Here is a 144179-nt window from a genome sequence, read left to right as displayed (position 1 = left end):
CCTAAACTTTTGGAGCGCATACACCATCGCCAATCCTTCGCGCTCCATGGTTGAATAATTATTTTCTGCCTTAGACAACTTCCTACTCGCAAACGCAATCGGATGGTCAATATCACCTGTGCCTAGGTTGGTTAACACTACTCCTAACGCTATGCAGGATGCATCTACATGTACATGGAATTCTTTCTTCCAGTCGGGGAACACTATATAGGCATTGTGACCATCTTTTCCTTCAACACATCCAAGCTTTTCTGACAGTCATCTTCCTAGCAAAACGTCGCATCCTTCTTCAATAATTTTTTCATGGGTGCATTGATCTGTGCATATGCTTTGATGAGCTTCCTATAGTATCTTGTATGGCCTAATGTCACATGCAGTTATTTTACATTCCTTGGAGGCTCTAGATTGATAATCACCACAATTTTGGCAGGGTCCACCATCAACCCACGGACAACATGGCCCAAAAGTATCCCATATGGTACGCAAAAGATGCACTTCTTGATGTTAAGGGATATGTGATACTTGCGACATGTATCCATAATTAGGTGAAGACTGACAACATATTTTTTCACTAACCCAAACACCATCCAATTATCAAAGTAAACCTCCAAAAACTTATGAATAATTTCTTTAAAAGCTACGACTACCACCCTATAAAATATCGCAGGGGCATTCTTAAGTCCAAAGGGCATAATTGTATATTGAAAACAACCCCATTATGTGGCGAAGTTAGTCTTACTTAGATCTTTTGGCGCGATCTTGATCCGGTGATACCCTGAGAACCCATCCGTAAACGAGTAGGATTCTTGACCACCAACATTTTCCAAGACTTCATCTGTGAATGGCGTAAGGAATGGATCATGGACACAATCATCATTCAACTTTACTAGATCTATGCAGATTCAGATTTCACCCTTCATCTTCTTTTCATGAACCACCATTGGAATAGCCTAGTCTGATTCTTGTACAGGCTCAATAATCCTTGCTGCAAGCATCTTATCCAATTCTCCACGCACTTTTTCTTTGTACTTAGAATTCAATCGGTACAAGCGATGCTTCATTGGCTTCGCATCTGGCTTCAAATTGATCTTCATGACACCCAGATCACCTAGTATCCCCTTCAGATCAGAGAACTTTGTGGGAAACAAGTCATGATAGTCCTGTAGTAACTCTGAAACTTTTTCAACTGTGTCCTCATCTCAGTAATCACCTATATTCGAACTTTGGCTGTGCTTCTGACCCAATGTTCACTTGCTTACTTTTCAAGGGTTTTGAGATGTCAGGAACTTCTGCCTTAGGCCCCGCAACTTCGAGTTGTCCTTCTGACTTAGGGATATTGATATTTCTGGGATCTTCCTCACCTTCTTCTACAATAACATTGTAGAATTCCAGTGCATGGTGCAGCTGCGTACTCCAATCTGGTTGTACCCATGTGACAGGTTCTACAAGCATCCTAAATATTGCAGCCTTGATCTCCTATAACGCCTCATCAATACACTAAAATCCATCCTCAAAATTGAACGTTAATAGAAATCTTTCCTTAAGAACATCCCACTCCATGGTTCTGTGTCCCAGCTATGTTTCTAGATACCAGTTCATCGGGATAGTATCCAAATTGTGGTAGAATATGTGAACCCATTCAAGTTCTGGTTCCTCACCCCATGTTTTCGTCCACTGAGCTAGATGCTTGCATGGATCATTCTTTCCTATATATTTATCTGTAATGCGAGTATTGGCATATCTAAACCACAACTTCATCATCCTTCGATACTCCTTCCAGTCTGCAAAATTGTTCTTATGTGTGCCCCACCATTTGGCAGGTGTAGCTCTCAGCATGATATCTAGTGCCTAGAACTAATGCTCCTCAGGTACATCCCTTTCAAATTTATCCATAAACAAATTTACATCTTCTAAGCATCATAATATTGTAAATCATGTAACTTATTAGATATACACAGGAGTGACTTAGTAAGCATGTTACATCACAGCGTTGATACTTCATGCAATCTATTATTCCATTGTTCGAGCTCCCCATCAGAGTCTGAGTTGCAGGAGTTGTCCTTCTCCCAAGTAATTCGCCCATCCACCATAGGGTTGATCCAATCTTCATCCCATGCAGTAATCTTATAGATCTACTCAATATTGTCTTCTTCATAATAATCTCATACTAGTTCAGTATATTGCGCACCCTCGGCTAGAACCAATGGAACAATAACCCTCAATTCCTTCTTCTCAAATGTCATGTTATGCTTCTTTAGGTTGATGATCGCGTTCATATCAAATGCCCAATCAATTCCAAGCAGCACCGGGTAAGGATTACTGTCATCCACTATTTTGATTACTTCAAAATCAGTTATAGCGTGCTCCCCTTCAATGTCCATAGTTACTCCATGTAGGCACCCCATAGGAATAATATTTTGTTGATTCGCCATTCACAGCTAAATCGGGGACCACTGTAGCATCGAATTTCCCATTCTTTCCCAAGTTTGTTTAGGAAAAACATTTGCATCAGATCCCAGATCAAGGATCACCTTGTCCATTTCAAATTCTGCAATCTGTGCAATCAATCTCACCTCGCGATCAGTGATTTTCTTACCCTTGTCCACTTTGTGCACTGCGCATTGTTCAGGCAGTGGCTTACCCTTGCCAGCGTAGTTTTCTATCAACTCTTGCAGTCCCTCTACTACTTTCCCTCTACTACTTTTTGGTCCCTTAGGAGCTTCATGCAAGTCTATAAGAAAGATGTTAACAATGAAGGATTTGTTTCCTATGCAGAACTGACTTCTTCAGGCTTCTTCGTTTGTGCACCCTGACTTTTTGATGTGGAAGCTTCCAAATCCACAAAACTCTTTTTTGCCTCCATAAAGTATCCTTTGCCTTATTTAAATCGAATCGATCATGTTTGTTAGAAACCTTGTGTACCCATATATTGTCTTCTGGTTGTTTCCCTTTATCCTCCCCGATAGCTATACCACTTCACGTAATGATATTAACACTGGGCCCATCTTCGCGCAGTGTTGATCTCATCATCTAGATGTTTTGAGTAGGTTGTTGGGTCTGGGTCTTCTTTTCTTGCATCTTTGCGATGAGCACGGGACAATCTTCTATGATGTGATCAAACTTTTGACAATATTGCTAAGAGGGGTGTGTCGGGCTCTCAAAATCTCACGCAAAGTGACCTGGTTCCCCACAATTGTAACAAATAATCTGTTTGCAACCTCTTCCAGCTCCTCCCCCTCATCCTCTTCCTTTTCCTTGGAACCCTTCACATGTTGAAATTGTGCCTTGATCCTTTTGAGGACATGTCTCAACCTATACTTGATGTGTTGGGGTTTTGTCCATCATTAGCTCATAGCTTCGGCAATTGCACTTATCATGGCTCACAAACTTACCGAAATTGAAAAATAATTGTTGGGGAGTTTGCACAAACTTCTGTAGCAAATGACAATTGTCCATCGTATGTTTTCCTGTGATTTGGCAGATAATGCACCACGGTACCACACTTGTACTCGATCCAGCGGTATTTTCTGGCTTTAGGGGGACATGACCTCCCCCAACTAGATAATTCTGATACACCAGACAATGATCCTTGTCGTGACCATGGACTTTACACTTTAAGAACCATACTTCTCATTCTGTACCTCTTTTCCCTTTTTAAGACTCTGCAACTCCATATGCAGGCTATCCAACTACGATTGAATCTGTTGCACTCCCAGATTCATATCTTGTATAGGCGAGGCCTCCAACTTCATAGTAATCTCCAGTGCCTTAGCCTGCGTTCCAATCTTCTTTTGTGATAATGGTAATCTCAAATGAGGTAACAGTGAAGCAATATACCAATCCTTATGTTGCTCATCCGAGATCTGCAGATTAGCCTATTGTAGCAGACATTTCAACCTTTGATCAAAATCCCATGCAGATTCATTTACCTTCTGCTTAATTTCTTTAACCTTAGTTACATACTGGTCTTGAGACTTAGGTTTATTGAATTTGTTATTTAGCTCATCTTTCATATCTTTCAACGTCATAACTAGGTGAGTCGTATTGTACTTAATATACCAACTCAACGCCCTATCTTGCAATGTTGTGACTAGTTGCGCTTTCTTTAGGTCATCACCTGTTATCTGTTGTGAATTCCACATAGCATCGGCTACAAACCAAAATTGTTCAGGGTCTTTTGTCCCTGGACCCTTGAATATAGGCATCTTCATAGCTTTCGCCATACTGAATGGTGGAGGTGTAGGTGTAGGTGTGTGAGGTGGAGGTGATGGAAAAGGTGGAGTGGATGGATGTGGTATTCCTATAATACCTTGATTTACTGTTTGCGACGCACCTTGGGGAGTCTTCAGACTATTACTTTATTCGTCGCTATCAGACACTCCCAACAAAGGATTGTACTCAGCACCTAAATCTAGATCTCTTCTGAATGGTTTCCCACTTTGCGTAGCTCCCTTTAAGTCTCGTCTAAACATCAATTTAATGGCATAACCCATTTCTCACACAATAGCATTTTAATCCAAGTTTTTAGGGAATTTAGGTACTTACCTCTTGGTCCTTTGAAAAATCGACGTTCAGTTTCGCTATAACTAACAGACATATCAATCGTGAACTCAGTGATAAATCCACCCAAGATACTATCGATCTAATAATTGAAAACCCTCATGATCTTGTTTTATAATCCTTCCAGGCGCCTCACTAACTCAGGAGTCCACACAATATGGTTATCTAGCTTCCAAGTACCTTTACCGTCCACTAATTTAGCCAACCATTTGTATAACTCGCACAGAAAAGAGTAGAAAAAAAATTTGTGTTCTTCTTATACTAGTATCTATTCAACCAATCTTCTTTCAACAAGCACGGATTCCTGTTTTCTTGGGATTCAAACATGTGCAGCTTCCAATCTATCCACTTTTCGATCTCCTTCTTAGTCGGTATCCACTTATGCCACATCACAGATTCCTTAGATAGATCTTGGTCCTGACAATAGAACCATTTGTTGGCTCGAGGGGGTTTGGACCAAGGTTTAGAGTTAGCTACGCTAACCAACAAAACCCTACACTATCGGCCCTTTCATCAAAAACCCGCGTAGCGTAGGCTGTAGTCTCACCCGAGGCAGTATTAAGGGATGCTAGAACCAGGTTTTTGCATCCAAAGGACTATGTGATGTGTTTCTGTTAAACTTAGGGCTTTATCCGACCTTTGTTAACCCTAACCCTTAAAACCCAAAAACTGCAACAACTAACAGTTAACAAATTTAAACTCTTCAATGATTGTGCTAAACATTCATAACATCATGTAATTAAATAGGTATACTTCTTTCACGCATCTATTAAGTTCTTTTCATGACTAATTTCTTTCAACATATCAAAAAATACAGTAAATTCAGAGATAATAAAAGATACATAGATAATTCTTCAGAACAACCTTTATTGTGCTTAGATTTTCTATTACAGACTCTTCCAACCCTACGCACACAGCTGCAAGGGCCCATGCACTCAGTTGCGGACTTACCAAGGTCTCCACACACACAGCTGCAAGAGCCTTCCCCTTTGCTCAAGTACAGAATAAACAAAATAGACCCAAAACTTGCCTTTCTATGCTCTTCGCTATCTCCTTATGACTCTTCTATGACTCCTTTTTATATGATACTTCATTAGAATACCATGGTCTACAAACCATGGGCAGGTCACAAAACATCTTGAATCTTAACAACTAAGGGGATTTGACATTCCTAAAGCCCCTTTGACTCTTATCGACCTGCGTTATTCGTGCTCCACTCCTCAAAATGCAAAGACTTTACAATATTGACAAAACTTTACAAAATTTAACCTGAGGGGACCCTGTCCCAACAATTCACTATGGAATACAATAAAAAACTTAGGATGTACGTCCTATAGGGGAAGAACATTATATCAACAAAAATAGAACTTTTTTGTACCACAAAACAGGCACAATCGATAAATCATAAACAACATTTGCTATAATCTAAATGCAATGGCTGAAGATAGTTGACTTTTAGAGTTTAATCCTTCTTCCAATTCCTTTATATGTGATGTAGTTTCAACACAACTACAACACCCATCAAGCAAGTTTCTTGGAAAAAAAAAAATAATAATAGAAAAACATTTCATTTGGCATAGCCAAATATAAAAAATATGAACTAAGTATCATTGGTCTAAATATGAAAACATATGAGTAAAAATTCACTTGATGGAGAGGCATGAAGTTGTTTAGCCTTATTGTTCCAGCTACCAGGTAAAGTAGGAGAAGCACCATCTTCACTTTCCAAAGCCTGATCCTCATCTTCAATTGCCTCAATAACACTTGCTCTCAACTTTGCCTGAGGGAATCCAATAAAGAAGTGAGATTGTGACTTTTATAGCATCCACTTAGATAGAGTATCATTCAATGATATGTGAAGTAACTAGAACAATTTATGACACCAATCCATATGAATATTTACCAATAAATAACACGCTCAAAAGGAGCTAAAGACAAATTAAATGAATATAAGGCTTTACAGTCAATAATTGACCTGAAACAGATCAAAAATCAAAGTCTAGTCCTGAAGGACAAGAAGACAAAATTGGTTAATTGTAGATGGGATGGAAAAAGACATAATTTTGTTGGTTTTAAGGCACAAAATACATGTAATAGGTAACATATAACATATCCATGTGAGATGTCTTGAGTGATCAAAGCACAATATCAAATTAGTTATGCCTTGAACACTTGACTAAAGACATTTAATGTAAAGTTGGCAAGTGATTATAGTAGCAGGCTAGTGTTGTCTTTAACTACCTTACTAAACAAGGCACTTAATAGTTTAGTCAAAGTTGATTAACATGTCTTAAATAATAATGGCCAAAGAAATTAATGACTCAATATCTTTGATCATATCTGACTACATCTTTGAAAAGATCTATAAAAAAGCAGATACGCAAAATAGAAAGAACATGAATTTTTAAGGGCATATTTTGGAAGGCAGTGAAAGAGAACAATTCTTCACCATTGTGTGCTCAACAATTTAGGCAGAAGAGAAAAAACACAATAAGGAAACCTTTGCAATGTGAATTTTTGGCTTATATATAATATTCCTACATGAATAATAAAGTTGTGCATTTTATCTTAGTTTTCTCTTAATTAAGATTTTCTCATGGGTAATTTGAGAGTACTACTTGTTCATTGTTGAACTACTATTGGAACCAATTAGGCTACATGTGACAGTATAATAATTTCCTTTTTACTAGTATTAGAGTCCTTGAGAACTAACACTGCAAGTGTCAGTAGAATAACTACTTTTTCACTAAGATTTTTTTGATGAATTGTCTAACAACATAGCTTGAGAAAATTAAAATCATAATGGTATCATAACATGTTAAGCCTTCAACCGATATGGAAAATATGAAGAGAGAAGCCAGCCAACATTGGTAGAGTCTTCTCATGAGAAGAGTCAAACACATAATCACTTCATTGGAGCAGAACATAGGAACACTGACTGATATGGTTTGCAGTTTATGTAAACAGGCTATGCAAAAGGCAAAGCTCAAAATGAGGTGATAACATTTATTTTCTTTCATCTTCTAATGTTCCATTCATGCGAAAGGAAAAGCTAAAAATTCCATCTTTTGATGTACAAACATATGCTAGAAAAATAAATAGTTGGATAAAGAAACAATAAGTATATTTCACTCTACATAGAATAAGAGAACAACAACCAAATATCTAGTGTTTGTTTAAAGATGTATGAACATGCTTTGATTTTAACAGGAGAGTTATTTAAATGCTTTGTAGTTGGACAAGAAGCCCCTGGTGACTTAATGGGAACATTTCAAGAAATTAATCAAATCATAATGCTATCCCATAGGCCATGACAAGTATCAACTCATGAGAGGGTAGTGTTACCAACAAGGGCAAGGACAAAATGTTATAAATTTTGAAAGCAAGCCATCATGTTGGATAGCACTTGAAAGAACCTATGGTAGTAAAAGTACCTTCATTTTCTACATGATATATCAAAAGGAATTTGCAACTTCTAAATGATAGAAGCATAAATGAAGCAAGTAAGAAAGCTTCCATATTGAGTTGGCCATCAAAATGTAAGCATAAAGAAAAAAGGCACCCAAAAACAAAGGTAAAATAGTTGCAACCACAACCCAAAAGGGATCTTATATGTATTGGATCCCTATATAATTTTTCATCCATCTCGATGCTTTTAGAGTGGAAAATTTGAAGGAATAACCTTTCAGGAACAGTTTTATCAACAGGACCAAGTTTGGAGAATTGGGGTCTGAAACCTTTTCAGGCCATTTTGAGGCCTTATATGATGTTTTTTGGGTGGGGGGGGGGGGACTATCCTACTTAGGAATTGGAACTTGTGATGCTATTTTAAATGATATACCTTTCCAATAGTTCAAGAAATATGTCAAATGGAGTTTGGATGCAAAATTTATGCCTCCTCGAAGTTGACCTATCATGATTGACCAACATAATTTGAAAGGATGCCACGTCAGTTCTCTTTATTCATGGAAAATGGGATAGGCATATGGAGACTACGAATAACACTAAGAAGGTCAAATTTTTAACTATGGTTGAGAATTAAAGGGGTCAAACTTAACCCAGGCTAGTTGGCTTTTAGGTTGTGTTATAACTAGGCCACTAAGAGGAAAAGGGGTTCCATTCTATTCAAGTGCAATTTCTTCCATAGTAGAGAAGAGTAGCTAAGAGTGGATAGAGAGAGAGAGAAGAAAAGAGGGGATTTGTATTTTGTAGCAGCCCACAGACCACATGTCTCAGGTAACTCCATAGAAGAGCCAGGGGCAAATACAAAAAGGAATGCACTCTTCTAGATCAAGATTGGAGTGAAAAACAAGAGGGTAAATGTTCTTTCAATAGCAGTTCTCAATGTAATTAAATTTCCATAGCTTTACTTGCTGAACTTGGGATTGGAAACATATGAAAATTCACAGCCATTTCCATAGATGTTATTTTTGTGATGAGGTGGAATGTGATGTAGCACCACTTGATGCATGTGATGTGATGTTTGGAATCCTATATCTATGGGACAAGGATGCACTGTTTTACAAAAGAAAGAACAATTTTTTTTAGTCAAAGGTGGTAGGATCTACTTCACAGGACACACAAGGGAAAGGATCAAATAGGCTTGGGCAAGAAATTAATCGACAACACCCAAGAGAAGAGTACCTCTGAACAAGATGAGGAAGTGGACTTGGAGAAGCGACTGGAAGCTATATGTTTCCATCTTCCTAATTAAGTTTTTGTGGGACACAACAACCTCCAAAGGGCGGGTGTGGTCAAAAATAAATCAAAAAATCAAGTCGAGTACTAAGGGGATAATAAGACAAAATTATCTAAGTTTGTGAGTTCAATGCCCAAGAATACATGTAATATGTCCATACAATGTGTCTTGAATGATCAGATTTGACTTTGTTTTAGAAAAATTAAGGAAATATGATGTAAAATAAGCTAGTGAGATTTTGTCTTAGAAAAATTAGTTATCCTTTGAAGACTAAATTAAGGACATGTAACGTAATTTCAAATCAGCTAGTGATTAAAATAGTGAGCTAGTGTTGTCTTTAAGCTTTTTTAAAAAAGAACTTAATGCTTTGATTTAGTTGAAGTTGATAAAGTAGGCCTTAAATAATAATTCCCACAGCACTTAATGAGATCATACAATTGATATATAAAATATCTATAAATGAGTAGAGAGAAAATTTAATGAAACAATTCTTCACCAATATGTACACAATAATATAGGTGGGAGAACCAAAACACAATAAGGAAATTTTTGTAATGTAAATGTTTGGCTCATGTGTTCAAGGATTTGTAATCTTCCTGAGTAATAAAACAATGCATTTTTGTTGGGTTCTTTGATCATATGAGGTCATTAATGACATAGTTGAATGTGCATTGAGATGATGATGGAATGGTTTTATTATATTCAACATTGAAATGTACTCCAGATTGAAAATTTTGGGATTGATGTGATGATTCTTTTGTATTTGGTGATTGATAATGGCATTGAATATGGTTGGGCATCAAGAACTATTGTGTTGTGTCATGTTTCCCACAATGTTGTTTAGCTAACATGTAGTATATATCTTTACTTTGTTGAGTATGCATATTTCATTGGTAGAATACAATTAAATGCATGTGCAAAACTTCATATTTGTATCATTGATGGGATACACATGTTAATAGGTTCTCAGTGTCATTCTCTTAAGATAAGTTGATCCAGTATTGCAAAAATTATTCTATACAAATCCAAAATGTTGGTCTATCCTAAACACTTCCGATGGATGGAGAATACCAGATGAAAAAGTGCCAAGTTGTTGTGGTCAACTGTAATCTTGTCGATGCAATATCATAGGTCTATAACTTGCAATCTTCCATTGATGAAAGCTTAATTTATGAAAAGAGCATTGATGTATTCAACTAGATATATGAATACACCCATGTTATTACTTGTTAAGTGATTAACTGCTCATGGTTGCTCAAAAAATGGTTTGAGGAAAACTCTTATATATTTGAGAAATCTTAATGCAACAACTTCTAAATAAGTGTGAAGATTATTTCATAATCAAGACTGATAGATCTAACTCCATTGGATTATTAAGTGGAGAATGATAAGCTTGAGTGACAAAAGACAAAATAAGTGTGTGCTAGTTATTCATAGAGGTCACTACAAGAAGTTGTTAAATAGTGTGTCATAGTGGTAAGCTCTAAATGAACCTACCATGGCATATTCCAGCACTATTTAGTTTATTAGGTGTGGTAAGATTATTAAAGGATTCGAGGCTATTTTCATGAGGACAAATATCTCTAAGGTGGTGAATTTAAAAAAAAAAAAAAGTAAATTTGGTGGTGAGTAAATTTTCCATCTTATTTTTTTAATATAGAGCCCATAAGTGTAGCAAAGAAATTGGGCATGAGCACCAAATCTAGTAGCTTTAGTGTATTGCAGGGACTGCTATAGCATTTTAATGAAGAGTAGTGCATTTTTCTATTGTTTCAAAGCAACAAAATTGTATTCATGTAGCACATGGAAGGCCAGTGATACAAATCCTCTTACCTTCGAAAAATATTTCTCATTTCTAAGGGTGATCTAGGCCAAGAAAAAGACATCTGAAGTCCAAATCACTATACCTAGAATGGATTTCAGATGAAACTCCATTCTGTTGAGTGTGGATGGAAATCTCATCAAGTCAAAATATGTGAATTCACCATCGATGCCATGAACATAAATTTTGATATTTGGTAATGTTATGAAGTCCATGGGAAAGTTTATTCTAGTGAACTTTTAAAATCCATTCTTTGACTTGCATCCCATGGCCATATAATAGTAAGGTGCCTAAAAACAGGTACCGCATTCTTTAGAAGAATGATTTCTTTTGTCAAACTGGGAAAGTGAGGTTTTTGGATTCCAGGAATCATAACTTTTGTTATAAGAGGAATTTTTCTATGATTCAAGTCTCATTGCAAGGTAGACTGGAAAATATTTTTAGTAACTAACTGCATGATAGTGTTTGCATAGTGTTGACCCATCCTTTTTCATGTTTGAAAAAACGCTCTGATTTCCAAATTTACATTGGTGCATTACAAAATTTCCTATGGCTCATATAGGTAACTCTAAAATGTGAGTCATTCCTTTGTCATGTAATGTCCCAAGTTATTTTATGGCCACTCAATCATAGGGGTTTGAGGTATTTTGGACACAATGATAATGTTATTTTTTGCAGTTAAGGTCATCTTCAGTAGTTTTAAGGAAACTCACTTATTTTAGTCTATCATAAATGCTTGTTGGAATTATACTTTTGAAGACTGCAAAGTGAGACTTGGCTGTGTTTTGATGTGTTATTTTTTCCCTATATTCAGTGTATTTGCATTGTAATCACTGTAATCTCTCGTGGATAGCTAAAATCTAAAAATATATATTTTTCTTGAAATCTAAAAAAATATACTTTGCATAGTTCCAAGTCATTGTCGGTTGACTCTTCGTCCAAACACTGAGTCTCGTAAATTTGGTATGAATTTAGTTGTAAGCCCACAAATATAAGTGTAGTTTAGTAAAATGTAGCATACAACTTAAGGGAGAAGCCAAATAGCTACCTGGAAAAATAGAAGTCAAAAATGTGATTGAAATTATGGTAGTATTCCTTCCAATTTCATTGAGACGTGGAAACATCGTATATTATCGAATTGCAAAACCCTTAAGTTGATTCAAAATTGCATGCTAAGCAATGTTTTCCAGTAAATATAGCACGAGGTGAGGTTTTTTTAGCGTTAATGGCCATAAAAATTTTAAAAATTTTGGGAAAAGCATGATAATCACAATAGTTGGCAACATTTAGCATTTAATTTCACCAAAAACATAGGTCTGAACTAGTGGCCACAGTAGTGAATATAGACATAAACCCTAACTCGGAAATATATGAAGCATGCTAACAAAATAACTACAACGAAGCAAATCTCTTTGTCATAGACATTTGATCCAGGAGGATCCCAGAAGGCCAAATTTTTGAAGTCATAATTCAGCATAACCAATCTCAAATTGAAGAGCTCATCATTCTAAATCCAACGGCATAAACAAAACCTCCGAAATTTTTCCAAAGCAGCTAAAATTTTTGCAGGCAAGGCCCACAGTGAACCGAACTTAAACAAGAACGCAACAAATTACAGATATAACCATAAATATGGAGATGCAGTAGAAATAACACTTCTTTTCATTAATATCATAATACTGAAATATGCTTACAAATAGAATGGAAATAAACTAGCTTGGCCGATGGTAGCTTATCTCTGAGAAGAGATGTGGTGGCTTCATGCCTCTGAACTGTGTTACAATGAGGCTCAAGGGCCTATTTATTATTGAACAACAAGAGGAAAACCCTAAACAACCAAAACCCTAACCCCAAGATATGGAATGCTGAGAGTTTGTGGCCCCATTGGGGTTAGTTCGGCAGCCAAATTCTTGGGTCATAACTTGGTCATATTATCTTTGTTTGGCGCGTATGATACCTTGTTGGAAATGTCTCTTCGAGTACTACAGGATTTGCGGAAATCCCTTTCCTATGGATATGGGCCTACTGCAGACCTCAAAAAAATGTCGTTTAGGAGGTCAAAACTGCTCCGGAAGTTCAAGACTCGAACAACTACTAAAAATAGTAAATTCTTAAATAAATAAGGAAACAAAAGAAACTAACTAGAGGTCTAGGTGGAATATGTGGGTGCCCACCAATATCCACCTAGGTCAATCCTCCCTCCTTAGGAAGCAATGGTCCCCATTGCATGTAGAGCCTCCATGAGGTGAGGAGATTTCTGTTGAACCTGGAACCTCGTGAACCACTTTCCCTGGTGAAGGAATTGGCCTGCTTTGACAACTAGATATAGTTGGATCCTCTGTTGGCAAATGTTCTTGATATGTGTATCCATGATCTGATCAGTTGTGGCTTAATCCATGCAGTCTGGGTTCATCTCTATTGGTGTGAGTTGTTCTGCAATGTCAGATGTGTCCAGCAATGGTGGAAAGTATTGTTGAAGGCGGTCTACAATGAACATTGGGTGAAAACCAAGGAACGGTGGAATGCTGAGCTCGAAGGCATTGTCCCCCACATCCTTGGACATGGTGTATGGCCTACATCGGAGTGTGCGAAGCTTGCGTTGGGGTCCAGTGAGGCGCTCCTTCTACAAATGTAGCCAAAATTTGTTGCCCACCTGGAACTTGTGTGGAACCCGATGTTGATCATGGCGCTACTTGTACTTAGCATTGGCTCTGATCAATATATCATGGAGCTATTGGAGGATGTGTTGAATGCCCGCAATGAAGTTGTTAGCCCTGTCGGCTTCGAACTGGACATGAGCCAAATCTGCCTCAGTAGCCGCAAATGGTATGGCCACATCAATGGGACATAATGGCTGAAATCCCAACCCTACCTGAAAGGGGTTATGGCTCGTTGAGCTGTGGAGAGCTCTATTGTAGTTGTGTTGGACATAGGGGAGTCTTTCATCCCATGTGTGTGGATGCTTCGAGTTGTACATGCATAGAATGTGTACAATCATCTTGTTGACGACCTCTGTTTGGCCATCAGTTTGGGGATGGAAAGTCGTGGACTTAGTAAGTTTGGTATCCAACATCGACCAGAGACTTGACCAAAATGCACTCAGGAATCTGTTGTCCTAATCTAAGACAATGGATTGTGAGATCCCGAAGTGTACCCACACTCACTCAAAGAAGAGTTTAGAAGCTGCCTCTATTGTGATACTCTTCTTGTAGGGCGCCATAATGGCCATCTTAGAGAATATGTCGATGACCATGAAAACACATTCATTGTCGTGCTTAGAAGAAGGAAGGCCCGACATGTAATCCATGGAGATGGATTCCCAAGGTCGACTAGGAGTAGAAAGAGGAGTATACAGGCCTTTCTTCTTGATGGTTGGTTTGGCAATGGCGCAAGAAATGCAGGATTTAGTGTACCTCCCAACATCCTGACGAAGGTTTGGCCAATAAAAATACTTCTGTAGTACTGCCACTATTTTCTCTACCTCAAAATGTCCATCGACCCAACTATAGTGCGTCTCCCAAATCATCTTGGCACGCTCACTTGAAGGAACACAAATGTGTCCCAGGTGGTATAATAGTGCATCCTTGATGTGAAAATTTGGAACTTGCCTACCTTCCAAGAGTGCCTAGTATGTGCTACCAAATTCTGGATCACTCTTGTAAAGATGCAGCCACCCCGAAGTCTCGTGCCCACAGGAGTCGAGCACAGTGATTAGCACCATGACTAGTGATTGGTTGAGGTAGTCTGCAACATTATTTGTGCTTCCCTTTTTGCACTTAATGTTCAAATGGAATTGTTGTAGGTATGTGGACCATTTTTTATTGCGATCACTCTGCAACTTCCCTTGTGTATGTATGAACTGCAGGGGTCGATGGTCTATGTGGATGACCGTTTCCTTCCCCATAATGCAATGCTTCCACTGACGGCAAGCCTGCACAATGGAATACATTTCTTTGTCGTAAGTGGGATACTTTCAGACTGTGTCTAAAAGTGTCTCACTATGGTAAGCCATTGGATACCCTTGCTAAGTAAGAATTGCACCAATAGCATAGTTGAAGGTGTCTGTCTCAATCTCAAATGGTTGTTGCAGGTCTGGTAATGTGAGCACTGGTGCAGAGCAGAGGCGATGCTTCAACTCAACAAACACCTTTTGTTGGGTTTCAGACCAAAAAAAAATTGCTTTCGCTCCACCATTGGTGACTTGACTTAAAGGCCAAGTGATATGAGAGAACCCCAACATGAACCTGCGATAGAAATTGGCAAGGCCCAGAAAGCTGTGGAGCTATGTTAGAGTGGTTGGGGTTGGCCAATCCCAAATGACTTGTATCTTGGATGGGTCCACATGCACACCCTACTCATCAATGATTTACCCCAGATATTGAACCTGGGTCATGCCAAAAGTGCATTTCTCCAAATTGGCACACAAATTGTGTTGTCGCAGGGTTTGAAGGACCTGTCGAATATGGTGGAGGTTCTCTTCCCAAATCTAGTTGAATATCAAGATGTCATCTAAATACACCACCATGAATGCATTGGTGAAGGGTCGCAAGATGTCGTCCATCAATCTCATGAAATTTGCGGGGGCATTCGCCAACCTAAAAGGCATGACCAACCATTTGAAAAGTCCCTCCTTGGATTTGAAGGTAGTCTTCTTCACATCGAAGGGTTCGATAGGCACATGGTGATAACAAGACTTCAAGTCAATCTTGCTAAAATATTTGGCCCCCTTAAGCTGGTCCATAAGGTCGTCAATCTATGGGATTGAGTACCTATTTTGGACAATGAACTTGTTCAAAGCCCGATAGCCAATACAGAGTCTCCAGGTCCCATCCTTTTTCTGTATCAATACGATCAGGCTCCCGCAAGGTGATGAGCTTGACCTGATGTGCCCTTTTTGCAAGATCTCTTGAATTTTCCTCTTGATCTCATTGTTCTCTAGAACAAAGCATCGACAGTTCAGTCCATTGGGTAGCGGCGTGCTTGGGGTCAGATCTATGGAGTGCTTGACTTGACAATGCAAAGGTACCCCTATAGGTGAGGAAAAAATGTCCCTATACTCCTCCACGACCTTGTCCATCTGTTGCTGATATGCGGAGGAGCCCTGTTTGGAAGTCGTGACAACCTTCTTCTTGCCCTGAGGGAGAATCATAAGGAAAATAAATTTCCTGGTTTGGGAAATGATCTTACTGCATTGCTTCGTAGTGATCAAAGAGATGGTGGTAGGCGGGGCTACCTCCGGTATCCTGTACAACTTATTGCCCAAAGTAATAATCACAAAGCGAGGTCTAGACTCATATACCACATATCGCTTCCACAAGTATGGTTTTCCTAATAATACATCACAAACTTCAACAAGAGAAACATCACACAGTACCTCATCTATGAAGGGCTTGATGTTTTAGAGAAGGCGGCACTACTGGCTGACACAGAGATCTCGTCCTTGATGAAGCCACCCGATGGTGTACGGGTGTGGATGTTTTGTCATCGGTAGGCTTACTCGCTTCACGACCTCTCCTGAAATGAGGTTCTTTTAGCTCCCGCTGTCGACAATGAACTACAGTGGAGAACCCTTAACCCACATTTATGAGTGGAAGAAGCATTCCCCCTCCTCTGGATCTTCAGGATCATTCTTCTGGATCTTGGTGGTGGCCACGGTAGCACTAGGCTCTGCGTTAATTATCTACTTCCCTTTTTCATTCCTCTTGTCATATTCTAACTCAGAGTCGAAACATGCGTCTGATTTGGAAGCCTTCAGCTTGACCACCAGTGACTGCTTGGCCCGACACTCACGTGTGTTGTGAGTGGAGCTCTTATCGACCTCACACCATTTTCACGTGTCTTTCTTTGTCTTCGGGATGTTGTTATTTTCTTGTGGCTTCGACGATTTTTCCTGCATCACCTCGCCTTGGCTTTCGCCTTTGCTCTATGGTTTGGGCACACCTTTTCCTTGCTTTGAATTCGCAAATTCAAAGTCTCTCTTCTTCTGTTTAAACTTTTGCTCAATCTTGACAACATATCGGTATGTCATGCCAAGCAAGGAGATGTCCAGGAACTCCATCTTGTCCTGAATGTACTTGTTTAGGCAGTCGCAGTACTTGAGTATCAAATGCTGCTCAGAATCCTTGACACCCAATTTTGTGTGGAGGGTATGGAAAACATTTGTGAACTCTGGCACATATTGGTCCCTTCCCTGCCGTAGCATGATCCACTTTATGTATTTATCTTCATAGCTCCCGACAAGGTAATATTTTTCCTTGATGGCATCTTGGAAAGAAGCCCAAGTGGGTGCGGTAGAAAACAGTGAGGATTCCCTCTCATCCTTTTGTTCACAATAGGTTTCCCACAAGTCCTTAACGTGTGGGCCAGCTTTGAGAAGTGAAAAAGTAATCTTTTTCTAATTAGAAAAGTCATGAACTGAAAAATATCCTTCCAAAAAATTCAACCATTTATCTATGACGTCTGCATCTATCTGGCCCTCAAATATGGGAATGTCAAAGTTAACTTGTGCCTTAAAAGTAGTGGCGCCTCCAAAGTGGTTGACGGATCAATATGCGTCGTATGTGGGTAGTCGTCAAAGGATCTAGGCAAAGTTATCCATCATCGCTATCCTCTATCACTCGAGGGCTTGCTCGAGCAATATTTTGATAGGATCTCCTACCCCCTCGTCTTTCTTTTTTTCCGCCATAGGAGGTCGTTGGGGTTTGTGAGGCTAGTCTTGCAAAGGTTCAACTAGATCAAGCCCTAACTCCTTATACTCTGACCTCGTTGGGGACATGCAAATAAAAACAGAGAAAGAGGAGACCGTTCTGATACCACTGATCTAAACTTAAACAAGAATGTAACAAATTACAGATATAACCATAAATACAAAGATGCAGCAAAAATAACACTTCTTTTCATTAATATCAGAATACTGAAATATGCTTACAAACAGAATGGAAATAAACTAGCTCGGGTGATGTTAGCTTATCTCTGAGAAGAGATATAGTGGCTTCATGCCTCTGAATTGTGTTACAATGAGGCTCAAGGGCCTATTTATTATTGAAAAATAAGGAAAAAACCCTAACCCCAGGAGATGAACGCTAAGAGTTTGTGGGCCTCATTGGGGTTAGTTGGACAGCCAAATTCCCGGGGTTGTAACTTGGTCATATTATCTTTGTTTGGCGCATATGATACCTTGTTAGAAAGGTCTCTCAGAGTACTACAAGATTTATGGTAGGCCCTTGCCTATGGCTATGGACCTACTGCGAACCTTAAAAAAAACGTTGTTTAGGGAGTCAAAACTGCTTTAGAAGTTTAGGACCTGAACAACTACTAAAAATAATAAATGCTTAAATAAACAAGGAAACAAATGAAACTGACTAGAGGTCTAGGTGGAATAGGTGGTCGCCACCAATATCCACCTAGATCATACAGTGCCACTTGGTATGCTGATGTCAGCAATACGAATGTTGGTGTCATCTGTACAGCTACTGACGTCAATAATACAGATGTTGACATCATCCGTACGGTTGCTGGCGTCATCCGTACGGTTGTTGACATCATCCATACGGTTGTTGACATCATCCATATGGTTGTTGACATCAGCAAGGTGACATGGCGTATGGTCGGAGGACAACCAATCATGGAACAACACGTGTCAGCTAACATTAGCATGATGTCAACATGACATCATCGACCTAATCAACCATATAGGCCAATCAAAGTGCGCCACGTGGCAGCCCAGTCAGCATGTCAGTTTTCGCTAAGGAAGCGACAAATTGGACCAGTCTGGTAGCTGGCAGAGGCAAATTTATTGCCTACTTAATTTGTCCAATGACCCTTCCAAAATTTTCGACAAAAAAAAAACCCGTAAGGGCTAAATTCAGAAAAAATAAAAAAAAATAATAAAAAAATAAAAATAAAAAATAAAAAAATAAAAATAAAAATAAAATAGATGGTCGGTTGGCCGGTGGTCAACTCGGACAACCGAGTCGGCAAAGGGCAACGTTAAAATTATATCGGCGGTTTAAACTGCCAACAGGGTGTTAACGGACGAGCCGTTAACATATTAATATAAACCAGTGGTTGCATGTCATTACAAATAGCGAAATTTTTATATATAAAATAACCAACAGTCGGTAGGCCACGAGTTTGAACCCATTTCCCCTGGATGCGCCATTGTTGGACCACCCATGTGGTCATTACAATCTATGTCCACTACATTTATATAAACGCATTTACGTCGTTGAGCCGGAGGAGGAGGAAGAGTCACCAAGCCGACGAGAGGAGTAGAGCCCTGCCCGTAGCCAGAACCATGCGCCCCTAGGCACAAATTTCGAGAGGGGATATTTGAGGAATATTATTTGGGAATATTCCAAGGAATCTTTAAATTCCTTAGAGTTTAAGAATTCACCAAAGTTGAAGTAGGTCGAGTTTATACTCATTTGACTCAATTTTTTGCCAGGAACGCAGTGGTGTAATCTATTTTGTCAATTGAACAGCCGAACTCTAGTCAACCCTCGGGAGGGAATATTTGAGGGAGTCTTTGAGGAATATTCCAAGGAATCTTACAGGGAACCTTTAGATTCCTTAGAGCCTCAAAATTCACCAAAGCAAAAATAGGTCAAGTTTATACTCATTTCACTCGATTTTCCTCCAGGAACGCAATGCCGCAGTCTATTTCGTCAGTTGGGCAGCCAAACTCCATTCAATGCTTGGGAGGGAATCTTTGAGATTCCCAGGGGCTAGATTTTGACCGAACCAAAACAGGGTCGACTTTATAGTCATTTGACACGATTTCGCGCCACAAATTCAATGGTGTTGTCCATTTATACAGTAGAGCTTTGCATTTTCAGACCATTCCCGGAAGTGGAGGTATAAGGTGTCATTTTTTAATTGATTGTAAATTTATTTCACTGCCAATTAATGAAAGAGGCCTCCCCACATTGAGCAGGGCCCAGAGACATAGCCCACACTCGATCAACTCCGTTATCAAGTTATTTTTGTGCCTTTGGTCTCATGGTTTTTCTTGTATTCCGCTTCTTTTATGTGTTTATTTCACTTGGTTACATGCTCTTTTAAATGTGATTATGTATGCATCCTTGAAGTAAAATATTTGGATCGAGTTTGGTATCAAAGTAGGTCTTCTTGATGCGAGTTGCATGAGTGAATGCTAACCAGGAACAAGCTCCAAAGAGAGGAAGGAAAACTCAAATCCTTTGATCCCGAAGCAGGGTGTGCAGCGCGAAGATGGAACATGGAAAATGAGGAAGCTTTAAAGGAGGAAGAGTGAAATTATCGCAATATCTTCTTCACCATGGCAGAGAAAGTTGACAAGTTGTTTGAAAAATATGAGAAGACAATCAATCCTGAGAAGAAAGAGCTCGATGACCATGCCTTGGTAAACCATGGAGCTTGAGAGGAAGATCTTCCTCCCTCTCTATCCACCAGTGACCATTTTTCTTCTTCCTCCTCTTCTCATCATTCTAACAGACATCATAGAAATGCATCTAAGAAGCCATTTTTAAGCTACATGTAAATTTTGATTTGCCCACATATAATAGAGAATGTAATGCAGAAAAATTAAAGAATTGGATTAGACAGATCGAGGTTTATTGCTGGATTCAGCAGATAGAGGAAGATGAGGCCAAGATGCAATTAGGATATCTTCGATTGAGTGGCACTGCTCTTGTTTGGTGGGAGAGCAAATTGCAGAAAGGTAGCAAAAACTTGGGTCATCTCTTTTTTTCTTGGTCCAATTTTGTTTCTACATTAAAAGATTAGTTTTATCCTTTGGGTTATCGACAAAAGGCTTTAATGGAATGGAAATATTTGAGACAAGGGTCAAAATGTACAAATCTTCACATAAGATTTTAGAAAACAAGCTTTAAATTTGGGCATTTCACTTGATTCATCGGAAATTGTAACAAAGTATATTGGTGCTTTACATAGTTACATCAGGAATTATTTGTTGTTATTTGAGCCTACTACTATTGATGTGGCCAGTGTGAAGGCCATTCACCTTGAAAGTAGGGGAAAGAATGACAAATAATATCAACCTAAGAAATCATCTTTCAAACCTCATAATGGAAAGTTGAAGGGAAAAGGCAAGGGAAAGGACAAGCAGGTAGCTACAACCAAGAAGGAAGAAGGAGCAAAGCCATCTTGCACACATTACAAGGAGGAAGGCCATGATGATGAACATTGTTGGAAGTTGCATCTAGAGTTGAAGCCAAAGAGATTTAGCAAAAAGAGCAAGCAAAAGACAATGGCAACCATATGGTAGGATCTTGGATCTGAATCCAATGACGAGACATAGATCACAGTAGTGGGCATACAAGCTACCCTTTCTCTTCATGCTAATGAAAATTCTGAATTGCATGCAAGTACAATTTCTTCCAAAGAGTCTCTTTCTAATGAACGAAAGAGAACTAAATTGTTCCCCATTAGAGTTGTGATGAAACATACTAAAGCGGAAACCTTATTTGATCCGGGCTCATAAGGAAATTTGATTTCATAATCCTTGGTTAAGAAATTAGGGTTAGATACCAAGCCTCATCTGAAACCCTACCCTCTTGGTTGGGTGTGTGACAAAACCAAATTACATGTAACCAAGCAGTGTAGAGCTAGATTTGTGGTTGCATCCAAACTAGTATATGAGGTTGACCTTGATGTTTTACCTTTGGATATATGTCGGATTGTATTTGGGAGTCCATATTTGTATGATAGGAAAGCAGTTTTCTTTCACCATGAAAACAAGTATCATCTCACGAAAGATGAGGCGTAATACAGTGTTAGAGATCATTGTGCCAATATCAGTGCTAGTCTTGTAAGTGCAAGTGGAATGAAGAGATTGATCAATTCTAGAAAAGGGTGCATGCTCATGGTTGTGAGAGCAAAAAGAGGTGGAGACATCTAAATATTTTCAAGGCTGTGATCCCACTCATAAAAAATAATTGTATGAATTTTTTTCTAGCTATAATGGCATTTTTCAGGAACCAAATGGGTTGCCTCTAAAGCATGAGATACAACATGAAATTCACTTGCAGTAGGATGCTCCTTTACCCAATATTTGTATGTACAGGTTGTCAGCCAGTGAGACGGAGGAGATAAAGAAGCAGGTGCAGAAATTACTGAACCAAGGGGTCATAAGGCCAAGTTCTTCTCTATGTGGTTCACCTATTTTTTTTGTTCCAAAGAAGGATGGCACATGGAGGATGTGTGTGGACTACAAGGCACTCAACAAAATAACAGTGAAGAATCGGTACCCTCTCCCTCGCATTGAGGATTTATTATATCAATTGAAAAATTTTGTCTATTTCACAAAACTAGACTTGCAAAGTGGCTATCATCGAGTTAGGATTGCAGAAAAAGATGTATGGAAGACTGTATTCAAGACAAAACAGGGATTTTTTGAATGGATGGTGATGCCATTTAGACTATGAAATGCTCTAGCCACATTCATGAGGGTGATCAATGATATTTTCAAGCCTTTTCTTGATGATTTTGTACTTGTGTATCTTGATGACATTCTTGTTTTCAGTAGAACATGGGAAGATCATGTGAGTGGTGTAAAAAAGGTGCTTGATGTTTTACAAAAAGAGAAATTGTATGTCAAAATGTATAAGTGTGAATTTGGTAAGACCTCTTTGGTTTACTTGGTCACATTGTTGGAGGTGGACAATTAAAAATAGATCCTTCTAAAGTTGATGTGATTGTCAAGTGGCCTAAACCCACCAATGTTATATAGGTTTGAAGCTTCTTAGGTGTAGTACAATACTAGAGAAGGTCCATTGCCAACTTCTTCATAATTGCATCCCTATTACATGCATTGACAAGTTTGAAGTAGACCTTTAAGTGGGGAGTAAAGAAGAAGAAATCCTTTGATACACTGAAAGAGAAAATCAATACCGCACCAGTTTTGGCCTTATCTTACTTCCAACAACCTTTTGAGATCGAGATAAATTCCAGTGGGTATTCCATGGGAGCAGTGTTGATGTTATCATTCGAAAACATTCTCCCAAGTTGTTTCGAACTATCCCACATATGACAAGTAGTTGTAAGCCTTGGTTCAAATCGTGAAGAAATGGAAGCACTATTTGATTGGCAAGAAGACCATCATTCACACAAATCACTAGCCCTTGTAGTACCTCCAGTTGAAAACCAAGCTTCAAAAATCACGTCATTTCAGATGGATGGGATTCCTCCAGTATTCTCACTTGCTAATAAAATACAAGAAGGGCACCAGCAACAAAGTGGCAGATATGCTTTCTCACCCTCCCATTTCTGCATCTATAGTTTTGCAAAATGATTCTTTATTGAAAGTTATGCTGAACATTATGTTGATGATGAACATTTTAAGGGGATTTACACAAATATGACTCATGGATCGCAGGTAGATAATTACCATTTGCAGTGAAAATTGTTGTACCACCTTGGAAAACTTTGTATCCCTCTCTTGCGTCAGGGCATTTTGGTGTAGGGAAAACTTTGAGTCATTTGCAGAGGTTTTGTTTTTGGCCTCACATGAAAAATATTGTGACTCGATATGTAAATGGATGTGTGTTGTGTTCCGTTTACAAGCCCACTAATAGAAAATTGGGGCTCTACACACCATCCATGTTCTAAGTCGTCCATTAGAAAGTGTGTCAATCGATTTTGTTGGTGGTTTTCCTTTGTCCAGAAGAGGTCATGACTATTTTTATGTCATTGTGGATCGATTTAGAAAAATGTGTCTTAATGCCTTGTAAAAGGAAAATCACTGCAGAGCAAATTTCTCATCTCTTCTTCCAATTTGTATGGGTCCACTTTGGGTTTCCCACATCCATTATGTCTGATCGAGACTCTTGTTTCCTTGGAGATTTTTGGACGAGTTTGTGGAGAATGATGGACACCAAGCTGAAGAGGAGTATGACATTTCATTTGCAGACTGACGGGAAAATATAGGTTGTCAACCGCACAGTGATACATTTACTCTAGGACTATTGTGACGAGCATCCAAAGTTGTTGGATGAGCAACTTCCTTATGTACAACATGCATACAACAAGGCAGTGCATTCATCCACTTAGAGCTCACCATTCGAGACATGCTTTGGGTATTTTCCAAAGGATCCCTTAGACATGGTCTTTGGGAGAGATGAAGATTCCAGTGAGAAATATGACAGGGACAAAGCACGGAAGTTCATTCAGTGAATTTAGATGATTCACCAGGCAGTGCAGGAGCAGTTGGAGAAAATTCAAGCTCAATACAAAGCTTGACATGACAAGCACTAGGCTTATCACCAATTCCAGGTTGGAGATAGAGTGTGGCTCCACATCAGCAAGGACAGAATGAAAGGGGGAGGAAAGAAGTTGAGACAAATCCGATATGGCCCATTCACCATATTAGAGAAGATTGGAGACAATGCTTTCATCTCGATTTGCCACCATACACGCAGATGTACTTAGTAGTGAACGTTGAAAACTTGAATCATTATGAGCCTCCTTTGTTCATGGACGCCAAAGAGGTCGGACAGGTTCCTACAGTGGGTGACTTTGCACCAAAATACTTAGACAAACTACTTGAGGATATCGTTCTTGATAGAAGAACTAAGACTTCACGACAGGGACACATGGAGTACCTTTGTATTGGTTTCAAGGGAATACATCCAAGTAAGGCCTATTGTATTGAAAAGGAGAAAGTGAGGGAGAAATTCCCTCACTTTCCAACTGACTGAAAATATTTTGGCGGCCCAAAAGCTCATTAGTGGGGAGGGATGATCCAAGAGGATCCGAGAAGGCCAAATTTTTAAGTCCTCTGAATTCAGAAAAACCAATCTCAAATCAAAGATCTCGTCATTCTTAATCCAATGGCATGAACGGCACCTCAAACAAACATCGTATGTGAAATTTATCACTGGCTGAAGTTTTTCCAAAACAACTAAATTTTTTGCAAACAGGGCCCACAGTGCCACTTGGCATGTTGATGTCAATAGTACGGATACTAACATCATTTGTACAGTTGCTAATGTCATCAAGGTGACATGGAATATGGTCATGGGACAAACAATCACAGAGGGACATGTGTCAATTGGCATTAGCATGATGTCATCAGCCCAGTGAGTCGCACAGGCCAATCAGAGAGTGCCACATGGCAGCCCAATTAGCATAAAATTTTTCACTAAGGAGGCAACAAATTAGACTGGTCCAGTGACAGGAAGAGACAAATTTTTCACCTACTCAATTTTTCCAATGACCCTTCAAAAAATTTTGGTGGAAAAACCCATAAGGACTAAATTCAAAAATATATTAAAAAAATAGTTGTTCAGCTGGCCGGGGGTCAACCCGACCAACCGAGCTAGCTGAGGGTGATGTTAAGATTATATCAGTGGTTTAAATCACCAACAGGCAGTCAACATGTTAATATAAACCAGCAGTTGCATTTTATTACAAATGGCGAAATGTTTTATATATAAAAATAACCAACGGTCGGTAGGCCGTGGGTTGAACTCGTGGCTTTCAACCACGAACTCGGATGAGCCACCATTGGACCACCCATGTGGTTGTTAAAAACTATGCCCACCACATTTTATATAAACGCACTTCTACCTCCGAGCCAGGGGAGGAGGAAGAGCCGCTGAGCCGAGGAGAGGAGCGGAACCCTGCCCATAGCTGGAATCGTGCGCCCTTGGGAACTGATTTTGAGAGGGAATATCTGAGGAATATTCTATAGAAATATTCCAGGGAATCTCTAGATTCCTTATAGCCTCAAAATTCACCAGAGAAGAAATAGGTTGATTTTATACTCATTTGATTCGATTTTCCACCAGGAACACAATGGTGCAGTCTGTTTCATTAGTTGGGTAGCAAAACTCCAGTCAACCCTCGGGAGGTAATGTTTGAGGAATATTCTCTGGGAATACTTTAGGGAATCTTTAGATTCCTTAGAGACTCAGAATTCACCAGAGCAAAAATAGGCCAATTTTATACTCATTTGACTCGATTTTCCACCAGGAACATAGTGGTGCAATCTACTTCGTCAGCTGGAGAGTCAAACTCCAACCAACCCTCGAGAGGGAATATTTGAGATTCTTGGGGACCAAATTTTATTTGAACCATAACATGGTTGACTTTATAGTCATTTGACATGATTTTGCGCCACAAATTTAATGGTGTTGTCCATTTCTACAGCAAATCTTTGCATTTTCAGGCCATTCCCAGAAGTGGAGGTATAAGGTGTCATTTTGTAATTTATTGTAATTTTATTTCATTGCCAAATAATGAAAGAGGCCTCCCCACATTGAGAAAGGCCCGAAGACGTAGCCCACACTCGGTGAACTTCATTATCAAGTTGTTGTTGTGCCTTTGATCTCACGGTTTCTCTTGTATTCTGCTTGTTTTATGTGTTTATGTCACTTGGTTACATGCTCTTTTAAATGCAATTGTGTATGCATCCTTGAAGTAAAATATTTGGATCATCATTAGAGAAAGAAGGATACAAATAGAAAAAATCTAAGACTTATAAATGCATTACAAAACAAACATTTCAATCTTGAAAGTCTCTAGTCCACATAGACCTAAAATTTCGATATAAAGCCAATGCCATTGTATCACAGCCAAAAGTCTGAGTTTAAGAAAATGGGGTCAGCGGAAAACAATAAAGATCCCATAATTTTTTTAAGACGGTAATTAGGTTCATAATTCCAGCTGCCAAGCACATTAAATTAAAATCCAATCCAAAGAAACCAATTGAAAACATTCATAGCATATCATTTACAGACAATGTCCTGTAAAGAAGAAATAAATTGGAAATAAAATGCAGAGTAAGAGGACGAGGTTTCCTTACTCTAATCCTTGCAATCACGCCTTTCTTTTCAAGGGTTTGAGTCACCAGAATTTTTAGATCCATCATTTCTTTCTTGTAATCATCCATTTTTTTATCTTCTTATCTTCCTCTCGATAAAATATTGTTCAAGTTGTCTTTTCTTTCTATGAATATAAGCTTTTATTGCTTCCAGGCCCTCTAATCCTGCACTAGCATAAAATATACAATTGTTGTTCATGCCTGATATGATATGAAGTCTCAGTACTTTTGTTTCGTTACTGTATTTTAGTATTCTTTTCGCAAAAGAAACCCACTGTGCTCTGAGAGTGTCAATAGTACTTGAGTGCTTGTCAAGCTGGCATAATATTATAGCAATAAAACATATCTTACCAATGCAACAATATAGAAGGTAATTTTTCCCTCACACTTAAAAGGCAACATGTCCTCCCTCGAGGTTGCTTTAGCCTATGCATAACCTAATTTATTTTTATGTTTGGTGAGGTGTTTTGTTTTGAGAGTCTCTTTGTCGAACAACCAAGTGGTTGGCACAATGGGATAGATGTTATCCCCTCTTCCTGGTTTCAAATCTCATTAGGGGACATCTTTGGCCCCTTTTGAGTAAGCTCCCTCACCCCTAGGTTTGATCTTGGGCCTCTCCCAAATTACTCCAACAAGCTAGTGATTCACCATGGTTTAAAAAAAAGTTATCGATTCACCATAGTTCAAAAAAAAGGTGTTCTGGTTTGATGTGAGTTTCACACTTTCCATAGATGAGTTTAAATTTTCAAGAAGATATTGGATAATTGTGATAAGGTTAGTTTTTATAGTTCGAATGGGGAATCGTAAGGAGGTGAGTTTCACACTTTCCATAGGAGAGTTTAAATTTTCAAGAATATATTAGCTAATTGTGATAAGGTTAGAAGGGTAGACGCTCTCTTAGATAGAAGTATTTGTAGGTGTGCCTTGAGACATATAGTACTTGTTGAATCATAGGTTATTAGTATATCTATCTTATGGGCTATTGGTCATACTCTTGGGTTATACTGATGTCCATTCTATTTGATATCAGGCCTAGTCCAAATCATTCTGACTAGTTACTATGATATCAGGCCTTGTCCATATCATTCTCACTAGTTACTAATTCTCATTAGTTTAAAAAAAATGTTTTGGTTAAGAATGCATATTCATAAGTACATCCATATTCCTATGTAGTTGTTTTTTAGTTCAATTTCTTTGTGTTATTGATGGATTCCAAACTTTTATTAAAAAAATATGAAAAATCTAAGGAATACTTCTTCACATTCGATGATGGCATCCCTTGTGAAACTTATTAATGTTAACTAGTATACCTCATCCAATGAATTCAAACTAGGTACCTAGTGGCACATGATTAGCCAAATTCCCAACTACATTGGCAATAATTGATTGCATGAGCCCCTTAGGCTTTATCGCTGCAACTCCACATGCAAACCCATGGATTGCATCTCTAATAATAATGTGGTTAGCTTGTCAAATGTCCCAATTTAACATTAAGGTTAGGAAATCATATCTAAAGGTATTTTATTTTGAGTTTGAGTTACATATGAGAGGAGAGAAAGAGAGAGTGAGGGGCTTCTTGGTGAAGTATGGTCAGAGTAGATTGAGGAACAAAATTCCAAGGTAGAAATATGTCATTGTAGTAAGATACCTTGTAACATCACATATAAAACAACCACAAGACATGACATAAAAATCATAAATGATGTCAATGATGTCAATGATGTAAATATCTTGTATGGATTCATCATGTATAGCTCAAGGCCAAGGTCCAACTAGTGAAAGGTTAAGCATATAATTGAGGTAATTATACTTTATATATACCATGTGGTATCTTTTCCATAGTATACTCAAAACATGTAAATATTAATTTGAAAATTAATACAAAGGTCCAAGTTGGATGTGGAGAGCATAAAAGGGGTTGTGAGTCCATAAGAAGAGAAGAGGAAAGTGAGGTGGCCAAGGGGAATAAATGATCCTTGGTTTCCTAACTTTGATCTTTTCTTTTTATTTATCGTGTACCTTGTTTAAATTGCAAACCATCATCTTTGACATACATCCCAGTCATTGAAAGCATGTGCTTAATAGTTGGTGAGGAAGTCTACCTCACATAGTTGTGAGGGCATAGGGATTGGGTGGAAACATCATGCGAAAGTGTATGAGACTCCATCCTCATGGAAATTCAAGCCACCTCCATTCCCATGCAAATCTTCCACTTTAAATTTAAATGAACTCATTCATTCATCATTCTCAAGCTAAAAACACCACTAAAGTTGTGAAAATTGCATTCATATGCTCTACAATGATACACAAACTTGTAAATGACAAAATCCAATTATGGGAAGGTGATTGACTTGAGAGGAGATATGGATGGATGTATAAGTACATAGGGTCTAGAATGTTTAGGAAACCTCCCTTTCCCATGTTAATTGTTTCTAGTTGGGTGTCTTGGAGCCAAGGTATAATTATGCCAAGTTATTCCAAAAGGAAAAAAGCAAGATGGGTTCTTCTAGCGTACATTTAGAATACTAGAAGTGAGAATATTCATGATGCATTGTGGAGCCAAGGAATTATAAAATTCTCCTTAAATTTATATGTATAATAAATGGGTAAATCTTCGTGATATATATGAAAATTAGAATACTAATTTATCACTAATTTACTACGTATATATAATTTTTAATGAATCTTTCACTGAATTATAAATTTTATAAAGCCACAAGAAAACCTTTTTATGAATTATAAAACTTCATGAGTCTCAGTGAAACTTTTATTGAATTATAAAATGTTGTCAAGTCTTGGTGAATATTATGATAAGGAAAAAAACAGTTTTTCCAAGTAACACATCCTAAGAAATCCACCAGGACTTCCCCTTAGTTTAAAGATGGTACTTGGGGTTAACCCTTGATTCTTCAATGCACAAGTGTAGTCAACATCAAGGCTCAAATTTTTTACAACAATTTTCTCATCAAGAGCTCTACGTGTCACTTGGGGGCGGTGAACAAGATTGCTTGTAACTACTTGGGATGGAACCAATTGACAATAAAGTAGAAAACAATACATAGTAGTGGGACAATATTTCATTAAACTAAATATGTACTCATTTTCCGTGTTTAGAAAAAAAAAACAGAATATGTTCCTACTCTAGGATAAGTTACAAATGTAGAGGGATGCTTTTAACAAGGTTATTTTTGCACTCTCTTGCAAATCCTTTTGTCAATTTTGATTCCTTTTCACCACAAAATTCCTATATGTGTTGATCATAACATCCACTTTTCTCAAGCTCAAGATAGATATATGTTTTATCTCCCACATCATGATTATCAACCCTACCAACTAGACTAGATAAATGTATTAGAGCTTTTATTATCATGTTGATGTAATTATATGCATCACTAAATCCTAATCTTGAAGGGGAATTACCATCACAAAAATTTAACATGCTTCTCCTAAGAGTACCAAAATCCCACAAGTTCTTTAACATAACGATGTTGCCACTGTTAGATTGTTGGGCTGCGCGCGTGAGCCTGCTACTGTGACCTAGCGGGTTCCCTCTCTCCATGCAGTCGCCACTCAGCAGCCTCCTGTTGTTGAGATCTCAGAGCCAATGGATCCCCCAAAGGAGGGTGATCCACTAACAGATCGACTCCAAGGAAATGAAGAAGCAGTTGATGTGTTTGCCTCCCTTATAGCTGCGACAGGACCTCCAAGAATCAGGCCAACAGTAAACAAGTTTGTTAAAAAGCTCGATGATATTCCAGAAATCTCCCTTCCTCCTACTCTTCCTCGTAGAGCAGGGTTGTCTCTCGCTGAACGTGGTTTAGTTGGATAGTTCAGTGGGCTATGGTCGTCCCCCAAATCAGTCCAAAGATGGGTCGAAAGAAACTGGAGCTCAACCATCAATGGGAAAATCTCAATAAGATTATGTGGAAGGGAATACTACACCTTTCAATTTGAAAAAAAGGAAGACAAAGATCTGATCTTCAGAAATGGCCCATATTTCATGGATACCAGAGGATTATACCTAAACCGATGGACCCCAGACTTCGATCCTGAAATGGATGTGCCAAGTGCAGTGCCAGTATGGGTCAGGTTACCCCATCTCCTCTACATTGCTTGGGAGATGAGTTAGTAAAGGCCATAGGAAATGTAGTAGGAAAATATATAGATAGATGTGAACCGAAGGACAATATGCATGCATTTTCCAGAATATGCATGGAAGTGGATCTAGGAAAAGGAATCCTAGAAGCGATAAAGATCAAGGTAGACCAATGGACGCATATACAGTAGTTGGACTACGAGCAGATCCCATTCAAATGCAAGGTATGTCATGAATATGGTCATTTTGCAAATAGATGTTCTAAAAAAAAGAAATTGAAAATGTTGAGGAACAAGAAAATAAATGGGAGCAAGTAAAAAGGAAGAAACCCACCAAAAGAAACCTCCCCCCCCATCTTCATAGCCCCAAGTATCAAATGAAACTTCCTCACCATCTCCTTCCACTGCCCTCCCCCCGCACCTCACAAATTCGAACCCCTTTGGGCCACTGGAAGACACTACAAATCCTCCCTCACCCAAATCCCCATCGCATTCCCATAATCCCCTTATTCTGTCCACCATCCCTTCAAACCCTCGTTCCCCCCTCCCCCCCCCCCCCCCCCCCATCAGTGGACCGTATCTTAACTAGAAACCAATCCAAAGAGACCCTACAAATCAATGAACACCAAAAAAGCAGGCAGAAAATCCAACAAGGAAATAAGGGATGAAGCAGCTACCAAAGAGATGGCTCTAGGTACTCAGCAACCAATGGACTCCTTCCTTGGGAAAAATACAAGAAACAGTGAGAAAAATCAGCAGAGAGGGAAGGGCATCATGCACCAACAAACCAATAAATAATGATAGTGGTCTCTTGGAACTGTCGTGGTCTGGGCACAACCTACAAAGCAAATGCAGCAAGAGACATCCTAACGAAAGAAGTGTCGGACATTTTCATGATCCAGGAGACCAAAACAAACAGTCAAGAAACTGGAAAAATGATACAAAAATTAAAAAATTATGAAGGAGTAACGCTTGAGGCAACAGGAGCCTCAGGAGGAATTTGCACCCTTTGGAAAAAAAGGGAAATGACAAATGACAAATCAAACAATTGGCAAGCATTGGATCAAAACAAATTTAAAGGATCTCAGCACAAAGTAAAATTACAGCCTCATTAACATATATGCTCCAAATCATTATAAAGAAAAAGAACAATGTTGGAACTCGGTAAAAGAAGTACTAACAGAAAGTCAAAATGGGAAAATAATTTTGGGAGGTGATCTAAACTTGGTTAGAAAGATAGAAGAAAATTTTGGAGGGACTTATCATGCGGATCCATCAAGAGAAGCCCTGGAAGAAATAATGGAGCAGCACAATCTAATTGATATCCTGCCAAGTAATAAGAAATACACATGGAGCAACAAGAGAGTGGGTAAGAATAATATAAAGGAGAGGTTGGACAGAATTTTAGTTCAAGAAAACATAGCAGCTGAATACACCTCTGTCAAATCCAAAATTATTCATACAACAGCTTCAGACCATAAACCTGTAGCACTTATTTTGGGCATAACAAGCAATCAAGGTCCTCTTCCTTTTAGATACAACTCAATCTAGGACAGCAATGAAGATTTCAGAACTCAAATCAAAGAGGGATGGGCACAAAACATTACAGGATCTCCCCATTATGTATGGGAAACAAAATTAAAAAATCTAAGAATAAATTTAAAAATATGGGCAAGAGAGAATGAAATTAAAAAAAAAAAAGGGAAAATAGAGCTGCAAAAAAAAATGGGCAGCATGCAAGAAGAAAAGGAAAACAAAGAGGGGGATAAGCAGGATTACTTGAAAGAAAATGAATTATTTTGGGAAATATACAGGCAAAATAGAAAGGAAGAAGAAGAGCTCAGATTGAAATCCAGATGCCTTTGGCTGAAAGCAGGGGATAAAAATATTGCCTTCTTTCACAACACAATGAAAATTAGAAGAGCTAGAAATCAGATAGACCAAATTAAAGTGGATGGACAAGAAATAAAGGGAGTGGAGGAATTAAAAAAAGCAACCCATAACCACTTCAAAGATCTATTAACAGCAAATGAACAGCCAACAGATCATGAGGATTTTCTACAACACATCCAAAAAAAAATAAGTGATGAACAAAATTCAGAAATAAACAAAGAAATCTCTGAAGAAGAAGTGTTGGCAGCAATATGGAGTCTTCATCCAAACAAGGCTCCGGGGCCAGATGGGTTCACAATCACCTTTTATAGGTAGCACTGGAATGTCATAAAAAAAGACTTCATGAGAATGACAAAAAATGTATTCAAAAAAAAATGGGAGGAAATACCAAATCCTCATATCTGGCTCTAATTCCAAAGGACTCCAATCCAACAACTTTCAATAGATATAGACCAATATCTCTCTGCAACTCCTCCTACAAAATTATCACAAAAATTATAGCCAATAGAATCAAGAGAGTTCTCCCTGAAGTAATCTCTGAAAATCAGGGTGGCTTTGTCCCCAACCGGCAAATAATTGACAATGTGATTATTGTCCAGGAAGCAATTCATACTAGCATTCAAAGGAAAGAGAAAGGAATTATTATAAAGCTAGACATGGCAAATGCTTTTGATAGAGTCAGCCACACATATCTAACAGCAGTTCTTAAAAAAATTTGGTTCTCTCAAGACATAATCGAGATCATACAGGCTTGCATCTCAACCCCTTGGATAGCGCCTCTAATAAATGGAAGACCCAGCAACTTCTTTCAGAGCTCAAGAGGGTTGAGACAAGGATGTCCTCTATCTCCATTTCTATATATTATAATGGCTGAAACGCTAAGTGCAGCATTGGAAAATCAAAGGAAAGAAAAAAAAAATCACAGGTATCCAAATTGCAAAAGGAGTCAAAAATATCAATCATTCTCTTTTTGTTGATGACACTCTTTTATTGGGAGGGGCATCAAGTATAATAGCAAGAAGATTTTAAAAAGTCCTGGATGACTTTCTTCAGGTATCCGGAGGGCTATTAAATAATTCAAAATGTAGAATATATGGTTGGAACACCCCTCCAATAATAATGCAGAACATCTCACAAATCCTTGAGATTCCAACACAAGTAAGATGGATGCACTTCACCTACCTAGGACTTCAAATAGCCAAGGAGAATGTGAAAGCTGAAGTATGGAGCAAACATGTTGAAAAAATGAAGGACAAAATACAAAAATGGGGTATGATGTGGCTCAATATGGCAGGCAGGGTAATTGTGATTAAGGCACTACTTTCATCTCTCCCGATATATCAGTATGCGATTATTTAGGCTTCGGCAAGCGCTCACAAGAAAATGGAAATAATCATAAGAAGCTTTCTCTGGCAGGTAGGAAAGCAAGAGAACAAAAAGTTTAGTCTGGTAAAGTGGTATCAAGTCACACTACCATATGAACAAGGAGGTCTATCCATATGTTTACCAGGCTTAATGAACGTTGCACTAGGGATGAAAATAATATGGAGAATGATAACGGAAGGGAAAGTTGGTGGAAAAAATCCCTCGCCACAAAATACTTGAATCAAACCATAACAAAGTTATTGACAGACATCATTCCTGTGAGGCCTTGCACGCAAGTTTGGAAACTTGTAAAGAAAATAATCCCCTCAGTCAGGAATCATATATCTAAAACTCCGGGAAATGGGAAATCGGTGTCAATCTGGGATGACAGAATAATGGGAAAAGAGCCCCTAAATCTTCAATGGGACCTCCTTGGCATACAAAAATGGATGGTAGAAAGAGGGCTAAACACTCTTCATTCAATTTTAGCATGGGATCAGCAAACTTGGCATGAGTGGCAAATCCCAACAATCCCCTTAAACTTAAAAGGACAATGGGAGAAATTAAAGCATCACCTCAAAGGGGTAGCGCCCATAAGCATCGAGGAAGAGTACGATTATGTTTGGGATCCAAATGGAGGAGGATACATGGTTAAAATAGGGTACAAAGCACTTTAAGAATAGCAAAACCATCAGGAGTGGAGCCTCTGGAAAGTGGTTTGAAAAACTGAATGTCTCCCTAAAATCAAAGCATTTATATGGACTCTTCTCAAAGGAAAAATACTAACTACTGAAAACTTAAAAAAAAGGAATTCAGGGCCCATCTAGGTGCTCCATGTGCTTGATAGAGGAAGAGTCCATCCAGCATCTCTTCTTGGAATGCAGGATAGCCAGAGAATGTTGGAAGCAGATTACAAGCCCGCTGGAAATTAGTTTAAACTTCACAAACACTTTCTCAGAGTTTTATAAAACATGGGAGAAGAATTATGCTTACTCTACAAAAAACAAGGCTACAATAATCAGGCTCTGGAAATGCATTCTAGCAGTACTGAGTTGGAATATTTGGCTAACTAGAAATAAAAGTATCTTCAAAGACCCAAAGCCAAGAACAGGTAAAAGATTATCAAAAACATGGGGTTTAGTCTTAGAAATTTTAAACACTAAAGGGATGTTAGCAGTGGACCACAACAATCTTCAGCAAGAGGAGAGAGATTGGACTGGCAAAGCTATATTGGAAAACACAGGGAAATCGGGACCAAAGAAATCTCCTACAGCAAGAAATTGGAAACTAAGGATGACTAAAAAAGAACTTGAAGAATGGAGAAAAAAACAAAATAGATTCAGTCTTTTTTTCGATGGGGCATCGAAAAACAATCCAGGGAAAGTAGGCGCAGGAGGAGAGATAATTGACCCAGATGGGAAAGAGATCGCCACCTATGAATGGGGCCTAGGAGAAACCACAAATAACAAAGCAGAAGCCTATAGTCTTTTATTAGGCTCAAGGATATTAAAAAGAAAACAATCTGAGATCCTATGATAATAGGAGACTCTGCAATTGTTATTGAAGCAATGATCAATAGTAAAAACCCCAATAATTCGGCAATGAACGGAATATATAAGAGGATAAGACTGAATCTAAAAGGATTAGGAAGGGTCAGCTTCAAACATGTCCTGAAAGAACATAACAAAGAGGTTGATAACCTCGCCAATAAGGCTACAGAAAGAGAAGCAGGAATCATCAAGGAAAACAACGAAATTTATTGCATTTCCATCCCATAATTTACAACATCCCTCATGATGAAAGAGCAAAAAAATGGAAAAAAGCATGAGGAAAATCAAAACATCAGTGAGAGTACACCAGAAGATCAAAAGGCAGATTTGTTAGCAGAAGCACTCAATTGGTACCTACAGGAGTATAATCAGCAAATCCAAATAAAATCTAACACTATCCAAAGCCCGTGGGCCAAGGAAGACAGAAATATTCTCTGCCTGAATCGAGCCGATATCTGTCATATCAATGTCAAGTTTCAAGAAGCAAATGTGTTCATAAATTGCAGTCGAATGACCATATTCCAACACTGCAACAGGACTTGTATCCTCACATTCATTAACAAGCTTAATGCAAGCTTATGTAACTCTTCAGTGAATAGCAAAAGTTCTCAGTTATCTATTTTCAGTTTTCTATGTCAAGCCATCAGTGAAGCAATCTCTTAGTCAGGCATTTTCATACATTTGGGTCACCCATCGTCCCTCTGCGAGCTCTTCATTATTCTCTCAACCATCTCCAAACACTGTAACAACAAGAGCATTCTCATTTCCTCCAACAAGCATACCACTCCCAATAACTCCCTATGTATCCCTCCCTTGAATCGACATAGCATTCTGCCCTGTGTCTCCATTCCTTTGAGTCATTTTATTAGTGTGTATCCCTCTTCTCGAAATCTTCATCATTTCCTTCAATTCCATCTTCCTTCTCACAGTGCTTTATCCATCATCCATTCAGCTTCCGGAAAAGTCTCAGTGGACATCCCTTTAAATAGGCTTCATAGTATTTCTTCAAATCAAGCCCAGAGCATCTTCTCTTTGCCAGATTGGGCACTGCTATGTATCAGTCTCTATTGTGTGGTAACAAGCCGCAACAGATCAAATTCCCATTCCAAGGATAGAGAAGCAGAGCAAAATAATCTCAACAGAAGGTATATCAAAAACAACAGTAAGATCAGCAAGAGCACATACAAGAGGAATAAAAAATTACAAAAGATTCAGTAAGTCAGAGGATCAAAATGGAGTGCAATCCCATAGAAAGAGTTGCAAAAAATGATGGTTGTCCAACATGCAGGGCAAACAAGTTCATGATAGGTAGGTTCAACGAAGCACTCAAGGATCTCAGGTCGGAAATGAAAATAGAGAACATGTATAAACAGAGAGACATAGATAAGAAAAAAGCTGAAATAATAGAGCTCAAAAACAAATGCAAGCATCTTGAGGAAGCCATAGACTATATCAAGTCAATCACTCAGAGCCAGCAAGGGGAAAACTCCACTCAGCAAAGCAAGAAGCGCCACTCTCAACAGGAGCAGTCAGTCAACCAGTTTTGGTGAAATCATTTAATTTTATATGTATTGCAAGTTTATTTTACTTCTAGGACAGTATGTTTGGCAATACGCCAAGCTAGTCAAAGGAACACATAGAAAATTGGAATCAAGTATAGAAATAAGGACTGCGTTCCCATTTTCATCTTTCTACTTGAATCAAATACCCATCGAATGTAATAGGAGTTTTCTTCTCTCTTTTTTTGCAATATAATCAATACTCGATCGTGTTAAATATATATATATATATATATATATATATATATATATATATATATATATATCCCACAAGTTCTTTGTTGCATTCCCATTTAGCCAAAGTTTACCTTCATCTCTATTTTTGTTATTTGATGGTCTTCTCCTTCTTAGAGCCTATATAAACATGTTGCCTACTCTTCAACAAATCTCGAAGGTGCTTCTACCAAGGAATGATGTCATATTTTTTAGAAAAGTTAGTTGTTGCACCTCTCCCTTTGTATTTACAAGCCACATTATTATATGCATTAACATCTACATATATCATGAAATTATATCCCTAATCTCTAACCCATAACCCTTGACATGTATAACATTTATCCATTATAATACTTATCACCAAACACTTACCCATTATAAGCCTTCATTAGTGATCCATGTATCTCATAACCCTTAATCCCTTATCGCTCCTAATTTATAACCCTAAATCCCTAACCATTATGTTAAAATTGGAAACCAGGGAAAAACTTCATGTGGGTCATCTTATTCATGGCTAATAATATTTTTATTAGATTCCTCTCGTCGAGAGGTGTAGGATTGATATAAAGATCATCCAATTCCGATAAGTATTCATGGAGATATGAATTTATTTTGATTATGGAATTATTATCAAGCCGACCTACAACTCATGTAGGCTCAGAAGCCCAACAGTCGCATCTATTCACCCACCAACGTTGTGTATAAATATAAGAGGACTTTTCCTCATTTGGACTCACTCATCTCATCACATCTCTCTCTCTCTACTGCGCAGATATGAGTTTCTTCTCTACTGCGCTGAAATAGGTCTCTCTCTCTCAAACATGTGAAGCCGGAAGCTGTTGAATTTGAAGCTACAAATGCAGAAGTAAAGATTGAATTGCGTGGCCTAGAAGATCTCCTCTTTGGAACTACGTTGTAGGTTCATCTGAACCTCCTTTGAAAGCCGCAACTTTTGGTGGTGGAATGAAGTCAATCCAACGAATGGTTTGCAAGATATCGACTGCCCTAGTTTGAAGCCGGAAACTGCTGAAACTGAAGCTGCAACTGCAGAAGTAAAGATTGACTTGCGTGGCCTAGAAGATTTCCTCATCTGAACTGCGCTGTAGGTTCATCTGAACCTCCTCTGGAAGCCGAAACTTTTGGTGGTGGAATGAAGTCAATCCGACTGTCGGTTTGTGAGATATGGTCTGCCCTAGTTTGATAATGAAGCCGCTAATGCTGATGCTACTGATCTAGGGTTTGCTATTGCTGATATGAATCAGATTTATTGTACTATTTCTCTTTGCTGAATTATTGAAGATAAAAGAAGATTTGATCAAAGGGTTTCCCCACACATTGTGGGGTTTGTCCCTGGCTAGCCGCCACATCTTGTGTCTCTTGTCTTGGCTTGTTTTCTGTCGATCGTTTAATGTTCTATCTGCACTTTACTTTATGTACATGTGATTGCTAATCGGTGGAATATAATAAGAAAAAGAAGTAAACTGTTATAAGCATAGAACATACCATAATTTAACATGGTATGAGAGCTGAGGTGAAGACAAAGCCCGAGCAAGAGCAAGAGCAATCATTGAAGAGAAGATTGGCAAGGCTATCCTAAAAGAACTATGGGGTCCTCAACACTCTTTCCTGCCGAAGACAAGCTCCGTGAGAAAGCTGACTATCACGGATGGAAGATGTCTATCGATCTAACCCTTGAAGATCAAGGAGTGCTGGACCATGTAAGAGGCAATATTGTTGAGCCTTCATCAAATGCATCTGCTGCTGCCTGGAACAAATGGAAAAATGGAGAAGTCAAAACAAAGAAGATCATCCGGGACTCTATCGACAAGCGCTTGGTGGCCTACATCTCTGATCTAGACACCTCCAAGGAAATCTACGACAGACTGGTGAGTTTATTTAAAGTTAATGATGCAAATCAAGTTTTGTTTCTTAGAAATAAGTTGAAGGAAATCAAGAAGGGTAAAGATGAAAGTATGCAAGCATACTTCTTAAGAATCACCGAGATCAAGAACGATCTCCTATCTATTGGGGAAACTATTACTGACAGAGAAATGGCACTCACAACTCTCAGAGGATTACCATCTGAATGGTATGTGTTCAGGACTACTCTTCTGAACAATAATGTAATTCCTAGTTTCGAGGAATTAATGGCTAGATGCATTCAAGAACAAACAAGGGTAGAAGAGCAGGAAATGCCCTTGCCTAAAGGTCCTCCTACTGCTTTTTCCTCTCATGCTAAGAAAAGAAATAATTCTGGGTCTAAATTGAAAAGAAAGGCTGGATTTAAGGGTGGAAGAAAAGGACGATGTTTCATTTGCAATAAAGCAGGTCACTATGCAAGGGAATGCCCTGATAGAAAGGACTCTCACCGTGACGATGATCAAAATCCCTCTCATGGTAATCGAAGGAATGGAAAATTCAACAACAAAGGAAAAAGGAATGCAGGAAATCAAGGAAGAGGGCAACCATTCAAGAAGGCTAGAAATTCCAGGTATGAATCTAACACTGTTGACGATAAGCAGGCTGAATATTATCTACCAGCTGCTCTATCTACCTCCGCTCCTTCGGACTCAATGGAAATTTGGCTCATTGATAGTGGTGCCTCAAGACACTTCATTGGTTACAAAGAAGTACTCTATAATCTGGTAGAGAAAGAAACTAACCTGGAAATTGTCCTTGGAGATGACATGAAATACCCAGTGAAAGGTGTAGGCAATGTTTCTCTTAAACTGAATCAAGGTAATACGATTCACTTACAAGATGTATTATATGTACCTGATCTCAAAAAGAACCTGGTATCCATCTCGGCAATGGAAGACAAAGGCTATAAGGTAACCTTCAGCGATGGTAAGGTACGCATATGGAAAAATAATGTTAAAGATTCTTTCACTCTTGGGTTTCGAGTTGATTCTTTATATCAAGTCGGTGGAAGTCCGCTAGGTGTCATGTCTTGTGACACAACGCTTCAGTCCAAACTTTGGCATCGGAGGTTTGCCCACCTTCATTACAAAGCTCTACCCGATGTAAGACAGATGGTAACAGGGATGCCTAAATTCCAAGTAGAGAAAGAAGGTGTATGTCCGGGATGTGCCGAAGGAAAGCTCAAAAGGGGACCATTCCCTTCAAATCAAAGCAAGACCTCCGATATATTATAACTAGTTCACTCAGACATATAAGGTATGATGCCTGTGAACTCCTTGGGAGGATACTCATATTATCTCACTTTTACAGATGACCATTCTAGAAAGACCTGGATATACTTCTTGAAAAAGAAGGATGAAGTGTTCCCTTGGTTCCGACACTTCAAAGCCCTAATCGAGAATCAAACCGAAAAGAAGATCAAGATCTTAAAAACTGACAATGGGACTGAATATGAATCTAATGAGTTCCATGATTTTTTTAAAGAGGCTGGCATAAAGAGGGAGACTACTACACCATATACTCCTGAACAAAATGGTGTGGCAAAAAGGAAAAACCGCACGATGATGGAAGCTGTCCGGGCCATGCTACATGACTTCCGAAGTTTCTATGGGCTGAAACTACAATCACCGTTGTATATGTACAAAATCGATGCCCTCATCAAGCATTGGGTTCCTAAACTCCTGAAGAAATGTTCACCATCGGTCAAAGGGAAGTCGTGATTAGTCATGATGTCACCTTTGACAAAGATATGGCCCTCAGCAAGGTGGACAATCTGCTGACTTTGAGTAGCTCTCAAGAAGCTGACACCAGGGAACCGAAAGAAAAGGATGATGAATCAATGCCTGATGTAGAAGAACCCATGGATCCGATTGATCCTCATCCACATGAGCCTTCCTTTTCTAGGAAGAGGCCTTCATGGCTTAGGGGGATACTTGATGACGCTGAAGGACATGATGCACCCTGAGGAACCTTCCATCAAAGTAAGAAACTTAACAGGTATCAGGGATACCTGACCATCATGAGCACGATCATACAAAATGAACCTTCATCATTCTCAGATTTCATCAAGCATTAACTATGGAAGGATGCTATGACCATAGAATATGGGTCTATTATGGAGAATGATGTCTGGGAAGTAGTTCCCAGACCCTGGACAAGACAATTGTTACTTCAAAATTGATTTACAAGATAAAGCATGTAGCAAATGGAAGTATGGAAAAGTATAAGGTTCATTTTGTTGCTCGTGGTTTATCCCAAAAGGAAGGTATAGACTATGATGAGATATTTGCACCTGTTGCTAGATATACGACCATCCGCTCGATCATAGCCCTTGCCGCTTCACAAGGATGGAACCTACATCAGATGGATGTCAAGACTGTGTTCTTGCATGGCTCGATCAAAGAAGAGGTCTACATGGAGCAACCCGAAGGATTTGAGATTTATGATCGAAAAAATCATGTATGCAGGTTGAAGAAGGCTCTCTATGGGCTGAAGCAAGCACCCCGAGCATGGTATGAGAGGATCGATAGCTACTTGATGAAGCTGGGATTCACTAGGAGTGAAGTTGATCCTAACCTTTACTTTAAGGTTGAAGATGACAAGCCTCTCATATCGGTGTTGTACGTGGATGACCTCTTTCTAACAGGTGCAAACCCTCTCATTCACAAATGTAAGAGGGAGATGGCTTCTGAATTTGAAATGAAGGACCAAGGACTTGAAGTATGGCAGAAGCCAAGGGAAATTTTCCTATCTTAAGGAAAATATGTGGTAAAGATATTGGAAAGATTTGGTATGATGGACTGCAAGCCTGTGACTACCTCGAGGATCTTAACTTTTAGAAGTTATATGGTAGTGATGTCGGACCAGACTTGGGAAATGCCTCTGAGTTTCAAAAACTCATTCGCATTGATGTTCTTGGTGAACCTCCGTCCGAACATATGTTTTGCAGTTAGCATTGTGAGCTCATATTTGGTTGAGCCTCACTGGATTGATGCCAGGAATCTTCTGAGATGTCTTCAAGACACAATCTATCATGGATTAAGATACACTGTCGGAGATGTGAGACTACTTGGATATACTGATGTTGATTGGGCAGGCAGTGTGGTGGACCGTAAGAGCACTTCCGGGTACTGTTTCACCTTGGGATCTGCTTTGATATCCTGGATGAGCAGGAAGCAGAAGTCGGTGGCTTTGAGCACCGCCGAAGCAGGATATATTGTTGCTAGCATAACCTAATGTGAGGCAGTCTGGTTGCGAAAGCTCTTCAGTGAGATGTTTGGATTTACATTGGATACCACTTTGATTCTCTGTTACAACCAGAGGTGGGATTCGATTATTGAGGAATCGCGTATTCGTCAATTGCTCCAGCAGATAGACATCATCTGGGATATGTTAAGTCGATGAGCAAGGAAGCTCCATCACATTAAGATGATGTACAGGTTGATACACCTTGTCAAAGCCCCGAGGAAAGATCTAATCTGTGATTTTCCCAAACGACTTGGAGTCGGCAAGAAACCCTTGTACAAGGGTCCTGCATGTTGCATACATTGAGCTCTGGGAGCTTTGAGGGCTTGCGGTTCCTACTGGAGCAACATATGACCACAGGATGACTCACCCTCCCCTAGTGGTGCACACTGGAACAAGATGATTCTCTCTCTTGTGGGACAAGATGATTCGCTCTCTTGTGAAACAGGATGATTCACTCTCCTGTGTAGTAGGATGATTAGTTCTCCTGTGAGGCCTGGATTGATGTGTTCTCCATGGCAGCCTGGATTGATGTGTTCTCCATGGAAATTGTAGCAGGATTGATGTGTTCTCCTATGAGGACAGGATTGATTAGTTCTCCTATCGAGGCATCCTACCCATGTAGTCTGGGACTCATGGGAAGTACCTCTCATCTGATCAATGAGCAGGGAAATGAAGTTAGGGACCATAGTAGTACCGATGGATGCATCATTGTAACTACCGTACTCCCTACGCTAGGATGACCTCCATTGATTTGGGATCAATCATACTGGTCTGGGACCAGTGGTAGGAGTTGTACCATACTATGACGCTGACTTCGAGTCAGTTGAGACTGGTCTGGGATCAGTGGTACATACTCTGAGACTGACTTTGAGTCAGTGGAGGATGATATTGGTCTGGGACCATTGGAGTTGTACTCACTATGACGCTGACTTTGGGTTGGTTAAGACTGGTCTGGGACCAGTGGTACATACTCTGAGACTGACTTTGAGTCAGTATGATACATCCTCGATCATTTCTTCTTCTTCATAATTCGGACAAAAACAGAGTAGAACAGAACAATGCAAGAGCAGAGCAGAACAAAACAAAACAGTACAGATCAGTGCAGGGCAGAACAAGACAAAGCAGAACAGGCAAAATTAGAGCAGAGCAGGGAAAGGGTCAGGCTGTACAAGGCAGTGCATTTGATGGATGAATGGTAACGACCGATAGACAGATTGTAGATGAAGTTTTCCATGGTTGAGAGGGAGTGTTAAAATTGGAAACCAGGGAAAAACTTCATGTGGGTCATCTTATTCATGGCTAATAATATTTTTATTAGATTCCTCTCATCGAGAGGTGTAGGATTGATATAAAGGTCATCCAATTCCGATAAGTATTCATGGAGATATGAATTTATTTTGATTATGGAATTATTATCAAGCCGACCTACAACTCATGTAGGCTCAGAAGCCCAACAGTCGCATCTATTCACCCACCAACGTTGTGTATAAATATAAGAGGACTTTTCCTCATTTGGACTCACTCATCTCATCACATCTCTCTCTCTCTACTGCGCAGATATGAGTCTCTTCTCTACTGCGCTGAAATGGGTCTCTCTCTCACACATGTGAAGCCGGAAGCTGTTGAATTTGAAGCTGCAACTGCAGAAGTAAAGATTGAATTGCGTGGCCTAGAAGATCTCCTCTTTGGAATTGTGTTGTAGGTTCATCTGAACCTCCTTTGAAAGCCACAACTTTTGGTGGTGGAATGAAGTCAATCCGACGAACGGTTTGCAAGATATCGACTGCCCTAGTTTGAAGCCGGAAACTGCTGAAACTGAAGTTGCAACTGCAGAAGTAAAGATTGACTTGCGTGGCCTAGAAGATCTCCTCATCTGAACTGTGCTGTAGTTTCATCTGAACCTCCTGTGGAAGCCGAAACTTTTGGTGGTGGAATGAAGTCAATCCGACTGTCGGTTTGTGAGATATGGTTTGCCCTAGTTTGATAATGAAGCCGCTAATGCTGATGCTACTGATCTAGGGTTTGCTACTGCTGATATGAATCAGATTTATTGTATTATTTCTCTCTGCTGAATTATTGAAGATAAAAGAAGATTTGATCAAAGGGTTTCCCCACACATTGTGGGGTTTGTCCCTGGCTAGCCGCCACATCTTGTGTCTCTTGCCTTGGCTTGTTTTCTGTCGATCGTTTAATGTTCTATCTGCACTTTACTTTATGTACATGTGATTGCTAATCAGTGGAATATAATAAGAAAAAGAAGTAAACTGTTATAAGCATAGAACATACCATAATTTAACACATTATGACCTCTAAGGTCCTCATGACTTCCAACCCTTATCACCTTATACCATGTAACATATAACACCTTGAATCCCTAATCTATATAAAATCTAACCTCTAGTGATTAACACCTCTACTTACTAAACTTATATCCCATAACCCATATAACATTTAACTCTTGTAACTCCCAAACCATAACCCTTATCAGTCATATTCATTAACCTACGTAAGGTGACTTCTATAGATTGTAACCTTAACAAACCTAAACATATAACACCTAACCCCTATAATCACTAACCACTATATACCTACTAATTAACCCCTCAACTTTGCTAATCGTTAATTTAATATAATATTTAACTAATAACTTGTTTATGCATAAACCCCCTTGCCATTAACTTATGTAATCCATAAACTCTATAACTACTCACCCCGACTTTGTAAAAATTAATCCCTATAATTCCTAGTCACTTATATGTGTCTTATTTAATGCTTATTATGTATAATTGTCAGCCTTTAAAACCACTATGACCCTTTAATCCCCATCAAACTATTATAGGACCCAATAACCCATAACTTTCATACACCAAATCCATATAACTTTGGTGCCCATCTTCCAACTATTATAACCTATGACCCCCATAACCCTTAAACCCCAATCCCCAATGATCCTAATTACAAAATACCTTAACTTTTAAATAACTGTTTTATTCCCACACTTCTAAAATAATCAGTATAATCTCTTATCCATATATACAATACCTAATTAACCCTTATTTCCCTTAATCCCTAATAGCAAACCAAAGTAGAATCTATAAAGATAAACTAGATGCTAAACACGATGGAAATCAAAGCCATGATGATGGCGACGATGATGAGAATGATGTCTCTGAGTCTTAAAACCCTCTCATACCTTCAATGCATGTGCCTAGTCTAACCATGTCAAATTTCGACACATATAGGAAAAATCAAAGAAATTTCAATGTTGGCCCCATTCACTGCTCACCAAGCGATGTCAGTGGATGAAATTGGTGGTGGGCGTGTTGGAAGACATTCCATGACATTTCAAGAAAGTTTCAAAAAAGATTCCATAGATGGGAATAAGGAATGATGAAAATGAGATTGCATGATAAACTTTGATGATCTCAAACATTATGTAGGGATGTTAGGCATTCTTGAGTCTTGAAACCCTTGCATACCATCAAGGCATGTGCCTAGTCTAACCATGTCAAATTTTGATGCATACAGGAACAGTTTGAAGAAATTTCAACATTGGCCCCATTCACTGCTCACCGTGTGGCATCGGTGGATGACATTTGCGATGGACGTGTTTGAAGACATTCCATGACATTTCAAGAGAGTTTCGATTCATAGATGGGAATGAGGAATGATGGCAATGAGACTGCATGATGAACGTTGGTGCAAACATGGACAATATCAAATATTATGTGTGGACATCAAGCATCCTTGAATCTTCAAACCCTCACATATTGTCAAGGCATGTGTCTAGTCTAACCATGTCAAATTTCGACACATAGAAGAATGGTTTGAAGAAATTTCAACGTTGGCCCCCTTCACTGCTCACCGAGTGGAATCGATGGATGACATTGGTGATGGGCATGTTGGAATACATTCCATGACCTTTCAAGAGAGTTTTAACATATATTCCATAGATGGGAATGAGGAATGATGACAATGATACTGCATGGTGAACATTGATGTAAATGTTGATGATCTCAAAGATTATGTGGGGATGAGAAGAATCCTTGAGTCTTGAAACCCTCGCATACCATCAAGGCATATGCCTAGTCTAACCATGTCAAATTTTGATGCATATAGGGACAGTTTGAAGAAATTTCAACTGTGACCCTAGTCATTGCTCGCCATGCGGCGTCGATGGATGACATTTGTGATGGGCATGTTGGAAGACATTCCATGACATTTCAAGAGAGTTTTGACAAAGATTCCATATATGGGAATGAGGAATGATGAAAATGAGACTACATTATGAACATTGATGCAAGCATGGATGATCTCAAAGAGTATGCAAGGACATTATGAATCCTTGAGTCTTGAAACCCTCGCATACCATTAAGGCATGTGTACCTTACTCTAACCATGTCAAATTTCGACGCATATAGGAATAGTTTGAATAAATTTGAATGTTGGCCCCTTTCACTACTCATAGTGCAGCATCGATAGATTACATTAGTGATGGGCATGTTGGAAGACGTTCCATGACATTTCAAGACATTTCTGGCAAATATTCTGTATCTAGTAATGACAAATGATGGAAATGAGACTCCATGATGAACAGTGATGAAAATGTGGATGATCTCAAAAATTATGCAGGGACATCAAGCATCCTTGAGTCTTGAATCCCTCATGTACTTTCAAGGCATGTTTATATTCTAACCATGTTAAATTTCGATGCATATAAGAATAGTTTGAAGAAATTTCAACATTGGTCTCATTCACTGCTCACTATGTGGCATCGGTGGATGAAATTGCTGATGGGGGTATTGGAAGAAGTTCCAAGACATTTCAAGAGAGTTTTGATAAAGCCCTAAATCCCCTAACCCGTAAGCCTGCATTGAACTCTAACTCCTTAATCCATATTCCTTAAAGTACCCTTAATCCCGCAACCCTACTTAATCACTAATCCCTTAACGCAAAATCCGTAAATCCCCTAACCCCTAAGCCATCAACCCTTAAAAATTTAAGCCCTAATCTCTAATGCTTTAATCCATAAACCCTTATTCCCTAAGCACTTAAACATTAATCCCTTAACCCATAATCCCTAAGCCATTAACCATTAAACTACCTAATCCGTAAGTGCCAAATCCCTTAGCTCTTGACCCTAAATCCCTTAAACCCTAGCCCCTAATCCCTTAGCCCAATCCCTAAATCCCATAATCCTCAAAGCCCCTATTCACTTAACCACCAACACCTCAATTTTTAATTAAATATTTAGGCACATTTGATGCTAAAAAGGGAGCTAACCAAGGCACTAAAAGGGGAGCTAAATCTGACGCTATCACTTGTGTTATTTCTAGTGCTATTTCCGAGATTATTTCTGGCATTATTTATGGTGCTATTTCTAGCACTATTATCACCTAAATGTTTTGTTCAGTGAAAACAACGCCAAAAATAGCACCATCCTGATAAATAGCACTGACTTTAAAAAAAATGGAGAAAAATACACTAAAACATTCCTTGGAAGCAAAAAAGGGAGCTAATCACTAGGATTTGTTGTAGTGCTCTGACTAGCGGTAGGGTTACTAGGTGGTTCTTGTTATTACAATAATTTAATATTAGTCTTATTGATAGACCTAGTAAATCTAATGTTGGAGCTGACTATCTTTCTAGACTTGATCATCTGGGTCAAGTGATTCCTTTAGATGACTTCTCTCTTGGTGAGCACTTATTTTCTATTTCGACTAACTTACCTTGGTTTTCAGACATAGAAAATTATCTAGTTACATGGAATACACCATCTCACCTATCTACTAGTAAAAAACAGAGAATCATTATAAACAATGCTTCATACTCCTAGATCCAACGGGATCTGTTTTACACCAAACCTGATTCAATTATCCATAGATGTGTACAAGAGGAAGATGTGTTTGATATATTAAAAGTAACCCACGATGAACCTTACGGGGTCCACATCGTAGACAAGAAAACAACATATAAATTCCCACGTGTAGACTATTTTTGGCCTTCTTTTTTCAAGGATGCCAAACAATATTTCATTTGATGTGATAGTTTTCAGCGAATGGGCCAACCCATTAAACCTAACGAAATTCCCTTGTGTCTGCAGATAATGATATAGCCCTTTGAAAAATGGGCTATTGATTTTTTAGGACTCATTGCACTGACATCGTTAAACAATAAATATATCTTAGTTTGCATTACTTTTGTAACTTAGTGGATAGAAGCTAGAAATGTTCCTTATGCTACTGAGAGGTTTATTATTAATTTTATATTTGATCAAATTTTTACTATATTTGGTGTTCCTAGAGAGCTTGCTATTGACCATGGATCGTATTTTACTTCTAATATGGTGGATGGAATTATAGATCAATATAGGATTAGGCACTAAAAGTCTTCTCCATACCATCCACAGACCAATGGCCAAGTGGAGTCTACAAACAAGGTGATAGAAGCCAACCTTACAAAAGTAGTTCATATTCACAAAAACGATTGGGCAGCCAGGCTTCCTGAATCCTTATGGGTGTACAAAACCACTTGGAGAAATAGTACCGAGCACACCCGTCTGAAATAGTCTATGGAAATCAAGTCTTGTTACCAATAGAATTCTAAATCAAAACATTTAGAACTGCAGTCCAGTTGGGATTGAACCTCTCTGAAGTATAACAATAACGGCTTTTGTAGTTGAGTGAGATTGATGAGATGTGAAGATATGTTGTACAACAAACTATTTTAATCTAGATACAATGTAGTAAATGGCATGACAAACTAATAAAGAAGAAGTACTTCCAACCGGGTGATTGAGTGCTCCTTTATTATTCCAAATTCAAAATTTTTAAGGGGAAATTTCACACACGCTAGTTGAAACCATACGAGGTAGTTTAAGCATTTGAGAATGGAGCAATTGAATTCAAAGCCATCGATGAGCATGGAACCATATTTTTAGTGAATGGGCATTGTAACACCCTCCTCCCACACTTACCCAAACTAACCGATCCACCAGGGTAAATATGTGACGAAGAGTTACTATGATATTATTCAACTCCCCAAGTATAGTTAAGGAAGTGAAATCGACAAACCAAAACCAAACTGATATTCCTCAGAAGCTACAGGACCCTCAAGGGCTAACAAACCACTCCAGGTGCCCAATCCCTGAGTTAGATTGCTTTTTAACTGAACTAAACCCCTAGTTACTCTCATGGAAAGCCCTCCACGAAACTGTAACCCTCCACTCTCTCCCACAATAAGGCCTCCATGCGACTGCAAACTTTCTCACCCAATTCTATGCCAGTGACTGCGAGATTTATGACACTTTTTCAGGCTAGTCTCTAAACCACTGCCCAAAACTTCATGAAACTTTCTAGAAAAATGAATGACACAAATACAAATCCTTCCATACAAAACTTACATAAGAACTTGACCTAGCAAGGCCTAAACATGACAGACATGTTGTCAAACACATGGCGAACATGTAATCTACAGGTCATGAATGCATATATGAACATAGGGGTCTCATAGTTATCTAAGAATTGTCAATAAGGTTTGATGCCCTCTCACAATATATGCATTATCATCTATTAGGCCATTCCTTCATTAACATTTCATATACTAACCAAAACATGAGTAGAGCCATAACTCGAGACTGTCATAAAACCATGCTTGTAACCAACATATAGCCAGATAAACAAAAATAATAGGAAAGCCATCATAGCCACATAATAACAAGTACATTTACACATATAACACAAGACGAATAAATATCTTATTAACATATGAAAATCCAACCAAGTCAGGGACTTCCACGTACCACCCGACCATATATTGGGCTGAATCAAATCTTTCTTTCAGCCAATCACACCTATGCCATATTCCAAGCATGAATGTGGGATCTCATGCAATAAACCAATAAAACAAAACCAGGGTTTCTAGAGGCCAAACCACCTTAACCCTCAACCAGTGATTCTACCTCACGGTCAGACAACACTAACCATCACCAGATCAATATCTATCCAAGCTTCCCAAGGCTCCAGAGCGTTTGTTCCTACCTGGATTCCAGGACTAGTAACTCAACCCACAACTGTCACTGGGCTCCAGAGCATTTGTCCAACCAAGGCTTCCAGGACTAGTAACTCAACCCACCAAGGGCTCAGAGTGTTTTTCCAACCAAGGCTTCCAAGACTAGTAACTCAGCCCAAGTTGTTACAAGGCTTCCAGAACGTTTGTCCAACCAAGGATCTAGGAACTAATAACTCAACCCAAAGCCATAAGGAACATGAGCACCAACTAGAAAACAAAATTTAAAACCCACAACACCATGGCTATTGAGGAAATGGCAAGGCTATGAAAAACCATTGTCAATCTAGGCAATCCTCCATGCCAATGACAGATCATAACCAAATAACAACATGAATATGCCATGCATGTCAAAACTAGAAAGGGAATCATACATGTAGCTAGATATATGCAAGAAAAACCCATTGTAGTTGTTGATCCCGATGTTCCCTTGCACTTTCCTTCTCTTCCTTTGCCTTCATGCTCAAAATCCAAAGTATGCCACAATGCTCCAAGAGTGCTCCAAAAAAACTCTAAGTGTGTAATAGTGTGAGAGAGAGAATAGGGAGAGAGCTCCAAACTAAAACTAACAGAAGGTTCTAAATTGATCATAAGAAGCCTTTTTATCATTTAAGCCTCTATTTTCTTCATTTTTTTCGATTTTCCTTCAATTTCCTCCTCACGTGCAACTTGTGACCATCCACCTTCCTTTTCTACTATTTTCCATTATTTTCATAAATAAAATGCCAATAAATTCCTCATGCCTTTTCAAAGCCTTTTCCATTTCCTTTTCCAATTTATATAGCCATTAATTAACCACAAGTGATCCCCATCACTATGTTTTTTTTCCCAACGTTCAGCTTGGAATACGTGTCCCATGACCTTGGTTATTATTTTGCCTTTATTACTTTATTACGTGGATTTTTAACCTAAGGTTGTTACAAACCCATCCCCCTTAGGGGAACACCATCCTCGGTGTTCAATGACACCTACAACCAGCAAGGCTATTGAAACCCAAATATATTGCCCGTGGAGCTTTATAACTTAGCTCGTTGTAGTATTTACAATGAACAACCTGCTGAAAATCAAACCAACATGATAAACATAGCAACATGGCAATAATAACGCTTATTGGATCTATATAACACAACACATTTTGGTATTTACAATGACAACCATATATAAATATATACATATACCAAAACTCATTTTCCTCCACCGGCAAACAATGAAGGATACGTAGCCCCATCTGATAATCCATCTCCCATGTAGCTTTATCGGGCCCAAAGTGCTTCCACTGCACTCTAACCTGCTCGATTTCTCGATGCCAAAGCATGAACATATTTCTCTCCAAAATTCACTGAGGTTTCGACTAGAATTATCCTTCTGGTTCCACCTGAAATACAAATTAGTGAATCACATGACCAGCATATTTAACATACTTCTTAAGTAATCACACATGGAAAACATCATGGACTTTCACTGTCGGAGGCAGTGAAATTATGTAGGCCACTGGTCCAATCCTCTCAAGGATCTTGAAAGGCCCGCAATATTGAGGTGTTAACTTCGAACATGAAAAAATCCTCAAGTAACTCTTCTTGGGCTTGATGCGCAAATACACATGTTCCCCAACCTAAAACTCCTTAAACACCATGTGCTAATCTACATAACTTTTCTGCCTATCCTATATTGCCTTTAATTTTTTCTTGATAACCTGCATTTCTTGTTCCATATTTGCCAACTTGTCAGGTCATATCAACACCCTGTTCACTGGATCACTCCAACTGATAGGAGTATTACAACCTGCCCATAGAGTGCCTCAAATGGACTCATCCTCAGTGACTCCTGATAACCATTATTGTAAGAAGACTCAATCAGTTAAAGACACTCTTCCCACTTTCGTTGTTGATGCATAACATACATTCTCAACATGTCCTCCAAAATCCTGTTGACCCTCTCTGTCTGTCCATCTGTCTATGGATGATAAGTTGTATTGAAGACCAACTTTGTACCCAAACCTACAAATAATTCCTTCCAAAATTTGGAGGTGAACTTGGCATCCTTGTTCGACACAATCTTCTTCGGAACACCATGCAAATTCACTATCTCCCTGATGAAGAATTGTGCTACATCATTAGTTTAATAAGTAGACATCACTGGAATGAAGTGTGCTACCTTAATCAACTTTTCAACCACAACCATAATAGAGTCATGTTCTTTATAGGTCCTCAGAAAACCTATAATTAAATCCATGAAAATGACCTCCCATTTCCACTCTGGAATCAGAATCGGTTGTAGTAAACCACCTAGATGCTTACACTTTGCTTTTACCTATTGAAAATCCAAGCATCTGGCCACAAACTCTACCACTTCCCTCTTCAAATTCGGCCAATAATAGAAATTCTTCACGTCAATGTATTTTGATATCTTGGGTGACCTAAATATGACTTAGCATGACATTCCCTCAAGATAAGCTTCTTAATCTCATTGTTGTCTGGCACATAGATCTTGTCCCTAAATCTAACCAAACCATCTGTTGTGAGACGATAGTCCACATCCTGACCACTTGTATCCTATTGTAACATGTGCCTAAGCTCCCTATACCTGTCATCTTGTTGTTCTACCTACAAGATTTGATCTTGTAGATTTGTCTTGTATGAACTCATAGTTGTAATGTAATTTACTTGTACTCTTATGCTAAGAGAATTTGAAACCCTGTTCTCTTTCCCTTTTATTGTACCTGATCTCAAAGTCAAACTAACTAATCGTGGCCAACCATCTAACTTGCATGGCATTCAAATTGAGTTGTTCAAATAAGTATCTCAATCCACTGTGATCACTCATCAACACAAACCTCCAGCCAAGAAGATAGTGCCTCCACATCTTCAATGCATGAATGATTGTTGCCAACTCAAGATCATGTGTCACATAATTATGCTCGTGCTCATTCAGTTTCCTTGATTCATGGCACACTACCTATCCTTCCTGCATCAGGAGTCCTCTCTTGCAAGCATCGGTACACACCATGAACTCTTTATCTGGATCTTTGAATTTTAGCATTGGAGCATTTGTCAATAGCTACTTCAATTGCTCGAAACTTGCTGCACATTCCTTTGTCCATTCAAATTTATTACCTTTCCTTTGTAATGATGTAATAGGATAATCAATTTTTGAGAAGTTCATGATGAACCTCTTATAATAACCTGCTAACCCCATGAATTATCTAACCTCATCCACATTCCTAGGAGATTCCCATTCCATGATAGCTTTTATTTTTTTTCTGAATCTACTACTATGCCTTCCTTGGACACAGCATGTCCCAAGTAATGTACCTATATCTGAAAGAAATTGCATTCACTAAGCTTGGCATACAACTGATGCTCTCTTAGCAATCTCAATCTTGTTGCTAAGTGTTCAGCATTCTCTTCCTCATTCTTATAATATATCAATATATCATCAATGAATACAATCACAAAATTTTCCAGATAAGGACACAATACACTATTCATCAGGCACAGAAAAGTAGCTAGAGCATAATTCAAACCGAAAGGAACTACAACAAAACCATAATGCCCATACCTGGTTCGAAAAGCAGTCTTGTAGATTTCCTCCTCTTTAATGAGTGCTTGATGATATCCTAATCTCTAATCAATCTTCAAGAATAACGTTTCTCCCTTCAACTGATCAAACAAGTCATCAATCCATGGCAACAGATACCTGTTCTTGATGGTTACCTTGTTCAGTTGCTTGCAATTAATGCACAGTCTAACAGTACCATCCTTCTTCTTCATGAACAACATTGGTGAACCCCAAGGTGACACACTTGGCCTAATGTATCCCTTGTCAAGCATTTCCTTCAATTGCAAAGTCAATTCTACTAACTCTAGTGTGCTCATCCTATAAGGTGCCTTTGATGCTGGTGTTGCCCTTGGTACCAACTCAATAGAAAAGCCCACTTCCCTGTGAGGCAAAAAATCTAAAATCTTTACTGGAAATAAATCCTAGAACTGTTGTAGAACTAGGTACTTCTTCAAGACTTCTACATTCTCAACATCCTTACCTTTATCACTACAAATAACACACACCCTTTTCTACAACTGTGTTTTTCCGACATAGTTGTAACCATTCTAATTGATGTTGTCTTTTTCTTACCTTGCAAGATTTTGTGTTCTCTATTGTCATCCAAGCATTTAATGGCCTTCTCATAACAATCCACCTTGGTCCTATGAAGATACAACCAGTCCATACCTAACAACATATTGTATGATTCCAATGGAAGCACATTTAAATGTGCTGACATGAGCATACCATTCAACTCAAATACACGGGCTCTTACACAGTGATGAACTCTTTTCTTAGTACATGTAACCATCTACACTAACCAAGACTCTGCATGCACTTATTTATTCAAACCACACTTGTCCACCAGGTCAGGATTAACATAACTTTAATTAGATCCAGGGTCAATCAAAATAGAAACAACTTGATCACAAAGCTTAACGTACACCTTGATATTAGATGCTTGATGATCCACCTACATGTTATCCAACACTGCATAAATATGAGGAATACTATGTCTAACATCCCCCACTGTTTGTGCCCCCTAAGAATTGTAGATGTGCGGCTTACCACCCTGATGTTGTGGACAATCTCTCCTACATAAGTCCAAAACTTCAATGGCTTCCTGCCATCACCCTTGTTCTACTTCTCAGACCGAAATCCATGTCCTCTATCAGATGCATTGAACTTCTTAGGTGGTGTTGCATACTCTTTGTTACATGTGTCCTGAGGTCTTTTTTTATTCTTATCCTATTTTCCTTTATTCTTATCATTACCTTTCCAATCCTTGTTAGTCTCATATTTGTGCTTCAATTTCTCATAATAATGCTTTAGCTTTCTGATGGATTCCTCCAATGATCTAGGCTCATAAAACTCAATCATGTCTTTGAATACTACCAGAAACCCACTAATGAATCTTTGAATCTTCTCTTTCTCATCCTTAAGATAAGGCACATACTTCAACAACTCCAAGAACCTTCTAGTATACTCCTCGTCGGTCATAGATCTCATCTTCAACTCATAGAATTTTTTTCCTTGTCATCATAGTATCTCTCCAATCGATACTTCTTCCTAAAAAGTCTCTTGAACTCACTCCAAGTCAACTCCTGTTCTTGAATTCCCCTGAAATTCTTTACATATTCCCACTAAATGTTTTCTTTACCTTTAAGACTAAACATAGTTATTATGGCCTTCATGTTCTCTGAGTAATCATGCAATCTGAAGAACTTATTCATCCCAAGCAACCACGCTTCTGCATCTTGTGACTTCTTCATTTCTCCATCAAATGTAGGTGTATTTTCTTTCTTGAACTCATCTGGTAAATATCCCCTATCACTCCTCTTGTAAGGATGATAGTGATGATGACCATGATACCTGTCTGAACCAGAACTAGAGTAAATCTCATGTCCATTGCCTCGTCTATCATGTGTATCTAAGAATTTTCCATCTCTAACCATGTCATCTCTATTTGACCTATTCCCACCATGAGACCTACTACCATATGCTCCATTAGTCATGTCATCCTATCCATGACTGATCCTAAGTGTTCCATGTCTCTGCAATTTTGACAAGCTCTGAAGGATGGCTGTATTGACCTATGCTTGTTTCTCCTGTTTTCTGGAAAGTCTCTCTTGTGACTAAATGATTCATTCATTATCTACTTTACAACTTATCATTTATGCCTTCAAACTTCTCAAAGTGTCTGCTATGTCAAGAGAGTACCCATCACCATGATGCTCATCTGATATATAGGGAGAGTCTCATGAACTGCAGTCTACCATTTTGCTAGTCATCTTTGATCTTCTATCTGCAATGATATCATGTCAGATAAACCAAACATAATCATACCAACACACCTCAGTGTAGTTCAGGGGAGGATATCTCGTTTGCAAGATCAACCCAATATATATATATATATATATATATATAACCACATCAATAAACTGACTTCATCTCAATCATTATCCCAATTACCATGCATGATGTCACAACTATAACACTGACTAGGTACAATGCATGACAAACATATAGACAACATGCATGCATAAGCAATACATATACAACCGGCATGTATTCATGATAACACACCTCAACATCAACATCATCAACTTTTATATGAAAAAACAACTGCAACAATGACCAATACCATGCATACATAACAAACACATAGACCACTAGCATAATGAACACATAAGAAATTGGAATATATGCACGAAAAACAGATTCTTCCCATCCAGTCCAAGGGTTGAACCATGCTCTAATACCAATTTTTGGTATCACATATTACCCAAAAAGAGCACAACTTGCTATGATACCACTCTGTAACACCCTCCTCACACACTTACCCAAGCTAATTGGTCTACAGGGGTAAATATTTGATGAAGAGTTACTATGATATGATTCAACTCCCCAAGTATAGTTAAGGAAGTGGAATCAATAAACCAAAACCAAATTGATCTTCCTCGGGAGCTACAGGACCCCTAGGGGCTAACCAACCACTCCAAGTAGGAAACCCCTAAGTTAGCTTACTTTTTAACTGAACTAAACCCCTAGTGGCTCCCATGAAAATCCCTCCATTTGACTGTAACCCTCCAGATGCTCCCACAACAAGGCCTCCATGCGACTGCAGACTTTCTCACCCAATTCCATGCGAGCGACTGCAAGATTTAAGCCCCTTTTTCTGGCTAGTCTCCAGACCAATTCCTAAAACTTCATGAAACTTTCCAGAACAATGAATGACACATAGACAAATCCTTCCATACAAAACTTAGACAAGAACTTGACCTAGTATGGCCTAACCATGACATATAGTTGGTCAAACACATGGTGAACATGTAATCTAAAGGTCATGAATGCATATCTGAACATAGGGGTCTCATACTTGTCTCAGAATCATCAATAAGGTCTTATTCCCTCTCACAATAGTTGCATTATCATCTATTAGGTCATTCCTTCATTAAAATTTCATCTACTAATGAAAACATTATGAGAGCCATAACTCAAGACTGTCATAAAACCATGCTTGTAACCAACATAAAACTTGATAAACAACAATAATAGAGAAACCGTCATAGCCACATAATAAAAAGTGCATTTACACATATAAAACAAGAGGAAAAAAAATATTATTAACATATGCAAATCCAACCAAGTCAGGGACTTACACGTACCACCCAACCATATATTGGGTTGAACCAAATCTTTCTTTCAACCAATCACCCACGTGCCTATTCCAAACTTGAATGTGGGATCTCATGGAATAAACCAAGAAAACCAAACCAGGGCTTCCAAAGGCCAAACCACCTCAACCCTCAACCAGTGATTCCACCTCACAGTCAAACATCACAAACCATCACCAGATCAGTCTATATCCAAATTGTCTAGGGATCTAGAGTGTTTGTTCCAACCTGGCTTCCAGGACTAGTAAGTCAACACACAGTTGTCATTGGGCTCCAAAGCATTTGTGCAACGAAGGCTTCTAGGACTAGTAACTCAACCCACCAAGGGCTCTAGAGCATTTTTCCAACCAAGGTTTCTAGGACTAGTGACTCAACCCTAGTTGTTATAGGGATTCTAGAGCCTTTTTCCAACCAAGGCTCCAGGAACAAATAACTCAACCCATGGCCATAAGGAACATGAGAACCAACCAGAAAACAAAAGGTAAAACCCACAACACCATGGTTATCCAAGAAATGGCAAGGCTAGGAAAAGCCACTACCAATCCAGGCAATCCTCCATGCCAATGACAGATCATAACCAAATAACCACATGCATATGCCATGCATGCCAAAACTAGCAATGAAATCACACATGCAACTCGGTACTTGCAAGAAAAACCCTTTGTATTTGTTGATCCTGGTATTCCTTCTCTTCCTTTGCCTTCTTGCTCCAAATCCAAAGTATGCCACAATGCTCCAAGAGTGCTCCAAGAAAACTCTAAGTGTGCAATAGTGTGAGAGAGAGAATAGAGAGAGAGCTCCAAGCTAAAACTGACAAAAGGTTGTGAACTAATCCTTAGAAGCCTTTTTATCATTGAATCCTTTATTTTTTCATTCATTTTTTATATTTTCCTTCAATTTCCTCCTCACATGCAACCTGTGAGCTTTCACCTTCCTTTTCTCCTATTTTCCATTTTTTTCATAAATAAAATACCAATAAATGCGTCATGCCTTTTCAAAGCCTTTATAATTACCTTTGCCAATTTCCATAACCATTAATTAATCACAAGTGATCATCGTCACTATGTTTTTTCCCAACATTCAGCTTGGAATATGTGTCCCATGACCTTGGTTATTATTTTTCCTTTATTACTTTATTACATGGATTTTTAACCTGGGGTTGTTACATGCATAGACTTAGACTTTACCAACAACCCATCACTAAGGAGGCGTTCATCCAGCAGACTAAGCAACAATCGGATTTGCAAATGAAGGGAAAGAAGGACTCTCAGCTACTATGAGCATTTATTGACTTGTTTCTTTTCCGTCGAAAAAAAATTAAAAATGGAAAAATAAAAAGACATAAAAAAGAGAAGAAAAAAATCAGAAAATAGAAAAAAAGTAAATCATAATAATGTTTTATTATGAAAACCAGCTTACTAGCACGGTTATATAGAGTTCTTCTTGAAAACCAGGGCACTAGTCGGCAGATCCACCTTTTAATGATCTAATAAAACTGGAGATATAACTAGATTTTCATGCATTTTTATTCATCACTACGAAGAAGCAAGTTTCTAAAGACAATCTTGGTGTCAACAGACAATGTTCTATAGGAATCTTACCCTTACCAAGTTTCGGGAAATCAATCTGCTTCATCTACATATAGTTGGAACCACGCTCATAATGTAGCTAATTTGTTCTCACAAGTTATCAACATTACTACCTTACAAAGGGATTATCATTTTCAGACTTGGGTAACTCTGTTTGGTTCAATTACCACTTCTTTCTTCCCCTCTTTTTCTTCTTTTTTCCATTCTTTCCATTCACATCAACATAACCCTTTCCCATTTTTAACTTCCCCTCTGCATTTCCACTTTAATACACCTCCCTTTCTTGTCAAAATTTCCATATCCCTCTTCTTTCGTCCACTCTTTTTTTCCCTCTCAATATTCCTCCCATTCTCTCTCTCTATCTCTCTCTTTATATATATAGATAGATCTTCCTCCCTTTCTCATTTCATTACACCCCTGTCCATATTCTATCTTCCCATCTATTACAACCCTGCTATATTCCTCCCATTATTTATCTAATTTTACCCATATCCCTAATTATGTTCCCCCCTCTATATTTCCCTATTTTTTACCCTCCTATTATTTATTCATTGCATGCCTACTCCCATTTTATTTTCTTCCCTTGCTTTTAAAGTTGCTACAATTGTTGAATATTAATTCTCCTCTACATTTCATAGCAGCAATCTCATGGCAACTTGGCATCAGTTTCTTTTTGAAAAAATGTTCAAAACCAGACTTGATAAACTTTGGATTTGATATAGAAGAAAACCAATATTATTTTTTTCCCTTGTGTGATCTTGACACAACTAGATAACACGAATAATCTCATCATTTTTTCACGTGTTACATAATTGCAAGATCACCTGGAGTGTACAATCCACCTTCTTATCAGTCAACTGGCCATTTTTAAACATTTTCCAAATTCTAATGTCATATGTGTCCTTGAATAAGCTTGTTATGTACTTTATTAGGCTTCAAAATATTTTAGAACGTGGATAAGACAAGGTGATTATGTTTCATACACTATCCTCCATCCTTGGTACCTGAGGCAATATTTTTATCTTTTACAAATATAATCTTAGTAATGTATGGAATGTCATATGATTAGTAGTTTTCTAACCTTTTCTAACTTTAATTTTAATGATGTTAATGGATAGGACTCCATACAATGTAATCATTGTAGAATTGGATGTAGAGGTATAGTTTCCCTTTATCTATATCACTATTTCTATGACACCCTTGAGGGTATTATACATTGAGCCCCGACTACTCCTAATTATCATTCACCTTCACTTCCCACGACTTATCATATTATGAATTAAGCTCAACCATTCATAATTATTACCCATTCCCACTTCTTTCAATCTTTTTTTATTACCCTCAACTCCTCCCAAACTCTTATATTACATCGATGTCGAGTTTCTCTTGGAGGACCCATGAAATTTTTGCATTATTTGTTGGGTGCAGGAATTACACTTAATCAAACTCCTCAACACTTAAATTGTCAACCCGGGGGATTCGTAAACTTAGAGACGAATCACAGGCAATGCCAGAGATGGTATGAATATTTCTAATATCAATTCCTACTTTATTTAAAGGAAAGATTGTAGAATCAAACTATAAAGAGAAAAAGGCAACTTGAACCATCAAAATAATCTGAGACTGGAACAAGAGAAAATGCACTTGCAAAAGAGATTTAGAAATAAAGGGGCAATCACTCTAGCTAACTATTGAGTGTGTGTTTTCTTTAGCAAAGACACTTTAGCAGTCTTCAACAGATGGGCCCTTCAAACCTGCTTATGTAAATATTTCCTTCTCGCAAGAATCTATCTTGCACTAGTGCAGGAACAGCGATTTATGCAGAGGGTGTAAAATGATGTCTGTACTAAAAGCGTTTTTCTTCGTGCAAGGGCTTGAACTTTCTCAAGTCCAAAGCACTCAGATCCAGTAACAAGAAACTGGTTCTTGTACCAGATCAGAGCTTCTTACACTTGAACATTTAATTCTTGAAATCAGTGCTTAATTACTACAAGTGTTATGAAACCAAATTGCATACCAAAAAGATGAATGTTTCTGAGTTTATCAAAGTACAAAAATAGAGAAACAATCTTTATAATTTATCCTGTCATGAAATATTAGTGAAAGCAAGAAAGTTGTTAGAAGTAAACTAAAAAGGCTTGCTACATCACACTAACTTGCACTGGTGCAGGTTCAGTTCTTCTGCTTAAACCAGGCAGGAAACCAAATCAAACAGACTTGCAGAAAATGAATAGCACACCAACGTGCACTGGTGCAGGTAATTTCTCCTGCTTGGACCAGGCGGGGAAAACCAATCCAAACAAAACGTGCAGAAAGTGAATAGCACACCAACATGCACTGGTGCAGGTAATTTCTCCTGCTTGGACCAGGCGGGGAAAACCAATCCAAAATCAGATGCAGGGAAAGGAAATTTAACTACTTCACACTGCAGATCTACTTTCACTCAAACAGGAATTCAGATGTTGTAAATTAAATCACACTTGGCAGTATAAAACATAAATTACAAGAACAGAAAATAGGGAGAACGTGCTGGGTTGGCTGGGCCCTAGCCAACCAGCGCGTTTCCCTTTCAAATGGAAATGCTACTCAGTACTGTATCAATTCATCAGTTGTTAAACATAAAAAATAAGATTCATGAAACGTAAGGCGGAGCTCCCTTTCTTATTAAATCATAAAGGCAAATACATGTGTGATTACATATCCAGCCCAGATTTGGGCGATAACAAAATACAGGCCTGTTACCACCTTCCTGGTTCTATCTCTGTTCTATACAACTCTATCAACCATTCACCATCTCGTCCTATTTACATTTCTCATTATATAGATCCTTGGCCGAAGGCCAAAAGGATCATTTAACTCGTTACATAACCGATTGTAGAATTTAGATTGTTCAACTAATTACATGACCGATTGCAGATCGTTCAACTAATTACATAACCGATTGCAGAATTAAGCTTTCAGCCTTCAAAATTAGGCATTTTAATAGAACAGGCCATAGCAATCTCCAGTTGTTTGTTTCTCATAAATCCGATCTCAGCTACCTCTAGATTGCCTTGCTGTCGTAACTGGAGCTCGGCTGCCTTCAGATCTAACCTGCTGTCGTGGCTAAAGCGGCACAAAACTGGGCGGTGATCAAGGAGATTCGGATCTGCTGCAAGGATTCGCGGTGCTGGCACTGGTGCAAGATCCACTCCTGCACTAAGATCAGCGGTCACGTAAGAATTTAACTACCAAATAACATTGGAGGTATTGATAAGTTACGAAAGTAATTATAAGAAAGAAATCACATAATGAATAATTAATAAATTCTAAGTTAAGTTAAAAAATGTAAAATATAAAGTTAATGCAAAATGTGTCATCGTTCTTGCACTAGTGCAAGATGAGGGTGTGTAAGAGGGGTAAAACAGGGGTAAATGGTTAAGATTTAGGAAGGGAAGAATGGTCAAAAGGGGGAAAATTAGGGGGCTAACATCCTCCCATCCCTAAGCTATTGTGTGTCCTCACACAACTTCTTTACCTCTGCAAAAAACTCCAAAACTTTAAGTACTCCAACTCAATCCTGCTCTGGCATGTTGTCCTCAGGCTGCACTGTTTCAGCCTTCTTTTTGATGCTCCTTAACTTCTTTGTCACCTTTTTCAATCGCTTGAAACATCGTGCAACTCGATATTTCCAAACTCTGACCTCGCTTTTCTTTTTCTGGAGCTCTACCTTTAACTCTCCTCTGCTCTGTTCTTTCTCCTCCTGCGCTTCGGCTACAAGTTGTTCCAAGTTCTGCACTTGAAGCTCTAATTCAGCTACCCGAGCAGCAGGAGTCACCAATTCTTTTCCTCCTTTTGTTTTAGCAGGGGCTGTAACTTCCTCAGGGACTTCCATATCTGCCATGGTCACATCAGGGAACTCTTCTCCCTCTGGTCCCTCTTTTTCTGGCTCTTCCTCCTCTGGTTCTTCTTCCTCTGGTTCTTCTTCCTCCGGTTCCTCTTCTTCCAGTTCTTCTTCTTCTGTGGGTTTTGTCTCTTCTTTTTCAGGTTCCACCTTTTCTTCTTCGGGTTCTTCTTTCTCTGCTTCTTTTTCTCCTATCTCTTCTTCTTCTGCTTCCTCGCTTTCTACTTCTTCTTTCAATTCCTCCTCTGCGGATTCTTCTCCTCTTGCATCTTCTTCTTCTTCTGCTTTTTCTTCTGTTTTTGGTTCTTCCTCTCGCACTGGTGCTTCTTCTTGTACTGGTGTAGGAGGGGATTCCACACCCTGTGGGGGCTGTGGTTCTTTTCCTGCATCAGAGACTTTACTCTTCTTCCGGGGCCTTTTGATAAAATCGGCTAGCAGAGTATCGTCCTCGACCTCTGCAATCTTTGCCGCATCTGCAAGGACCGACAGGTTGTCGTGCTCGGGGGCCTGTGCCTGTGGTGATGGCGTAGAAGGGGTTTCTTCAGCGGGTGCGCTAGCTGTCTCCTTAGCTGAAGACGAGGCCTTCTCTTCTGTCGATTTTTCCGACCACTTCCTTTTCGCACTAGTGCGAGAAGGACTTCCCTTTTCGCTTTTGCTCAAGCCCTTGCTCGTACTAGCAGGGTCCTTTATCTCTTCTCCAGCGACTGTCCCTTCATGCAGCTATTTTAACAGCGCTTCCCATGTCATTCCTTTCTTCTCCAGCTGCTTCAGGACCAAGATTTTGATCAGGCCGTGATGGTATAACCTTGTATCGACCTGGTCTGCCCTTCCATCCTGTACGCTTTTAGCCATTTTCTCCAGGCTTTTAAGCAGAAAGTAGGGGAAGTTCATCCTCCATCGGACGTGTCGGCCTGCTTCAAAATGTTGGAGCATTCTAAAATGATACACCAAGGTGCGGGTGTATCTTCCCTCGCAGGTCACAAACTTCTGCAAAATAAAGAGGAGGTCCTGCCACTATCCCAGCAGGGCTTTGCGCGGAACTCCTAATTTCCAGTCCACCTCTATCTTTTTATCAACGACGAAACGCTGCCAGCGTTTCCTTTCCAGCTTCTGATTCTTGAACCATTGTTCTCCCGTGTTGTCCAAGCCCGTTGCTGCTGCTATGAATTCCTCTGTAATTTTGAATTTAAGAGGCCCAATTTTCACTCGGCCGTTTTTAAAACTTCTTGCAAACTGTAGGGCGACTTCTTTGTCATACCCATCAAACTTCTGCAGGAACTGTAGAAAACCCGAGTCTCGCAATAGTGCAAGACTATTGCGATACTCGGCAGTCTGCTCAATTTTGCTGAGAGACAGGGGTTCATTCCGGACAGGCGGCATTGCTGCTAGCGGCTATGAACAGTCGAGCTCTGAGACTTTGCATGCAATACCGGGGAAATCGGCCTTCATAAATAGAAATCTAACTGTTCATCCATCCTTTCCATCATATCACTGGTTCATCCACCGTAGATACACAACATCTTTGAGGTCTGGCCAAATTGGTACTCGCGGCGGCGGTTTAACGGTCAGTTGAAGTCATAATTACGTGTGAATGGACGTTTAGGATTATGGTGGAGCGGGGTAATCATGAGTGAAGGACGTTTAAGATTATGGCGGAGCGGGGTAATTACATGCAAGCAACGGTTAACACATTTCCGCATTTCTTCATAATTTAAAAAAGGAACTTAGCATTCATTAAAAAATCATGATTTCTACTTAAAAAACTTTGTACTTTTAATTAATTTCCTCCTAGTTAATATGATAGCATAAATACTCGTCGGTGAAATGAAAAGACTTCATATAACTTTCCATAATGACCACTTTCTTATGCCATATGATATAAAAATAACTTGTACTATGCTGCTGACGAGGTGCATGCTCGTACTGATCTTGCACCGCTTAAAATCGTACTGTTCTGCTGGTACTTTTCTGCTTATCTTATCACATAGGACAACACGCTTGCACTAGTGCAAGCATAATATCTAAATAGAGAATTTAAGTATAGGCTAGATTTTCACATGATTTCCTCAACTTATACTGGAAATTTGCTTTGCCCTTCCTTGATGCTTCAGAGCATATCCTTTTGCTCTTTGTGTGCAAGATCCTGCAATAAATTCATGAGGGAATAAAGAAGTGGGAAAGGGGAATTTTTAGAATGGGAAGGAATTCTGTTACAGGGATTCCAGGAAAGTACCAAAAGAGGGAATAAATAGAAGTGGGATAGGGAAAAAATTCAGGGGTAAAGTGGGATTTCTTCAAAGCGGATAGGGTAAATTTAGAAGAATGTGGGAAGGTTAATCATTCTAGGATTAAAGAAGAAAATTGAGGGAATATTACGAAAGTGGAATATGAAGAAAGGCAGAAAATTTTCTGGAAGGTCTGCCTGCACTGGTGCAAGAAAAATAACTGCAACGAAAATTAAGTGTTACTTGAATAAAAAATATCCATGCTAATTACCCCAACTGTATAAAGGTTGGTTCTGCTGAACCTACTTCTACTTGGTGGTAGCTAGCATATCTAAAGATCAAGCAACATTTTATTTTTATTAGAAATTTTTGATCTCCCTGCCAGCAAGCTGGTTTTCAGGTTGATCCTTCTGCAATCATGTCAACAAACTGATTTTCATAATTACAGGAAAATATTTTTTCTTAACTTTTTTCTATTTTTTTTCTTTATATATATTTTTATTTTTGAGAAGAAGAAGAATTCATGTTTTCAAAAGGTTGGTATTGCCATTCTCCACTATTGTCCCAAATTGTTGTTGGACTTGTTGTGTAAAATATTTCTTGGTAAGTGGCTGAAAGTACTTCTTTAACCTGTGTCCATTTACCAAGAATATTGAATTTTTTCCATCAATAGTTTTAACTTCTACTGCTCCATTTTCAAATACTCGGATCACTTCATAAGGTCCCATCCAACGTGTATGGAACTTCCCTTTAAAAATTTTAAATCTAGAATCATAAAGGAGCACCCAATCACCTGGTTGGAACTGCTTTTTCTGAATAAACTTGTCATGCCATCTTTTATGTTGCTGCTGAATTAGTATGTTCTGCTGAACAGCATCCCTTCGAAACTCATCTAACTCATTTAATTGGAGAAGACGTTGTTGTTGTGCCTCAGAGAGATCTAGTCCTAACTGAACTGTAGTCCTGAAAGTTTTGATCTGGAATTCAATTGGTAACAGACCCTGTTTGCTATACACCAGCTCATATGGTATATGTCCCGTGCTATTTCTCCAAGTGGTTATGTATGCCCACAAAGCTTCTGGTAATCTTTTAGCCCAGTCTTTTCGATTCATATTGATTGTCTTTGTAAGAATGGACTTGATCACTTTGTTTGTAGATTCCACCTGGTCGTTTGCTTGCGGGTGATATGGCGTGGATTTCTTGTGCCGGATCTTGTATTGCTCCATCACACCCTATACCAGATTAGAAATAAACTGCGGACCTTTGTCAAAAACAATTTCCCTAGGCACACCAAACCTAGTAAAGATTTCAGTAAAAAGAAAATCAACAACAACTTTTTCTGTAGCAAAAGAAACAGCTTTAGCTTCTACCCATTTTGTAACAAAATCTATACAAACCAAAATATGCTTTTTACTTAATGATGTTGGATTTATTGGCCCTATAAAATCAATAGCCCATTTTTCAAATGGCTCAATCATAACTTGAGGGCATAAAGGCATTTCATTGGTTTGATTAGGCTGGCCCATTCGCTGACAGCTATCACAACGCTTGACATATTGTCTGGCATCCTTAAACAAGGAAGGCCAAAAGTAACCAGCGCACAATACTTTATATGCAGTCCGCTTATCAGTGAAGTGGCCTCCACAAGGTTCATCATGAGCAGATTTCAATATGTCAAACACTTCCTCCTCTCTTACATACCTACGGATAATCAAATATGGGCCTTTGTAAAAGAGATCTCCTTGAATCCAGGAGTATGTAGCATTTTTCTGAATAATATTCCGCTTTTCACAGCGGACAAGAGGGGTGGTGTTTTCCCAGTAACCAAATAATTAGCAATGTCAGCAAACCACGGAGAATCTATTGACATAGCAAAAAGATGTTAATCCAGAAAATCATCATTAACTAGAGTTGTTTAACTAGGATTATCTAATCTAGAAAGAAAATCTGCTACAACATTAGATTTTCCTGGTCTATCAACAATAGTAATATTAAATTCCTGCAACAATAGTAACCACCTAGTCACTCTACCACTAGTTAATGGTTTATTCATGAGATATTTAATCGCGGAATGATTAGTATGTATAAATACTTCATATCTTGTAATATAGTGCCTGAACTTATTAATTGCAAAAATTACAACTAAAAACTCTTTCTCTGTAACTGTATAATTTAATTCTGCAGAAAAAAAAAAAAAAAATAAATAAAAAATAAAATAAATAAATAAATAAATAAAATAAAATTCTTACTAATATAATAAATAGCATAAGATTGCTTATTTTCCTCTTGTCCTAAAGTTGCGCCAATAGCCAAATCTGAAGCATCAGAGGAAATATGAAAAGGCAGAGACCAGTTAGGACCTCTCAGAACTGGTGCCTATACTAACTTTTCCTTCAATGTTTCAAAAGACTGTTGGAAAGCTGTAGTCCAAGAAAATTCACTATCCTTAGCTAGAAGTAGGAAAAGAGGATCAACTATCTTAGAAAAATTTTCAATGAATCTTCTATAGTAACCAGCATGTCTTAAAAATCTCTTACTTCCCTTTGAGTTTTGGGTGCAGGAAGATGCAGAATGATTTCAATCTTTGCTGGATCAACCTGGATACCTTTACTAGAAATCAAATGGCCAAGTACCACCCCCGCTTTGCACATCAATTTGCATTTCTTGTCACTCAAAGCGAGATGGGCTTCCTCACAATGAAGAAGTAATTTTTCCAAGTTTTCAAGAGCTTCCTGAAAAGAATCACCAAACACAAAAAAGTCATCCATATAAATTTCCACAAATTCCAGATCAGCAAAAATAGCCAAGACTGCCCTTTGAAAGGTAGCCGAGGCATTACATAAGCCAAAGGGAAGCACTCTATAAGAAAATGTACCCCATGGACATGTAAAAGTAGTTTTGTCCTGATCTTCGAGTGCAATCTGTATCTGGTTATAGCCACTGAAGCCATCCAAAAAGGAAAAGTATTCCTTTCCTGCAAGGGTATCAAGCACCTGGTCAATGAATGGGAGAGGGAAATAATCTTTGAGAGTGGCTTTGTTTAATTCTCGATAGTCAATACAAATACGCCATCTTCCATCTTTCTTAGGTACTAGTACTAATGGAGAGACCCACTGACTGTCAGAAATAGGATAGATAAAACCGGCATCCAAGAGTTTTTGTACTTCTTCCTTCACAATATCTCTTAGAGCTGGATTCATTCACCTTTGGGGTTGTCGGACAGGTCAGGATCCTTCCTGAATATAGATATGATGTGTGCAGGTTTCAGGAGGGATGCCCTTCATATCTTCATAGCCCCATGCAAAGGCACTAAGATGGTTTCACAACAAATTCACAAGCTGCTCTCACTGAGATGAGTCCAAATCTGAACTAATATACAAGGATTTACCAGGGCTAATCTCAACAAGAGTAGTATCAGGCTCAGGAGTACTCAAGGGGGAGGTCAAATGCAGCATGATTATCTTGAAAATATAGGCTGAAAATTTGGCTCAATGGCTCAAAATTAGGCATAGTGTCTAGATTATTCAGGAAATCTTGAATCTCATCTTTTTGTGAAGACCTAGTATAATGATGGATAAGGGAGATGGGCTGAGTCTCGTCATCACTAATTTGATCCAACCATAAAGTATCTCGAAGGTCCTGAATGGATCTGGCAAGGGGATATAAGGTAACTTTCTTCCTAGAGTCTCCATGTGAAATATACATATCACCAGAACGACATCCAATATATGCATCGGCGGTAGCAAGCCATGGTCGACCCAAGATCAAGGGATGTCCTCCTACTGGGTTCTTTGGCTGAAGTACAATGAAATCAACAAGATATTCCCAAGAATCTAATGATATGATCACATCATCCAATACTCCTTCTGGCTTAATTTTAGATCTATCTGCTAATTTAAGCACAGTGGGAGTAGGGCGAAGATGAGATAATCGAAGTTGATATATGGTTTGCTTAGTCATGACATTAATGGTTGCCCCCAGGTCTATAAGAACTTTAGAGACACGGACATTACCAATCTGAACTGAGACAACAGGGTTTCCAGGATGAATATATTTTTCCATAGATACATATCCTGTCATCAACTCTGCTTCCCTACCAACAAATTGAATGGTTTGGGGTTCCAATTTCTTCCTCCTGGGTTTCTTGAGATAGAGTTCCTTAATAATCTTGGTACAAATGGGGATCTCTTTGATGGCTTGAAGCAAAGGTATCTTAATGAAAATATTCTGAAGCTTTGATGCCAAGCTAGTATCAGAAATAGGCTCACCTCTTTCCCTCACTAGCCTCTCTGGGAAGGGAGGTTGGTTGGAAGAAGGTGGCAAGGATCCAGAGGGTAAGGGCTGCTTGGTGACTACTTTCGAAGAATGGTTAGGAGTTTCCTCTTCTCCTTTCTCTTCAACAATCACTGTGGGTTGGTTCTGATTTTCTGATGTTACAGTCCTTCCCAATCTTAACTGAATATCATGAACCCCAACTGGAATAGACTAGTACTCAAATGGTAAAGGTGGGTTTGTTACATAAATCATTTGCACTGCTTTGTTATTGTTAGGATTGGGCATAGGTTGAGCAGGCAATTGAGGAGGTTGAAAGGGTGGAGGTAAAGGCAATGGTGGAGTAGACTGACTCAGAAGCTGAGGCATTGAATTTTGTGTATGAGGATATGACTGCATAGGTGGCTGGTAGGAATATGGAGCATGAGTTGGCCCTCTCCAACCTTGCTGCCATGGTTGAGAAGGTTGCCCATGCTGATATTGATTTCCGTACTGCCACTGTTGATTAGTGTTAGGATAATAATATGCATGTGAATTATAACCAAAATAGTGTGGAGAAAATTCAGGAGCCATACCTGCACCTACCTGAGGCCAATTTCTTCTTGCTCCCATAACATTCAAGTATTCAGCTTCAGGTTGTCCCCCTGTAAATACAGCTTTAAGTCCTGGTATAGAGGGACATTTTCTATGATATGGTCTTCTGCACAAATAGCACACTTATTAGTTTCTTTTAAATTAAGAGGACACTCTTTAGGAGGATGCTTGTCTCTACATTTAGGACAGAAAATACATAGTGACTCTTGTTCCTTTATAAGTTTTTGCTGAAATTTTAAAGAGTCCAACTGTTTAGAAACAGCATTCATTATATCAATTTTCATGTTTTCCATTTTATTTTCTAGTCCAATAATCATAGCATCAGTAGATTCAGTTTTTCTATTTCTATTTCGAGTTCCTCTACCAGATCTATACTGATTTCTTGAAAATTTCCTGCATAATTCACAAATTTGATCAAAAGTTTGCTGAGAAATATCACCTTGTCCTAGCAGATTTAGATTATTTCTAGCATTATCAGTAAGTCCTCTTAAGAACAAGGTTCTAATAGTGCTGGAATCAAGCTTAAGTTTCGACCTTTGTAAAATATACAGAAATCTTTCTAAGTAATCTTCAAGAGTTTCATCATCATCCTGTATGATTGTAAAAATCTCATCCTGCATGTCCTGAGTTTTGCAATATTCCTGATATTTAGACAAAAACACTTTCTTCATCTGATCCCAAGAGGTTATAGAGTTTCCTTTTAGCCCCATGAACCAGCGTAAAGTTGAGTCCTTGAGAGTAGCAGGAAATAATCTTAACTTCTGAGCATCAGTTGAATAATCATAACTTCTACACAGAATATCAAACTCGAATAGAAAAGAGTCAGGGTCTTCATAAACTTTACCGTGGAAATGGGGGAGAGCTAATGGTGGAATATTCTTCATTTGCGCCACAATATCAGGATCCACAATTGGAAACACAAAAGTGGATTGTTCTTCACTTACCTGGTTTTCACCAGACCCTTCCACATAATCTTCATGATCTGCCATTGTTTCTCTCTTACTCTCAATAGGCTGAACCACACCTGAGCTGTTGTCACCAGAATCCAGGTGGATTGTTCCTGCATGATGGGTTTGAATTCGATTAGGCTTCCTACTCACAAAAGGAGACCCAATATGAGAATTGTTTTCAGAATTCTTTCAGCCCTTAGTGGGCTTTGAACCCTTACCTTTCTTAGGGATTCATTTCAGAAAAAGAAAGAAAAACAACAAGTAATTTCTAATAAAAATGTTGTCAGAAATCAATTAACACCAGTAAAATTCCTTCAAAAGAAAAATCTTTTCCAAACAATACTAAAAAAATAAAGAAGAATTACCTCTATTGTATAATTAGAAAATTCTTACCAAATCAAATCACCTCCCCGGAAACGGCGCCAAAATGTTGGGTGCAGGAATTACACTTAAGCAAACTGGGTGCAGGAATTACACTTAAGCAAACTCCTCAACACTTAAATTGTCAACCCGGGGGATTCGTAAACTTAGAGACGAAGCACATGCAATGCTAGAGATGGTATGAATATTTCTAATATCAATTCCTAATTTCTTTAAAGGAAAGATTGCAGAATCAAACTATAAAGAGAAAAAGGCAGCTTGAACCATCAAAATAATCTGAGACTGGAACAAGAGAAAATGCACTTGCGTAAGGTGGAGCTCCCTTTCTTATTAAATCATAAAGGCAAATACATGCGTGATTACATATCCAGCCCAGATTTGGGCGATAACAAAATACAGGCCTGTTACCGCCTTCCTGGTTCTATCTCTGTTCTATACAACTCTATCAACCATTCACCATCTCGTCCTATTTACATTTCTTGTTATATAGATCCTTGGCCGAAGGCCAAAAGGATCGTTTAACTCATTACATAACCGATTGCATAATTTAGATTGTTCAACTAATTACATGACCGATTGCAGATCGTTCAACTAATTACATAACCGATTACAGAATTAAGCTTTCGGCCTTCAAAATTAGGCATTTTAACATAACAGGCCGTAGCAATCTCCAGCTGTTCGTTTCTCATAAATCCAATCTCAGCTACCTCTAGATTGCCTTGCTGTCGTAACTAGAGCTTGGCTACCTTCAGATCTAACCTGTTGTTGTGGCTAAAGTGGCACAAAACTGGGCAGCGATCAAGGAGATCCGGATCTGCTGCAAGGATTCGCAGTGCTGGCACTGGTGCGAGATCTGCTCCTACACTAAGATCAACGGTCACGTAAGCATTTAACTACCAAATAACATTGGAGGTATTGATAAGTTACAAAAGTAATTATAAGCAAGAAATCACGTAATAAATAATTAATAAATGCTAAGTTAAGTTAAAAAATGTAAAATATAAAGTTAATGCAAAATGTGTCATCGTTCTTGCACTAGTGCAAGATGAGGGTGTGTAAGAGGGGTAAAACATGGGTAAATGGTTAAGATTTAGGAAGGGAAGAATGGTCAAAAGGGGGAAAATTAGGGGGCTAATAGTATTGCATTGTGAATTGGTCGTTTTTTGAATAACCTCCCATCTCCAATGTTGTATAGCCATTGGACTTGGTCATCGACTATGGGGAAATTAGGGCTAGTTCGAATGGAACCCTAATCAATTAAAGAGATGGAATAAATCCTTGTATATAATGCTAATTTTCCAATTCTACAAATTGCGGGATGGTTTTCCTTTTTGCAAAAATTTAACAGGCTTGATACAACAGTCACGAAGGAGTTCACTGACGGGTTTAGTGGAAAAATTTCTACCACTAGAGGTCTTGTGATGAGGGTGTCCGAAGAATTCATCTCTAAAGAAACCAAACTTCCTTGCATAGGAAAAAAGTGGTTTAAGAATCTATAATTAGAGGTAGGATTTTGGCAATGATTTATCACCGACCCTCATTATAAAGCCGATTGGAAACGAGGGGTGCCAAGATACTTGATCATTGAGAAGTGGAAGAACCTGTCATATGTGCTACAAAAGTTCCTCGCCTTGAAGGGAAGAATTCAATGACTTTTTTATACCATATTCAAATGCTTCTTCACTTTGAAGCAGGTGAGTCTATAAATTTTCCATATTTTAGTTTGAAGAGTCTAAGAAAGATGGCATAGGGGATCCAACGGAGCCCCCTAATCCAAGTTCATTATAAACTCGATCGTCATGGAAATTTTAAAATTTTGGTCTTTGAAGAGCTAAGAAGGAAGGATTCTAGCTGGGAGAATTTCATTGCCCATTGTGAGTATGGAAACCTAGGCCAATTTTTGACCCTAAGGGAAAATCCATTGAACAAAGAAAGGAACTTACAATGGAGTTACAATAACAATGATCGAAACGTGCACCAGTTAAATAATATAATTTGGAACATAGAAGAAAGGGTTCAAATGTAAGTAAGAAAGAACTAAAGAGAGGGGCATTCCAGTTAAGGTATCAACACCAGAGCTAACTCGCAAGGTAACCAGAGGGATGTTGAAAGGAAAGTGTGTCCCTTCCTCTTCAAAAACCCCTCCACAGACTACTATCTGTCAAATTTATTTGTCAGATGATGAACCTGATTTTGGGCATGATCCACCCTTGAATGAAGAAACCCACATTTCAGCAGAGGCACAAATCCCTCTTAATGAAAACCCTACAATGGAGATTCTTGTGGCCGATGAGGTAAAGAGTGTAGTGAGAGATAAAGGTTGTGTTCATGGGAAGTATGTGACTAGAAAAGGAAAAATATCAGTTTTATTGGAAGTAACTACTACTATGGATGAGCCTGACATCAGTCATATGAGTGAATTCTCTAAGGATTATGGTGAGTCTGTGCCTATTAAGTTCTTGTTGCAAAAGGTCAAATACGAGAGAAGAGTTAAGGATTTAGAGGAAAAACTTAAAGAAATTGAAGTCCTTGACTATTATCTAAAGTCCCATAATTCTATTATGAGAATAAAAAATAAAGAGTTGTTGAAGGAGTTTGAAGAATTGAAGCAAAAAAATAAAAGCATGGCGAAGCAGTCCAAGAGGTGGAGAATACATTCTACCTACGTACAGGCCCATAACAACAGGTTCAAAAGAAAATTGGAAGAGATTCAAACCTATAACTCAGAGATCAATATCCAGATAAAGAAATGATTGAAGGGAGAAGTGTCAATTTTGGTTTTTCAAGGGAGTGATAGGCAATTATCTCATTTGTGTGAGGAAACACAAACCAATTGGGTTGGGGGAGATGTCAGGCCCAAGAATTCTCTCATTTTTAACCTCTCATACCCCCATTTTGTCCCTTGTTTTACAATTTTGAACCTTTCTTACCCTACATATTCTTACCTCTTTGATGCAAAGTTGGATAAATGTGTCTAATTAGCATATTATTCAAAAGTTAGAAGGTAAATCATTATTTCTACCTAAACTCCTTCATTTCTATGCATTTTCTAATATATGTGATGTTTAAAGACTTTCTAATGAAGGTTTGTAAGTTTGTACAACCCCTATAGTGATGTTGCAACCAAAGGCTGAGTACATGTTAACAATTTAGACAATGAGACACCACGTGGGCCCGCTAACTAGTCATCACTTTGCACACATGTTGAAGGCCTTCTTGGAAGTTAGGTCAAGGATTGTGCACTCAAAGGAGACTACAGTTGTTGGAGGCTGAGATTGGAGGAGCTATCCTAATCTCTTCCTCAAATCATATCTATAGACTTCCTGAGTTAGCTTGTGGATATACAAGATCAAGCCTCCCTCCTATGGTTGTTGTGATCTTCATACTCAATTTATCATTGTTAGATTCAATTGTTACATTAACCTACATTTGTAATGTAACTAGTATAATAAAGGAACCATGGCCCTTGGGCCTTGTTAGCAATGTTTCTATAGTTTCATTTTGTTGGTTCAATGTTCTTGTGTGTTGCTCCCTCAATCAACTAGATCTTAAGCATTTCACTTGTCATGTAAATACTGAGAAAAGTTTAATATCAAAGACGCATGCCATGTTCCATTTCATTTATTTGAGAATTTTAATGTTTTATCTCATATCTGTGATTTAAGTTTTTACAAAGGGGACAAGCTAGTTAGTTTGGGCCACCAATCCATCTCGACGCACCCTTATTTTTGTTTATTTGTCTAATAGGTTTTAGATCTATTGATTGGTTTGTATGATTTGGGTGTGGTAATTGCAATGATTAGTTTTAGACCTAAAAGTGTTTTTGAAGTGAAGTTTTATACTCTATTTTTAATACATCTTTCCTTATTCTATATTGGTGTTATGTCTTCATATCTGGAAGTGGTGTGATTGTGTGTGTGGTTGGTTTTAAGACAAACATTGTATTCATAAATCATTATTGTGATTGATAAACATATAGATATCATTCATGAGTTGTAATATAGTTTCCAAATGCATGTTCTAATGATTGAATAAAGACATAATCTATTTTGTAAACTACCTTCAGGGATTTGACTTATTGTTAAGACTTGGAGTGACTTGGTGAAGTAACATTAGGGTGGTGTATTAGATCTCGTGAGATCTAAGGCTCTTTTTTAAAGTAATGACATAAGAGTGACAATTCTATTATGATATAAACCCTTTGTTGCATTATAAATCAAACACAACAAGTCTATTTGGATTTGGAAACCCCGTGTCGCATAACAATACAGTGATTCAAAAATCTATTTAAACCTAAATTATATTGATTGATAACGAAGGGTATACCAAGATTTCATTGTCATCTGGAGTGTGGTTTGAGTCGTGACTTGCTAACAATATCGATATTTCCATTCTTTGGCTTGTTGACATTCGTATACCATAATAGAGCATATGTTTAACATCGATTATCTTATGAAATCTGAAGTCCTCCAACTGTGACATTTCAATTTAATGTATTTCATTTTATCCTTTTGATACATGTTCATTCAAGAGGACTAGAGTTAAGGAATTGATTCATAAAACAATCGTGTTTATGAGGATTGTAGTTCTATAAATTATCTCAAGCCATTTTGAATGTATTGATGATGCATGGCCTGAGGAAACTTATGAAGCCCTATCTTTGATATCTACTCCTTGTTTGTTTTTTCATATCATTTCTATAATTGATTTTTGATTGAAACAGTGAGCTTATTAGTCTCTGAAGATTCGAAACTTGCAAGCAAACTTAAGGAGGGTATTTGATGTTAGATCTTAGTGGAAAATCTTTTCATTGATATATTTGAAGTCTTATTTTATATTCAATGCATCTGGATTGAAATAGTTTTCCTTAAATAGATTTGGAACTTGATATTTATTTGGGTTTTCATAGAGTTGCATAGAGAGGGAGTTTTCAATTGCGCTTTGCACAACATTATAATAGACTTGGTGGTTTGAGTTCTGAATTGAGTGTGAGAATGTTTGCCTCACAGTTTGAGTGGATTGTCTAGGAACTAAATTATTTTTGTTTCCAATCAGTGGGACATTCTTTCCATTTTAATTTCTCATTTTGATTAATAATCAAAGATCATGTTTCCAGTTGATTGTTAGCTAGGGTTTGGTTCTTTAATATACCATTTGATTATAGGAACTCGACCATAAGTTTAACAAGTATTTGTAGTAACTTTAAGGATTGTTGAAGAATAGGTTAGAGTAGGGATTTGATTTGCAAGGACCCATAGTCCCTCTTAGGATGTTGCAGTGCCGCACCTCGAAGTCTACAGAGCTCGGATTAATATTAAATGTTGCTCAATGAGATAACAAACACCACAACCAACAATTATCATCACCAATATCACCAAAGCATTCTTTGCATTCTAAAACACCTTTCAGACACCAAATATGATCTCTTATTCACTCCTGATGCATACTACATTATGCATTGCATTGCGCCAACAACTACTAACTTGGTTGTTCGATTATGCTCATAAACAATTTTAGTTGATAATTTCAGGATTTAAAACTTTAGTTAAGTTCAACTATTTCTTCAACTAATTGATGATTTGATCTTGATTTCTTCTTGTTTTTCTCCTTCTGGTATGTCCTCTTGATGTGTACTAATGGTATTCAATCTTTTCTCTATTGTATTGGTCTCAAACTTTGAGTTAATACGTTGATTTTCACAATTCTGGTAAGTTACAGGATTTAGTAGAACTTCTAACTATTGTTCTAAATCTGGAAAATTGCCAGATTTGGCCAAAACTTCCAAATACTCTACTAAGTCTATCCATGTCGCTAAATAACTACCAACTCGTTCATGCAAGTTATTCTAACTTTAGTGTACGACTATTTTAGTGCCATTGCACCAAATTTGGCATAGTAATCCAAATACAGTTGTTGACTCATTCATGCTTGACCCGCTCCCTTGGTTACATAAACACCATGAAACCATGTCTTGGAGAGTGTTATCATATTTTGACCTTATTTCCCCGACAAAATCTTAATGGAGCGCCTCCATTTTCTTTTGGGATCAATTTGTCAGGATTACATGTCCTCGTGGAGCCATGCACTATACACATGAAATTTTCGTAAAACTAAGCCTGGGAGGGCCTTCCCATCACTAGCCAAAACAATTAATTTTCATGATATTTTTCATTCTTGATGTGTATCTCCCCAGAATTTTCGACCTGTGCACCCTCAAAAACACCCAAGTTCATTCTGCCAAGGTGATGTTTCTTGTGGGACCATCCTCTATTTTATTTCAAGGTGATGTGCCCAACTGCGAATCCTCCAAAACTACCATGTGTATGCCAAGTGTCCTGGAGCCTTGTCATCTTTGGAAATTCATAATGAGCTTGCTTGAAAATCGTCCAAGTTCCTGGACCTCCGGGGACCAGGGTGATGTGGCACACTGGTGAGTTTTCTACCATAGTGTTTTCCATATTTCCATGGGTCACATGTTGAGCGGTGTCGCATATCACTTATTTTTTGTCCTAGCCACCTGAAAATGTCGAAAATGCATGCCACATGTCATGTCCTTATCAGTGCCATGCATCCTAGAATTATTGTATGCTTACAACATCAGACTACCATGGCTCCACATAACTTTGTTAGCCAATAAAATCTCACCATGTGGCATTCTGGAATTTGTCCATGTTTTCAACTAATCATGTTATTGTATGGAGGTTAGGGGCTTCTAAACCTTTATTTCTCAGCAAATTTTGTTATTAAAGTTTAAATGTCGATTCGTTAAGTTCTTCGTTGAATGGCCTCCATATGCCATCTAGGCTATTTTCCTACCACATTGGTCCCATTCTCCATGTCACCCTGGGACTCCATCATCTCAAAAGATTGGAGCTGACCCTACTTAGGAAATATTTGGGGAAAGACAACCAGAGTTACATGGTTGTGGGTCCTCCCAACTATGTTAACTTATTTTAATCAATTATGTGGGCTCGACCGTTGTATATGCTACATCATCCTTTTGTTGCATCATCTCGGGATCCTAGACCTTTGCTCTTTGGCCTCATTTGTAAACTCCTAGGGTAATATCAGTGGTTGATGTGGCCCATGGGGTCCTTGCCCCGAAGACTTGCACGAATTATTGAATATGTTGGGGTGATGTATCGAGCCACCTCGTTCATCCAACTTTGGCCACCACTGCCAACTAGTGCATAATTTGAAAAACTAGTGCCAACTAACCCCTTAGCATCAATTTAGCTCTGCAACTTGGGCTTTTTGGTCTGCTGACGTCAACCTTTAATAAAAAAAATTATCCTGGAGGTATTTTCATACTTCTATATACATTTGGAAAGCTTTTTCCTATAACTATCCATTTGTGTAGTTTCTAAGTGCAATTGAGTTGATATTCTAAACTGAAAATAGCTCCAAAGTCTCTACTGCTTGACCAATCTGCTTCACCAGTATTGTTCACCGATCTGCTTGGAACCATATGAGATCTGTCACTCCTTTGACTCACTTATCAATCCATAATGACAACATTATCTAAAAATCTCCATGATACTACTTTTTACATCAATGAAAATACCTTTGACATCCTTTTCCATCATTGACAACTCATGTCTTTTATTCTCCCCTCTGGCATTGATAACAACACCAAGACCACTGTTATCAAAATAATGTAAAAGTAAGTAATTTTTTTTCTTACTTATCTCCCACTTTTTTCACTTCTCTCGCTTGGTCTACTTCTTCCCCTTTGACACCAATGTCAAAGGGAAACACTTTTCAACCAACAAGTGGTTGATCAAGTCTATCATTTCACCAATCATGTCAATGACAAAGATACTCTTCGCACAACTAGTGTCCCCCTATCATTATGATATTGTGTACCTGTGAACTGCTTCTTCATATGCTGAAGACTTCAGGCATCTCTATTATGATATAAGTAGCTTCATTTTTGTCTTGTGGGAAATATTTAGCTGAAAGGAGAGTGAGTAATCATTGCCAATCTCAACCTCAAGTAGTTAAGAGGTATCTCTTTCTAAAGCAACTCATACATGTATAGTTGAGCCATAAGAAAACTCATGCCTTCTAGTCTAATTCCTTGTTAGACTTACATTCATAATAGTGATTCACCTCCTGGAAAGATGCACGTGACCTTTAACACCAACAAACATCTATTCTTTTCATGGATGATAGAATCAACTTGTCAACTGATAAACAACAAAGTACAACACTTAAGAGTTCTTACATGAAAAACATAGAAGGACGCTCACCAATGCATACCTATTCCAAATTAATGCATAGATAATACTAGGCTCGTGAAACTACCACACCAGGTAGGATGCACAAACATACATGGACTATTCAACATCTCTTCACTCATCAGTTCAACAATAGAGATTCTGCTACAAACTTTAGCAGCTCTGCTCAACATATACTTCACTTTGAAAAAATTCTAAAGTCAGCAGAATCAACATACACCAACATATAAATTTGAATCAACATAAATATTAGAAGCAGATAAATCAAGACTCTCACAAACCTACAACAACTTACATACACACTTGGACTAACAGTTTCACTCAGTCATAAATTAAACAACCTGATTATGTTCAACGCTAATGACAATCTCCAAGTAACAATATGGATACCAGTTGTTTGTACCTTTGATACTAATTGTTGAGAAATTTTGATTGGGTATTCTCCTCTTATGATCATGCTCTCTCTTTTGTATTGAGAATTTGCAAACAATCACCTTATGTTGCATTATCTTCTCTTTTCACCAATGTTTGTTCTCTTCACAAATTCGATGCTTGATACCAATTATTAATGTAATAGTATGGAAGCAACACAACAATCATACCACTCACCATATCTGCAAAACACACTCAAATCAATCAACCAACATTAATATGCAACAACGACACCACCAACCTATGACTTGCACACTTATCCTTAACAACAATATAAAACTGATACTAATTAAGGATACCAATTATTAATTGATATTAGCTATTAATTAAGTATTTTCCTGAAATTGTTTATCATGAGCTATGTGTTCATCAACATATAACCTCAGCGACAACTAAAATCAACACACTAAGGTTGCCTCCTCCTAGCATTATCACCTCATGAATGGATGACATAGAACATGGATTTACCTAGAATTTCTCTATGGATTGAGACTACTTCAATCCTTCTCACCATAAAATCCCCCTCCTTTGTGATGGGCCCAGGAATTAGCATCCTTTCGTCAATAAAATACTTTAGTTTGACCACTTTTACCTTATAATAACCTTCATAATCATCCATTTTACATCATTTTGTCACATTCTGTCTGTACACTTGCCATCTGAGCTAGAAAAGGTTACATAGAGGTAACAAGTTCATTATTCTATGGCTTTATATGTTTTTTTTTAATAAAATAAAACTAATATGTAACTATTGCAAAAAATGACAATTTCTATAGCTCCTCTAGCAAACTATAACATAATCCAAGGTTAGCATAGCTCCTAAAGCAATGATGTCAATTGAAGCACATGGACAGGTGGAAAAAGACTCTAATATTGTGATCCACCCATCTGGCGCATCGAAGAAGTGACTGAGTCATCACTATGGTGAAGTCAAAGCTTTGGTCAAATCATCGTGTGGCACAGGTGCAGAGATAGATTTTACCAAGACTATTACATGGAAAGGTAATTGGTATCAAGAAAGTGTGGTATCTTCGTAGATCAAATATGCCAAAGAATAACACAAATAATAGACTACATGTTCATATGCATTCGCTAAGTTACAAGCAAAGAATAGGGATTCAAATCTAAAATTTACCTATTGGACACTTTGTCATCGTCCTCGTTCTAATCTGTAGCATTTTTATTATGAGTTAGTTGTATAAAAAATAATATAAATTGACCTCGATGGGAAGAGCGAAGGACAATAGATAGAGACTTGAGTTTGAACTAATGTATTGTTTCCTTTTATATAATATTAGACAGTTGATCCTTTTACTTCCATTGTGCATTCATGAGTAATTGATCTCATATAGAGTAAATTTTCTATGTTTCTTTAAGCTTCATGTGATCACCTAGAGGGCCCCCTTGTGCAAGTATGAGTTGTCTATAGTATAAATATTTCATTGTCATGTAATTCATTTGTTTTTATTTAAATCTTGATGCTCTAGTTTTCACTCTATTTCATTACAATGTTACTTAGATACTCTGTTTCAGTTCTAATTGTTGCTCTATTATTTTCTAGATTATAAAAAGCAATTGAAAAACCAAAACAATTTACATTTAAAGCATTTCATTTGTGCATTGAAGGATTTCCACTAAACTAGATTTCCAATTTATGTTCATTTTTTTCCAAAACAAGAATTTACAAAGCTTTTATAGGTCTAGTTTATTGCTTTCATAGAAGATAAATTTAATGCTTTTGCATATTCAATTTACCCGCTTTCTTAGAGTACATTTGTATGCTTTCATAGATCAATTCTGTTAGAGTCAGTATTTGCATACTGCCAACAATGATCAAAACTCCTCTTTTCATATTCATATTAGGGTCTCGCTCAGAAATTTTTGTCATTCCACCTAGGTCCTCATTCAAAAATTTAATCACTGATGGTAGCCCTAGTCAAAAAACCTCACTCTCCCTCCAAAATCAATACTTTCTGGCCCACATTCATGTCTTACTAAGCATACATCAATCATAAAAGCTCATTTCATCATGTCTTTATGTCAGTCAAGTCACCATGAAGTCTGCTCACTCAAGGTTTTCATTAGGTCTCTAGGTTTCATTTTTCCAAGGTCCAATAAAACACCATTTCACTGCATAAGGCCAACAAAAGTATGAGAGTGAACAAAATAATATCCCTTTTTCATTTAAAGAGGATTTGCAAACATGTAACCATGGTTGCCAAAGTTCTAATTTTGATTTCAAGTAAGAGTTTCATTCCAGATTGTAATTTTATTCCAAAAACAGAGATGTAATCCTATTTTTTATATTTATGTAATTTTATGTCATTATATGTAATAAGTAACTTTTCCCAAGCTGCCAACTCAGTTCCAAAATGCCAAAGGACCAAAAAGTCAAAGGTCAAAGTGTTCTCAATGTATATCAAGTGATCAATTTGTCAAAGAAAAAGTCAAGTGTAAAGGTATAGTTTCCAAGAGTAAGGTGAATGACAAAAGGAAGAAAGTGGGTCCCAAGGCCCAAATCATCAATTTCATGAAGTATAAAGGCCACCAAGACATCAAAAACAAATTCATTTTCACTCTCAAAGGTCAAGCTCACACTCCCTTGGTTCAAAAAGTCGATTTTGTAGGTTTAAAGGCAAAAATTTTCATGGTGTTATACTTAGGAGGGAGGCATTGTGCTTAGAGCAGTGGTCGCTACCTTTTTTAACACAGGCACTGCGTTTCTAGGCAAGGCGCTACGCTTTTACCCAGTGCGCTGCGCTTTTTCCTAGTGAGCCCCCAGAGCACCAAAACGCCTCCAAATGCTTTCAAAATTTCAAAAAAGTCTTGTTTCCTCTTTTACCAAGTAAGTCACACAAATTTTCCATCTCTTTGCACTCCTAAGCAACATTTGTTTTTAGTGTTTTGGTTCCTAAGAAAAATTGGCACTTGGGCAAGTGATAAAACCCTAAATCCATCCCTATCCCAAATTTCCTGCCCATATATCCTACACCACCTTCCTACATCACTATTAAACCCATCCCTACCCCTACACTATCATTTCCTAGTCCCTAAACCCTTTTCCCATAAAACCCTAAGACCTAGGTTTCCAAAATTCCTAGGCAACCTCTACCATAAACCTATAATTTAATTATCATTCCCAACTCCCTTGACATTTTCACCTCCTATCACCTCCCACAACTCCATAATCCCTCCCCTCATATCCTGAAATTTTTATAGCCCTATCCCTATTCCCTAGACCTATTTCCACTTCCCATTCCCACCTACCTTATCCCTAGGGTTTCTTAACCAAACACTATGGAGGAAGATAGAGACTATGTGGAAGAGGAGGATACACAAGAAGAGGAGGATAGACAAGTAGAAGAGGACAGAGAATAGAGGAGGCCACACAAAGGAGGCAGAATCCTAAGGCTGGAGCCCACTAACACAAATGAACTCATGGCTTCACCAATGGCAGTCTCATGTTTTCAGTATGTAGGTTGCCTTGATTTTTGCAAGATGATTTAAAGAGTTCAACATCACCCTATTTTGAGCAAACTTTTTGTATCAAACCTTAAATATAACCAAGTGACCCTAGCAGGAGTGACCTTCACTTTATCTATTTTTGTCATCGTTGTTGCCACAGGAATTCCAAACATGGGTGAGAGATGGTTTAAATCAAAATAATTGGAGGGATCAATATTATGAACCATTCATCAAACCATTGTACAGAAATGAGAGGAGGAGGGTCTTCCATTTTAGCTACCTTCTTAATAGGTATGCCCTGATGATGAAAATCATCATGAAGTACTTCTCTTGTGAAGGAAGGTTCTCTAGCCTCTACACATACCATATCAGACTGTTTATGCACTTCACAAGGGTCAAATTCCTCAATATCCCATACTATCTGTTCAGAAGCATAGACAAAATGGCCCACATTGTACAGAAGAGAGATTATGACCAGCAGATGAATAGCCTTTTCCATCACTCATTGATCAAGATCATTGTCCTTCATCACCTTAACCAGTTGCATATTTTGTGGGACAATTTCATTGCCAATGATATTTTCACTGTTGCACAAGCTCCACATGCTGAAGATATGCCTTCTTCATCTCATCCCATTGATTGTCATTCTGAAGACATACGCCCACTATCTCAGCCCACTACATCTATTCCTCCATCAATTCAACCTATTTCACCACCATCATCACCATTGCATGGTCATACAGGGTCACCTAGCAGAGCTGAGGTCAGCAAGCCTAAAGGGGATGAAAAAGGTATATTTACTAGAAAATATCACAAAGGGCATAGACAGGTGTTTGCCCCACATATTGTGGGAGGGCCCCTGCCTCCTTCATCAACAAAGTAGGTACATAAGGGTAAGCAAAAGATCACAGAAGCAGATGAGCATGAGGAAGCCATGCAAGAGGATAATGATCCCCATAGTGGGGAGGCAGATTTTGACCTAGTTGACTTGGATCAGCCAGATGCACATGAAACTTCCAATTTTCTTGTAAAAGAGAAGGATGCCTAAATTAGAGATCTTCAGACTAACTTAGATAGAGCTAAGTTTGTCATTTCTTTTCTTGAGCAGGAAAACAAGCAGCTAAAGACCAAAAATCTTATCAATGAGGTGAAACTCATCAAGGCTCAAAGAGAAGAAAATAAAGCAAAGGTCATGCTTGATGAAGCATATGGGAATTATGGTGATTTGATCAAGAAGAATACCAAATGCCAAGAAAGAGGCCCAGGACTAGAGGGCTAAAAAGAGCTCTAGAATTAGAGAGGCAAAAAGAGGTTGAACTTGCCAATAAGCTCACTTTGAATGAGCAGTTTGCCACCATGACCAATAAGGACCAGGAATATTGGTTTGAAAGGGTAAATTAGCATCTTGAGAAGCTCTTGAAGAATTCAAAGAGGGACAATGACCTACAAAGAAATATGGCCAAACATTACTTCAAGAAAAATCAAATTGCAACGTCCAAGCTCCAAAAGGTCAAAACAAGACTTGAAACCCTAGCCAAGAAAAAGAAGGAATACAAGATTGAAATCCTTGTTGAGGCATCACTCATTGCCTAACATATCTCATCAACCTTCCATAGATCAAATTTTGAAGAATTTTGAGCAATTTTAAAAAATTTAGAGTTTTTTGCATTTTGGCAGTTTTTGCACCAGTTACAATGCCAAAAGCGCAACGCCCTAGGCACTGCGCTTTTCCTACAGTCCTCCAAATGTAAAATGGCCACAACCATTAGATTCAGAAGGAAAAATACAATCAGGAAAATCACTTTTGTAAGATTTTTTGGGTCAACTAGGAAGTCAAAGGGTCAAAAACACCCAAAAAATCATGTTTCTGCCCTGTTTTGGAGGTCGGCGCTGTGCTTTTGACCAGTCTTGGGAGAATCAACTTTTGGAGGGTCAAAACTAGACAGGGTAGGCTTTCCAATGAGCTATCTTAGGCTCAATTTGGAAACTGGGAACCCCCTCAAAAGTGGAGCTGAAGTTGGCACTGTGCTTAGGACAGTGGCGCTGCGCTTTTGACACAAATTTTCTAAGTTTCATCATTTTGTAAATTTTCTCAGTTTTGACAGTTTCACCTTGACAAATCATGTTTTTACCAATGTAATTGATGGATGTAAATGTAATAATGATGTTTTAAATTTACCTAGGGTAAATACATTAGGTGAAAACTCTTTTTGTGATGTAATGAATCAGTTTCCAAAAAGTGAGGGATGAGTCAGTTTGACCTCCCTACACTCTAGGTTTCAGTTCAGATTTTTGTGGAACAACTCCTTAGCTCATGGATTCGACCCCTGAGGATGGGAGAAGTTGTTTGATGGCTATATCTATCATTTCTTGACTCATTTCACAGGTTGGATGTTGTTGTATTGATCAGAGACACTAGTGTAATTAGTATTTGGCAGAAATTTAATTAATGATTTGCAACTATTTTGATGGAATACATGTGGTGTGGAATTTTGACATAGTTTCTTCTTATGTTGCATATGTTTGAATGTTTTGTACTCTCATGTTTCATTTCACTTCTATGATATGTTGATTTTCAAGTTGATGAGCAGAATACATCTTACATGCTCTGTTTTGGGGAAATCTTCATAATTTGTCCATTTTCTTCAGTTTAGAAAGAATGCATGCTTGTCTTTCTCTTTCTAGAACCTCACCAATCTTATCCATCTCACTCAAGAACCTTAAAATATTTGAGTGTCTACCTATCTCGCTCCATCAGATGTCTGCAATCATACCCTTATTTGCTCTGACCTAGTCTCTTTGACCTAATCCTCATCTAGCAACTCAATTTCAAACAATCAAACCTTTATGCACATCATAACTAGCCTAAAACCCTAATTCATCTAGCCCTCTTGGCTGTGATTTTGTGGAGAGAGCCCTCTCTGGCTTGGTAGGGCTAGATACCAAGTCAAAAGGTTGGTTTGTGGTTACCTCAGCTGGACTCATCCTCAACCTTGGAGATCCAGACGAGTGATAACAAGTTCTTCACACTTTCCTAGACTAAGAGTGCTTGCTTTCATGAAATTATTTTGATTTTTTTCTTAGAATATATTTCCCTACTTTCATAAGATATATTTATATGATTTCGTAGAGTAAATTTATTTCTTTCATAAGATATATTTATATGCTTTCCTAGAGTAAATTTCTTGCTTTCATAAGATATATTTCATATGCTTTATTTGAGTAAATTTCCTACTTTCATATGATAGATTCTTGTTATTTATTAGAGTAAATTTCATGTTTCAATAATATAGATTCCATATTCTTTCTTAGAATAAGGTTTACATGCTTTCATAGAATAAATTTATCTACTTTCCTATATTAACTTTCGGTGCTTTCATAAAATAAGTATTCATTTGCTTCCCTAGATAAATATTTCCACAACTTTCTTAGAATAATGTTTTCCTTGACGTTAATTTGTTTCTAGTAGAATTGAAAGCTAAATTCCTAACATATATTTTGTCATACACTTCACAATTTTACCTACTTATATTGATAATTTACTATAACAAAATTTAAGGAATAATTAAACTGACCAACACTTTGGTTCATCCCTTTGAATTTTCATGTGAGTGTTTTAGTTTTATGGGTTTTGCTAGTATTTTGATGTCGTTGTACCCCTATTAGTAGTGGACCAAGCCACTCTACTATTTTCTCATGTCCCTTTGACCCCCTCTTCCTTGTTATCACTTGACCTGAGTTCTTTGGTGTGTGGCCTTTGCTATCTTGGGGGTACATAACATTATGTTAATCCTTAAACCTTTTTTCTCTCCCCTCATGTAACAAAATAATGGTTTGTCTTATTTTTTTGTCATAGAATCCTTAAAGGACCACATATCCAGACATTTTTTCATGCCTTACAGAGTGTTGAAGCCTCTATACCAATGTATTGGAAATAAAAACGCCTAGCATCTCAAGTATAAATAAACATTGTAGAGGTAGAATTTAGAGTGAAAATAAGTCATATTCATGATGATGACATTAAGGAATATGTGGGATAATGGGTCCCATATACTAGAAACACAAGAAGTAGGAACATTAAGCACCAACTATGGACTTGTACTGACATATTAAGAAAATCATGGAAAATGTCTTAGTTGAAAAGAATAAGGCACATTAAGAAATCTTTCTTCTCTTAGGTGCCCTATGATTGTAGGTTAAGTAAATTGATAATAAGATCTCCATACTAGCTAGAAAAAAAAAAGCTCGAAGTTTACAAACCCCAAAGAGAATTATGGAAACCTTGAAGCAGAGGTTGTTGACTCTCCCTCCATTTGATATGCACAAGTTTATGGTTTTCTTGTTTATATATCTTAGTAGTAGTATTGTTACCAAGTGTTAATATAATGCTAGGTTGTATAGCATTTATGTTGATAGGATTAGTTTCTTTTTGGAAAACTTATGGTTTTATGATAACTGTATAACTCAATGTGAAAAGGATTTATTTTTTGCTACTAGTTTGGTTTCCCTAGTGGTAGGCCAACAACCACTGTAGAAAATTTCAACGATGGAAAATTATCTTAAAGCGTAGAGACCTTGGCAAATCTTACTAGTCTTTGACATGTAAATCATAAAATGTGTGGTGACATTTTTGTAAAAGTATTCCAGGTTCTAATGATTTTATATAATTTATATAATTTTGGTGATTTTTTGTGTAAAATAATTTCATCCTATAAAATTTTCATAATCATTTTTAGAAAAAAAATAGGATTTGACTAATCTTTTTTAAAATAGTTCACCCAATAGTATTATTGGGTAAAGAGAGGGATTGTAGGAGGGGTGAGATAGATAGGAGAAGGGAGGGGGATATATAGGCAAGGGGAGGGTTGTGAAGGAGAGATTGAGGGAGGTAAGAATAGATAAATATAGTAAGGATGGGGGGGAGAGTGAGAGAGGGAGGATTAGAAGGGAGTTGAGAGAGAGAGAGAATGAGAGAGAAAAGGGAGTGAAGGGTGGGAGAGAAAGTATCTCTCTCTCTCTCTCTCTCTCTCTCTCTCTCTCTCGCTCGCTCGCTCTTCGACCCTCTTTATCTCTCACTTATTTCTTATCTCTCACTGTATCTCCCCCTCCATCTCCATATCTATCCCCCTTCCTCTCTCCTTGAATCCACATCTCTCTACTTCTTCTTCTCTCTCTCTCCATAATATGAGGATGGTGGTGGGGAAAAATATGGAGAGAGTGCAGGGAGATATTGCGTAGATTATATAATTTTCCCAATATGCCCCCCACACAAAAACCTCATATTATAAGGGTGGTAGGTGGGGGGAATATTGGTTAGATTATAATAATTCACGTATAAGGGTATGGGATGAGGGGGAATATTGGGTGAGTTATTATAATTTTCTCAAAATTCCACCTAGCCCACACCCTCATATTATGGGGCATTGGGGGAGAAAGGAGATATTGGATAAATTATAATAATTTCTCTATGAGGGAGTGGGTAGGGGAGAACTTATATGTGATTTAATATAGCGGCAGGGTACATTTTTAAATGATGAAATATTAATATTAAAGAGATGTTTACAACTATCATAGCATTTCTATTTAATTCAATTAATATGTGGCAAATTAATACAGTCGAGAGGACGAGACTTATTATCAAATATTTATAAAACCAAGATCTTGTAATATCATGGTTGATCATTATTTCTAAAGTTGAAATATAATTTTATCGATATTATGTTTGATGGTTTAGGTGGCAATATTTATGGTTTACAAGGTTGGTGCCAACCAACGTAATTGAATGATTTATAAGAAAGATATGTTAGAGTCGGTCTGTTCAGCCCTCCGTCAGAGATCAAAACCTCTTTTGTTGCATTTCATTTTAGGTGTCCCATTGCTCGATCACCTGCATTCCATTTAGGAGCATCGATCCTCTGACGGAAGGGTCTTGTCCCCATACTTCACTCATGTCATTCACCTGCTGGTTGATGTCTGTTCATTAAAAAAAAAGCATATACAGTCTTCTTTTCATCAAAGTTGCAAAAGTTGTCTTTAGGGTTTTAGTGTCAAGTAGGTCTAGGGTTTCATTAGGGTTTTGTCAATAAATGCTTCAGAGTGTCCGATAATCACCAGCAGGCCATGAGGATGTTCTATCACCAATAAATTTTGTTAATAAGTATCTGAAAATGTGTTTTTCCTCAAAACTCTGTTTTGAGGAAAAAACAGAGTATTTAGCTTTATTTGTACAAAATCATGTAAATTTTGTTCTCTTCATTGTAAATTCCTTCACCTGCACCCTGGTTCCTTTCCTTAGCCTAAGAAGCTCCAACACCTGCAAAAACAAACAAAGTTCAGCTCATTTAGTTCATCAACATGCTAAAAAGTGAAAAAGTCCAAAAACAGAGGTTGAAATAAAAGTTATTTGATAAAACATTATAAAAGTGGGTTTCATGAGCCAAGATTTCAAAAGCTCTTGGTTTATAAGCTATTCCTTCATGTCATAAGCCCATTTGCAAAGGAGAAACAAGATTGAGCAGATTTGGTGAGCAAGTGAGGATATTGGGCAAAAAATCGCTGCAACTTGCCGGCGCGGCGCATTGAGCAGGAGGCGCGGCGCACTGGGAGCAAACACGCAGTTCATTTTTACACGGGCGCGGCGCACTGGGAAGGCGTGGCGCATTGGGTGTTTTGCACAGCGCATACAGCTAAGCGGCCCGAAAAGTTCCAGAACAGTCTCCAATTGCCAAAATCGCATACATTCTCTTGGTTTCAAGTAGGTTGAGCTCCACTTTTTCTGTTCATCCATCCAAGTTTAAGGTTTATGTTATGATGATTGATGTGGTGAATGTATAAATAAATAATCAAACCCTACCATGTCAAAATCCTCAACATGAAGATTGTTGCCTAGGGTTTAACAATTTACTTGCTATCAAGTCTATCCTCTTTCCATCATTCCCTTATTTTCCCCATTCCATTTCTCCCTTATTTTCATCATTCCTAAGTTTCCCTACCCCCTAAAATCATTAAACCCCTATCCCAAATTCTCTGTCCCAAATTCTCAAATCTAAAACCCCTCAAACCCTCCTATATTTCCCTAACTGAGTTTATCCCAACAGTCCCTAATCCCTCACTATTTTCCTCCCTCCTAACAGTCCCTTGTTTCACTGTTTTCCCCTTGGTGGCAGAGGTCAAGCCCATCACCAAAAGGCAGTCCAACACAGTTTCATACACCAGCATCTATTTCTCTAAGGCAATTTGTATAGCAGCAGTTATGTCATCCGGTCATTCATCTGATTATGAAGTGGAGACTCAAAGTGACTCACCCATGGAAGAACATGCACCCTGGAGGCCTCATAGAGGTGGCAGACATATCAGAGAAGAACCAACCACCCTTACTGAGTTACAGGCCTGCCCTCTTGCCATCTCTTGTTTTCAACATCAGTCATGTTATGAGTTTTATGAGAAGGTTTCTAATGTTCAATTTCATCATGAGTTGGCTCGTCTGTTTGTACTGCATTTACATGGTGATCAGGCCACTTTAGCTGGTGTCACTTTCACACTAACACCAGATTCTATTTCATTAGCAACTGGCATACCAAACATTGGAGAACCATGGAACAAGAGGCAGAAGATTGACCGACAGCATTATGAGCCATATATTAAACTCGGTTTCTTGAGGCAGCTCAAGAGAGTGTTTCCATTCCGATATCTTAAAGATGAATATGCTCCACTAATGAAATTAATCATGAAGTATTTCAGCTGTGAGGGACGGTTCTCCCGCTTATATGCTTATCACATCAGGTTGCTCATGCATTTCACCTGGGAACGGATGATGAACATTCCTTATTTCATATGCAGAAACATAGAGAGGATGACCAACCTTGTGCAGCACAAGACCCCTCAGCAGCAACTTAATAGTGTTTATCATTTTGCTCTCATCAAGATTGTGGTGGTTCATTAGCTTGGATTACAGGGCATCACTTGGGATGATTTTATCTCCCGTCACTTTTTCAGAGCTTCACAGGGATCTTCAGAGGCTGGACATGTGACAGGAGGATCTTCTTATCAGCATGAAGGTCATGAGACACATACTGCTACTATGCCAGTCTTCACTACTTATCAGATGGGTACTAGGCGGTTTTTTGCGGCAACAAAGCGAGTGTTATCTCCACCCGGTGTGGAAGGGGCCTCGCTTCCAACATCAGCACCACAGGTACAGGACAAAGGCAAGAGGCCAATGCAGGATGAGGGGCCTTCAGGTGAACGAGAGACCGACTTCATTCTCATTCAGGATGACGATACAGACATGGGCCTGCAAAGTGCCAACCTTAGAGATATCATCCAGGAGCAGCAGACAGAGATCAAAGCCTTGTCCCTCAACTTGGAGAGGGCTAAGTGGAATATAAAATACTTGGAGCAAAGGAATAAGCAGCTTGAAGATCAACAGGTGATTATGGAATTACAAAACATCAGGGAGAATCATCAAGCTGCCCAAAGGAGGAGGATTGAATTCACTTCATTGGAGCGAGAGATTAATGATGATCGGGGGTCTTGGCTCGAAAGAGTCAACATCCACTTAGAGAGATGTTACACAAAAATATCGTCACCATGATTATTTGCAGTCAGTATGGGTCTATCAGCACTTATATTGTCCTCCTAAGCAAGTCTCAGACCTCAGCTCTTCAAATCAAGCTTTAGAAATGAGAGAAAGACATTAAAAATCAATGTAACTCTGGTTCCGCACTTTTTCTCATGGTCACCTGCAGTCCCGCACCTTCTGTGTACAAAAACTGCGGACCTGCCCACTCTGTCCCTAACGGTGTAGGTGCGGACCCCTGTGAAAGTCAAAAGGCGCAAGTTTTATCTTAAAAAACTCACTTTGGGTTAATTCTAGAGGTTTCTAGAAGGAATTTTGACGTGGATTGTTCGCTCTGAGGTGGTTCATGCATCCCAAAAGAGAAGGAGCTAACCCCTTGATGAGAGGAGCTATCCCTTTGAAGGAGGGCTTTATCCCTTTGAAGGAGGACCTAGTAACCTCCCTCCATTGCACTATAAATACAGGCATTGGGCTGGTTGCTGGGGAGGTTAGAAGCTGAACATTTTTGAGGGTAAATGCTGGTGAAATCAAGACTTCCTATTTGAGCTTAAGAGGAGAGATCACACATCTTTTTGGCTTCATTGGGGAGTAAGTGAAACTTGTCAAAGTAGAGGAGACTTCTTGCTAGGCCCTGGGAGGAGCTTGTACAGCGTCAAGGCAAAGGTTGTAAAGTTCTTCTTCTTTTGAATTAATACAATCAAACTCATTTTTCTCAACAAGTATCTTATGTTATTTGTTTCATGGACTCCTTGACTTTCATGTTAAATATGTTTTATGCAATTGTCTTTTCAGGTGCTATTTAATTTGTTTGCCTTGTTTGTGTTTGCAGATTCGCGAAAAGGAGCTCATTTGGATCAAAGGAGCGAGGGCATCCACAAGCTTGCGTTGGACCTAAGGTAGGCCCTAAAAACACTTGTTTACCATTGTTTATAAAAGCATATTTAGAGAAAGATAGTGTCTGGTTGGTTTGCTTGTAATTAGGTCTTCTTTAGATTCTAGGAAGGTCTATCTTGTCCGCAAGATCGACTTATTCCGTGTGACAAAATGGCGACTCCGCTGGGGACTTGATTGTTTTCCTTGTTTTTACTTTGACCGGAGAAACTCTATTTTTGTTTCTGTTTTTGGCTTGTTGTGTGTAAAATTGGGTAGAGTCTGTAAATCCAGGGTTATTTTTTGTTTTTCATAGCTTTGGGAGAGGACCGCACCCTAGCCGTTTGACACAGTGCGTACCTACCCGTAGCTTGGCTTTTAGCACAGAGCGGGACCGCACCTGTGCCAATTGTGGGCCTGCGGACCCTGTCAAAATTTTGAAAACCCTAAGATTTCCTTTGTTAGTCAACTTAGTTTGTGTTTAGAAATTGTTATCCACTGCCCAGACCTGCATATAACTTGTCAGAAGCTTTCCTTGGATTGATTTCGTTAATGTTAGGGTTTTAGGTGAAATTCCTAGGAGTTTTGCTTGTTGGGTTTGTTTTTCATTTTGGTTGTGTAGTGGCTCTGAGCTTAGAAGCTGTAGGGACTTCAGATCACCTTAGTGTCTACCAGCCTTCTTATGAGTCTGACCATTTATGAAATCTCCCCTTGTTTGAGGAATCCGCTTTGAGTTTTCTCTTTACAAAACTTCGAAAAGCTTGTGTTTGAGAGTTTGGATTTTCATTTTCAAAAAGAAAACGAAATTGCTTGTTCTTGACTGATTTGTGATTCTGCATAAAATTAGTCCTTAGCTTACATTTAGCTAAGTAAAACATCCTTAAAAAATACTTTTAGTAAGCTTTGACTTCAAATAGGTTTTTATAGTTTGTAGCTCTCAAAGTTAGTCATTTGCATAGTTTTGAGTGTTTTATTAAAAAATATAAAAATCTCTTTTGAAAAAATTTTGTTCTTTGTAGTGATTGAATGCTTTGAAAAGAAAAAGGGAAATTTTTGTGAAATAACTAGTTGTCTCGTTTTGAGTGCTTTGGAAAGGAAAAAGCTCTTCTTTTCATTTGTTTAATTGAGAAAGATTTGTGTTTACAAAGTATTTGAATTCTCAAACTCTTTCTTAGTTTAGAAGTTCATCGAAGAGAAAAAGATTGTTTAGATCATCTTAGTTCATTTTTAGTGATTTTGAGACGAGTCTTCATACCACGAGTTTCATCTCCGCACCTTTGAACTTAAACAAAAACCACTAAAATTAACGCTTAAAGTAAAATTCACCTAGTAACATTTTTATTTCTAGGGCTCTGATACACCAACTTAGCTTAGGCTAGTGTCTTGGAGTAGGAGAGTAATTAACTCTCCAAGACAGTAAAAACAAACAAGTAGTTGTATCTTGTGGTAGGGAAGAAATCCAATTGTTGCATTTATGCTCTGGGAAAGCTCCTCTTAAAGGAGAAGCACGAGATCGTGTCCGAACTAGTGTGGGAATCAATCCTTCCTCATTGGGAACGACGCCAGATATTCACGTATTAAAAACGGTAAACCTCAGATTAACCATTGTCGAGGAGCCCGGGGTCACTTGTTGGTAAATCTTGGATTATGTCAAGGAGCCTTCAAGGGGATTGAGCTTGCTACTCTGCCCTTGCGTGCGTATCAGATCGTAGACTGTTCCCCCAGGTGTATTTGTCTCAGTTGGTAACCTTAGTGGCCATATTCTTTAGGACTCTTCCTGAGGTGACAGTGGTGGGAAGATCCCACTGTACCTGGTGCAGACGTCGGCTAGACTCACTTGGATTTTCTGGGGGGTTCACTTCACTCGAGACGGTTAAGTGGAGGAACTTGTGCCAGTCTATTCATTAAGCGGCTTGCCGGGGTAACTGTTCCAACCGCCATTTCTGTATTGAACTCTGCGATGTTGGATTTCATCACCAACTAGTGTTTTCAGTCCGGAAAGTTACTGTTTGTGTGTGATTGATCTCCTAGATTCTTTAGGCATGTGATTCAAATTTGTTTGGTTCTTTAGAGACTTTAGGTGCTTTTCATTGAGATTTTACTTTGTTTGCGTGTGAAGTAGTTAAAAGTCTTTAACTGTGGCTGAATTACCAAGACAGTCCCGTAGACTTCGGGGCCAGTCTCCTGAGTTTGTAAACGTGGTTGAGTTACTGAGGAAGTCCCGTAGACTTCGGGGCCAACCTCCTGAGGAAGTACCGAGCCAGCTCGAAGGCTTGAAAGTCCTCGTAACTCCTAGAGACAGTAGAGTTTGGTCACCTGAGGAAGGAGAATCTTCTTTGATCGTACATCCTAATTTTCAACCGTTAGTAGCAGATTATAATCCGCAGTCAGTGTCTGTCTCCGAAATCGCTGGTAGCTTTTCATCTACTAGTGATATAGGTGAAGAACCCGAAATATCCGAGCCTGAAAGTGAATTTGCTGCTACTCCGACATCGGGGTTTGTTTCTCCAACTTCTAGTGGTCCTGGTTCACCTAGGGTAGAAAGAGTAATCACCCAAGATCTTCCTTCTGGACTTATTGCTATTGAAGAACTTGCTCCAGAAGAAGAAGTAGGCATCCCTATCCCTGAAAATCAACCTGTTATTGAGCTAAGGGAGCGTGAATCAATTTTTTACAGTCCACCTAGGAGTAGTTCTTGGTATCTTTCTTTGACTAATTTTCTAGAAAACTCAGGGTTAAGTTTTTCACCACCTCGTGCTCCTTATCATCCAACACCTAGAGGTTTTTATACTCCCGTCAATATGGCAGGACAGTCATCCATGTTTACTCAATCGCCCGAATCTTTTTTGTACGGCGGTCCTTTTCTCCCTCCGGGTATCAGTCACTTTCTGGTACTTTTTCGGGAGCATCTCCTCAACCCATTGATCAAGGTTTATTAACTGGAAGCAATGGTACTAAGCCGTTGAGCGTAGAAGACATTCTTATGATGTCAGGTTCTATTCCCAATCCTCAACCTCAAGGTGGCCAGTTACCGCCTGGGGGGCAGCCTCAATTAACGCCTGGGGGGCAACCTCAAGGTACACAATTTGTATCTGGGGGCAACCTCAAGCACAGTACATACCTATGGGACAGTACGTTCCTCAAGGTCAACCCCAGACTCAATATGTACCCCAAGCTCAACCCAGTATCAATTTATACCTCAAGGTCAACCCCAGTATCAGTATCTGCCTCAAGGGTATCAACCCCAATGTCAATACTCAAACCAAGGTTTCCAACCACCCTAAGGTCAAACGTATGTTCAAGGAACGGGAAATGTACCTTTCAATTATCAATCCTAACCTCAACCCAGTTATGGTCCTCAGTATTCTCAACCTGTTATGGGTCAGTACCCCGGAATGAATATAGTGTGGGATCCATCGCAAACCCAACAGGTGTTGCAGCCAAGTGTACAGTTGTCATCTCAAACTGGACAACCCTTAGTTTCTGGTTCACCCAGCAACTAGTCCAATCTAACATTCAAACTTATATACCTTCGGTAGTTTCTCAGCCTGGGCCTAGTACACCTCGTACTCCGCCTCAAACGACTGCTACAACTACCGCAACATCTGTTCAATCTACCCCACCTACTTCTGGAGTATCGACAGCTCCAGTTTCTGTTGTTCCTGTATCTACTCCTCAGACATCTTTACCACCGTCTGGATCTACGATTCAAACTTCGGTTCAGATGCCTGTAGGACAACCTGGTTTAAGTACGGTTGTCACAAGTCAAACACAATTCACTTATCAACCGTACCAGGGATAGTACCAATTCAGTCCTGCTGTGCAACAGTCAGTCTATCAGTATCAACCATATCCTGGGTACACTTATCAACAACCTCAGTACGGTCCGGTTAATCCTGGTTTTCCGGGAGGATACTGTTAGAGTCGGTCTAGTTATCCCTCCGTCAGAGATCAAAGCTCTTTTTTGCATTTCATGTTTAGGTGTCCCATCAGTTTCAATTAGTTGCATTTCGTTAGGCATGCCATAACTCTGACGGAATGGTTTGTGTTACTCATTCCCCTCGTGCTTGGCACTGCTGGTTCAGGTCTATTCATAAAAACAAGTCTTCAAAGGTCATGTACAGTCCTGTTTCAAATTTCTGGGTCATAACAATGGTTCTTGGTCATTAGGTCTTGGGTTGAGTCAGTCTTGTTTTGCAAAGTCTAAGAAGACCAACAGGCGAGAGGGATGTCCTCGATAGGTGGTTACTTCAATAATTTTCATCATCATACAGATAAATTAGGACTTCTCTTCAAAACTATGTTTTGAAGATAAGTCGTCATCTCATTTTTGTAAAAATCTTAAAAATTTTCAGTTCTTGAATCGTCCAAGCGCAGCCTTGGTCTCCTTTACCAGATCATATCACAGCTATCCCTACAAAGAATTGCAAAGAAAATCATTATTTCAACCAAATTTAAGGAGGAAACCAAAAAGGTCAGAAGTCTATTAATCCTGAAAAAGTGTCAACGACAAAACATTACAAAATGGGTCATGGACCAAGCAAAAATCAAAAGGGAGTCTTTATAAAGATATTTCATGACATTTTCAACTCATTTTGCATGCCAAGAGTGAAGAACATCATTCCAAAGCGAAATTGTGAGTTTGTGAGGAAGTTGGAGCAGTTTCAGGGGTGCACGACGCATTGAACTAGGCGCGCGGCGCATCAGGCAAAAAATCGCAGTGTCAAAATACACGCGCGCGGCGCGTTGGGTGAGGCGCGCGGCGCACTGGGGTTTAAGCCCAAAATTTGCTTGGAAACGCATGAACTCGCCTCCTCTCCGCACAAAATTGCAGGTAGGCTCACCTCCACCACTTGTGCTTGGTTTTTGAAAGATAAATGTAATGGGTTCATGATATGTTTGCCTTAGAAATCCAAGTGGAAAGCCCTCCTTGTCAATGAAATTGTTGTAGGGTTTGAATGCAAAAAATTGCTGTAAGGGTTTCAAAAACAGAGTGTAACCAAGGTTGTCATTATTTCTCCATTTCCCTTTGTTTCCCATTCCCAAATTCACCCTTATTTTTCCCCATTAATTCCCTCCTTCATCCTACACTATAATCCCTCAAATCCTAGTCCCTCACCTCTATTACAAAACACATTATCCTTATTATTTCCCTTCCCTTCTCTAAGTCCCTTGTTTTTATTTCCAAATTCCCTAATTCCCTAATGTTTCCCCTTTCCTAATATTCCCTTGTGCATTTGTGTCCCCTTGGTCACAGCATTTTTAGAGCAAAAGAACAGTTTACAGGCAATTGTGCACGCAGTTTATACATCAGCATATATATTCCAGCTATCTTGTTTTCAAAGACATGTCAAAGACCGAGTCAGTCTATGAGCAGGAGTATGATAGTGATTCTACACCGGAGGTAAATGTGCCAAATGTGCCACGGAGGTATCACAAAGGTGGCAAAACTGGTCAGCATGTCAGGGAGGAGCCTACTTCTTTGGCCCAATTGCAAGCTTGCCCACTTGCAATGGATTGTTTTCGGCGTCAATCATGTTTCCAATACTGTGAGATGATCTCACAAATCCAGCATCATCGGGAACTAGTCCGTTTATTTGTTCTACATTTACAGGATGGTCATGTAAACCTTGCCGAAGTGAATTTCACCTTGTCACCCGAGACTATTGCTTAGGCCACCAGGATACCAAATGTAGGGGAGGAATGGAGTAAACGCCAGCTGTTAGACGGATTCTACTATGAGCCATATATCAAACCCGGGTATATGAGACACTTGAGCACAGTTTTTCCTTTAAAATTCCTGAGGGATGAGTATGCACCATTGATGAAGCTCATCATTCGATATTTCAGTTGCGAGGGCAGATTCTCGCGTCTCTATGCGTACCATGTCCGTTTGTTGATGCATTTCACGAGGGTACGTATGATGAACATTCCGTTTTTCATGTGTCGCAACATAGAGAGGATGGTGCCTTTAGTACAAAGGAAGAGCCCAGCACATCAGCATAAGAGCATATATCATTATGCGTTGATCAAAATCATAGCGATGCATCAGTTGGCACAGCAGGGCATTACTTGGGAGGATTTCATCTCCCGTGATTACTTCGCAGCGCTACAGCCGCCTCCCGAGATAGTTCATGATGAGGGAGCGCCTTCACACCAGCCAGGCATTCCCGAGACTGAGCATATAAGTGCTCCTCCATATGTGACATACCAGCGAGGCCACAGGGCCTTATTTGCATCTACATGACGAGTACTATCTCCACCCGGGGTGGAAGGGGTCTCGTTGACTCCATCAGCACAGCGAGTATTATCTCCACATCATGTGGAAAGGGTCTCGCCTTCTTCTTCAGCACAGGTACAGATCCAGGATAGGGGCAAGAGGCCCATGTTTGATGATGGTCCTTCAGGAGGTCAGGACAAGGATATCATTGATCTTCATGCGAGCTCTCCTAGCTCAGAGCTAAAAGAGATCATCCGACAGCAAAGGGCTGAAAATGACTCGCTGCAAAAGAAATTGCAGATGGCTAAGTGGACGATCAACTACTTGGAGCAGCGCAACAAACAGCTGGAAGATGAACATACACTTTATGAGCTACGGCAAATCCGGGAAGACCGAGAATTGGCCGGAAAGAGACCCGGTGATTTGACACCGATTGATCGAGAGTCTATGCTCATCCGGGTGAACACTCATTTGGAGAAATTTTTGGCGAAGGAAAACAGAGACAAGGACATGCTTCGTCATATGAAAACTCACTATTGGGCTCGCATGCATGTTTACAAAGCAAAAATGAAGATCCTTAAGAGGCGATTGAGCAAGGCACTAAAACGGCGAAAAAAGCCCGATCCACTCCAAATTTTGGCCGAGGCTTCATTGGCAGGGCACAATACATGATAGAGGGTCTTTACTCCGAATTTGAGCAAATTCGGAGAAATTTTTGTCATTTTTGAAAATTTTGTCCTAAAAACAGGTTTTTTGGCTCAACGCGTAGCGCGCGGCACGCGACCCATAAGATTGGGAGGTCCAAATCACAAATGGCTTGTAGTGTTGGATTTGTCATGATGAAATATACATGCTAAGCTATGGCCAAATCATTTCATCAAGTTCTGGGTGACCAAAAGGCTCAAAAACACCGTGAAAATCACCTTTCTGCCACCTTTTGCACCAGCAGGAAGTACTTCCGGGAGAATGCACTTTTGGAGGGGAAAATGGACACCAAATTCGAAAATTCCACTTGGGTTGGAAAGTAGACATCCAGGGCTTTCCAACAAGCCAACCTGACCTCAATTTGGATTCCGGGAAGTGCCCCAAAAACAGGTGGAAAGGCGTGCGGCGCATAGGGCTCAAGCGCGCGGCACACAGGGTTTTTTGGCACAATTTTCATCTTCAGCTCAGGAAACGAAGCCAGTTTGACCAGTTTTGACTTGTGATGTGATTTTTTCACTCCTCTTGATGTAATTAATGAAACATGATGTAATTTTGGCACTTTATTACTTGTTCTAGAAGATTCATTCACTAAAAAGTGAAAATTAAATGAATGAATGAGTTTCCTACCTTATAGAGGCAAGTTGTTTTGACTGCCTAGATTGTAGTGCTTTGTTTAGAATTGGTTGAAACAGCTCCTAGGATGATGAGCTCGACCCCTAGAGGCAAGGGAATGGGTTGGCTTGCCTATATTATGTATTTTCTTAGTCATTTTCATGGTTGGACTCTTGGGGAAAAGGTTTTGAGACTCTATTGTACATTTTACTTCAGCATTTTGGCAAAGGAAAGACCAGGGTTTTGCAGCACTATTTGGAATTCATGTGGCTTTATGTCTTGATGGTGTGCTTCTTTCAGTACTTGTAAGTTTTTATGTGTATCATTTTCCTTCTCTCATCTTCTGCAATTGAACAAATGAAGTGTTAAGGTAGAATTCATAATCTGTAATGCTCTGCCTTTAAGTTTGTTTGATCTCCTATGTTTTCATATGTTTAAGGAGAATTCTTGAGGTTTCCTTGCTCTCCTTAGCTCCTCACCTCTCTGATCTACTCACCTCATTAGCTTTTAAGGCATCAAACAATTGCCTACCTTGCTCCAATCAGACCTCTGCAGAAACTGTGTCTCATCCCCGCACCCAAAATTGCCTTTCCCTTTGATTCAACAAAAACCCCAAAAAAATCACCTTTAAACCTCTGCACTTAATACCTAGCCTAAGATTAGTTACAATTTCAGTCATCTCGAGCCTCATTGATTATATTTTTTTGAGATTGACCCGGAGAGAGCCCTCTCCTGTCCTCGTAGGGCTAGCTACGAGGCTGAGCGTGGTTTGATGTTGCCTTGAGTTTTGCCTTCCTCAGCCTGGGGCAAATTCGAGCGTTAACATAGTGGCGACCATACTGGGGAAGAAAATGGTTTGCTTGTTTATGTCATTTGTTTTATAAGCTACAGACGGAGCCTGAATTCATGCCAGGTAGCCTTCGAAACGCTTTTGCTTTGCATTAGCAGAAGTAGATAAACGCTGCTTCAGTCAATCTCCGGTCTAGCTTGTAATCGTGACATTTAACTTGTTAATTACCCCAGTACATGTATCAAGTTCAGATCTGATTGTTGATGGTGGACAACGATCAGACACTGGCAAGGCTGAAATCATTCACCTGGCGACTTCATTCACTGAAAAATCCAGAGATCAATGCTTCATGGTGACTCCATTGCAGGAAGATTAGTTGCTTTGAGCTTTTCAAGATGGATCGGGTTGCAAGAAGATACGCTCCCATGAGCCGAGATCACATTCCAGGCTTTCCAAATAAAATGCCCAAGGTAGATTGGTCAAAGAATTTGCCTGTGTTCAGAAATATGGAAGGTAACGACGCTGCTCTTCATCTGGTGAAATTTCACATTCATGTGCATCGATTAAAGATCAATTTTCCTGAGGATTGTTTGATGAAAATGTTTATGGCTACTCTGGAAGATGAAGCCCGATCCTGGTATGAAAGTTTGCCATCTGCTTCCATTTATTGTTTAAGGGATTTTCATACCGTGTTCTTTGAAAAGTATAAAGAATCATATCCATCCTTGATTTTAGTTCAGAACTGTTGTAGCCATGTACATAATTTCATTGAAGATCTAGAGAATTTTTATGGTGATAATGATTTCATGGACGGAGAAATCATGGAGGCCCTGTACGAAAATCCATTTCAGCAGCATAAAGAAAACTTAGAGGATACTTGTCCAGATGATCAGGACATTTTGCAGCAGAATCAAGATCAACAGGCTGAAGATGGTCATATGGTGGAAGATGATGAAAGAGAGGGTTCTATTTCAGATCTGCCCACAGAAGAAGACAGCGTGCAGGGTAGTCAAGATTCAATTTCAGAATGTGATGCAGTCAAGTCAACTATTTCAGATCAACATTCAGATCATGATGACCAAGAATACCTTGTGCCGAATCCTATAAAGAAAAACTCGGCTGTTGAGATCATCTGGCATGAAGAAAACAGAGTTACAAATCTAAGTGCTCCCATCTCATCAGAACAGAGTCTTCATGAGGAGGTCATTCAGTCTGCTCATGAACAGCAAGGTGAGATCTTTGCTCAAGCAAGTGAAAAAGTTTCTTTGAGTGAATTTGTGGCAGACGATATAAATGATAATATTGTGCTTGATAATATTGAAGAATGTAATAAGGAACTTGATAATTTGGTTGTGATATCATATGAAGATGACCTACCATATTGTCAGACTACAGAAGATCATAGCATACAGGATTACCTTTCAGATTCTTCATATGTTTCATGTGTTGAAATGTTTTTACAAGAGGAGATCTTCTCATCTACCTGTTCAGAGTTTTTTGAAGCCCATGAGCATACTTTTACCGAAGCATATGATGAAGGCAAATCAGAATTTGAAACAAAAGACACCTTGTTCTTTTAGCAGGAGGTGGCAATGGAAAATCTTCATGTTTTTCAAGACCCTCTAGCAAGTTTGTTGCAGCCAGCAATGATAGTGTTTATTGCGGTGTTCAGTGATGAAGGAGATCATGGTCAGCTATGTTTTTGGATGCCCAATTATCAATTTGTATTGTTGACCAACAGATCTGATCAAGGAACTCAGTCAGCAAGGCATCTGCTGGTTTGGTTACATTGGCATTATGATATAGTTTGATGGTATATTGTTTTGTAAGAAACACAGGCGGTTATGTGCTGCCATCAAGTTTTAAGTTGTAAGTTTAAGTCTTAGTCAAGTTGAGTCATTTGTCGAGAGTTTTCAATCAAGTTCCAGTCAAATAAATTGAGTCATCAGTCTTTGTCGTTTCTTCGGAATAATGACTCCATCGCCCAATGGATGAAGGCACTGTCTAGCTCTTACAGAGATCTGCGGTTCTTGGCATCTCCAAGGAGCTACCATCCCCATTGGAGCCAATGTTAGAGTCGGTCTAGTTATCCCTCCGTCAGAGATCAAAGCTCTTTTTTGCATTTCATGTTTAGGTGTCCCATCAGTTTCGATTAGTTGCATTTCGTTAGGCATGCCATAACTCTGACGAAATGGTTTGTGTTACTCATTCCCTCGTGCTTGGAACTTTTGGTTCAGGTCTATTCATAAAAACAAGTCTTCAAAGGTCATGTACAGTCCTATTTCAAGTTTCTGGGTCATAACAATGGTTCTTGGTCATTAGGTCTTGGGTTGAGTCAGTCTTGTTTTGCAAAGTCTAAGAAGACCAGCAGGCCAGAGGGATGTCCTCGATAGGTGGTTACTTCAATAATTTTCATCATTATACAGATAAATTAGGACTTCTCTTCAAAACTTCGTTTTGAAGATAAGCCGTCATCTCATTTTTGTAAAAATCTTCAAAAATTTCAGTTCTTGAATCGTCAAAGCGCAGCCTTGGTCTCCTTTGCCAGATCATATCACAGCTATCCCTACAAAGAATTGCAAAGAAAATCATTATTTCAACCAAATTTAAGGAGGAAACCAAAAAGGTCAGAAGTCTATTAATCCTGAAAAAGTGTCAACGACAAAACATTACAAAATGGGTCATGGACCAAGCAAAAATCAAAAGGGAGTCTTTATAAAGATATTTCATGACATTTTCAACTCATTTTGCATGCCAAGAGTAAAGAACATCATTCCAAAGCGAAATTGTGAGTTTTTGAGGAAGTTGGAGCAGTTTCAGTGGTGCGCGACGCATTGGACTAGGCGCGCGGCGCATCAGGCAAAAAATCGCAGTGTAAAAATACATGCGCGCGGCGCACTGGGGTTAAAGCCCAAAATTTGCTTGGAAACGCATGAACTCGCCTCCTCTTCGCACAAAATTGCAAGTAGGCTCACCTCCACCACTTGTGCTTGGTTTTTGAAAGATAAATGTAATGGGTTCATGATATGTTTGCCTTAGAAATCCAAGTGGAAAGCCCTCCTTGTCAATGAAATTGTTGTAGGGTTTGAATGCAAAAAATTGCTGTAAGGGTTTCAAAAATAGAGTGTAACAAAGGTTGTGATTATTTCTCCATTTCCCTTTGTTTCCCATTCCCAAATTCACCCTTATTTTTCCCCATTAATTCCCTCCTTCATCCTACACTATAATCCCTCAAATCCTAGTCCCTCACCTCTATTACAAAACACATTATCCTTATCATTTCCCTTCCCTTCTCTAAGTCCCTTGTTTTTATTTCCAAATTCCCTAATTCCCTAATGTTTCCCCTTTCCTAATATTCCCTTGTGCATTTGTGTCCCCTTGGTCACAACATTTTTAGAGCAAAAGAACAGTTTACAGGCAATTGTGCACGCAGTTTATACATCAGCATATATATTCCAGCTATCTTGTTTTCAAAGACATGTCAGAGACCGAGTCAGTCTATGAGCAGGAGTACAATAGTGATTCTACACCGGAGGTAAATGTGCCAAATGTGCCACGGAGGTATCACAAAGGTGGCAAAAGTGGTCAGCATGTCAGGGAGGAGCCTACTTCTTTGGCCCAATTGCAAGCTTGCCCACTTGCAATGGATTGTTTTCGGCGTCAATCATGTTTCCAATACTGTGAGATGATATCACAAATCCAGCATCATCGGGAACTAGTCCGTTTATTTGTTCTACATTTACAGGATGGTCATCTAAACCTTGCTGGAGTGAATTTCACCTTGTCACCCTAGACTATTGCTCAGGCCACCAGGATACCAAATGTAGGGGAGGAATGGAGTAAATGCCAGCTGTTAGACGGATTCTACTATGAGCCATATATCAAACCCAGGTATATGAGACACTTGAGCGCAGTTTTTCCTTTCAGATTCCTGAGGGATGAGTATGCACCATTGATGAAACTCATCATTCGATATTTCAGTTGCGAGGGCAGATTCTCGCGTCTCTATGCGTACCATGTCTGTTTGTTGATGCATTTCACGAGGGTACGTATGATGAACATTCTATTTTTCATGTGTCGCAACATAGAGAGGATGGTGCCTTTAGTACAAAGGAAGAGCCCAACACATCAGCATAAGAGCATATATCATTATGCGTTGATCAAAATCATAGTGATGCATCAGTTGGCACAGCAGGGCATTACTTGGGAGGATTTCATCTCCCGTGATTACTTCGCAGCGCTACAGCCGCCTCCCGAGATAGTTCATGATGAGGGAGCGCCTTCACACCAGCCAGGCGTTCCCGAGACTGAGCATATAAGTGCTCCTCCATATGTGACATACCAGCGAGGCCACAGGGCCTTATTTGCATCTACACGACGAGTACTATCTCCACCGGGGGTGGAAGGGGTCTCGTTGACTTCATCAGCATAGCGAGTATTATCTCCACATCATGTGGAAAGGGTCTTGCCTTCTTCTTCAGCACAGGTACAAATCCAGGATAGGGGCAAGAGGCCCATGTTTGATGATGGTCCTTCAGGAGGTCAGGACACGGATATCATTGATCTTGATGTGAGCTCTCCTAGCTCGGAGCTAAAAGAGATCATCCGACAGCAAAGGGCTGAAAATGACTCGCTGCAAAAGAAATTGCAGATGGCTAAGTGGACGATCAACTACTTGGAGCAGCGTAACAAACAGCTGGAAGATGAACATACACTTTATGAGCTACGGCAAATCCGGGAAGACCGAGAATTGGCCCGAAAGAGACCCGGTGATTTGACACCGATTGATCGAGAGTCTATGCTCATCCGGGTGAACACTCATTTGGAGAAATTGTTGGCGAAGGAAAACAGAGACAAGGACATGCTTCGTCATATGAAAACTCACTATTGGGCTCGCATGCATGTTTGCAAAGCAAAAATGAAGATCCTTAAGAGGCGATTGAGCAAGACACTAAAACGGCGGAAAAAGCCCGATCCACTCCAAATTTTGGCCGAGGCTTCATTGGCAGGGCACAATACATGATAGAGGGTCTTTAATCCGAATTTGAGCAAATTCGGAGAAATTTTTGTCATTTTTGAAAATTTTGTCCTAAAAACAGGTTTTTTGGCTCAACGCGTAGCGCGCCGCGCACGACCCATAAGATTGGGAGGTCCAAATCACAAATGGCTTGTAGTGTTGGATTTGTCATGATGAAATATACATGATAAGCTATGTCCAAAGCATTTCATCAAGTTCTTGGTGACCAAAAGGCTCAAAAACACCGTGAAAATCACCTTTCTGCCACCTTTTGCACCAGCAGGAAGTACTTCCGGGAGAATGCACTTTTGGAGGGGCAAATGGACACCAAATTCGAAAATTCCACTTGGGTTGGAAAGTAGACATCCAGGACTTTCCAACAAGCCAAGCTGAGCTCAATTTGGATGCCGGGAAGTGCTCCAAAAATAGGTGGAAAGGAGTGCGGTGCATAGGGCTCAAGCGCGCGGCACACAGGGTTTTTTGGCACAATTTTCATCTTCAGCTCAGGAAACGAAGCCAGTTTGACCAGTTTTGACTTGTGATGTGATTTTTTCACTCCTCTTGATGTAATTAATGAAACATGATGTAATTTTGGCACTTTATTACTTGTTCTAGAAGATTCATTCACTAAAAAGTGAAAATTAAATGAATGAATCAGTTTCCTACCTTATAGAGGCAAGTTGTTTTGACTGCCTAGATTGTAGTTCTTTGTTTAGAATTGGTTGAAACAGCTCCTAGGATGATGAGCTCGACCCCTAGAGGCAAGGGAATGGGTTGGCTTGCCTATATTATGTATTTTCTTAGTCATTTTCATGGTTGGACTCTTGGGGAAAAGGTTTTGAGACTCTATTGTACATTTTACTTCAGCATTTTGGCAAAGGAAAGACCAGGGTTTTGCAGCACTGTTTGGAATTCATGTGGCTTTATGTCTTGATGGTGTGCTTCTTTCAGTACTTGTAAGTTGTTATGTTTATCATTTTCCTTCTCTCATCTTCTGCAATTGAACAAATGAAGTGTTAAGGTAGAATTCATAATCTGTAATGCTCTGCCTTTAAGTTTGTTTGATCTCCTATGTTTTCATCTGTTTAAGGAGAATTCTTGAGGTTTCCTTGCTCTCCTTAGCTCCTCACCTGTCTGATCTACTCACCTTATTAGCTTTTAAGGCATCAATCAATTGCCTACCTTGCTCTAATCAGACCTCTGCAGAAACTGTGTCTCATCCCCGCACCCAAAATTGCCTTTCCCTTTGATTCAACAAAAACCCCAAAAAAATCACCTTTAAACCTCTGCACTTAATACCTAGCCTAAGATTAGTTACAATTTCAGTCATCTCGAGCCTCATTGATTATATTTTTTCGAGATTGACCCGAAGAGAGCCCTCTCCTGTCCTCGTAGGGCTAGCTACGAGGCTGAGCGTGGTTTGATGTTGCCTTGAGTTTTGCCTTCCTCAGCCTGGGGAAAATTCGAGCTTTAATAGATACAATATCCCGGACGCCATTCCTATTCCGAGTTATCCTGGATATCCTCCTCCTGGGGCTGGTCTCATGACCCAGAGTTTTAGGGATCCTAATCGGCAGTTACCGTTTATCGCAACTTTGGACTTACCTGACTTGTCGCGCCTAACGAACGATCCCATTAATTATCTTCCGTTTTCGCCGCCAATGCCGAATAAGTTGCCCAGTGACATTCCCAAGTTCGAAGGTAAATCAGGAGAGGACCCGTCAAACCATGTGATGACTTACCACCTCTGGTGTGCGTCTAACTCCATTACAGATGATTCGATCCGTCTTAGACTTTTCCAGCGCACTCTAATTGGTCTCGCGGCCAAGTGGTACATTGAGTTACCGCAAGGCACTTTTTATAATTTTAGTCAGTTAGCTACCTCGTTTTTGACTCATTTTCAGTTGCCAGTCCGATATGACAATGGCACGGAATTGTTAACTTCGCTAAAAAAATCAACATCCACTTACATTTCAGATCATATTCATGAGTGGAGACGTCGACGACGTTTAGTGAAGGTATTTATTCCGGATCAAATCTTGGCTGAGTGGTTTGTAAAATCTTTGTTGCCAAAGATCACTGAAGATGTTGCTAAAGCCGGAGTTGTTACTGAGGAGCAAGTAATTGCTCAAGCACAGTACCTTGACTTGGTCTATACTCAGTCGGGTACGTTACATGAAAAAATCCCCGATCTTCCCAAGCAAAATCAAATCACTGCAGCTCCTACGGGATCTCATGCCACCGATGGTATGATTGGCACGGTTAACACTAAAAGTAAGAAGAAGTCTTCTAAGAATTCTTCCCCTATCATAACCTTGCCTGATTCCCCAACAGGAGATTCTTCTGCAGAGATTTCTGCTGATATTCACGTTGTAGAGTCATCTACAGCCAAATCAAAATCCGGTGGGAAGAAGAAAGGAAAGAAGAAGAATAAAACGGACAAAAGTTCAAAGGAGAAACCTGAAAAGGCGGAATCCAATGATGAAAAGCGCAAACCTCGTTATCCTTGTCTCATTTGTGACGATGAACATTTTACAAGGGACTGCCCTCATCGTGCAGAGGTTGCGAAGATTGTCAAGGGTTCCCAAACTCCTGCTGTTTTGAAGGATCCGTTTCCGGCTCAAGACAGTAAGATGATAGGTTCATCCTCGAACGCCAATGAAGAACCCATACTGATGATGTTCCATGTTAGGATTGCGACTCGATCGCAAGATTATGGTAGTAAAAGTCCTGTTGATGGTAAAGAAGCAGAATCTTCTCATTCTAATCCATCAACCTCATCTCCCGGTTCCGATCCACTACAGATCGAGAAACCTAATCCAGACTTGGTAATCAAACCACCTGCCAAGGGTATACTTCGAAAGTCAACTTTCAATCCACATGCGAGAGCGACTCAGAATTATAACATTGTTGAGGATTTAGCTGTTTCACCCTCAGCAATGTCGGCTTTGGAAGTGCTGCAATCATGTCCAGCACAACGTAAATTACTTTTGTCGGCTATAGGAGCTGTTGATGTTCAGGACCCGAACCTAATAATCTTCGATCTAGAAAATAGTACACCACGTTTGCCTCATCAAATGGCTTTCCAGATTCCAGTGATAGTCAAAAACAGGCCTATTCATCGGATTGTAATTGATGAGGGAGCCTCAACGTGTATTATGTCGATACAGTGTTGGAGATCACTTGGTTCTCCTTCGCTAAATCAATCCCCGACGATTCTAAAGGCCTTTGATGGCCGTGGGTTTCATCCTTTTGGCATTCTACAGGATTTGCCTATAGGGGTTGAAGGAAAAACCGTTAGTCTAGATGTGGAGGTGGTTGATGCCCCTCTAGATTACAACCTTCTCTTGGGTCGAAGTTTGTCTTACGCTATGACAGCGGTCGTTTCATCTGTCTTTTGAGTAATAAAGTTTCCACATAATGGAAAGATCGTAACAATAGACCAGCTGGCTTACTTTTCATCCGACCCAGCCTCTTCGGAGAGTATTCAACATGTTGGTAAAACGACTATCCCATATAAGGATGTTGGAGTAGGATTAGTTAAAGATGTCGGTTTACTGAGAACTTTTCCTTTTCCTCCGATCAATGCATCATCTTCATTTGAAACCATTCATATGATTACATCAGACACCATTATTTATGATGATCCTTGGATTGTCCCTTCTGAATCTGAGATAGACTCATTTGGTAATGCCATGCCTTTGAGTCCATATGAACTTGCCTATGAAGCCATGCAGTCTTTTTCCGACCCACGTTCAACCGAAAATGACTTAATGAATGTGGTCCGTGAGGAATCACTTTTCACGTCAACCTCGGATTTAACTACGTTTTCGGAACTTGTTGACTCTGACGAGCAAATTCGTGAAATCCTATGTGTAGATGATTTACCATGGGAAGATCTCCATCACAGATCTTCGTTTTTACCTGAGGATGATCGTTTTTAAAATGATTTCTCATCAATTTTTACAACTGAATATGTCAAGGAACCTCAGAATCCAATGAAACATCCTGACTCAGAGTTAAATTTGGGAAACATCTCTTGAACTATTCCTATTGACATTTCGGTTAAGCCCGGAATTGTTGAGAACATTCATATAGGTGCCTCGTGTACAGATGACAAAATTCAATTATATAAGGCCCTATTTCAAGAATTCTGCGACGTGTTTGCCTGGTCCTATGAGGAAATCCCAGGAATTGATCCCGCGATTGTTGTTCATGAAATCAATACTTACCCAAACGCTAAACCCGTCCGGCAACGTTTGCATCAGATTCACCCACGAAAAGCTGCTGCAATTAAAGTAGAAGTTGAAAAATTATTGAAAGCAGGTTTCATTTATCCGATCCCGTTAACGGATTGGGTATCGAATATTGTTCCGGTTAACAAAAAGCAAGGAACAATAAGAATATGTATCGACTATAGGGACATTAATCGAGCCTGTCCAAAGGACAATTACCCAACTCCCTATATCGATCAAATCATTGATGATTGTGCCAGTAGCGAAATATTTTCTTGCATGGACGGTTTTTCCGGATACAATCAAATCAATATTCTACCTACCGATCAACCAAAAACGGCTTTAATTTGTCCATGGGGGACATTTGCTTATTGCAAATTACCATTTGGGCTTAAGAATGTCGAAGCAACTTTTCAAAGGGCGATGTCTTATGCGTTTCATGACATCAAACACATTGTGCAACCGTATCTCGATGACTTGCCTGCTCATTCCTTACATCGAGCTGATCACCTCGTCCATTTACAAGCAATTTTTATGAGGTGTAGGCATTATCGAATTCGGTTGAACCCACACAAATGTGTCTTCTGTATAGAAACGGGTCGATTACTGGGTTTTGTAGTTTCGAAAGCCGGCATTCGCGTTGATCCCTCGAAGGTCGAAGCTATCATCAAATTACCTCCTCCTTCGAGTCTTCGCCAACTCCAAAGTTTGCAGGGGAAAGCAAACTTTTTACGACGATTTATTCCTAACTACGCCGAGGTTACAAAGGGTTTTACCCGGTTGTTGAAGCAGAATACTCAATTATATTGGGATGAGATAGCTCAGAAATCTTTTGATGCACTCAAACACGCGTTGACCCATGCACCGTTGTTGCATCCTCCCAACTACAACCAGGATTACTTCTTGTATCTCGCCGCCTCTCATTCCACCATTGGAATGGTCTTAGTTCAGGAAGATGAATCAGGAACTGAACATGTGATATATTACCTTAGTCGAACTTTAAATCCAACTGAGCTAAAATACTCACATGTGGAGAAATTGGCATTGGCAGCCGTTCAAGCTGTCCAACATTTTCGTCACTACATTCTACTACGTAAAACTACGGTAATTTCGGATTGCAACCCTATGATCTACATTTTGACCAAGCAATTGCTAGGGGGCAAGTACTATAAATGGATCGTTATCCTGTAGGAGTTCGACTTGGAATTCGAGAAATCCAAGTCTAAGAAATCTGTAGTTTTTGCGGAGTTAATGTGTGACTTCCCGCGTGCTGACATGGAAACTGTGGCGGAGGAGCCCATTGCGGACGAATCCTTGTTTCTAATCAGCACTTTAGATCTGTGGTATGGGGATATCATCGTTTATCTCCAGACCCAATCCTTTCGGCCAGAAATTTCACGGTCAGAACGTCGAAAGATTCGTTTCCAGTCCCAACAATTCAGGATTATTGGAGATACTCTTTATCGCCATGGGGCGGACTCTGTTTTTCGACGTTGCTTAACTCACAAGGAAGCTGAAAGGGTTCTAAATGACTGTCACTCTAGAGCATGTGGCAGTCATATGTCTGGGTATGCCATAGCCCAAAAGATATTGTGCGCTGGCTACTTCTGGCCGTCTTTGTTTAAAGATTGTATTACGGCAGTCCAAAAATGCCACAACTGCCAGATTTTTTATCGTAAGATGCGCGCTCCACCTGCTCCTCTCCACCCTATAATTGTCGTTGGCCCTTTTGCCAAATGGGGTATCGATTTTATTACATGTAACCCTCACTCGGCCGGGGGGCATGCGTATATCATCCTTGCGGTAGATTATTTTACTAAGTGGGCCGAGGCGATGCCTACATTTGAGGCAGACGGCAAGACAGCTGCAATTTTCGTGTTCAATCATATAATTGCTAGGTTTGGTGTCCCACAAGCGATAATCACTGATCATGGGCGTCATTTTCGAAACGTTATGATGACCGAACTTACAGGCCAGCTTGGTTTACGTCACGATAGTTCAACCCCTTATTATCCACAAGCGAATGGTCTGGTTGAATCCATCAACAAAGTTTTAGTTATCATGATCCGACGAATCATTGGGATTCATCGGTCGAATTGGCACAACATGCTATTTTCAGCGCTTTGGGCGTACCGAACTTCAGTAAAAACATCAACAGGGTTCACTCCTTTCCAACTAGTCTATGGTTTGGAAGCTGTGTTACCCATTGAATGCGAAATCCCGTCACTGCAAATGGCCATCGAGTTACTTCCAGCCACTTCCGAAGAGGAAAAGCGTTTGTTATACTTGGCTCAATTAGATGAGAATCGACGTGATGCTGCATTGGCGATCGAGACTCACGCAAAATGAATGAAAGCTCAGTATGATCAAAATGTGACCCCTCGAAATTTTTCGGAAGGAGATCTAGTCTTAGTTTACGATCAAGCTAATGATAAATTAGGCGCTGGAAAATTCGTTCCTATGTGGCATGGTCCCTATGTTGTCAAGCGAAAGCTAGCCAAAGGGGCCTATGAATTGGTAGACTTCGATGGGGACTCTTTGGGTAAACCCAGAAATGGCCTTTACTTGAAGAGGTATTATGCTTAAAAGAATGGGTATGGAGATTTTTAGTTAGGATAGTTTTTCTTTCTAGCTGGTGTGTTTTAGTTTAAACAATGTGCTTAGCTTAGAGAGTGTTTTTCGTCATTATTCCTGCTTATCTTGGTTTTACTCTTGATATTGCAGATGTCGATGCCTCTCCAAACATACATTGGTTTCGCTGATGGTGCTTGTCGTAATACACGGAACATCTCTTCCGCAGCTTGGGTTATCTATTCGCCCTCTGGCGAGTTAGTATCTATGCATGGGGTAAGCCTCGGTCAAACAACGAACAACATTGCCGAGTATAGTGCAGTGATTGAGTTATTATCTGAATCTATTTCATTTGGGATTCGGAGTTTGATAGTGAGGTTAGATTCTGAACTCGTTGTATTACAGCTTAATAGAGTGTATGCCATTAGAAATCCAGTGTTATTGAGATTATTTTTGAGAGTGCGTCTCTTGGAACGTGAATTTGATTATATTGAATATCAGCATATTCCAAGGTCTTTAAATACATTAGCAGATGCAATTGCTTCTCGAATGTTAAATAGACATTTGCAATAATCATACATGTAAATTTAAAACCATTCCATAACATGATTTACAAGATAAGCCAGTAATAGTGATATATATATAGGAGTGTGTCAAAAAATACATCGTCCTCGATCATACGTTGAAAAACACCTTATGATCGGCAAAAATGATAACTACAAAAAACAAAATGTCACATGTGCCCACAATAGGCGATCATCCTATCACTGGTGATGATCTCTATAAGAAACCACTGCACGGGCCACCTTGCAAAGGAACCTCCTAAAAGGTCCCGAGACTCCAATCACATAGCGCTGAAGTCGACGAGGAATGTCGTCTATAGTGGTCTCAGGAATATCTCCTGTCAAGTGCTCGAGATGACCCTCCAACTCGGCCAAAACCTCCGCTGATTCGTCCTGTGGGGCTGGCGCGGGTGCAACTGGTTGCTTCCTCTCGTAAGGCCGGAGAGCGGCTGGTCGCTATGGACCCACATCTGCATTTGAAATTTTTACTATCAGTTTTGAGACGATGAAAAAATAACAAAAAAAAATTAAAATAGAAAAATGTTGAAAAGGATTTTACCTGACTCGTCCCACTGCTCTCCTGGTGGAAGAACCATGTCTGGGTCACCACGAAAATCTATCCCAGCGTAAGGGAAGTCCTGAATGGAAAAGACCTGGTTTTCCAGCCATTGGAAATACTCAGGTTTGAATCGAGCAACCTCTGTCCTCTCGTCTGGGTGACGGGCCATGATTGCGACCCATCGCATCAGTTTGGGCTCTCGAGGAAGCCTAGCTCCAACAGTAAGGTGCTATGGTATCAGCATATGAACCCTCTCCAGGCCAAAACTCACGACCAAAGCCCCATAACCAAAGGTCTTTAGTCGTCCGTTCTTGGCCTTGGTCAGTTGGCCTTTCACATTGGCCAACACAGCATCGCACCAGTTGAAGATGGTACCTCGAAAGTAATCAATTGCCATACGCATCTGGGATCCGGTGGCAATATGTAATGCGGCAGCTCCGCAAAGTCTGGTAACAGTGAATGCAATCACCATGAGTTCAGGACGGGATATGGTATTTATGTCTATCCCTTTGTCTCTAGCCTGGCTGTTGCAGTACTCTAGCCGGAGGCTATTAACAGACTGGCCACCTGGCCTAGTCCCGTGCAGAGTCAAGTCTTCGCCTCTCTTAGGCAAACCAGTCAAGAAATATATGTCCGCCATCTCGATTTCGAGCTGGTGGCCGCCAATGAAGAAGCACTGGTCCTGTATGCTCCATCTGTCAACCAACCACTGTAAGAAATCCACCTGAGCCCTCATGCCAGGAATGCCCAGAATTTGTACAATCTGCACGCCCTCAAAGCATCAAGTGAAGGCTGATGATTCCATGCGGCAGCATCCACGTCTTCATGCTATCGTTCACGCCAATCTAGCATGATGTACTCTCTGCATCAAGTATAAAGACAAATTAAAATGCTAAAAAATATTCTGTGTTGTCCATTTTTGAGAATTTTTGGGTTCAAAACCCTTGCGGCGGGGACCGCACCCTCCAGGTTAGACATAGTGCGTGGGACCGCACTTTGTCTACACGGAAGGCGCGGACCCCGAGCTTTTTCCCAATGGAGAAAAAGTCGGGGTCCACAGGCCCGCAATGGTAAACCTACGGGCCCCCACGCGCGGGTTTTGCGCCTAAAAACCCTCCCAAAAATGAAATAAATGACTAAAACAAAAAATTAAACGGTTAAAAATGAAGAGTGGGATGATGTAGATTACCTGGAGAAGACGACGTTCGATTCCGATGGTTGGATTTTCCGCAATATTCACAGGAAGTTTTCTGAGCAAAAACACTATTTTCTCACCCAAACTCAAACGGTAAAAATGAATTGACAAAAGCCCTTTTTATAAGTTTTTTGAGTAAATAAATTGCAAATTTGTTTATGTTTCACTTTGAAAAGGTATTTTGCGACATTTTTATCCATTTCAAACAGGTATGAGTAATGTTTGTGTTTTTGTGCAGAATAAAGGATTATTCAGGCGAAATCTATCATTTTCGACGAAAAAACATGTAGAGTCATCTTTAAGCTCTTTTCTGACTCCTAAAACATGAAAAGATTGCCGAGTATTTCTTTTAAACTCGTTAAAACGGAATTAAAAGACGGTCCACTTACAGCTCTTTTCCGACCGTAAAAAACATGAAAAGATTGCCAGATTTTTGTCGTTTCAAATTCGATATCGGTCATAAAACGACGTGTCATTGATCGCTTTTTTACTTTTTCGGGTCAAAGGCACTAATGACGAAAAGTACTCCTTGGTCGTAAAAGAACAAGTGGTTCTCTCAAGTATTATTTTATACTTTTTCGGGCTTGGGAGACACAAATTTACGAAAAAGGTCAACCCTGGAGTTTTCTTAAGTTTTTCAGACTCTCTAAAATTGAAAAACGCCGAGTTTCTCCTATACTGGACTCGTTAAAATTTCACTGTAAAGGACCTGTTCAATTACAAACAGGAACGAACCACTCCTTCTTAGGGTTCGAATTTAAACTAAGTTGGACTCATCCGAAGGATGAGCTTATAATCAAGCAAATGTTATCCTCTTCAAGCTTGTCAAAAATAAAGAGGTACTTGCCAGAAATGGTGGGGGAAAAGAGAGAAAAATGAGCTTGTTTGTCATACTTTGTAACCACTCTTGAACACGACACTTTTATTCACCTGGGTTGGGAAATCCTTTGCCTAACAGTTGATCAAACCACATTGAAAGTCTTCAGCCGGTTTCTGGGTATTAACTTTGGGTCAGTTGTCACCAAGCCATCTGTCGTGTCGTTATGTGTTCAAGAGGTCACTGCCAATAAGCCATTCATTTGCAAAATATTTGTCATCCATTTTGACCATCCCTGAGTTAGTCCTTGCAACTAAATTTCTTCAACTTGATCAATGATTTCGTGTTGTGGGCTTGCCTACGACGGATCGCTTTCTATCGACATCAGCTCATTATCGAGAAAGATGATCTAGGAATGGTCAGTACCTTGAAGTCTACATGCCTCAATGGCAGGTTTCTCGCCTTTGACGACAGTTTACATCATTGACTTTCGATCAAAGGATTCCGTGACATGTTTGACATCAACACATTTATTCACATCTCATGGATTGTACTGGGTAATTTGAGAGCCATTGACATCACTGGTGGTTTCTCTCACACTTGTTAACAGTTTACATCATTGACTGGTAATCAAGTGGTTTCTACCATGTTCGACATCAACAGATTCATTCGCATGGATAGAATCGTACTGTTTCGGGAAGTAGAAATGAAGACCCTGGATCTAGTTTTTACCATCCAGGATGTGAGGAATTTTGTATTCATTATATATGGACTATTCATAAACAGATGGCTGCGTCCATACTGTGTCCACATGAGTCTTTACTTGTGATGTTTTACAAGATCATTCCTATATCAGAGCAGTAATTAGTTTTTCTAGTCAGTTTTAATCTGAGTATGAGAATGCCTACCTCAGCGATGATATGATCTCATATATATATCTTGCATTGAATGTTTTTACAGGTTCCAACCGGGCTCTCCACAAGATGATCCTCGAAATGATAAAGTACTTCACTCTTCCTAAATGATAAGAAATCCTCATCTACTACAGACTTCGCACTTTAGGGGGCAATCTGTTACACAAAAATAGCGTCACCATGATTATTTGCAGTCAGTATGGGTATATCATCACTTATACTGTCCTCCTAAGCAAGTCTCAGACCTCAGCTCTTCAAATCAAGCTTTAGAAATGAGAGAAAGACATTAAAAATCAATGTAACTCTGGTTCCGCACTTTCTCTCATGGTCACCTGCGGTCCCGCACCTTCTGTGTACAAAAACTGCGGACCTGCCCGCTCTGTCCCTAACGGTGTAGGTGCGGACCCTTGTGAAAGTCAAAAGGCGCAAGTTTTATCTTAAAAAACTCACTTTGGGTTAATTCTAGAGGTTTCTAGAAGGAATTTTGACGTGGATTGTTCGCTCTGAGGTGGTTCATGCATCCCAAAAGAGAAGGAGCTAATCCCTTGATGAGAGGAGATATCCCTTTGAAGGAGGGCTTTATCCCTTTGAAGGAGGACCTAGTAACCTCCCTCCATTGCACTATAAATACAGGCATTGGGCTGGTTGCTGGGGAGGTTAGAAGCTGAACATTTTTTAGGGTAAATGCTGGTGAAATCAAGACTTCCTATTTGAGCTTAAGAGGAGAGATCACACATCTTTTTGGCTTCATTGGGGAGTGAGTGAAACTTGTCAAAGTAGAGGAGACTTCTTGCTGGACCCTGGGAGGAGCTTGTACAGCGTCAAGGCAAAGGTTGTAAAGTTCTTCTTCTTTTGAATTAATACAATCAAACTCATTTTTCTCAACAAGTGTCTTATGTTATTTGTTTCATGGACTCCTTGACTTTCATGTTAAATATGTTTTATGCAATTGGCTTTTCAGGTGCTATTTAATTTGTTTGCCTTGTTTGTGTTTGCAGATTCGCGAAAAGGAGCTCATTTGGATCAAAGGAGCGAGGGCATCCACAAGCTTGCGTTGGACCTAAGGTAGGCCCTAAAAACACTTGTTTGCCATTGTTTATAAAAGCATATTTAGAGAAAGATAGTATCTGGTTGGTTTGCTTGTCATTAGGTCTTCTTTAGATTCTAGGAAGGTCTATCTTGTCCACAAGATCGACTTATTCCGTGTGACAAGAGACTATTGGACAAGGCCGATAGGGACAAAGCATTGCTGAGACACATGGCTTTCCACTACATGGCACGGAACAAGGTTTGCAAGGCACGAATAAGGAATCTAAAGGCAAAATTAAAGAAGGCAATAAGGAAGCAAAAGAGGCAAAAGGAGCATGATCGTCTTCAGATATTGGCCGAAGCCTCTTTAGCCCAGCATGACACTTGATAGAGAAGGTCCAGCCCAAATTTCAAGAAATTTGGAGCAATTTTTGGCATTTTGAAATTTTTTGCACTAAAAAACAGGTTTTGCCTCCCTATGCGCCGCGCCACGTGGCGCTTGCTTTTGCTAGAGGGCTCCAAATCTCAAAAACTTTACATTTTTGGATTTGGCATGAAAAATTATGGTTTCTTGTGCATGGCCAAGAAATTTGGGCAGGTTTTGAGCCCTCAAGAGGTCAAAAACACTCAAAAAATGACCTCACTGCCCTTATTTTGACACACAGGAAGCAGTCTTGGGAGATTGAAGTTTTGGAGGGGCAAATGACATCAAAATTCATAAATTCCACTTGGGTTGGAAAGTAGACAGGCAGGGATTTCCAACAAGTTATCTTGGGCTCAATTTGGACTCCAGGAAGGGCCTCAAATTCAGCTACAAAGTGGCGCGACGCATAGAGAATCAAGCACGACGCATAGAGGATTTTTGCCTATTTTTCACTGTACAGCTCAGAAATTCGCCCAGTTTTGACCAATTTTGCTTTTTGATGTTATTCTTGATCTTTCATGATGCAATTTGATAACCATGATGTAATATTGGCACATTTTTACTTGTTCTAGAGGATTCATTCACTAAAAAGTGAAAATTAAATGAATGAATCAGTTTCCTAGCATATAGGGGCAAGTTGTTTGATTGCCTAGATTTCAGTTCCTTGTTTAGAATTGGTTCAAACAACTCCTAGAATGATGAGCTCAACCCCTAGAGGCATGGGAAGGAGTTAGGATTGTCTATATCATGTAATTTCTCAGTCATTTTCAGGGTTGGATGCTTGGGATTTTTGGGCACTCCATTGTACATTTGATTTCTGCATTTTTGGCTAAGGAAAGACCAAGGTTTTGCAGCACTTGTTGGGATCCTTGTGGCTCTGTGTTTTGATGGTGTTTTTCTTCATGCAATTGTAAGTTCATTGATGTTTCATGTATGCCATTTCCTTTCTCTTTGCTTCTGAATTAAACAAGTTAAGTGACAAAGGTAGAATCCATGAGTTTGTTGTTCTCTACCTGTAGTTTTGTTTAATTCTCAATGTTTTCTTCAGTTTGAGGAGGATTCTTGATACCCTCACGCCCTCTTCAGCTTCTCAGCGGTCTTTGCCATCCATTTATTTAATCTAAAGCATCAAAACTACTGCGTACCTCGCCCCAACCAGAACTCTGCAAAAATTTGGCCTCATCCCCGGACCCAAATTTGCCTTTCCCTTTTTTCCAACAAAACCCTCAAAAACTCAAATCAAATCCTTGCACTTCATACCTAGCCTAAGATCAGTTGTTAAATCAGTCATCTCAAGCCCCATCAATTATCTTTCGCTGAGATTGACCCGGAGAGAGCCCTCTCCTATCCTCGTAGGGCTAGCTACGAGGCTGAGCGTGGTTTGATGTGGACCTAGAACCTTGCCTTTTCAGCCTGAGGCAAATCTAGGCTCTAACAAGATATACCTGTGTTTTCAAGTATTCATACAAGGTGATATATTTAATGTGATATTTATGGTGCATTGGTGATAAAATTAACCACTAGGAGGTAACGTAAGACATGTTTCATTGGTTCAATGTGTGGCTTGCAATTGTCATGGGAAGAATCGGAATATGTTTATGACATCAACATTTCTTTTTATTTCTTCCATGTCTCCTTTTGTCAGTTGTGATTCTCAAGAAATGAATTGTCTATGTGGTCCAACATATATTAAAGTTTTCCATTTACTCCATCAAGAATTTCTATTAATGCCATATATGTCCCTCCCTCCTTTCGTCATTGCAACGCAACATTCATTTGAGTCGTCTAACAAGGCGGAGGAATTGTTCAGATGGTCAAAAGTGGCCAGAATCTGGGAAAAAACAATTCAAAAAATCTTGTAGAGGCAGTGTTTGAATCGTGTTTTTGATGGTGGAAATGGATTCAGCGCCATCAAAAACGTCTAGGACACCTAAAATTTTGAAGTTTAACAACTATAACTGATTTACAAAAATCCTTGCCGGATTTTCTCTAATATGACCAGAATTTCCATAACTTTCCGGGCAACTCCTCCACCTCATTAGACTATGCGTTCATTTAATCCCTCACGAGCTTCCATTCAAGAACGAAGCCAACTCGTCATCTCAATTGATTGAAATTTGCTTACATGGTGCTTCCATATTTGTAATAGTTGTAGGTTGATGTTGATGTGAACCTTACCTCACATGTATACTCCAATTTTCCCATGACATAATCCTCCGACTTGGAAATCCTTATACCTGATTTTAATCTGACATTTAATATACACGATGCATTGAGGCTCATTCATACCTTGCCAATTTTACTCTGCCCATGGACTTTTAGGGGACATTGGCAATGCCTAATTTCTTTGTTTTCTTTTTTTCATTTTGAAACTACCATCAGAAGTCAAGGAAAAAAGAGGAGATTCTTCTACTGAAATGTAATTATTTTTTGGCACCCCAAACTATCAGGTATACTTGAACACAAATAATTTATACCAGTTGTTATGGGTTGATATTACATTGAGTTTTAATTCCCTATACCTTTTCTTCTTTGTGTTTGTTCGCTAATTGCTTGATGATGTCTCAGAACTCCTCTCAAATTAATCCTGTGAAATTGAAATGCCCTCTTTATTCGTTCAAAATATTTCGAATCTCAAAAGACTTGTATCTATTTGAATCTTTATTATGCATGCTGGTATGAAGTTAATTTGTATTTTCATGCAAAGTAAAAATGCCTCCATGAGGTATTTACATAGTTTGTCTTTCCCTGTGTCTTTCTCTACTCAGTGTACTTGCGTCATATAGGGTAAGCCCTTGAAGCCCAGGCCTCGGGCACAAAAGCAATTTATATTTTTCTTGAGTTTCTTAATTGGTGACTAATCCCACACATTTTGAAATTGCTAATGCATTTTAATAAGATCCAAAAGCGTCTTGATATTTTTCTTGAGTTTCTTAATTGGTGACTATTCCCACACATTTTGAAATTGCTAGTGCATTTTAATAAGAGACAAAAGTGTCTTGACCTATGCTATGGCCTCAAATTAAATGGTCTTTGTATGCATTTTTTATTCAAAGATTGGAATTGTAGTTTTTTTCAACATATTTTCGGCTATTTGAATATGGAATGCATATGCATCTCCAGTGATGCAAAAGTAATTTTTTTCAACATATTTTTGGCTATTTGAAAATGGGAATGCATATGCATCTCCAGTAATGCAAAAGTGCAAGCCTTGTTCTCTATTATTATTATTATTATTATTATTTTTTTTTATTTTTTTTTTTTTTATGCCTCCGGATATAACCATGTTTATTGTTTTAACCTATAGTTTAATTGTTATTGGGATAAATGGGTTATACCTAGGTTAATCTTAACACACTATTTATCTTTCCTCTATAAAGACAAAAACCTACAGTGGGAAATATTATTATTTTTTCTTTACTCTATATATAGAGAGAGAGAAAGAGAGAGCCCTCGAGAACCTAGGGTCTTAGGGACAAAACCATGTCGATATTTTTTGGTACAAATCCAATTATTCTCTCCCAACCTCGGCAAGACAATTTTCAAATAACATTAATTGGTTTACATTTTCAGAACTTTCTTATTGTTTTTGTTACAAAACAAAAAAAATTAGATTCATTTTTCAGATCTTTGTTCATTCAATGAAAGAGGGAATTCATTTGTTTCATTTTTTGTTATAGGTCTGACATTTCTTTCTTTGTGAGCCATGTACACTCCAAGACCTCACATCTTTGTAAAGATTCTTTTGTCCTTTTATGTATGCTAACCATATACACCTCTCGGTGCCATATGCAACTAAATCATATAATTTTAGATAAAAAAGAAAAGAAAAAATAGAACCCTTTATTTTATATCCATTCACCCTCTCATCATGTTTATCAATGATGTATTATTACGGTATATTTGGCCTTTGTAAAATGCAAAAATACTTAGAATATTTCTCAATATCATTAATTTATCAGTCATTATATGATGCAAACTTTTAATTTATTTTTTTATCTTAGATGAGTTCTAATGATTCATTAAGAAATTATTCCTTTTCCCTGTAGTACTCTTTTCCTAATGATATGTTATTTAAAGACTCGTGTAATAGTAGATTTGTTGATACTGGAATATTCTATTTTTTCATGAACTAGAATTAATTTGATGTTTCTTTTATAGCATGAGCTTTTATAGTTAAAATAGAGGCAGGGGAAGGAATAACGGATATAGGGGGTTGGGGATAAGAAGAGATAAAAGGCTTAGGGTGTTTGTCCACTTTGAGGGAGATTCAAAGGAATTGAGGAAGTTGCTCCAAACTGGCATTGTAAATTTAACCATCCATCCTATTACTCAACCTCAGCAGCCTTCCATCCATAATAGGCCTAGTATTGGTATCCCAATATCACCTCACATTTTGGCACCACTTGCAGCCCCAACCAATGATGGTTAGAAAAACATCATTCAAACACAACCATTATGTTTAGTTCAAGGGATTTCCAACTACTTCATTTCCTCCACCTCCTCCCCCACTTGAACCTCATGTGTCACATCAATTACAATTAGTTGCCTCTCATGTTATCCTCAAGCCACAACAAGCAGCTCAGTCTTCCAGACCTGCTGACTAGTTTCCTCCATCTACTACCCAACCTTCTAAACATATTTTTAAACCTCCTCAACCTACTACCTGCCATGAGAATAAAAATTCTCAGGTCACCATATCAAACTCCTCTCATGGTTATTCTCACTCTGTCACGTCAGATCCCTGCCAACAAGAGAAACAAGTCGAAAGTGCTCCCTCTCATAGGCCAAAATAATAGTTTATAAATATTTTTAGATTGAGTTTTATTTATTGATGTATCATGCTTCATTTTTACCATTGTTTAGTTTATCTTCTCAATGTTTATTTACATCATGATTATAAACTTATAACATATTTTGTATGCATATGTGAATAGTTTACAACACTCAATTTATGGATGACATTTTTTGGGATTTCTTGATACGTGTGTTATATATTTTTTAGGATGCATGTGCATTTTGGATGGTTTATCTATTGATTATCATGGTCCTAAATGATGGAGAGACAAGGAGAATTTTTGGAGATATAAGGTGCTTATCTTTTTCTGTTTGAGGATGGTTGCTTCAGCATGTATATGCATGGATGATGATGACTTGGTTTTGTAGTGAAGACATGGAGGTTGTGTTAGCTTATGCATATTTTAGGGAAGCATTATTTAATTTATTATGTTTTATTTGAAGGCATATAGCACCATGTGATTGGTGATTATTTAATTACTTATGATTAATTAAAGCTTATGTTGGAAGTCATATTAAATAGCTTATTTTATGGAATAAGGGGTCCCACCTACTAGTAAATTTAAATATAATATTTTATAAAGTTAATCCTTTTTACATTTCTCTTTAGAAATCCCACCCTTGAATTCTAATCGACACTTGATTGGAAAAGATATGATAACAAATCACCAAAGTGGTTCAATTGTCTAATCACTTTGTGGAAACAAAAAAGAGGAAGGGACCTATGAACAGAGGGGAGAAATACTATAATGAGAGGCATGCATTAAGTTTTAATTTGTCATTCCTTCCTTTTGATTTTGATATTTTGTGAGTTACAAGAAGTTGAACCAAAAGGTGGCAAAAAATCATTTTCAAAGGGAAGATACAGTCAAACAAGCAACTCCACTCATCCTTTGGACATATATTTTTAGGTAACTTGATTTTCTGTCATTTCATTTGTTGTTTGAAGGTTTAGTTTTTTACTTAACCAATGCTAACAACAATTAATCTTACATACGAGCAAGTTGTCTTCTATTGTATCAAATCATCTAAAGGTGTTTAAAGGCTATCCCATCTTTTATTTTCTTTCCATAACTTTTGTATATGATTTCTTTACATTGAAGAAGTTTATAATCTAATTTGGTTAATGATTGTTCCTAGGATACTACCTTTCAATTTTATTGTACTCATGGACATTTGATTAATAAATCAACCTTATTTCTGTCTATATTCATTGTATACACTTCTCACGAAATTTCATATTTTTATTAGCAAACTATTTTCTTTAATTTATAAATTTAACACAGCCGAGGCTCTACAGTTATTTGAGGTTAAAAATTCTCAGAACATTGATTATTTTGTTGTTCTTTATATTTGATTTATGTTTTTGTGTTCTCTAATTTTTTTAATATACAGATTTTTGTTTTAGAATTTTTATAAAGTTCGCAATTATTTTGTAACTGTTAAATTTTAATTTATTTTCCCATTTAAATTTCCTATAGATAATCTTCTTTGATCACTAAAAACTTGTAAAATCCTTTTAAAGTCAATCACAACATTAGGGCATAAAATTCTAGGAAGACTTGTCCGATTATCTCACCCGCCCTGTGAGATTTGAGGGGTTGGTTGAGAGAAGTATAAATACTTCTCCTTGATCAACACCCTCCAATACAAATATAGGATCTTAATGAGGAAGTTCCAAATGAAAAGTTAGAACCAGCTCAATTTCCTAAAATCCTAAGAACCAATCAAACTAGACTAAAACCAAATTTTTCGCCTTACCTTGAGAGATTGGACCTCAAAAAACCTATTACACAACCTAAGTTTGACTTCAATTGACTTTTTTCCCATCAAGAAAAAATTAAACCTTCTAGGGCTTGGATAGAAATCCCCCTACATTTTTAAAGAGATGGTACTCCTCTTTTAGTGCACACTCATATTTTTTAATATATTCTAAGAAATATTATAACACTCCTATTATGCACCTATGAGTGGACTAGATGTGGTCAAAAAAACACATAAAAAAAGTAAATATAAAAATTTTAATTGGTCATATCCATTCCATTCATGATTGTGAAGTAAGCATTGTTGAAGCAAGATAGTAGACAAAGATAAAGGCATAATGGTACAAACATTCCCAAAAGGATATAAAATAATTTCATTCATTAAATTCATAAAGGGCATGTGAAAAAATCCATGAGATTCATACTACTTTAAAAGAAGCCTCGTGATCACAAATGAAGTGCTTTCGTGAAAGGGAGCTCTCTTCAAGAGTGAAAAAAATAGTCTTATAAATTCAAAATTTTCTTTTGGAAAATTAAAGTTCTTAAAGCACTCTTCAAAATCCTAATACTTAAAAATATAAAATTGAATGCATTCATCCCATAGGGACTAAGATTGGGCCCTTATGGTCTAGTAAATATTAGATGTGCTTGGAAGAAAGAAAAAATTGTAGTTAGGGATCAACTTAAATGACATATAGAACAATCAAGAACAATGGATGACCAAAGAGTTGGAAGAAGGATGGGAATTAATTCAAAGGATTGGAATACTCACAAAATTATGTGGAAGGGCCTCTTTATTCTTGATGTTGAAGAAATATCTATATATATGGCTGAAATGGTTGGTCGTTAATCTAACTATTTGATAGTTATTGAGCATTAATGATCTCCTGTAGTGATTGCTTTGACCATTCTTCAATGTATTGTTTCATTGGGGGAACCATTATATCTTGTTTTACATGTAGATAAAAAAAAAATGCTCTACAATTTCTTGGGCATCCATTCATAGCTGCTCGGTTGAACTATGCAAAAAATAATTAGAAGTTAGTAACTCACAATCACGCTTTGCGAGGGATGATGGAGAGTATATCTTATAGTACGATACCCATCACGCCCCCTTTAATTGGAGATAAATTTCATTTATTGATTGTTTTAAGTAACCTTGAATTGAGGAAAAAGAGGAAGTGGTAGAGTAAATGTGGCAAAGTGACTCTTTAACACTTGATTTACGTAATTTATGCTAAGTGATGAAGAGAAGTGTGGGTGAAGAGATTATGTGGAGATTTATGTTGTGTGGGAGAAGATTAGGTGTGGGAGTATGATCTCTAGAGGAGGGTGTGTGAAAGGAAAGTGTGTGGAGGATGGATGTGTGAAGAGAAGGTGTGTGCAGTTTCTCCACATATTGGAAAATCAACTAAGTTTGGACATGGAGAAAGGAGAGTGAAGAAATATTAAATAGAAATATTTATATGATTTTTTTCTGTGCACGGGCCTACACTATTTTGAGGTAAAATTTTAGCTTTAATTAATATTAGTGACCCATTGTGGGTTACTAAAAACCTGGAACATGACCATAACCTACTCCATGGGGTTATGGAGTCAAAATTTAAGAAAAACCTATTTGGAAGATAATACAAGTTGGAAATATACACTATATACATTTATATGATACAAGGAAGTGTGAAAGTTTGTTAGGAAAAGAAATATTTGAGGTGCTTCCCATTCACAAGAAAACTAAGTCGTTGTTCATCCATCCCTTTTGATGATATAAGAATTGTAGCCATTTATTTTATCTATAATATATGGTCCAATTCATAACACATCGAACTTTTTATGTATGGATGGTTTTTATTTAAATTTTTTCCATAACAAGATGAGTTTCTCTGTTGAACAATTCTTATTAATAGCTCCTCTTTTAAAATTTCTAATAAAAACCTCCTATTTCCTTTGGATACTTCTAAAATATTCTTGTATTTTCTCCTCCAACAACATTAGTTAATGTAGTCTAGTCTGGATAGGGGGGAGACCTTCTTTATTTTGTAATTGAGTTTCCAACATTAAGGAATTAATTTCCATATGTATAACCAACCTTGAATCCTTTCCATACATGAGATAGAATGGGAAATGTCCAATAACTTTTTGTGGGTTGAGCTTGCTAACCTACAAGGCATCTAGAAGCTTCTTGTGCCAATTCATTTGGATTTCACTTATTATCATTTTTAGAATAATTATAAGAGTTTTGTTTTTCGCCTCTACCATACCATTTCTATGGGGATTATAGTTGGAAGATTGAACCATAATTATTCCATGCCTTCCACAAAATTCAGTGAACTTAGACCTAATGAAAATAGAACCATTATCTGTGATGAATTTTTCTAGTACTCCATATCATGCAAGGATATTTTCTTCTAGAAAGTGCATTGAATTGTATGTTTAAGCCTACTTCAATGCTATCTCCTTAGGCCAATTAGTAAAATAATCAGTTTCAGTTAGAATATAGACATGCCCTACGCCTGATTTAGGATTGATTGGCCCCATACCATCTAGCTCCCATAAAGCAAGGGGATTGTCAACTACAATCATATTTAGTAGCATGGATACTTTATTTTCTCTTCCTGGAATTTTTTGACATGGAATGCATTTTCTTACTAAGGCACAACAATCCTTAATAAAGGTTGGCCAATTAAATCCAGCATTGAGAATTTTATGGGATGTTATGGTAGGAGAAAAATGTCCTCCATATATTCCTTCATGTATTTCCTTTATAATTTAAGATTCTTCAATTCTAGAATACATGTGAGTAATACACCATCAAAAATTCTTTAGAATAAAATCCCAGAGATCAACACATAGAAATTGGATTTCATGTTCAACACTCATCTTTCTTTACATGTCATACCAACTAGAAATTGTCCACATTTTAAATAGAAGATTATGTTTTTATACCACTCAGATGCGGCCAATGACTTATTATCAGTAGCTTCATTGTGAGATTTAATATTAACTACTTTGACTCCTCCTATAAACTTACATGGACCTTGACCCTTCACGATCTTTAATGGTTTTACCTCAATGTCAAATTCTTGTAATTTTTCTATCTAATTTTCCCATCTTCCTTCTCTGAGTTGTTGAGTCAGCATGATTTTGACAAATGGATATGGTACATATGCTATAGTAAGCAAGGTCAAGATATAACTTATGAAGTATGCTACAACTTTAACGAGTGGAAAAACTTGTTTCTCTAATAGGAAATAGTTCAATTCATGTTCCTACAAGGATTTTCTCATGAAAAAATTTGGATGCTCTTCCTTCAATTCCCTTTTATGAGTTAAAAGCACGGCTAGTCATTTAATTAGATGCAAAAGTATAAATAATGAATTCCTTTGAATAATTTGGACTAAATAGTATTGGGACTAAGGCTATTGCTATTTAAATGTCATCTGCTACTCGCTTGTCCATTTAAAGTTTTCATCCTTATTGAGTAATTTGTTGGTAGGTTTGGCATCAAGCCATAATTTAGTACAAATATTTTGACAAAATCAATCTTTCCAAAGAATGATTATACTCCTTTGTGAGTGATTGGGGCCTTTAATTCAACTATGGCTTTAATCTCGGGATCAATATATAAACATTTCTAACATACTATGTGGCCTAACAACCTCCCTTCTAATACAAGAAACAAGCATTTTTAGTATTAATTGATATCGAGTACTTTTACATCTTTGAAGGAATTGTTGTAAATGTACCCAATGAGAGGTTCTTAGCTTGGAATAATTTGTTAAATCATCTTGATGACATGCTATAATATTTCCAATTAAATCTCAAATGCATGGTGCAAAGCTATCTGAAATATTGCACCAACATTATTCGATCTATAGGGCATGCAAGCATAAGTGTATGTTCCCCATGCGCCATGGTGTGATAAACATTGTCATATTCCTCTCATCCTAAACAACTAAAATTTAGTCGTATCCAAAAAATCCATTTTACATAGACAATATTGTTGATCTAGTAACTAATTGAAGCAATCTTTCCATGTTCAAGAGTGGGTAATTGCCTGTAAGTGAAGCCTTGTTTCTCCACTCTTCTTCCAAACTATTACTGGGTTTAAAATCCATTCAAACTTTCATATTTAGAAGATGATTTCAACTCTTTCTATTTTTTCAATTTCCAGCTTAACAAAAGGTTTAAGTTTTGTATTGATTATCCTTGGTTTTTTCTTACTAGCTTAGCATTTTATTTTATTGGAATCAAATGTTGAATGACCTCCTTGTCATATTCCTTAAATTCTTGGTAGGTCCACACAAATTTCAACTCTTTCTATTGTTTCAATTTCTGACTTAACCAAAGGTTTAAGTTTTGTATTGATTATCCTGGGTTTTTTTTACTAGCTTAGCATTTTATTTTATTGGAATCAAATGTTGAATGACCCCTTGTCATATTCCTTAAATTCTTGGTAGGTCCATACAAAGACATCTTGAAATTTTTTAAATAAAATTGAATATTTGATCAATTTCATTTTGAGAGAAATCAGCTCCAATATTTAACAATATAGGATTTTTTGGAGTTCTAATATTTATATTTCATGTCTCCTAAACCCCTTTAACTGATAATTCTTTAGTAAACTAAGACCTTTGTATTTGATCATTTCAATTATAAAGTGATTTGAGTGGTATCGGTATTTTATTTTCAATGGGATTTCCTTATTCTTTTCATCATGATCATTAGCAAGAAATTGAAGAATATGTTCTTCATTGTTGAAAACCTGCCAATACTCTTGATTATCAAGAATGAAAGGTTGAAACAACTACTCGAATAGGAAGGACAATGAATTAAGATAATAAAAAAAAGTGAGGCAACAACATCTAAAGAATCAAGTTTATGATTTATATTCCTTTGGATAAATGATATTTCAAATGATTTGAATTTGTCAATCAAATCTGAAACTCTTCTTACATAAACTTTCAACCTCTCCTTTTTCGTATTATACCTTTTGCTAGCATGATTGATAATTAATTCAAAGTCCTCCATAATTGAAATATTTTTAATTCCCTTTTGATGGGCTAATAGTAAACCGTGAATTAATGCTTCATATTCTGCTACATTGTTTGTACAAATAAATTGCAAAGAAAAGGCACTTGGAAAATGTTCACCTTATGGTCCTTCCAGAATCACTCTTACTCATGATCCAATGTTTGATGTGGCACCATCAAATAACGTCTTCCAAGTATTTGAAAATGAATTTTAATCACTATTATGTACAATATCCATGTTATTGAGAATGATATAATTTCCAAGTCCTATGTCAATATACCCAACAACAACATTAATTTGTTTTTTTTCAAAGAATATGGGATATTGGGTTCTCGTGATATTCTTTTCAATCAGCCATCATTTTTTGGGAGAATCATGCAACTTCCACTGTTCATCAAATATGCCCCAATAGGGAAGCTCATTTCCCTCCCTAATAGCAATCCACATGAACATGTAAATCAACAACCACTATTGTGAATATTGTTGTAATATGAAGCCCCAAGGGTTAGCTTAATTGGTTAAGTTCTCATTGTTAAATCACCTCGTTATCGAGAAGTCACGGGGTAAATTCTCCTCGAAGTTCTCAAGGTTAGGCTTCGTTAATGATCCAATGGGAATTGATCCATTAGGGTGGATCTTCCTTGAAAAATGTTTTCGTTGAGGTAGTGGTCACCAATCTCTGGAGTCAATGAGACACATCCAAAATAAAAAGAATATTGTTGTAATATGAGGGGTTGACTGTATCATTACACAAAAATAATTAATATCTCCACAAGAAAGTATCTTTATTGATTCTATTACACATATGCTTTCACCTATTTCATAGTGCCTAATGTAGTACATACTATTGCATTCATGGTATGAAGTGGCATAAATGACTGGTAGCTCATTCCTATCAATCAAACAATTATGCAACATGAATTCTGGAGTCTCAAGCAATATATAAAAAGGAGGGACCTTTCCATGCAACTTGATATGGATTAAAGGATGGATGATTAATAAGAATATATTATATTCGTGTACTAGAGGATTATTCATTTTTGAGAGCTTTGATAAGTGTTTCCCTATGCGGAGGAATCTTGAAAACTTCTAAAAAGGGGAAACTAATCCAAAGTTTACGAAAATCATCCATTATATTGTAAGTCATTCTCATCATTCTAAGTTTTATTTTGATATGGAAAGGTCTTGTCTTGAGGCGTGTTCCTTTGGACTACTATTTCCCATTGATATTTAATGGGATGACCCGTTAAAGCTTTACCTTTCACTTTATCCAATTGTGTTCAAGTCTGGACTATGTTTTCTTGTTCTACAAATTCTTCATCTTCTTGTGCTCGTTCTTCTTCAAAAGAGAATATCATATTATCTCCCATTTACATCAATTCAAGAACATAATTACTTTCATGAGTAACATCTTCTTGATTGCCTATGGTAACGATACTAGGATTCTAATATCTTGGGGGTCTACGTCCCATTGGTGGTATATTACCAACATTTTGATTCCTGAGAAAACAATTAGATGATATGACATTTTGATGTTGTTGTGGCATGCATTCATTAGCTTGTCTACATGTTACACAAAAATATCGTCACCATGATTATTTGCAGTCAGTATGGGTCTATCATCACTTATATTGTCCTCCTAAGCAAGTCTCAGACCTCAGCTCTTCAAATCAAGCTTTAGAAATGAGAGAAATACATTAAAAATCAATGTAACTCTGGTTCGCACTTTCTCTCATGGTCACCTGCGGTCCCGCACCTTCTGTGTACAAAACTGCGGACCTTCCCGCTCTGTCCCTAATGGTGTAGGTGCGGACCCCTGTGAAAGTCAAAAGGCGCAAGTTTTATCTTAAAAAACTCACTTTGGGTTAATTCTAGAGGTTTCTAGAAGGAATTTTGACGTGGATTGTTCACTCTGAGGTGGTTCATGCATCCCAAAAGAGAAGGAGCTAATCCCTTGATGAGAGGAGCTATCCCTTTGAAGGAGGGCTTTATCCCTTTGAAGGAGGACCTAGTAACCTCCCTCCATTGCACTATAAATACAGGCATTGGGCTGGTTGTTGGGGAGGTTAGAAGCTAAACATTTTTTAGGGTAAATGCTGGTGAAATCAAGACTTCCTATTTGAGCTTAAGAGGAGAGATCACACATCTTTTTGGCTTCATTGGGGAGTGAGTGAAACTTGTCAAAGTAGAGGAGACTTCTTGCTGGACCCTGGGAGGATCTTGTACAGCGTCAAGGCAAAGGTTGTAAAGTTCTTCTTCTTTTGAATTAATACAATCAAACTCATTTTTCTCAACAAGTATCTTATGTTATTTGTTTCATGGACTCCTTGACTTTCATGTTAAATATGTTTTATGCAATTGGCTTTTCATGTGCTATTTAATTTGTTTGCCTTGTTTTTGTTTGCAGATTTGCGAAAAGGAGCTCATTTGGATCAAAGGAGCGAGGGCATCCACAAGCTTGCGTTGGACCTAAGGTAGGCCCTAAAAACACTTGTTTGCCATTTTTTATAAAAGCATATTTAGAGAAAGATAGTGTCTAGTTGGTTTGCTTGTCATTAGGTCTTCTTTAGATTCTAGGAAGGTCTATCTTGTCAGCAAGATCGACTTATTCCATGTGACACTACGTCTAAGTACCTTTTTAATGCTCCCTCCCACCCCCTTGGACTTTCTAGGCTAAATGGGAGGTGTTACTTTTAATTAACCCAACCTCCATTTTCTCATCATGGAAATGGGGTACAATATTTCTACTACCCCATTGGAATTAACTTTGAGTAGTACCATTGTGTTCATATTGTTAAGAGCTTTCCAATAATATAAATTTTATCTCGATCTGATACACAGATCAAAATTTATGCCTACTTAAAGTTTTGTCATTTAATCCTTGCCACATAAGCAGGGATCTTCCATGTGGCACCCACATGGCATCCAATTGGAACTCACATGGAATCCTCATGGAAACCCCACCTCAAACAAGTAGTTCCATGTCACTTCGAGTGATAGTGTGGCCATGGCTAAATCTATGTGGCACTTACCACATCACCTAGACCATGGACCTACGAATCTAGCCCTTAGTGTGATATTTCGTCAATTTATGTTATAATATGTTCCTATGAAATCCGAGGTAAATATTGACTTCTCCATCATATTCCATGTCATTTCTCTATCTCCCATGATAGATACTTTCTTGCCATGGCACAACACCAAGGCATACCAAGGCCTTATAGCAGACTAGATGTGGCACATCATGAATTTATGTGTCCAATGATGGGCTTATTCCCATCCTATGGCTTTTATCAACTGCAGCACAACGCCCTCATTGCAAAATAGATACCTCAAAACACTGCTAGGTAGTAGTGCTCCATGGTGACGTGGCCCTCGACCACATAGTATTCCACGTCAGTACCATGTGGTACCCCAAGCCATGTGGCACCATGAAACCCCATCAAGTGTCACATAGGTGTCACTTCAACATGACCTTCCACATCACTTCCTTCCACTACATCTCTAATGATGTCAGGGTGACATCACCCTACCAATACATGGAATCCTCTAGTGATGCCATGCATCATGCAAAACTAGCCCCCTTAGCCCTATGAAAAGACCATTTATGCCTACCATGTGTCATGTCATTACCATGTCACATCATTCATCCATGTCCTTTATATTCAAGCATGGTATCCACTTAGCCCTACCTAGTCCATGTGGAATCTTGTAACTCAACCCAAGTTTGTGGGTCCCATCGAGCCTCGCCCCTTCATGTAAAACACAATTTTCTCATCATAAATATTTTGGGTCAAGTTTCGATTCTTATCATTATTTAATGAACTCCATCTCCCCATCCACTGGGATGTACAAATTTCCATCCCTTGACATACAATCCCCATCCCCTGGGACATACAAACCTTGTCCCCCAGAACATACAAATTTTTGTTTGATAACAGGAAAGCTTCTCGTCGTGCCCCCTCATGCCTCCCATCAATAGCACCATCAGCCCTCAGAACCACACATAACACTCGGTGTGACCCACATTAGCTCTCAAGCACAATCATTAAGTAACCTATTAACTGAGTGATTAGTGGTAAATCATAATGGTTAAACAAAGCTCTCTGTCCTTATGGAATTCATGAATTCTATTCAAGTTTAATAATCTCATTCGTCCTGAGTTTAATTCAAACTCCCTATGATACTTAGACTTATAATTTCTAAGGGATTTCCCCAAGCTTTCCTCGATGTAGGACATTGCTTAAAATATTAATGTCTCTAGGAATGAAACTCTAATTCCCACACTAGAATTCCATGCATTAAACATAGCCATAATAAGAGAAATAATGCAATAAAAATGCATACCAATAGGCATTAGAATCATCCAGTCCATGGCTAACAACACTTTGTAGTTACAATTAGAGCATCACCATAATATCCTCCAAAGAATGGATCTCATCACTACCATCAAATCTATCAATATATAATGCATTGTTTCATTATTAGCTCTCTGACCAGAGAAAGCATATATTCAGTCTTTTAATAGGATAAACTGTCATAAATCATAGCATGCCCTATACAACATATTAAAATCAAAATTTCAAATGTTTCTTAGACAGTCATACATTATTACGTAAATAACTCTATAAATCAAGAATCCTATTAGCAACTATAGGGATCTACAAGTCCCTCACGCCATGAGGATAATCACATGAGTTTCTCATTCAAATACATAGGAATCAACATGTTCTTCAGCTACAATGTTGTTACATTGAATGTTATAATATATAACAACAATATTCATCATTTATGGTACAACATATACACACAAATAAGCAAGTAAATATACTTATCTTATTAGTTTAATGACATTGCAACTCAGAGAGGGACTTCAACTCTCGTCCCAACCACACTATAATTCTTTCTTGTAGTTAACCATCCTAGAGCCAGATTTAGAGCTTGAGAAGAGAAGTTCTCAAGAGAATTTACACCAATACCAAGAAATCAGTTCACATAGGAACCTAGAGCACATTATGTCTCCATCAACAACCACATAATTAGGGAATCCATAACACACAATCTCTCCACATGATGCCCATGAGTATAGAGTACACAGTGTCTACACCAACAACCACTTCAAGGAATCTAGAGCACCTAGTACTCCACTCAAACAAATACTTCGGGAATCCAAAGACTTGGTCTCAATCTATTAAAAAACATAGGGATCCAGGGCACTAACCAGTGGTTGCACCTAATAAACCACAGAGGCATCCAAAGAACTATATCCAGTGACTCCACCAATTTATACTTTCTCATTTTTTAGCTTTTTTTCCCTTTGTTGTCACATTTTCCCTTTTCCTTTTTCCTTCACTGCATATTCTTTTAATCCTCTCACACATCGTTTCTTATCCTCCTTTTTCTCATATCCTCTCCTTGTATGTTGACCACCGTAAAATGTTCCACGAGAGAAATAATGGGTCATCCTTTGCACAGGCTCCCATACAATCACTTTAATGCCAACACAACTTATCTATACTTCCATAGGGAGATAGGTAGAAATTAAATGCAGAACCTAAGTTTGGCAACTTCCCCAAGCAATTTTCCCAAGAAAATTCTCCTCCCAAATCTGAATCAGTGTCCTCTCCTCAGCCCTGTCATCATTTATAATTTACATCAATTTACATGATTAGTTCATAAGTCATATTAACATGAGGAGTGGAAACCAAAAAAGGTTGTTACAAACCCCACCCCCTTAGAGGAACACCATCCTCAGTGTTCTATTCCTAAACACAAAATTTACATTGAGATTTATGTACACTAATCCTTTTTACATTTTCTTACGTAGCAACAAAAATGGGTATGATACCCTCCTATGATCATCCATTTCCAAAGTGGCTTGATCACTTGATTCTGGAGCCTGGTCTGCCTCCAATGTCCAACCATGCTATCCACTATGCTTGGTGCTCCTTCAAGGAACAAATTCATCTCACTGATTCTGGAGACACACCCAATGCATCTATGATCCCAACAAGTACGCACATGACTCTATGAAATCCAGTTCAGTTTTCAAGTTTTGGCATCCCCTTCTCTATTTCATCAGTCCCTGAGGCGATCCATTTCCTCTTTTGTGTAGAGATTCACCTTCCGAGTTTAGGCATCCCCTTCTATGTGCCATCAGTTCCTTGGGTGATTCATCTATTGGAAAGGATTCCTTGAACATGAAGAGTCTTCATGACCAAGTCATCCATTTTCCTTGCTTTAATAACATCACATATCAATCATGGCACACCTCATGGTGGTTAGTGCCTATAACAGGGTTCTAGTGTCATCACAATGGCCTAGTTCCTGAATTCTTCTGCCTGCATGTTGTTGTGCACCCTGATTTTAGCATGTCGATGTTTTTTTCTTTGTAACAAACCTCATATATGTATGTTGTATAGTTCATTAATTCACTTACATCATTGGTACATGAATCTTGTGAGAATACTCACAAATTTTCCATAATTTTTTTCACAACATAGTCATATTAAAACATAACGCAAGCCAAATCATAACTTAAACCAAATTAAACCATAATCTTAAAAGAAATTTCTATAAACTGATAATTGATACTCATCTCTATGGTTTACTATTCGCTTCATTGACCTCACAATCACTGAGTGGTGTATACACTCCATAGTTCCACACATCCTTTAGCTCTATCTTTACCGAATGACATTCACACAAACCAATGTTAAGAATTAAAGGAATCTATAGCATGTCTCCACTTATTGCACACAAGAGGAATATGGAGCACATCTCCACCTATTGCAAGCTAATGATTTAAATTCTCCATGCAATCTCCAACCAACTCCATCTTTAGATCCAACTCGCAGGAATCTAGAGCACGTATGCACTTATTAAGCATGATAGGGATATAGGGCATATCTCCACCCATGGATATACTGCTCCACATAGTATTTGTATACATCTCCAAAATTGGCTTCCTCATGCTCACATCCTAGTGAGCATAGGGATATTTATTCTCCCACTAGTTACTCACCTATCCAGGCCTAGGTAACCCCTCATTTTGGGCAGTCTAACTATCCCAAGGATTTCTTATATGTCCCCTCATTAGCTACTTGCCTATCCATGCCAAAGAAATTAGCGGTTCAGGTAGTCTACCTATCCAAAAGCTTTCTTGCATGGGGTAGTTAATAGAGCCCTTATAGTCCAATAGCCATCTTTCATGGTCCAATGGATCATACATGGATTATTATGACTAAGTACCCAACTGGCATGCTCCATTGCACTACTCATGGAATCTCATAGAGATGACTTGCTCCCATGAGATAAATAAAGTGCCATAGGCCACAATGCCTTCTTGGAAATATTATTCTTGAGCTCCCAGCTCCATCATGCCACCTATGTCACAACATTTAACTTTCCATTAGATATTCTAAAAAATTTCAAACCAAAAATTTTGATTTCCCTAGCTTTGCTTCATTCTAAAGCCTAATCCATCTCATAGGCATGAGATCTCTAGTTATGTTGTTGGGCTCCCTTGCAGGTGATGTTAACTTGTTATGGTGGTTTTGATCCTCCACCCCATTCAACACCTTGTCTACAATCTAATTTTGTTTCAATCAACCAATAATTGTTAGTGCATGCACACACACACATAATTGTGAGACTTTACAATAGCCTGAAGTGATTTCAAAATTGTCATCCTCGTAATAATTTTATCACTCCAGTTGAATCCAAATGAATTGATATGACATTAAAATTACACTCATATGTGCATCACATTTATTCCAAGCATTTTCTAATGCAATTGAACATTTATTCCCGTAGACCAATGAATTAGAAATGATAAATATGCATCTTCGCATTCATTCAACTTGGCCTGCGTTATAAAATACATTGTAATATGCCTTGCCGAAGGCTCCCCACTTTCACCATACCATCTCCTTGGTTTTCATTACTATAAATATCAGCTAAAGCCTTTTGAAGGGTCCAACTGGTCCATAATTACTCTCCTTGATGCAATAAATAGTAGTTCTTGAAATAATCTCAGCCTCACGCATTAGTCATAAATTCATCAACATAAACAATTATAATTTCAATGAAAATGTCATACAAGCATTTTCATTTGCATTCAATTCTAGCATGTCCTCATACATCTAAGCATATGTTGTCAATTTCCAACCCTTTGCTAGAAATAATGGAAACCATGACACTACTGAGAAGGGGGGTGAATCAGTAGTGTGGCCAAATTAAACAATTTTTCACAAATTATACATTTCAATCACTTTAGCAATTTTTCATGGATCAGCATCACAACTCAATCATGTAAAACATAAAATCATAAGCACATTAGCAACATATACACAAGACACTAATCTTCTTTTTATTATAGTCTTCAACTTGATTACATCCTTGCCGCACAAACTACTACTTGTAGGTTTATCAGCTACTACTGAAAGGAACTTCTATCCCTTCTCATTTATCAGTCTTCATTGAAAGGGACTACTACCCCTATTCATTTATCAGGATTTGTTGAAAGGGACTCTTTCCCCTGCTCATTTATCCAGCTCTGCTGAAAGGGACTCTTTCCCCTAAGCATTTACAAACACCCACTGGAAGGAGCTTCTACCCCTGATCTGCAAGCTACCACTTGTTGGCCCTGTTGATTCATCTTTGATCCATTTTCAAACTAGAACCAATAGAACACTTATGTCATAAACAAATAAATTTGATTAATGCAATTGCTCAACAAAACCACCTTACAAACACCTTCAACAATCTCTGATTACTGACAAAATCATCAAAATCACTTTCATCAATTTCTCATTGTTGAACACACCAAACTATATGCACTAGCAACATCAACACCAAAAAGTCACCTTTGATGAATACATCAAATCACTAATTACCGATTCATCATTCACCTATCAGATATCAAATTTGATCTTTGATTCACCCTTGATGCACAATGCGTCTCGTTGCACCAACAACCTCTCATCCACACACCTGTAAAACTTTGTTGTTTGAATTCTGCTTTTAAAGAATTCTTGACTGATAGTTTAGATTTGATCTTTAGTTAACTTGTTCTTTGATCATTGCATGGATTTCTTTTTTTTTCCTGTGTCCTATTCAGCTAAGTCTTTTGAATCTTATGTTCAAGTTAACACCCTCTATTATGCTATTTTAAGTTCAATATCTAAGTTAAACTGTCAATTTTTATTGTTCTATAAATTTTACAGGTTTTTAGCTAAGCTCCTTCTAATTTTAGCGAGCCTCCAAATTTGGTGAAATTTCCAATTCTACCTTTAATATGGTTCATGCTACTAACGGAACTCCAACTCGTCATTATTGGACTTTTAGTTTAAGTGGTGCACTTCGTTGTATTTTGCATAATGTCAAAATCGAGACTGTAGATCTGCCACTTTAAGCTGCCAACTCCTCCATGCCAAAGCCCATAGGATTCATATTAAAATTTATGCCAAACTTTAGCCACCAACTCATCACGCCCATGCATGCACACTTTATTATAGCCGCAAATCCCTTTTAACGATCACTGCTACCAAGCATAACTACGCTACCAAATAAAACTCCATGACCTTTTTTTTAATTTTAATTACAAATCTTGCCAATTCCGCTAATAATGCCTTTAGCTCCTTTTTCTTTGGCACCTTGTTTTCTTTCTTCATCAAGACCAAGTGTCTTGATCTCTATCTAGACCTTTAGGCTCTTAACTGCTTTAAGTCTTTCAAAGGCTTATTTTATTCCATAAATTGCTACACGCCCTTCGTCGTTGTTGTCGCATAGAACCTATCAACCGACACTTTTCATCCCAACATTTTTGTTTGTGCCCCCATTAAACTTCTAGGGTCAAGATCTATGGGATAATTTGTCCCACGAGATCACCCAATTCCTTCTCCATTGGTCACTACTCTGGTGTACTACCATCATTAGCCCAATGCTTGTATCTTGGCACTTCTACTTTGTCCACCTTAAAAACTTTTGGCCTATTGCTTACAGGGTTAGATGTCAATTAGGTCCGCCCGATGCTACTAGGAGCCAATCACCATGCAGCTAAGCTGAGTCAACTCTGACACAGCCCACATCATCCCGTGACTAGTCAAACCACCTATTTCTTTAAGTGCTCCTCTTATTTCTTCCAGGCACTTACCATTGGGACGATGTCATGCTGACATCACCTCTCCCATGTATCGCTCTCTAAGTGGTGACATGTGTCACTAAAATGGTGCCATTCAGGTACCCCAAAAACATTGAATATGCTTGCCACATGTCATGCTCTCGTTGGGCCTATGTAGACATCGTCTCCAACAAATAATGAGTTTCCACATGTTTAGTTGACAAAGAGGAGAGAGAAAGGTCCAAGGCCTTGTTTTCAATGATTTTCCTTTATAAATTTTCAACATGCTCTCGACTTTTTCTTCTGTTTTTCTCCAATATCCTTTAGTACGACTCTTTATCTACTAGTTTCTTTGAAAAAAACTCTGGGCTAACCTTTGCACGGGTCTAGGATCTTGTGGGCTTCACTGTCAATTCTTAGGGCTTCCTCTTAAGCCTCCCGCCAATGAACTTCCTCACCAACATATTTGTCAAGGCCACGTCTGCCTGCTCTATGTCATCCCACTCAACTTCTTAAGGGCTCTTTTATTATTTCGTCGGGATGCACTCGCTATGGTAATTTTTTTGGACTTAACTATCATGTGGTATCTTCCTCTTCCAATGTAAATCCTTCCTGCTACACAATTGCTCCACTTATGCCTGCTCACTATCCTTTTCACTCCTTAAGGTTTCGTCGAGGTGTGTTGTAATAGGGGCTCCATCGGTGGTCAATGCTTGTACTCCTTACTACTACATTGTCGCGTCAAGTCAGTGCAGTCCAATTTTTGGTTGCTTCGTTACCATTGTCATTGGGTTTAGCTACTCTACCAAACTTGGCTATGCACCAATAAGGTTTCCAACCACCTCTAACTTTGCAATATTTTTACTTGGGTTCATATAACTTTTATTGTTTCTATCTCTGAAACTAGGAGGCCATTTTCAGAATTTCATATACCATTGGAAATATCTTTCAGAGCTCTTCCCATTTGGGTGGGTTCCTCCTGCATATGAGATTATCTGTTGCACAAGAAACGGCTCTAAAGTCTCTGCACTTACCTCACCATGAATGTTGATCTTCATTATTCATGTAACTGATCTTGAACACCTGTGTCATCATTTTCCATCCTCTAACATCTTTTCCATCCATTGAAAAACACCATCACTAGTGCTCTGCAATTGACATACTTTTCCTTTGCCAACAATCTTTGCCTTTGTCATCAATGACAACATATTTATCAATGCATTTGTAGTTTTCATTGCTTTCCTTTGCCAAGATTTACCATTGCCTTGATAAAGAAATGACCACCTTAATGCTCAATGCACTAGCTGATGAATGGGGAAACTTCGTATCAAGCATATAAGGAAAGAAGGAAGCCACCCCATTCAGTGAAATCTGGTCATTATGTAAGATTAAAGAAACCAAGTTAAAATCAAAGAGTGATGTGGGACCAAGCGAACAATTTCAAGCATTTGTTACCATGGCTACAAGAAAAGGAAAGTTTGGGAAGTTTGGTCCTAAGAAAAAGAAGAAGATCGATATGTCAAAGATACAATGCTATGGATATCATGAATATGGTCATTTCAAGAGATATTTTTTGAAACTCAAGAAGGATAAAAAGAAAAGGAAAGAAAGAAATGAAGCTCATGTCACCAAAGAAGTGGAAGAACTTGAGAAGAAGAAATCAAAGAAGGAGTAAGTGAAAGATCTTTACTATGAGTGAGATAATCTCCTTCACCTAGTTCTTTTTTTGTGAAAGATAGCTATCATTGTAGAAAGTATTGTAAGTATGATATGATGAATCATATTAGGAGATGGCATCGTATTAGAAGCATACGACTGAAGCAAGAGCTCGTGACATATTTATAGAAGCTTCAAAAATAGCTGAAGTAGAAGTCTACATGGATGTAGCAGTCACCACAAAAAGGAGCATGAGTGACTTACAATATTAGTTGAGGCTCACGCCGGAGTCACAGAGGGTTACTACGTAGGTTGGGCTACCGTGCATAAGATTTTACACCTCAGTTTGTGGTGGCCCACTATACATGCTGATGCTAAGGAATAATGTAGGGCCTACAACATGTACCAAAGAGTGCAAAGACCATCACAACAATATGAGATGCCTTTGAACCCCCATCTCACTCTACAGTCATTTGATAAGTGGGTTATTGATTTTATCAGATCTATTGATCCCCCACCATAAGGACCTGCGTGCGGTATATCATCACTGCTACGAACTATCTAACAAGATGGGTTGAGGCTGCGCCGGTGAAAGACTACAACATGGAGACTGTTGTGTGGTTTTTGTTTGACTAAGTGGTAACTAGGTTTGGGTGTCTTAGAATTTTGTTGAGTGACCAGGGGACACGTTTCTTAAACAAGATTATAGCAACACTAACATGAGAGTTTGAGATTTACCATCAAAAGAGCACCCCATATCATCCCCAAGTGAATGGGAAGGTGGAGGCCTTCAATAAAATTCAGGATACTACGATTACCAAAGTATGCAATGTATAACACAATGACTAGGATCTGAGAATCCCTGCAATTTTATGGGCTTATAACACCACATGCAAAAGTCTGACTAGACAAACAATTTTTTGGCTTGTTTATTGGATGGAAGCAGTTATGCCAATGGAGTTTTTGGTGCCAATCCTACACATTGTGCTGGCAAACCAGATGACAGAATCGAGAGTTGTGGAGAAATGATTACAAGATTTGTTGCAATTGGAAGAAGATTGTGCTTTAGCAAGCTTTCAACAGGAACTACAAAAGGCATGAGATAAGGCCGGGAATGACCGAATGATTAAACATAAGACTTTTCATGAAGGAGACTTGGTATTTCCATATGACAACAAGTTTTTGAAGCATCCAAGTAAATTCTAAATGCATTGGTTGGGGTCGTATGTGATTCAACATGTTACTGATGGTGGCGTCATGCAAATCAGGAATATGGATGGCACTCCACGTGAGGGTTATGTGATTGCGAGAAGTTTGAAGCCTTATAAAGGCATCCAAGCTCTCGTGCACCATGGATAAAGGAACAAAAATTCCTAGTCCACCAGTGATACATAAATAAGGTTGACTAAAGCAAGAAGTAGGGAGGTTATAAGGGGAAGGAGAGATTAGGCTGAAAGATATTTAGTTACTTTAGATGCAAGTCATTTTGGACGCAGAAAGGGAAATCAAGTTGTGCGCTATGTTGTGGGAACTTGTACCGAAAGTAATTTTTTGAAGGAGCTAACAAGATTAGGTGAAGGATTAGCAGTAGGATATGATCATCTCAAATTAATTGCAGTGGATGGGAGATAATGGGAAAAGGCG

The sequence above is a fragment of the Pinus tabuliformis genome, chromosome X, assembly GCF_031772625.1.
Source record: "Pinus tabuliformis cultivar Carrire ecotype Pingquan chromosome X, CPIR1, whole genome shotgun sequence".
NCBI lineage: Eukaryota > Viridiplantae > Streptophyta > Pinopsida > Pinales > Pinaceae > Pinus > Pinus tabuliformis.
Note: the sequence above shows the minus strand (reverse complement) of the source record.